The 144,179-nt window shown below is 31.1% G+C and overlaps 7 protein-coding genes and 1 non-coding gene across 13 annotated transcripts in view; 4 read left to right on the top strand and 4 right to left on the bottom strand.

Moving 5' to 3' along the window:
• Positions 1 to 42,764: 42,764 nt before the first annotated feature.
• On the bottom strand, positions 42,765 to 52,617 carry LOC115881892 (leukocyte surface antigen CD53-like). Its single transcript, XM_030899614.1, has 6 exons — positions 52,530 to 52,617; positions 52,274 to 52,462; positions 51,988 to 52,149; positions 51,644 to 51,826; positions 46,891 to 47,127; positions 42,765 to 43,604 (listed from the first exon to the last, which is right to left on the bottom strand). The coding sequence occupies exons 1-6, from the start codon at positions 52,584 to 52,586 to the stop codon at positions 43,569 to 43,571; spliced, it is 864 nt and encodes a 287-aa protein (XP_030755474.1). The 5' UTR covers positions 52,587 to 52,617; the 3' UTR covers positions 42,765 to 43,568.
• Positions 51,871 to 51,950, bottom strand: Trnal-uag. Its single transcript has one exon. It is a non-coding gene; the product is annotated as a tRNA-Leu (tRNA).
• A 2,496-nt stretch (positions 52,618 to 55,113) lies between the features above and the next one.
• Positions 55,114 to 56,470, top strand: LOC115881888 (ADP-ribosylation factor-related protein 1). Its single transcript, XM_030899610.1, has 5 exons — positions 55,114 to 55,328; positions 55,433 to 55,603; positions 55,660 to 55,741; positions 55,807 to 55,978; positions 56,138 to 56,470. The coding sequence occupies exons 1-5, from the start codon at positions 55,236 to 55,238 to the stop codon at positions 56,226 to 56,228; spliced, it is 609 nt and encodes a 202-aa protein (XP_030755470.1). The 5' UTR covers positions 55,114 to 55,235; the 3' UTR covers positions 56,229 to 56,470.
• A 347-nt stretch (positions 56,471 to 56,817) lies between these two features.
• On the top strand, positions 56,818 to 66,076 carry LOC115881878 (AP-1 complex subunit gamma-1). 2 transcript variants are annotated; one of them, XM_030899585.1, is made up of 19 exons: positions 56,818 to 56,945; positions 57,829 to 57,890; positions 57,945 to 58,086; positions 58,486 to 58,674; positions 58,729 to 58,902; positions 58,955 to 59,096; positions 59,206 to 59,301; positions 59,357 to 59,536; positions 59,594 to 59,741; positions 59,965 to 60,182; positions 60,236 to 60,395; positions 60,475 to 60,568; positions 60,827 to 60,916; positions 60,981 to 61,103; positions 62,913 to 63,030; positions 63,205 to 63,454; positions 63,518 to 63,717; positions 63,767 to 63,859; positions 64,727 to 66,076. In XM_030899585.1, the coding sequence occupies exons 1-19, from the start codon at positions 56,890 to 56,892 to the stop codon at positions 64,826 to 64,828; spliced, it is 2,637 nt and encodes an 878-aa protein (XP_030755445.1). In that variant the 5' UTR covers positions 56,818 to 56,889; the 3' UTR covers positions 64,829 to 66,076. The 2 variants fall into 2 exon arrangements, with proteins under 2 accessions (XP_030755445.1, XP_030755446.1); XM_030899586.1 differs by lacking the exon at positions 56,818 to 56,945 and adding an exon at positions 57,341 to 57,774.
• Positions 66,077 to 67,194: 1,118 nt separating this feature from the next.
• On the bottom strand, positions 67,195 to 68,126 carry LOC115881876 (60S ribosomal protein L27). 2 transcript variants are annotated; one of them, XM_030899583.1, is made up of 3 exons: positions 68,054 to 68,126; positions 67,596 to 67,820; positions 67,195 to 67,422 (listed from the first exon to the last, which is right to left on the bottom strand). In XM_030899583.1, the coding sequence occupies exons 2-3, from the start codon at positions 67,812 to 67,814 to the stop codon at positions 67,234 to 67,236; spliced, it is 408 nt and encodes a 135-aa protein (XP_030755443.1). In that variant the 5' UTR covers positions 67,815 to 67,820; positions 68,054 to 68,126; the 3' UTR covers positions 67,195 to 67,233. The 2 variants fall into 2 exon arrangements, with proteins under 2 accessions (XP_030755443.1, XP_030755444.1); XM_030899584.1 differs by having other exon boundaries at positions 68,012 to 68,108.
• Positions 68,127 to 68,466: 340 nt separating this feature from the next.
• LOC115881874 (cationic amino acid transporter 3-like) lies at positions 68,467 to 132,695 on the top strand. 3 transcript variants are annotated; one of them, XM_030899579.1, is made up of 13 exons: positions 68,467 to 68,731; positions 102,161 to 102,284; positions 105,172 to 105,273; positions 111,057 to 111,185; positions 111,256 to 111,411; positions 122,402 to 122,506; positions 125,583 to 125,851; positions 126,536 to 126,773; positions 127,943 to 128,045; positions 128,103 to 128,269; positions 128,332 to 128,495; positions 131,782 to 131,890; positions 131,948 to 132,695. In XM_030899579.1, exons 2-13 carry the CDS (start codon positions 102,161 to 102,163, stop codon positions 132,085 to 132,087), a joined length of 1,806 nt encoding a protein of 601 aa, XP_030755439.1. In that variant the 5' UTR covers positions 68,467 to 68,731; the 3' UTR covers positions 132,088 to 132,695. The 3 variants fall into 3 exon arrangements, with proteins under 3 accessions (XP_030755439.1, XP_030755440.1, XP_030755438.1); XM_030899580.1 differs by lacking the exon at positions 68,467 to 68,731 and adding an exon at positions 68,989 to 69,007; XM_030899578.1 differs by lacking the exon at positions 68,467 to 68,731 and adding an exon at positions 97,004 to 97,113.
• On the bottom strand, positions 70,818 to 71,912 carry LOC115881875. 2 transcript variants are annotated; one of them, XM_030899582.1, is made up of 3 exons: positions 71,410 to 71,912; positions 71,236 to 71,355; positions 70,818 to 71,179 (listed from the first exon to the last, which is right to left on the bottom strand). In XM_030899582.1, exons 1-2 carry the CDS (start codon positions 71,861 to 71,863, stop codon positions 71,252 to 71,254), a joined length of 558 nt encoding a protein of 185 aa, XP_030755442.1. In that variant the 5' UTR covers positions 71,864 to 71,912; the 3' UTR covers positions 70,818 to 71,179; positions 71,236 to 71,251. The 2 variants fall into 2 exon arrangements, with proteins under 2 accessions (XP_030755442.1, XP_030755441.1); XM_030899581.1 differs by having other exon boundaries at positions 70,818 to 71,355.
• An 8,190-nt stretch (positions 132,696 to 140,885) lies between the features above and the next one.
• LOC115881880 (high affinity cationic amino acid transporter 1-like) overlaps positions 140,886 to 144,179 on the top strand; it is a 12,627-nt gene continuing 9,333 nt past the window's right edge. Inside the window, exons 1-2 of the mRNA XM_030899589.1 lie at positions 140,886 to 141,464; positions 144,032 to 144,179. The exon at positions 144,032 to 144,179 is cut by the window's right edge and continues 104 nt beyond it. Coding sequence (XP_030755449.1) covers positions 141,434 to 141,464; positions 144,032 to 144,179 — 179 coding nt within the window. The 5' untranslated portion in view covers positions 140,886 to 141,433. The remainder of the gene's footprint in view (positions 141,465 to 144,031) is intronic.

Here is a 144,179-nt window from a genome sequence, read left to right as displayed (position 1 = left end):
TTATTACAATGCTGATTAGTAGCTTTCAAATGTAAAAGCAGCAGTAACAAGAAAGAGCCAGGAGTTACGTTTCATAGGTAAATAAACAGTCCGCTCCACCTTTTTAGCGTTTTCTTAAATTTTCTTATTGAATTGGATAATTATTTTTCTGATATTATATGTACTTGATGTGTGATATATGTCGATACTAGTTTTGTACCTTTTGTTAACATTTTAATACGTTTTTTTCGTAATTAATTAGTATGATGCCATCGCCTACACCATAGGCGTAGTCAAAACATTTATCAAAAATATAAATATCCCTTCACCTAGCTAAGTTAAGAAAAAAATATGGCCACGGCACTGTTTGGTGCCATGGTAACAATTTGCTCTCGGGTGTTATTTGTCCTTGAATTCTTTAGGCATTGGTTAACTAAAATTCAAATAAGCGACAAATGCGACCCCATATGTCAACAACTGTCAAGGCTACACAATCACTGACAGCACAGACCCAACACTGTTAAGGATGGGGACCTATGACGTCGACGATTCCGTCCACCAAATATGAATACATGGATAGTATTATACTCCATCCTTAATATTTTTATTCAATAGTGATAACCGGATGTTTCTCAAAAGGGACTCAGCCCTATAACTTTTTTTATTTTTTCAGATAAAAAATAGCTAATAAGCCATCCTCGTTCCGTTTGAAAAAATTGAGATATGATTAAAAATACGATTTGGGCATGTTTTAACAGGCCAGGACATGTCACGAGAAACATTAGACGGTCAAATGTATTTTTCCAATGCTCTTTGATTACCAATTAGTATTTTTAACACAGCCATGGCACTCTAGATCAAAATTTAAAATACGATTTTGTAAACAAAAAGGGCCAAATTTGATCATTATATGTCATTTTATTATATATATATGTCATATACCAAATCCATTTTTTTATCTGAAAAAAATAAAAAAGTTATAGAGTATTCACTTTTAAGAAACACCCGGTATATAAGATTATTCAACGGATAATATCAACATAATCTATGCGGGATTTTATAAAGTTGTTTATAAAATCCCGTTGTTGTTTCTCAAAAACCACTAAAGAATTCGTGATTTCTGTAACTCCTCCTAATAAAACGGTATGAATTACGTTGCTGCGAATTTAGCAATAAACCTAAAAGTTTTTAGTGTAGTGGATACAATGATCTATGCAGTTAAAAATCTAATAATTCCTTGCATATTTATTACAACAATGTTAGACTTTCCTTGTCATAATTTCTCAGAGATTTATTTTCATTACTTTTTCCTAATAAAGAATTCTCCAAACTCCCACATTTACATACTATAATTATTAATATATAAATAATGTTTCCATTAGTTATATAGCGGACTATGTTTAGGCTCAAATTTAATTTCCAAAACATAATTATTAAGAAAATAAGTTGGATGTTATAATTATTACACTTTTAAGGGGATGTGTGGTAGAACCCCAGTTGCTAGGAGAGATATACTTCCAAAGTGATGACGTGCGTGTAAATTTGTTTGACGTTTTCGGTAATTTACATTTTGATATTTACTTCCATGCCAGATGCCTATCAAGGCCATCAATAAAACAGTCAGAGGGGTCTCAGATAGAAAATCATATTTATAAAAATTAAGTCTTTCAGAAATAAATAAATAATTTGTATTTATTGCGGATTCTTACATTTCCACGTCAAATTAATTCAATTATACATTATATTGGCTTTATGTAATACGCGGATATACAGGGTGTCCCAATATTCCGTGAACGTAGAACTACTACCAATTTTGGGAATCAAAATAAGTTCGTTTCTATGAATGTGGTAGACAATGATTCACTCTTGAAAATAAAAGGATTTCGGATTTCGGACTTAATACTAGAAGGACCATTTTACGTAATGAAATTTATTTCTACGAAAATATAAGTACGGGTGGAAGTAGTTTTTACCCGTGCTTTTACTCGATTTTTGTGAAATATATTAATAGGAATTTGGCTACAAGAGTTCGATCCGCCTTTGTTAAAAAAAATATTATTAGATTTTTAATTAGACTACCTCCGGAAGTATTGTATCATAATTTTTATTTTAGATATATTACATATTGATTTTTTCAGTTAAAAATAGTGATTTTGAGTAAAACGTCATATAACTTTTATAAATTAATTTATAGTTAATTGTACAGGGTGGACCATTTTGGTTGTTTCTATAGGGTATCTAGAAAACCCCGTAAGAAATATTCAAATTTTGATACTGCAGTCCCGAGTTCTTTTTTAGAAAAAATCACAATGCCGCAAACGGATCGTGGCTATCTCGACTGCCTGGAAGCTACAGGGGGACTCTCAAATTTTGTACTTTTTGAAGATGTTCGATAGTTTGTTTATTTCAACAAATACGCAAAAATGAATTATACATTCTAAAGGCACTTTCTGTTTAATTTGCCTACGGAAAATAATCTTTTGCTCGAGATTTTACGGATGCATAAAACTGAACAGCTTAGATAACACTCTTAATAATAAAGTTTTAACAGTCTGAGTGCGAGCTATAAAGCGAAGATTAGGAGCGGACGCTCTATTACTTTCTTATTTCTTTTTCGAAACGAACTTTACTATTTTACTATGTTTATGCATTAATGGTTTACTTAGATTTTTATAAAATTATGAGTTTATTTTATCGTTAAATTAACTTCTTTATTCAATTATTCCATGCTAATCAAGTGTAAAATGAATTATTTATACATTTTTTTAGTGTTTTTTTTCAGTTTGAAATCAGTTCAAGTTTTTAAAAGAAACAACGAATAAAAAAATATGTCATATATTTAGAGTGTAATCTTTAATCGGAAAATCCAATAATCAGAACATCAGAATTAAGGTATTATCACAGATTATACAGATTATAAACTTATCGTCAAAAGCATTGTTTTTCGTGGCTCCAATTTTTGGAGTCGCGCACTAGTTAGGTTACTAGTTTGCGCACAAGCACGCCTACTTATGACCTCTAAAATTGTGCACAGCGCAGCGCCTGACCGGTCCAATTATTAAGATGTTTAAACGCGAGTTTATTTTTGCGCACAGGAAATTTTACTCGTTTGCTCATCGTCATAAAAAACAATTTCCGTACCACAAATTAGGGATAAGATTTTTATCTGTATACTTATAGTATACCGCTAATCTGTGGTATTATAGTCGGAACGCTACCTCCATAATCTGAACGTTCCTCTAAAGACTTGTCAATTACGTAGCCGTAGCACGGTCTAGCACGATGACTCCTTGCTCTGTCTTTGGCATTCCTTCCAATTTGAGTAACAGATCTAAAACTTGAATGTATAAATAATTTCACTTCTTACCTTTATTATCTACGCCTGACGATAAAACCATTGTTTCATGAATCAGTACTGTTATTAAGAAAAAGAAAACATGTAACGTTAAAACTTAAAAGGCGAAATATGTTCATTGTTCATACTGTAGAAAAACAACCCAGGATCGTTAGAACACTATATTTTGGCCATATAGTATAACAAACTATTTAAATGAAATAAAGGACCCTACGTTGTGTTAAAAATATGTTTTACTGTGATTACCTCGGATTAGGCATGTTCGGTCTTCCGGTATACCGGTACCAGGACCGGTACTTTTGAAATATTCCGGTATCGATATCGTTTTTTATAAGACCGGTATACCAGTTTCGGTACCGGTACCGGAAGACCGGTTTAAAACGGTCCCGAAATACCACTTTCAATCGATACCGGAAGACCGGTTTCAGTCGGTACAGAAAAATAAATTCGTGATCAATTAATCAAAAAAAAGATATAAAACATGAAAATCAAAAAAACTGTATAAAACGGTTTCGGTACCGGTTTTTGTGCAAAGCGGATTGTGTTCTACTTTAGGTACTGTATGATCGAAAAAAAGCTGCGCCATCGATGGGTATGAAATGAAGATCGCTGTCATTTTATATGTAAAACTACATGGGGAATGTAATCGATGTTAATTTCCAAACCAACTGGACGCAATTTTTTTTTCATATTCGGTATATTTCATCATTCGGTATAATCCGATCAGGAACATACAATGTAATTTATTTTGATGCATGTAATAAGGCATTGCTAGTCTAGTTTGGTCTAGTATTCTTTTTTCAGTACATCTCAAATTCAAGTAAAGCATCTTACTCATGGATCACTCATGTATATTATATAAATGAAAATATCCGTAAAACTCAGGCCATTATTCAATAGCGTCTACTCTATTATTTAAAATATGTAAAATAGCATCTTATTTCCGCTCCATTTATTTCTCCAAGAACAGCAGCTTCCAGTAAACCTTTTCCATTTTTCAAAAGTATAGAGAATGTTGGACAAGAAATCAAGAATATGCCGGAAATGTGAACATAAACAATGAAAATCTTAAGTTAGGTCAATAAAGTTATAACGGTAAAGGATAGATTTACGATATATTCCAAGAAATCTAATTTATCCCTCAAAATAGGACAGTAATATATGGTACAGTAATATTCCAAAGCTAAAAAATAAAAAAGTTAATCGTATACACACATATTGTGAAAACATAAAAGATTAATATATTATCTCAGATAATACTGTTAGTAGAAGTATACAAAACTTTTATATTGATAATATTAAAAATTTAACGGTGTATAAATTATAGGAATAAATTATATAATTCTTGCCGTGAACTGCTATGAAAAATTCTAAGTCAACGTTGTATTTGTCCATTTCGGGAAAATCAACCAACCTCTCACGACCGGTTTCTGTGCCCTTTTTTACCCTTCATCAGGTGAGCTCTGATTACAGTTGAGGGTTGGAACCTTTGGTGTTACACAGCAAAATAAAAACACTAAATCACCACAATACACCAAAACACTTTTACTTTTACACTGGACGCGTGTTAAGTAAAAGTGTTTTGATGTATTGTGGTGATTTAGTGTTTTTATTTTGCAGGTGAGCTCTAGCCGATTTCCTAAAATGACAAACACATCGCCGAGAATTATAGGAATTTTAGTTACAGTAATATTTTAACGTTGCATTGTTACAAAAATCATAGTTTTTTTATAACGATATTACCGATTTAATATACAGGGTGGTCCGAACTGTATTCCGGAAACTTCGGGAGCATATTCTGCAAGTTTGTATAAATGTATGCCCTAAAATGCTTAGTTTTGGAGATACAGTGTGTAGAAGTTCCATTTTTATTTCGATTTTTTCCAAATAATTTCTGAAGTAACGTCAACATTTGGATGAAAATTGGTGTCTGAGAGTTTCTTGACATGAGAAATTTGATTTTGATGTCAATATGACTCCTATTTGTACAGGGCGCCATCTACATGTGTTTTAACTGTTTTGGAGAGTAATAACTTTTCGTTCGTACCTGTATAAAACTACTGAGTAAAAAAATATACATTTCTGTTATTTTTTTACGTAAAAAATGTATCTTAATAAATATCGCTACGAACAACCGTTCTCAAGATATTTAGAATGGAATTAGTCAATACATGTCATTATTGACAAAAATAGGCATGTTGAGTAGACAGATATTTGACTGAAATAATAAATTTGGGAACTTTTATTTTTTTAATTAATCTTAATTTTCTCTGAGAAAAAATGATGATAAAGAACTTTTAGCACAAAAATATTTCAAATTTATGATTTCAGCCTAATAACTATTTAGTCAACATGCTTAATTTATGACAAAGATGACAGGTTTTGATAATTTCGATTTCAAATATCTCGAGAATCATTACTCGTAGCGATTTTTACTAAGGGACATTTTTTACGTAAAAAAAGTTGTAAATGCATATTTTTTTACTCAGTTGTTTTATACAGATACGGACGAAAAGTTATTACTCTTCAAAACTGTTAAAAATATGTAGATGGCGCCCTGTACAAATAGGAGTCATATTGACATCAAAATCAAAATTCTCATGTCAAAAAACTCCCAGACACCAATTTTGAAAAAATCGAAATAAAAATGAAACTTCTACACCCTGTATCTCCAAAACTAAGCATTTTAGGACATACATTTATACGAACTATTTTACTTATTTTTATCTGCAAAATATGCTGCCGAAGTTTCCGGAATACAGTTCGGACCACCCAGTATATTACCAATATACGGAAACTTGTAATAAAAATATTAGTCGGTAATGTAATAATAAAAATTAAAGTAGGGGGCGATGCACAATGATTGTCATTGGTGATTTTAGAATTAGTAATTAGTAGGTACCGACACTAAAACAAATTATTGATAGAAAAATTTTAGCAAATTATATCAATTTATTGGCATCAATTTTATGTTTTTCCTTTTATTTTTGTAAATTTACAAGTTTCGACTTTGTTATTTAAGAACTTGACATATTTTTCTAAGTAAAAAATTACTGTTTTTCAAATACTATAGTGTTCAACATGGAAAAAGTATTTATTTTCATTTTTCAAAGCTAGAAATTGAACGTAATCGCGAAAGTAATACATAATCGCACTTTTGAGCAACGTTTAATTATTTATTAAATATCAAAATCATATACAGTGGGATGATTTCAAAATACTGTTAACCAAGACATAACTAAAGAATATGTAGCCAACTATTTCAGTCATTTTGGATCCCTTTGTAGATGGTAATTTTTGAATGTGTTAGACTGGTTTTATTAAATTGACTTTAAAGCCTCTGTTAATCGACATTTAATTTGTGTTAAAAATAAAATAATTGAGCCCGTGTTATTTTAATTTGTGTTGAGAACAAAATAATAGAGCTGCAAAATATAATTATTTTCGAGATTAATTAATATTTTGTCAATATATTTAGATAATGAACTTTTTTCAAAAGTAATGGAACTTAATATCCTCATCATTTATCGAGTTCAAAGATAAAGCGTTAAAATTTACATTTTAATTAAAAACAGACACAGAGCGCCAAACAAGTAACGGGTTATATCGTTTATTAAAATTTTAACGAGATTTCATCACAAAACGTTTTAATATTAGATCCTATGTACAAATAAAAAAAAATGGTGTTGTACCGACAAAAGACACAAATTTGATTTTAATAATCACGCTTAAGTTCATTAACTATATTTATCTATCCTAGAAACAGCTGGTTCTGTAGTATTTATACTAAAATTACTTCTTTTTAAAATAAAAAAATTAAATGGGAATTTAAAATACAAATGTTTTAAAGAAAACCACTATTTATAGAAAAAATAGCAAAAACACACACCAAATATTCCTAACATTGAACGTAATAAAAATATTGATACATTTTAAAAACAAATAGACATTTAAATATTATTTGTTAACTACAATGACTAAAGAATATAAGGATATGTAACGCCCATATACGGGCTGTAGCAGAATCTGTGACCTTAGACGCCTTTTCTTTTGGTGGCAAACAATGAGTCATCAGCTGGTCACCAGCGACAATTTTAGCAATTTTTAATAGTTTGTGTGCAGTGAACTTTGTATAAACTTTATTACAATGCTGATTCTTTGTACATACAAATGTAAAAGCAGCAGTAACAAGAAAGAGCCAGGACTTACGTTTCATAGGTAAATAAACAATCCGCTCCTCCTTTTTAGCGTTTTCTTAAATTTTGGATAATTATTTTTCTGATATTATATGTACTTGATGTGTGCTATATGTCGATACTAGTTATGTACCTTTTGTTAACATTTTAATACATTTTATTCGTAATTAATTAGTATGATGCCATCGCCTACACCATAGGCGTAGTCAAAACATTTATCAAAAATATAAATATCCCTTCACCTAGCTAAGTTAAGAAAAAAATATGACCACGCACTGTTTGGTGCCATGGTAACAATTTGCTCTCGGGTGTTATTTGTCCTTGAATTCTTTAAGCATTGGTTAACTAAAATTCAAATAAGCGACAAATGCGACCCCATATGTCAACAACTGTCAAGGCTGCACAATCACTGACAGCACAGACCAAAGAATATACCTAGCTAGAAAAAGAATGGACTGAAGTGGCGCCATCTATTGAGTAGGGCTTGTTTTAAATGGATCGAAGCGCGGGCTTTTTAAATGAGCGTATTTATTGAATTCTACTCTAAAATATATAATTAAATTTCATTATTAAATCTTATTTTTTACACAAATTCAACAATACTAATAACAAGTATCGTTGTGATGTGTAAAAAATAAGATTTAACAGTATAATTTATACAATTATTAAATAAAATTAAAGGCAAACATGTGTAAATATTATTTATTATTTAAAGATTTTAATTATAAGTCAAATATTTAAACATCGTTTATTATAATAAAACAATACCAACATAATACGCCCACAATTTTGTAAATGGAGTAAATATAAATAGGTACTTAAATGATAGCAAAAATAAATGACTTACATTATATTTTTAGGACCACAAACAAAATAAATTGTCTAATAAAAACACATATAACAAATTAGTTTGAAAAACGTTTTGTTGGTTTTGATCACGGGCGGGAAAGTGAAATAGCAAAAGCGGTTCCACCGTTTCCACGGAAATTTCAAATAAAATAGTTCCAGCCTCAGGCGCTAGGTGGTAGTGCATTTAATTTTTAGGTTAAGAAGTTGCTACTAGTTATTGCCAGATGGCGTTAAATCAGATTTTTTTTGTAGTTTCCATAGTTTCCAGCGGCCATTGTCATACTATTGTCAAATTCTCAAAAAATATTGTCGTTGTCATAGCGCCAATCATAATATTTTCAAATCATTATCAAAAAACGTTTTTCAAACTATAATTTGTTATATGTGTTTTAATTAGACAATTCCTTTTGTTTGTGGCCCTAAAAATATAATGTAAGTCTTTTATTTTTGCCATCATTTAAGTATACCTATTTATATTTACAAAACTTTGGGCGTATTACGTTGATCTTGTTTTCTTATAATAAATGATGTTTAAATATTTGACTTATAAATAAAAACTTAAAATAATAAATAATATTTACACATGTTTGGCTTTAATTTTATTTATAATAATTGAATAAATTATACTGTTAAATCTTATTTTTTACACATCACAACGATACTTGTTATTAGTATTGCTGAATTTGTGTAAAAAATAAGATTTAATAATCAAATTTAATTAAAAGCCCGCGCTTCGATTCATTTAAAACAAGCCCTACTCAATAGATGGCGCCACTTCTGTAGGACCATTTTTCAGTATGGCAGAGTCCATTCTTTTTCTAGCTAGGTATATTCTTTGGTTTTGATAATTATTTTTGATAATATTATGATTGGCGCTATGACAACGACAATATTATTTGAGAATTTGACAATAATATGACAATGGCCGTTGGAAACTATGGAAACTACAAAAAAAATCTGATTGAACGCCATCTGGCAATAACTAGCAGCAACTTTTTAACCTAAAAATTAATTGCACTACCACCTAGCGCCCGAGGCTGGAACTATTTTATTTGAAATTTCCGTGGAAACGGTGGAACCGCTTTTGCTATTTCACTTTCCGGCCCCTGGCACAGACCCAACACTGTCAAGGATGGGGACCCATGATGTCGACGATTCCGTCCAACAAATATGAATACATGGATAGTATTATACTCCATCCTTAATATTTTTATTCAACAAACCGGATGTTTCTCAAAAGGGACTCAGCCCTATAACTTTTTTTATTTCTTCAGATAAAAAATAGCCAATAAGCCATCCTCGTTCCATTTGAAACAATTGAAATATGATTAAAAATACGATTTGGGCATGTTTTAACAGGCCAGGACATGTCACGAGAAACATTAGACGGTCAAATGTATTTTTCCAATGCTCTTTGATTACCAATTAGTATTTTTAACACAGCCATGGCACTCTAGATCGAAATTTAAAATACGATTTTGTAAACAAAAAGGGCCAAATTTGATCATTATATGTCATTTTATTATATGTACAATATATGTCATATACTAACATACCAAATCCATTTTTTTATCTGAAAAAAAATAAAAAAGTTATAGAGGTGAGCCACTTTTAAGAAACACCCTGTATATAAGATTATTCAACGGATAATATCAACATAATCTATGCCGGATTTTATAAAGTCTTAAACCGTTGTTGTTTCTCAAAAACCACTAAAGAATTCGTGATTTCTGTAACTCCTCGTAATAAAACGGTATGAATTACGTTGCTGCGAATTTAGCAATAAACCTAAAAGTTTTTAGTGTAGTGGATACAATGATCTATGCAGTTAAAAATCTAATAATTCCTTGCATATTTATTACAACAATGTTAGACTTTCCTTGTCATAATCCTCAGAGATTTATTTTCATTACTTTTTCCTAATAAAGAATTCTCCAAACTCCCACATTTACATATATAATTATTAATATATAAATAATGTTTCCACTAGTTATATAGCGGACTATGTTTAGGCTCAAATTTAATTGCCAAAACATAATTATTAAGAAAATAAGTTGGATGTTATAATTATTACACTTGTAAGGGGATGTGTGGTAGAACCCCAGTTGCTAGGAGAGAGATACTTCCAAAGTGATGACGTGCGTGTAAATTTGTTTGACGTTTTCGGTAATTTACATTTTGATATTTACTTCCGTGCCAGATGCCTATCAAGGCCATCAGTAAAATAATCAGAGGCGTCTCAGATAGAAAATCGTATTTATAAAAATTAAGTCTTTCAGAAGTAAATAAATAATTTATATTTATTGCGGATTCTTACATTTCCACGTCAAATTAATTCAATTATACATTATATTCGCTTTATGTAACACGCGGATATACAGGGTGTCCCAATATCCCGTGGACGTAGAACTACTACCAATTTTTGGAATCAAAATAAGTTCATTTCTATGAATGTGGTAGACAATGATTCATTCTTGAAAATAAAAGGATTTCGGACTTAATACTAGAAGGACCATTTTACTATTTTACGTAATGAAATTTATTTCTACGAAAATATAAGTACGGGTGGAAGTAGTTTTTACCCGTGCTTTTACTCGATTTTTGTGAAATATATTAATAGGAATTTGGCTACAAGAGTTCGATCCGCTTTTGTTAAAAAAAATATTATTAGATTTTTAATAGACTACCTCCGGAAGTATTGTATCATAATTTTTATTTTAGATATATTACATATTGATTTTTTCAGTTAAAAATAGTTATTTTGAGTAAAACGTCATATAACTTTTATAAACTAATTTATAGTTAATTGTACAGGGTGGACCATTTTGGTTGTTTCTATAGGGTATCTAGAAACCCGTAAGAAATATTCAAATTTTGATACTGCAGTCGCGGGTTCTTTTTGAGATAAAATCACAATGCCGCAAACGGATCGTGGCTATCTTGATCGGTTTCGAAGCTACAGGGGGATTCTCAAATTTTGTAGTTTTTGAAGATGTTCGATAGTTTGTTTCTTTCAACAGCTACGCAAAAATGAATTAAACTTTCTAAAAGCACTTTTTTGTTTAGAATGCATTGGCGTAGTCAGACTTTTTTCGAAAAAAATATTTTTTCAGATATTAACTACTACTTCTGTTTTTTTAAATATCTGTATATTTTTAAATTTCCTGATTCTTGGCATGGGCTTCTCGAAAATATATAACACTTTATATTTATTTTCACTATTAACCTCAACATTTCAAATTTTTGTTAAAATATCGTAGTAGGCCGCGCCGAATAACAAAGTAAATGGTTGTCATGGTGATCGGGACATACCTTTGATGGATGCGTGACATTTCATTTCAACAGATTGAAGTGTGTGTATTTTAAATAATAAAAAAATGAGTAATTTTGAAAATTTTGAGAAATATAATATGTTATATTAAGTCTAACAAACATAAGCAAATGGCAGCTGATTTATATTTTGAGCGGTATTTTGAGCGCGAGCAATTAAACCCAGCCATTTTTAAAAGGTCAGAAAATAGTTTAATTCTAGCTACCTTGGTCACCTGATATCACTCCCTTGGACTTCTTTCTCTGGGACTTTCTGAAAAACGAAATTTATCGAAATGCAAATAGAACATTAGAAGAGTCACAAGATAGTTTTGTTGTGGCTTTGCAAAGTGTAACCAACATACACATTCGAAATGCTGTTAGCGGCGGCGTGCAGAGACGGTGCCAACTCCGTCTAGATAATAATGGGCAGCAGTTTGAACATTTAATGTAGTCTTTGTGTTTGAAGCCTGATTGAAGTAACCTGTTGAGTTTGTATTAAAAAATATATGTTCTTTGTTTCCGTCACACTTATTTTTTATTTTGCTTCGTGTGTCTGAATTTATTTAATTGCTAATACATGGATTAATTTGAAAGTAGATATTTGCTTGTCTCCTTTAATACTCGGCATGACCTACCAAGAGGAAAGTCGATATCTTTAAATAAATTGGAATTTTAAACTTAATAGTGAAAATAAATATATAGTGTTATATATTTTTCGAGAAGCCCATGCCAAACTGAATCAGGAAATTTAAAAATATATAGGGGGTTGTATTTAAAAAAACATAAGTATAGTTAATATCTAAAAAAATATTTTTTTCGAAAAAAGTCTGACTACGCCAATGCACTCTAAACAGAAAAGTGCCTTTAGAATGTTTAATTCATTTTTGCGTAGCTGTTGAAATAAACAAACTATCGAACATCTTCAAAAAGTACAAAATTTGAGAATCCCCCTGTAGCTTCGAAACCGATCAAGATAGCCACGACCTGTTTGCGCCATTGTGATTTTTTCAAAAAATGAACCAGATACTGCAGTATCAAAATTTGAATATTTCTCACGGTTTCCTAGATACCCTATAGAAACTACCAAAATGGTCCACCCTCTACAGTGTACTCTACAACTTTGAAATAAAATTAATTAGCAATAAGGAATATAATACCTTAACAGTGGATACTAACATAGTGAGGAATTTATTAAGAATGTTTTAATTTTTAAGGTAGGGCTAATACTTTATAAGTTAATCTATATTATCTTTCTGCAACATTTCGGTTACACCACTACAATCTAATAAATACACTCAGATGCAAAAAAATCGCAAAGGATAATTTTTTATTAAATTTAAAATATAAACTGTTGTATTTGTTTATTTTTAGCCTTATTTTGATGATTTTTTAGCAAAAACAAAGATTAAAAAATTGAACTAAAATTGTTAGTATCATTAAAAACAATTCAAATTCAAAAATTGTATCAGTCAAATTCCCTCATTTAAGGTGAATATTAAAGTAAATATAAATACAGCTCATTCTAAGCTCTACTTATCTTTAAGAAAAATTTAAATCATTGTTGCAATTGGGCCTTAATGCCATTTCGAATGAACAATAGTATTAATAATGTACATTATAATAATAATAAATTTTATATCATAGTGTGTATTAAAACTACTAAAACACTTTTAAATTGGTATTATATTAACAACTTTTGTTTTTTAATCCAAAAAAAAGTTACCAATTTTCTCAATCAAAATATTTGTGGTCCTGAAAAGGACCTTCGTTTTCCCATGTTCGTCAAGGTAGGTAATGGGTAAACGGTAAAAAAACAGGATAATGAAATTTAAAAAATTACAAAAATTGTTCAAAAGTGCCTCCCTCTTGCATTAAACAATAACCCAAACGATCATAAAATCCCCTCCTCACATTGGATAACATATCAGGGGTGACAGTGTCAAAGGCATTAAATATTTTCTGCCTTAACTGCTCCAAGTTTTGAATTTCTTCATGGCCGTAAATTTTAGATTTTATGTACCCCCATAAAAAGAAATCATTCACCGAGAAGTCAGGTGAAATTAAACGTCAGTCTAAACAAAACTGTCATTTTTGAAAACTTGTCAAAATTTGGACACACGCTAAATGGACTTGATTTTCCTATGTCTCGAAGTCTGTGGACTTTTCTGTATAATCTCACAGTAATTTAATAGATTGCTCGTCAAATTATATCAGCTCGTAGGAGATTAGGAAAAAAAATATATTTATAGTATAAAAAATTAATTTATTTAACAAAATTTAATTAAAGATGTGACAAAATAGTTACATTTCTATTGGTTCTATCCGACTTTTTTCGACTATATAAATCTTTATTTTTTGTAAACTTTAATAAACTGTAGGTCCCGTGTACTTGTGAAACACTGATGACACACATCACAAGTACATGCGAGAGGTAGCTGACGCTCTATATAGAGTATGGCACTGTAAGAAGAAGAAGAAGACACGGATAATCCAAGGGTTACTTTTTTACTCTAATTTTAAAACATCCTGTGCGATAACTTCGTGGGTAAATGTTTCTAAAACATTACTTTTTGGTTAGCCAACATGTCTCAACATAGATCCGATTCTGCTTTGTTTCATAGCTACAGGGTGTGAAAATCTTAATAATCTTTCGATTTATTATAATTTTCTTCCAAGTACTTTTAGCATTTCGAATGAAATTTTGAGGGTAAAATAAAAATTCAACATAGCATATTCAAAGCCTCCAATACACCAGAAGATTTAGCCTGCGTATAAAAAATTTGCGTTTGTGCCACGAACGTCCCGTTCAAAGTGTAGCAGTTCGATGCTAAATATTTAAATATAATTATTCAAGAATATGTTCAGCTTCGAACTCACAAAGCCCAAAACATTTTAAATAGTTAATAATACACCATCTCTATAATATATTCTATTCTAATTTCATAAACGTAAGATGAACACATATTTTGTTTATAAACGTATTTGAATCATACTCCGTCGAATTATGAAATAACAAATAAAATAAAATTAAAGGTTGCTATTAGATTTGGATCAAGGCTGCATTAATAAAATTGCGTTTATCTCATCAAGGAGGCCGAAATCGACAAAATATCAAGAGACAACATTTAATCGACATTAAACTGCTACACTATTTTGCTAGCAAGAGAAAAAAATCAGTGGCATACATGGAAAAATATTCCGATGATAACCCATATGCACGTCCCTGATGAATATGTCGACACTTTTTTAGCTTTAAAATATGTCGCATTTGTAGTAACTTTTATCCTCAAAATTTCATTCTAAACGCTCAAAGTACTTGGAAGAAACTTATAACTCGAAAAAATATTAAGATTTTAACACTCTGTAGCTATGAAACAAAGCAGAATCGGACGTATGTTGATATGGAAAATAAATCTTATTTTTACATGAGGAATCTCCCCACGACAGATGGTACATATTTTTTGAAACACCCTGTATAGATAATTGAAAAAATTACAAATTATTGGTGGAAAGCTCATTTCGTTTTTAAAAATTAACCAAGGTATGTGGCAACATCAGCCAAAAAACAAAATGCCTAGAAGACATGGTTCTGAGCGAAAAATAGTATTTTACGAAAAATTGATCACTAAATTATTGCACAGGGTTTTTTAAATTTAAGGTAAAAAACAACCCTTCGATTAACCCTGTATAATAAGTCAAATACTTATTTATAAAAAAATTGAGTTGACCAATTAAAGTAAATATACTAATAAACAGTTAAAAAATCATAAAAACAAAACTAAAAATTAAAAAAATATTCATTTATTTTTAGTCTTGTTTTTTTGCATCTGAGTGTACATTTATTTTAGTACATTTAAAAAAAATAGAAAAATACCAAAAGTTCACACAAAAGCACTAAAATATACAAATGCAAGAAACATATATTCAACATTGAAGAATATTCGAGTCTTCAAACCCCGTACTATGTAAAATACAAATAAATGTAAATAAATATGATTAGTTATTAGATTATTTCTAAAAACATCGAATATTTAGAAGCCAGGTAATATTATTTATCCTTTTTACTAAACACATTCTGTAAATATTGTTTAAGTATACAGGTTGTCCCAGGCTGAGCGTGCATTAGAAATTTCTAGAGAACCACAATATCTAGATCGGCGATTTTTTGTACATCATTGTTTTACAACGAGATCTATCGATTAAAAATATTTTCAATATGGCGGCACATCCGGAAATACCGGATGTTAACAGTAACTTTCTTATTTTAAATGGGTGCCCCCATTTTTTATTACATACTTAAATTCTCTGTAAAATTTTATGACTTTTGATGTTAAGCACTCACCTAAAACTCACCATAAACTATACCTAACGTTAACGGTTTTTGAGAGAAAAGAAAATTAAAATTTTTGGACGAAAAAAACCACCTGCCAAAAAAAATTGTATTGCCTAAAAGTCAAGTTTAGTCATTTCGACAGCCACTGTGACATAAAGAGAAGACATGTGGCCTAGCTATTTCAAGAATTAAATTGTTCAAATGTCATATAATAATGGCGGCAGCTGTCATGGAATTGAGCGATTAAAGAATTATCATAAATCATTTTTTTCAAATGGAAATCCACTTTTTTTATTTCATTACTGAAAAGGTTTTCAAATTCGTTACTTTTTGAGTATCATGTTCCTATACCTAAAATAAATCGTTTTTAAGTTATTTAAGATTTGGTATGAAAACGTATATTTTTCTTGATTTTATCTAGTATTGTCAAAATATATCTCTTATTTTCGCTTTTTAGTGATAGTATCTAATAGTTGATAATATTAATAATATACAGCACGATCGAAAAAAAACAGCGCAAAGTTAGCTTGGATGATCGATAATATACTGCTTTTTGAACAAAGTGTGACAATATGACATGGTCAGATCATTGTTTTATATCACTTGACGTTTAAAGTCATAGGCTACTGGTTAAAATATACGCTTTAAAACTAAATCTTAAATAACTTAAAAACAATTTATTTTAGGTATAGGAACATGTATAGTCAAAAAGTTACGAATTGAAAAGCATTTTTACTAGCGAAATAAAAAAAGTGGGTTTCCATTTGAAAAAAATGATTTATGATAATTTTTTAATCGCCCAATTCCATGACATTATTATATGACATTCGAAGAATTTAATTTTTGAAATAGATAGCCACATGTCTTCTCTTTATGGCACAGTGGCTGTGGAAATCACTAAATTTGACGTTTAGGCTATACACATATTTTTGACAGGCAGTTTTTTTCGTTCAAAAATTTTAAATATTTTCTTTCTCAAAAACGGTTAATATTAGATATAGAATGTTTAATATCAAAATTTATAAAATTTTACAGAGAATTTAAGTACATAATAAAAAATGGGGGCACCGATTTAAAATAAGAAAATTGCTGTCAACTTCCGGTATTTTCGGAAGTGCCGCCATATTGAAAATATTTTTAATCGATAGATCTCGTTGTAAAACAATGATGTGCAAAAAATCTCCGATCTAGATATCGTGGTTCTCTAGAAACTTCTAATGCGTGCACGGTTTGGAAACGAAAAATACTAATAAAATAAGTTTATTTTTTATAATTCTGTGAAATGAATAAGGAGACAACTATTTAAGAACAATAAAATCTGTGAATAAAATACACTGCTAATGGAAAAGTATTATATATTCAATTTATAAGATAATCTATTTTGTTTATTTGCATGTAAAGGTATAGGTATATATAAATGTTATAAAATATATAAAATGTATTTATGGCTGTCGCATAATTATAGTGAATTTGTATTACAAATGAGATAAAAAAGTATATTCAAGAATATTATTGAAAAACAATAAGTTTGACTTAATTTTTTTATAAATAGCTGTTATTAAATGATTCAAATTTTGCGTTATGAAGTTTTACTTCAAGCTCACTTTTTTTATTAAACAAAGATGTGTCAAAAGTATATGATGTCTATAGTGATTTTTTTAAAAGACTTTTTTTATACTTTTTCGTTAGATGGATTTGGATGTTTATATAAAATAACATGCTTTGTATTATTATATTACTCTAATAATTACTTTCTTGTAGTTTTATAATTTTGACTATGTTAAAACAAATTTATACATACAGGATGGCGCCCCTCATACGCCGCAGAAGCTCCAAGGAGAATGGTAGTTCATATCGAAATAAAATTTTGCCAGCATATGTAGGTTAACAGAACGCATTTTATAAAAATATATAGAATTATACAGGGTGTTCCCAAAAAAAGATTTTTTCTAATGTTCACCCTATATATGAAGTGATTTTCGGATTGTAGGAAAAAAATAAAGGTGAGTTTTATTAAAGAAGCATATACCTAAAATCTAAGGATTTTGACATGTTTCAAATTTTGTGAAAATGAAGAGTAAATTTTAAATTTCGATAACAGCTATCTAAATTTTAGTTGACCTTGTATAGCCTGATATTTAATTACAGTAACCATGTAGTATGTTAAACCAAATTGGAATTTTACCCGAAAAGGGTGGGACAAAATTAACATGGAACATTAAAAACTCACTTTTAAAAGCAAGTTACTCCTTTATTTTAAATGGAACACCTACTATATTTTTCCGGTGTTCAATGGGGAATTTATATATCTTCAAAATTTTATTAAGGTTGCTTACCCCTCAGACAAAGATTTTCCTAAATATTTTAATTTTTATGATTTTGCGTCAGTAGATCTTTATTACTTGAAAAAATCTAGGGGTGGCTGTGTGATATAGCTTTTGTTAATTTAACAAAAATTAAAGATTGTAGAGTAAAATACTAAACGGTAATCAAAAGGTACATGTTTAAAACATTTTAATTATTACAGAATTAAAACTAGATATAAACCTATAATTATTATGTGACAAAAATTAGCTAGATGAAGTGAAATGCTCAAGATACTTCCTTTCCTGTTAACTGTATAAAATAATTGCCTTTTCAAAAGGATCTTTTCATTTTAAAAGGCATATGTGGAGTTCTACTTCGAAAAGCAGCTACAATAATTTCTCTCATGTTGTCGACAATAGTTAATCGAGTTTTCTAAACATTATTTAACATATCCCCATAAAAAAACAGACTAGATTGGTGAATGCACATTGCATTCACCAAATAATAGAATCATCTGATGTAGGATAAGTTTGCATTTTCGACAATTTTTTTTTGTTTTAACTGACACAAAATGATAACTAGTTGTTAAAGTTGGACTAATTAGACAGCTATGTTGAAGTAACGTCAGTCATATCACAGCCACCCTAGATTTTATCAAACAATAAAGATCTACTCAGATCAAATCATGTAAACGAAAATATCTAGGAAAATCTTTGTTTGAAGGGCAGGCAACCTTAATAGTATTTTGAAGAGACATTAATTCTCCATTGAATATCGGAATAATATACTGGGTGTTCCATTTAAAATAAAAGAGTAACATGCTTTTAAAGATGACCAATGTTCAATATTAATTTTGTCTCACCCTGTATAACTTTTTGGATGAAGTTTTAATTTGATTTAAAGTACAATAGTTAATTTAACTACATATTAGGCTATACCGCGTAAATTCCAATTTAGGTAGCTTTTATTGTAATTTATTTTTTTTCTTTATTTCTAGAAATTGCTAAATATGTCAAAAACCTTACATTTTAGTCATATACTTCTCGTATAAAACTGAGAATCCGAATCCGAAAAGAATCCGAAAATCAATTAATATATAGGGTGTTACTATTACAAAAAACATAACTTTGATATGTACCTTTTTTTGTGGACACCCTGTAGAACTCTATATTTTTAAAAAGTGCTCTGAATTAACCTACATATGCTCACAAAATTTCATTGCAATACAAACTGTCGTTCGCCCTGTACAGGGTGTTGGAAAGAAGATCGAGTGAACTATAATACTTAAACGAATATAAAAAACGAAATCTTTTTTCTTGCAAACATTCTTCCCATTTCGTTCCAAGGAAGTTTCTAGAATATACTTGTAAGCGTTAATATTTTTATATATGGGTATATAAAATATTTGCAAGAAGAAGTTTTTTAAAATATGATAATGGTCCAGTCTGTCAGTCCTATCACCATCCTGTATATATATATTTATTCCTTAAAATTATTTTTTTAATAAATTTGTTTAAAACATGATTCAATAGTGTTTTAATTATACATAGTCTTAAAGAAGTGCAAATATTTTCAGGGCTGGTAGATCTCGATAAAAAAACATATTTTCTCTGTACCATTTTTCAAATAAGTCCGAAATAACCTAGAGGTAAAAAAAATATTTTTTGCTTAAATTTTGAGAACCACCAGATCTTTTCTGGGTTTTCTTTCTTGTAAATTTAATCTACTTGGTATGTTGCCATATTATTAAGAAATTATGTTTTTTAACTAAAAACTAAAAAACTCCAAATTTTGATTTTTTGGCGAAAAAAACCTCATAAACGTGTATCTGGGGTCAAAATATACTACCCCTGAAAATATTTAAGACTTAACCTGTATAATAATTTATAAAAGTGTTCAAGATAGAAGTCCAGCTAAAGTTTCTATGTGTATAATCGGAAGAATTTTAATTTCTACAAACGCCGAAGGTATTTTTGGCATACTTGAAATAAATTAAATTTAATCAGGACAAAGATTTTTTTATTTTATTTTCGTTTATATTCTGATAGTAAAGTATTAAATAAATCTGGTGATTCAAAAAAAAACAAATATTTAATACTTTACTATCAGAATATAAATGAAAATAAAATAAAAAAGTCCTTGACATGACCCGGATTCAAACTCTGAGTCATCGGTTCGTGGTCGGAAACTCTACGCACTGCGCTATGGAGAGATGTTCGATTTATATTCAATACTAGAATTCAAAGGACTAATAAAAATATAGGATCTTCTTTCAATGCGCAGTAGGGAACGCAACGTTTACCGGCAGCCAGATGGGCCGCATGCTGTTCTAGAGAGCATAGTAAAAGATATATCAAAGAGCCAGACGTCTTAAAATACTTGTTTTTCCGACGTTGCTAGCTCTCTTACTATAAATTACATTGGTGAAATGAAAAATCAGATAAGAGATATAAGTAAGATATAAAAGGTAGAAACGGCAAAAAGGTCCATATCTTAAGTATTTTTCTTCCCGAAACCAATCTACCTCTATTTGCTTTCACGTAAAAAAGAACAAACATTTTACCCGAGCTCGTATCCTTTGGTTCACGAAAGCTTTTTTCTCCTTTTCCATCTACATTATCGAAAAATGGATCTGCCAATCTTTTTCCACCATCACGACACGAATATATTTTTATAATGCAGAGCACTTATTTCTGTTTTATGGGTAAGAAAACTATACTTGCAGATATTTATAGTGATCTTATGTTGGAAAGCACCTTATACTGTAAAGTTATATAAACCTTACTGAAGAAAAAAGCAATAAAAAATAGTAACGTTCTGATGTTGGTTATTACTTATTTGAATTTACTGATTTAAGAAATAACACAGACTTAAAACAATTATATAAATAACAGTGGTTAAATCATTGTAGAAAACGCAAGTGTTAAACCTATAAATGGAAAGACAGAATTCTTAAGTATAAACACATGTTAATCGAATCCCGACGAGTTATGAAATATGTATTATACAGGGTGAGTTTTAAATAAGTGCATATCTTTTTAGGGCTGATAGATATCGATAAAAAACATACCGTCAGTGAAACGTGATAACCTGCTAACTCCATTTTTTACGTTAATAAGTTTTTTATACCATTAGAAAGAGAGAAAAATTCTCTATCAGTAGGGAAAGCAAACACATTTTTTCCCATTAAAGAAAATTTGCTATTCTAACTCAATAATATCTGCTAACTCCCAGTCCTTACTCGTATGTTTTTTAGTACAATATGTCGATCCAGGGTCTCACTACGCCAAAGGGGTCCGGGTGGCAATGTAAGGAGGGGCCCGTGTGGATTTTTTTGCGTATTTTTTCGCTTTACGTTTTGGTCAATTTTTCCCTATTGTATACAGTGTGAGTCTTAAATAAGTGCAAATATTTTTAGGGGTAGTATATTTCGACCCAAGAAACACGATTATGAGATTTTTTGCGCGATTTTTTTTTTTAAATTTGGATTTTTTTTTAAATTGGAAATTTTTTAATTTTTAGTTTAAAAACCTACTTTGTTTGTAACATGGCAACATAGGTAGTAGATTAAATTTACAAGAAAGAAGATCCAAAGATTCTCAAAATTATAGCAAAAAATTGGAAATTTTAAAAGTGAAATAACTCGGTTGTTTTGGATTTATTTGAAAAAACGGTAAAGAGAAAATATTATGTTTCTTTTATCAAGATTTACCAGTCCTGAAAATATTTGCACTTATTTAAGACTCACCCTCTATAGAAATCAGGGAACTACCCTAATACAAGGTAAACCAATGCAATGCAAATACCATAATGCAATGCGAAAGCAAATATTGTTAAGAATAAATAATAAACTATAAAGGGGACCCGCGGAGGCTGCGGCCATAATATGGCCAGTCCAACCCTGCATCGATCCGTTCTGTAAATACGGGGTATCCGTAAAGGGTAAGGGAAAAAACAAAATTCTCTATATGCGAGCAATTCATCGGCGTGCTATAAATAGTTTAAATAACCATTACTTACTTGTACAAGAATTTCCATAATACCTAATCAATTTTATTTTTTTCAACGTTTTTCGGCGTAAATGATACATAATTTTTACAAAAATTAAAAAAATAAGGAGAAGAGTAATAAGAATTTAATAAAATCACGCACTGTTTGCCAAGCTCGGTCTACTACCGTTGTATAAAAATTCGGATAAGCATGGAAGGATTCTACCATATATCTTCTAAGAATTATAAGTTTAATTTTTAAATTATTTTCATATCCATTAATTAAGTCCAAAATGCTGCTACTTCAGTTCTTTAAAAATGCATTAAAAATTTATTCGTTTTTGGACCTGTATATTTGCTTCTAGACCGACGCGACGCGACGATATTATAAATATATGGTTATGAATATCATATTTTTTAAATTTAATTGATTATGTCTAAATCTGTTTGGGTAATATTCAATTCCATTTTCAAAATTTCAAACAATAAAGGTTGCTATCTCCAAAAGTATATTTATAGTTCTTATTTCTGCAAGACGAATATCTGCTATCTCCCTATTGTGTCTGAAAAAAATTATGTAACACGAAATATTGAGTTTTATTGTTCCCCAGCAAATAAAATTCTTATCTCTTTATCATAAGTTACGTGTAGAGTAAACGCCGGACCGTTTTTAAAAACAATCTTTATTGTTCAGAGGTTACAAGAGAACTGCGCGTAATTTGCATCGAACTTGTATTTATAAGTTTCCTACAAGGACGAATCTTGCAAGTTTTACTTGAATATAACTCCTCCCCCATTACTTAAAAGCATACCCCAAAAAGGGTGTGATTTTATACAATGAAAATATTAAGCAAAAATATTTTTCGCTTACATTTTGAGAACCGCTGGATCTTTTTGCGATTTTATTTCTTGTAAATTTAATCTACTACCTACATAGGTTGCCATATTATGAAGATATTATGGTATTTAAAAAAAATTTAAAAAATCCGAAAATATTTTCACTTATAATATCCCAAGAGCTTAAATTATTTTCGGAAATTTTTTTGAGGGCACGAATATTTTGAAAATTATCCCGAGTCGAAGACGAGGGATAACATTGTAATTCATTCACATTATGATTGTAGATCTTATGTTTACCTTTTCAACTGTCAAAAAATTTCCACTAAAGTTTCGTGGCGCCTCGAAAAAATTTCCGGAAATTTTTTCAGTTGCCATGGTAACTAGTCAACATTAAAGCATGTTATTGGTTGAAAAGTAGAGGTGTGAAATTTTCAAGATATTTTAAATTTTATTTTCAAAAAAATGTTTTTGCCAAAAAATATACAGCCACTAAAAATATTTGCACTTATTTAAGACTCGCTAATGCACCAAGCCTATACGGAGCGATCAACAAATAATATTGAAAGAGTTGTCTATTCTTATTTTGCTCGTTAGGATGGTAATAATTTTAAGAAATTCGACATAATTTCCAGACGTAATTTTATGGTCCGTACTATTCTTTATCTTTTAATGGCGCTTACTGCCAGTTGCCCTTTGAAAAATGTAATCTATTTTTATATTCAGTAAAAATGATTTTTAAATTATGTTTAAAATTCGTTAAAAAATATTTTTTTGAAAATAGATTTTTGTGAAAAGTTTTATGTTAATTTTTCGTAAATTACATCTAGAGATTAACCTCGCCAAAATTCTTATCGATTGTCATTCCTCAGCAGTCTTTGACGCTGTTTTTATTTTATCGTACAGAATTTAAATCAAAGTTGATCGGTCCGTATATACAATACAATATAAATACAGATTAAAATAACAACGTCAGTGCATTTTAGTTAATTTCAAAAAATTCCGACCGCAGCGCTGTATACGGCAGAAATCAGAAAGTTTCGCTATGTATTTCACGCCGTCCCGGTTACAATTTGACATACATAAGTTGAAATCGTGGCTTTGTCGTAATATTTAAGTATTTTAGTTTTTTGCTAGTGTAGTTATTGAAACTATAAAACACTCAGGTACGAGGTTTGTGTGATGTAACGCTGTTTCGGGTAGTAAAAAATGAGTTAAAACGAATCCGAACTAGGCGTCCTGTTGTGTGGTAACAATTTCAAATGTTAATAAAATTGCCGAAAAAATGTTAACGCGTAAAGAAGAGCGTAATTAGGGCGTTGTTGGGTGCAATAACATTCAATAACTCAACTTTGCCGGATATTCAACTCCCCCGAAGCAACATTTTGTTGCGGACCCGTACCGTGTGAACTCGGCCTTAGGCTTGGCCACTCGGCTATGACTCATACGCCCACCGACGTTCGAAGAACGCCGCTAAGAATTTTCGAGATATGTCTGGACTGTCTGTTTCTCTCCTATATAAGCCGATGCCCGAAACCTGAAGGAGATAGAGATAAATAACCGATCGACGCGTACAGTTACAATCGCCGCGCTAATTCAAAATAAATTTCTGTTAGATAAATAATTAGATAAATTGTAAATAAGTTATAAATCGACAAGTACAATTAACGCGCTAAAATTCAAAATAAATTCTTAGTTATAAATCGTTTGTAAATAGTTCTATAAGTCTTTTATCGTTATTGTTTTTGTTAATTAGTGTTAAATAAATAGTGTTTAAATAAATTGTGACTTTCTATCCACACGGAACCGACGAAAAACGTAACAATTTTATAGCTTCACAGTTTCTCACGCCAATTTGATTATCAAAATGGATTCAAGCAGTTCGACGAAACAAGTGAGTAAACAAAGTGTCCGTTACATAATCAAAAAATTAAATAGACATATACTATGAGAGGATAAAATATAATTTTCAATATTAATAGTATACTTTTTTAATTAACTAGTGATTAAACGTTTTATGAACATCTAAAATTATAATGATGTAGGTACCTTTAAAAAAATTCGTTGTAGCCGAAATAGCTGCAAAACTGGTGCGTTATTATGATGTGTTATGTGCGTAGGGTAAAACTGTGCTCGCTACCGTAGTTGAACTCACCTAAAAAGTGTTTTAGCTGCATTTTATCTGGAATAATAGGTTATAAGTTAGATCTTCTGAAGATATCAAAATATTTACTTTTTTATTTTTATTTTTCGAATTTTTACAAATTATACTTCCTAAAACTTCATTCAGAACCACTCAATTAGTGGAATAAATTAGTGCTTTCAATTACACTTTATACTTTTTAGTTTACGATCATTCACAAAGTCTAAAGCGGCCCATACATTATCAAACAAATTGCGCAACGCAGGCTGTTGCGCAACGAGTTGCCAATGTATGGTAACGTTTGATGCGTTGCGCAATTGTTTGATAAGTTTGAAGAATGTTTGAATTCTTTTGAGCAACAGACGTTTGCGCAGCGCGATGTGTAGTGTATGTGTGTGTTGCGCTTCGTTGTGCAATATTTTAGTTCTTTCATCCAAATTCTTTGTTTTATTTTCCGTTTTTTGGTATCATTGAAATCATCTAGGGTATATACGATAATAATTGACGCAATGGCAATTGATGATATGATTGTTTCTCAAACAATGCACAACTTTTAATAAAAAGTTTGATCAAAATTTTACTAAGTGCATGGGTGATGCAGTTGTGCAACGGAACGTTGCGCATCGCTTTGTTACGCAACTTGTTTGATAATGTATGGACCGCTGAATCAGTTGTGCAACGCAACGTTGCGCATCGCTTCGTTGCACAATTTGTTTGATAATGTATGGGCCGCTTAAAAAACACAATTAAAATTAATAAAATATCCTAGCAGCAGCTTGATAGAAAAAGCATAATATTTAGTTTATAAAACAATAAACTTTTGATTTCTAACCAAAATTTTTCTTGACGGGTGATAATCAAAAGCCAAAATAACATTCCTCGCAAATTTTGAAGTATAATTAGTGGAAAAGTCAAAAGTTTGTTAACTTTTTCGACTAATTGAAAATTACTATCACTATTTGCGAAGTTCTGAATGAAGCTTAACACTTTTCAATAATATATCTTCTAATTTTTTCGTATACTCGCTATTTAAACCCGTGCATTTGTATATACTAGTTGTTTACGATAATCTCTGATGATGGCAGCACCGGCAAAGAATGCACCAAGCCTATAATATAAAAAAAAATAAACAAAAGGTAAAAAATAATTAAAAAATATTCTACCCTTTATCCATGAAATCGACTTTTAGATATATTCCTTTAATTCCTGCCTTATTCACGACCGAGGAATACTTCGGATAATAAAATATAATATAGAATACTACGGATAAGTCGTAAAATTTCCCGAATTTAAATGCGGTAAATTGATCGGTAGAATATCCCGGTGACGGATATATCCCAAAAACGAGAGCGGGAGAAATTGGAAATTGTAATTGCTAAATCGAGACGGTATTAACAGTCAATTTGGGGATAGTAGGGTGTTATTGGCTGCTCTCGAGTGCCGTTCTACCGGGTTAATTTCGATAACGCCGTAACGTAAAGCAATAAAAAAATCGAATAATATTATTTGAGAACCAGAAACGTCGATCATAAAGGATGATTGACTCTGTAAAAGTCGAACCGTAGAGAGAGTGATTCACGATCAGTAGTCGGTAGGACTTTATAGGGAATAGATGATTGGATTTTTTAAATTACATTTATTTTCGCTCAATTATATTTAAATATCTGGTTAATTTAAATAAATAAACCAGAATCGGGTTATTTACACTATAAAATATCGGAAAAATGCCCGGAAAAACAAATACAAATCAATGAGAAACTAGACATTATAAAATAAAAATTCAACATAGCATATTCAAAGCCCCTAATACACCACAAGATTTGGCCTGCGTATAAAAACTTTGCGTTTGTGCCACGAACGTCCCGTACAAAGTGTAGCAGTTCGATGCTAAATAAACTCATCGGCAAAAGTCTTACACCCCCTTACTACCTATAGTATTTAGTAGGTATTTTAATAAAAAATTAAATTTTAAACTAATTTTTCGTGGAAATCAATAGATGCTAAAGTTATGTTAAAAAATAACACAAAAAGGGAAAACTTTCACCAAGTTTAATAATATATTTGCCAAAATACAAAAAAAATGCAAATTCCATAAAAAAAATGTTTGACAATAAAGAGAAAATAAATAAATACATAATAAATTCTGACAAAATTAGGGTTGCCAATATAAAGCATTGCCTCCTCGATTTGTTATGAGTGCATCAAGTCGTCGGGGCATCCCTACTATAAAGTTGTTTATGGTTTCTTGAGGTAACTTCTGCAATTCCTCTTGAGCGGTAATGATCAACTCCTCGCGAAAAAGTCGGGGAAAAGTGGAGGCTAGTCCAGACGAGATATTTCCCCTTCATTTAATGCTTCCTGGACCATCCTAGCTCTGTGAGGACGAGCGATATCATCCATGAGAATAAAATCATTGCCGATTTCTTCTCGCAGTGGGTAAATTATTGGTCTGATTACAGTTTCCACATACAAATGGGCGTTCATCACCGCAGGAATATGAATAAGCTCTGTTCGCCTATTGTACATGATGCCACCTCAGAACATCTCAGTTCCTCCTTGATAAGGAGCAACAGCAAGGGCTGTATTCAAGCGAAGCTGCCTCCCTGCCTGCCCCCACACTCGCTGAAAATAGTCATTACTGAACAAACCTATCCTGGTTTCGTCAGTGAAAATTACGTTTCTCCACTGAGGTAATAACCAGTTCTGGTGTTCTCTAGCCCACTGTAGCCTCCTTTGCCTATGGTGTAAAGTTAATATAGGGACTCGCAGTGGACGTCTACGCCGCAATCCAGCATTAGAGAGTCGCCTAAAAATGGTTCGGCTTGATATCACTCGGTGGTAAGTTCGTTGAAACTGAGATGGTAGCTCTCGAATTGGAACTGACCGATTTCTTCTGGCAAATTGAGCCAAGTAGCGATCCTGTCGTTCAGTCGTTATCCTTGTGCGGCACAACCTAGGACGAGATCTTACATTTCCGGTGTCCATATACCGTTTTATAACTCGGCTTACAGTACTTCGCACTAAATTTAAACGATCAGCAATTTGATGCCTGTTGAGACTTTCTTCATGCAAAGCGATAATTCGGGCCCTATCGAAGGCAGAAATTTCGTGCCCTGGCATTTGTGTCGCCTTTCACAAACAAAAATTGTAAATATGAATTTTTCAAATGCAGAATAGTGTGTAGGATTACTGGTTCAACTTTTCTTGGCCATACACTTACGACGATACGTTGACTGAAAGGCGCATATTTATAACCCCAAAAAACTGCAATTCTTTCCCCATTTAACCGATTCTCTATCTCCAATAGTTTCCGAGATACCCATAGAGAACATTGTAGGAAACTCACACTGTATGTTATATTCTAGCAATATAACCAATACAACCAAACCAAACCCAACTCAAAAGAGAGTATCTAAATATGTGAGGGAAGCTACACCATAATTGGAAATGGTTGAATAAGCTAAAAATGATGATGATGATAGCAATATCTGGCTATGCTATTTTACACTTATCCATTGACAATAGATTAACCGTATTTCATTCTACCTAATTCATTGAGAAATGTATACAATAATTTCACCAGCATTGATGTTATATTGTAATGATATCTATAGAATTACTTTTAGTGTCAATTTATTATTTCCATATCTCAATCAATCATACTACATATCTGGCTAATGTTGGAACTAAAATTCAAGAAAAATAATTTCAATCTCTGAGATAGTTGAACAATATAATGTTTAAGTGTTCTAGTTTCAGTTCCAGAGTTACAACTTACTATACTAAACTAATAGTTTGATGTTACTGAAATACAAAACCCAATCTTAAAATAATTAATACAAGAACTTAAATACATAAATAAAATTAAATACATATTCTAGTTTCGCACAGATAATATGAACATGTAATTCCTAAATGAACATAATATGTAAATCATGTACAGTCAAATTATGGAAAAATAAATAGCATTTTTTATTCATGTGTTCAACGTAATTTACAATAGTAACCAATAACAATAGAATAAATGTTATGTTATGTTAGTATTAACAAAAAGGGGAACAAGAGATAATTTGATTTTTACTTCAAATGCAATGTAATAATAAAAGCTTTAAAAAAAAAAAGATATATTGTCGTTATTACATAAACACATTCCTATAATAAATACACTAAAACTTAATAAAATAAAAATTAATTAGTAAAATATTCAGTAAAACAAATGCAATAAAATATAGAATGCACACTACAAGAATATCTTAACCAGAATAGATACAATGATTAAATTATGAAACCAGATTATATATATTTACTCCCTTAATAAGCTTCTATACTTTTTTCTTTAGTGGTGACTTTTAATTTGAATAAAACTTTAAAAGTTTTTTATGTTAAGTATATCTATGTGTATAAAAAGGAAAACGGGGTGACAATCCATAAAACGATATGTGTATGCAATTTTACGTAACCAAAACTACATTGTGTAACAGTAATTGTATCGCATACAACCTCGTACAAATGCATTAGCGAGATTACGGAAAAATTCCGCTTTTCTAAAGTAAATATTTATGTAGATAAATTGTTAAAAGGTCACATAGAAAGTAGACAAAACATGTATGGAGGACAGTATTTGAATGCACTTGAGAACTAAAAATATAAGAAAATAACTCTGTCCGCTACATGTCAAAACTAATATTTTTAAATATGTTTTTAAAAATGCTTAGTGGACTAGTAATGGGCATTACGATTCTTTTTAGTGAATCGAATCACACGATTCAATTTCTCATATTGAATCGACTCGACTCCTACAATTCGTTTATATGAACGAACAACATGCACAATTTACGTTTCATAAAAACAAGAATCGTAACTGGCACTACCGGCGATAATTTAGTCTTACAATTACTTAAAGAAGCAGAAAAAGAAATATTGAGTTGTTTTTCCAATTACCCAATGTGTCATAAAGTGTCACAACACTTTATGACACTGGCGTAATTGGATTGATTATTTTACCAATAATTAGGGATTAAACGACTTACCTGTAAGGAAGTTCAATCCAAATTATACGAAGTTGGACACGTCCTCCTAGATCACCCTGTAGTAATACTTATGTCACTGTTTTGAGCGCATGTTTAAAGAAAATGATTCACCGCCTCCCATATCACACCACTTTTGTGTCTCATTATACTTCTGAAGCATTCTGATCGCCGTTGGGTCGGGTATGTATCTATCATTTAGGTCGTTTACCTTTGATAGTGTGATTCACTTTGTGAGACACATATAAGGGGTGGGTTGATCTAGGAGGACGTGTCCAACTTCGTATAATTTGGATTGAACTTCCTTACAGGTAAGTCGTTTAATCCCTAATTATACTTCAGTTGGACACGTCCTCCTAGATCACCCTGTAGATGTTTAAAGAAATTTAAGGCGATCTGCATGTAAATTTGCTGCATTTTAAGAAAAGGCAAAACAAAAATATATGTTAATTATAATAAGAACTTGATAGTATGTAACATTTATAGCATTTCCCGTTATGCTATTTTTCTTATTATATTATAATAATTATATGAACATAATATGTATAGTAGCTTATTGTTTATATAAATCACACTCTAATAAACTACTATAACAAAACTCATAAAGTTTTTATATTTTAATTTCCTATGTAACGACGAACAATTAACATTAAAGTATACAGAAACAATCTACTTCTTATTTTTTGTTATTAATAATGCCGCAGAAGTCGCAGGCATATCGTGTATTGTGACCTTTAAATTTGTCTACATTTACACGACCTCTTTTTAAACCTTCTTTTATCCACTTACTTAAGGACGGGTGGAGACCCGTCTGTATGGCTTTTTTGTTGTTATAAATAAGTATTGTTCGTTACCCCTAAGGTTTTTGGTACGTTCTATGTAATGCAAAATCGTGGTGGCAGCACAAAGATTGGGGTTTTCAGGAAAAAAGAAAACTTCGGCTGTGCAGATTTTAGGGTAGATGTTTTTAACATATCGTTAATTTTAATGTGCAGTCCTTCTTCTCTATGATGTATATTTTCCAACCGTATACTTGATAGAGTTTGAATCCTTTGTGCTGTACATAAGGCCAGTAATAAGATTAATTTTATTGATAACATTTTTAAGTCCAGGTCATGTAATATATACAGTTTTCCAAGCATTACTAACACCGAGTGCGGATCCCAAATTTCTTCATATTTTGGGAATGATGGTCTACATTTAAATATACCTCTCATAAGCCTTTCCACTGATTCAGTTTTCCCCGCATCCGTTAAGATGTTAAGGGCTGATCGGTGAGTGTTAAAGGTGTTATATTTTGAATTATTTTGATATTCTTGACTTAAAAATTCTAAAATGTCCTGAGTACTGGGTAGGAAAATCATGTTTAACAGACAAAAGACCCACCATTTTTTATATGTTATATTATACTGTTTGATTGTGCCCAGAGAAATCTGGCAATGGTTTGTTTAGGATGCAGTTGGGCCTAGGTCTCTTTTCTCGAAAATAATTTCCAAATTTTAGTAGTGATAAAATTAAGGTGCAAAAAAAATTAAGGTTTTACACATCCCATTCTATCAGTATATGATATTCTTGGTCTCAAAAACCTCTAGCGTTTAAATAATTTCTAATAAATAATATATAATAAATACCCTAGCCCGATTTTGATGCATCAATACTAGGTTATTGAAGTACATTTAGGAAGCATGAAGTTTTGACCTGCACATTCTATATTTCTGAGCCACCCGTCGGAAACTTCAGAAAGAAAAACTTGTTGGCAAAAGAACGCGTTATAATTTTCATTATTTTCCTTAAGGGCTTTGTATTGAGCTTATTCAAATCTCTTAATATCTATAAAGCTAGCTGTACTTATCTGCGGAACAAAAAGAAATTAAAGTGCCTATAAGTTGCGAATAAGCCATATTATATATAGTATGGATACATACTATCTATATCTTTTGGAAAATTTCAACACTAACTTTTTAATCTTAACTTCTTTGTGTCTGTAGGATACATTTCCATTAATTTTGTATTTAAGATAAACTCTAAATATTAAATTTCTTGAGTAGGTATGAAAAGACCTTTTTTTTTTAATTTATGTTTCCAGTACATTCCGCTAAATTTTTGTCTAATAAAAGAACTTCATCAAGATTTGTAGTCATTCACAAAGAATGTTTTCCCTTAAACAGTTAATTACAGGTGTTCAGGGGGTTGAACATAAATAATAATTCAATAAGTTGAAAATATGTTGCAACTGCAAAAAAAATAGCTTAAAATTCATACTTTTTCCGTGAATTTGAACCTTACATATATTTATATTTTAAAGGTTTAATTTAAATTCCAGTTTGCTGCAATGGAAGTGAAAATATGTTGCAACTGCAAAAAAAATAGCTTAAAATTCATACTTTTTCCGTGAATTTGAACCTTACATATATTTATATTTTAAAGGTTTAATTTAAATTCCAGTTTGCTGCAATGGGAGTTTCTCGATAACTATATTGTTTAGGTTAGTCTAAAATTTTAGGTTTAGGTCTACTAGTTTAGGACCTAAAATATATTTTAATCGCAACCTTATTTATTATAACTTCTAACCTGAATTATTGTCTCCTCCAATACATCCTGCCTTCTTTGGAATTCTTGCTCCCCCCCTTGTTCTTGTTAAAATGGCTCTTCTAGGAATTTTCCTCCTCTTATCTTTTCATTATTCTGTCTGTGGACCTTCACCTGGATCTCAAAGCACCCATTTTTAAGTGTTTTGGTTTCTGAAATAAGCCTGCTAGTATTTTTTTTTTCCATGATATTGTCAAGATTCTTGGCTTTGCATTTTTCACTAAAACTTTACTAAAAGGCATATCATCGCTTATTTAACCTATCGCATTGCAACGCTTTTAATTTTACTATTAAAGTGTGAATTTAATAAAAAAAAACCTTACGATGGTTCGTACAGTAGGATGCTCCTAACATAACGGTTTCCCTAAATTTATCAGATTTTAAGGGTAACTGCCTTGGTTATTTTCTTTGGAAAGTTCCACTAAACTTCTAATTGTTTGGTTTAGTGGTGACATTGTTTTTCCTAAAACCGTGCTGTAGGTCTATCAAAAAATACATGTCTTACTTTCTGTCGAAGAAAACATGATTTGGACCTCCGGATTTAACCTCGGTTGTGCCTCGGTCCTTATAATATACTGCAATTGCTGGGGATGGGAAAAATTATTTTAGACTGTCCTTTGTTTGCTATATATCAACCAAAAGGCCTCTTAAATTGCAAACTTGTGTAAGACAAATCCTAATGGCGGATTCTCACGACTGGCGTACTTGACAAACATTTGATATTGGAATATACTTGCCATGTCGTGAGAACGGGTTCCTTGGTCACTTGTCGCGTCCCCACTCTCTACCGGTAAATATAGCCCGAGTCAAACGTTTAATCGTACACTTGCCAAGTATACTTCGCCAGCCTGGGCCAGCCTTGTTTACACTGGCCGAGGCGCAAAAAAACGACTGCGCAAATAATGTTACTGTTATAGCGTATGTCCGATTTATTTCCGGATCGTAGTGTTTTTCGAGTTAATTGCTGATAATTTAAAACGGTAAAACAATAATAGATTATGTAATATCAAATTTACATTAATAACTTCAATATTGGCGACATACCTAAATCGTTTTCACAGCAATAAATGGAGTGACAAATGAAGATTACACGGAAAAACCAGATATGTCACATTTTCATAGAAATTAAGATAGCGATACAACTTTATAGACAAATGTTAACGTCATTCGAAAAAAGAAAGCAATAATACGCTTAGTCCCAGAGATATTACAGCTTGGTTAATTTGCCGTACAAAGGAAAAACCAGAGTAGTCCACGCGTAAATGGCAAAAACCAGAGATGTACAGTTGTACAAATATAGGAAGAGACTTGGGGATAGCACCGGTCGCGTGTTATTTTATATTTCTTACGTCTCTAGCTATACTTGTTAAGTTGTACTTACGCATGGGCGACAAGCATGCATCTTGCAATTAGTATTATATTATTAAAACAAGGGATATTACAGAAAATCGTCGAAAATCAAAAACACAAATAAATTTATTCCGCTCGAAACTTGCCGAAGTTTACAACAAACAACAATAATCTCGACTGACCGAAAAACATAGATGAATCAACAAATCTCTCAAAAGCATCATCTGACACGATCGATAGAAAACTATTATCCTTATGTAACAATCTTAAAGGTACACACATACGTAATTAATTTATGTACGTATATACAGAATATTTTTTTCGTTATCAATATGGTTATAAATTTATGTATTGTAATAAAAACCTACTTAAATATAAATTTTCAACAAAAAAATAACAGTTTAGATTTAGGTTTTATACAACCTTTAATTAATTGAACATCTCTGGTTTTCCCCTGTTTTGTTTTGCATTTTGACTATTTTTTTTTAGATTATCTATTTAGATTTTTATTTCAATATTTCAGAATATGGCGATAATTCGCAATATTAATAATTCAGAATTGGTAGTAATATAAATATTTTTCTAATTATTCAACCGAAAAAAACATATTTCTTTAAAAACACTAAATTGAATTTTTCTCGGCCCCAATTAAAATGGACAAAACTGGGTTTTCCCGTGTAGTCTTCAAATGGTGTTGTTTTGGAATTTAGGGATTTATACGAAAATGAGCTCTTCATATGGATGGCCAAACATAAAGAACCTAGAAATCGTATTGCAGTATACAGTAAAAGAACTTAAAAAGAAAAAAGAATCACTTGCAACGACAATTTCGGGACGACCAGTATCCATCGATGCGACTATACTGTTTACTTGAAAAGGATTTTAGGGGTACTTGGCAAATACGCAAATATTGGCGTACTTGCCAAGTACACTTGCAAATGTAGTACAAAGTGGGGACTGGTGGGGATACTTGCCAAGTACGCAAATATTGGCGTACTTGTCGTGAGAATCCGCCTTTATTGGAATATACTTGCCATGTCGTGAGAACGGGTTCCTTGGTCACTTGTCGCGTCCCCACTCTCTGTCGGTAAATATAGCCCGAGTCAAACGATTAATCGTACACTTGCCAAGTATACTTGGCCAGCCTGGGCCAGCCTTGTTTACACTTGCCGAGGCGCATAAAACGACTGCGCAAATAATGTTACTGTTATAGCGTATGTCCGATTTATTTCCGGATCGTAGTGTTTTTCGAGTTAATTGTGGATAATTTAAAACGTTAAAACAGTAATAGATTATGTAATATCAAATTTACATTAATAACTTCAATATTGGCGGCATACCTAAATCGTTTTCACAGCAATAAATGGAGTGGACAAATGAAGACTACACGGGAAAAACCAGATATGTCACATTTTCATAGAAATTAAGATACAACTTTATAGACAAATGTCACGAAAAAAGAAAGCAATAATACGCTTAGTCGCAGAAATATTACAGCTTGGTTATTTTGCCGTACAAAAGAAAAACCAGAGTAGTCCACGCGTAAATGGCAAAAACCAGAGATGTACTTACGCATGGGCGACAAGCATGCATCTTGCAATTAGTATTATATTATTAAAACAAGGGATATTACAGAAAATAAACGTCGAAAATCAAAAACACAAACAAATTTATTCCGCTCGAAACTTGCCGAAGCTTACAATAAACAACAATAATCTCGACTGACCGAAAAACATAGATGAATCAACAAATCTCTCAAAAACATCATCTGACACGATCGATAGAAAAATATTATCCTTATGTAACAATCTTAAAGGTATACACATACGTAATTAATTTATGTACGCATATACGGAATATTTTTTTCGTTATCAATATGGTTATAAATTTATGTATGGTAATAAAAACCTACTTAAATATAAATTTTCAACAAAAAAAATAATAGTTTAGATTTAGGTTTTATACAACCTTTAATTAATTGAACATCTCTGGTTTTCTGCTGTTTTGTTTTGCATTTTGACTATTTTTTTTAGATTATCTATTTAGATTTTTATTTCAATATTTCAGAATATGGCGATAATTCACAATATTAATAATTCAGAATTGGTAGTAATATAAATATTTTTCTAATTATTCAACCGAAAATAACATATTTCCTTAAAAACACTAAATTGCATTTTTCTCGGCTCCAATTAAAACGGACAAAACTGGGTTTTCCCGTGTAGTCTTCAAATGATGTTGTTTTGGAATTTATGGATTTATACGAAAATGAGCCCTTCATATGGATGGCCAAACATAAAGAACATAGAAATCGTATTGCAGTGTACAGTAAAAGAACTTAAAAAGAAAAAAGAATCACTAGCAACGACAATTTCCGGACGACCAGTATCCATCGATGCGACTATACTGTTTACTTGCCAAGGATTGTAGGGGTACTTGGCAAATACGCAAATATTGGCGTACTTGCCAAGTACACTTGCCAATGTAGTACAAAGTGGGGACTGGTGGGGATACTTGCCAAGTACGCAAATATTGGCGTACTTGTCAAGTACGCCAGTCGTGATTATATATTAATAAAATATTTTATAACTCAGCCTAAGCCTTGTATATAAGAATATATAAACAAGGGCCTAAGGTACATTTGTGCAACTTCTGCAGTTCCCCGTCCCCATAGCATATTTAGTTTAAGAACAATTACTTTGCACTTAGTCACGTACTCATTTTTGTAAACAATAGTTTTGTAGTTTTTATTTTTAAACAGATTCAGATTCGTTTTGACCTGTCTAAAAAAATATAGTTCATTATTTCCAATTCAAAACGAACAATAAAATATTTATCAAAAGTGAGCAAAAAGCACACTAGAAAAAGGTTGACAAACAACAATGTTGCGTCACCCTGGTGCTGTAGAAAAACCATAGAGTTAAAAATTAAAAGAAAACCACTCCATTCGGCGTTGTATGGCCGGGTATAATTTATAAGTTACCTGTTTTAGCACAAGCTTTTATTTAATAAAAAACTGCAAAGCATATTTTTCAAATACAGCCACAAAATAAAGGATCCAAGATTCAGATCATTTTAATAGTTCTCAGAGACATACTAGCGTGCATAAGTCAAGGACTATGCTGGGTTACAATGTTTATATGAGCATATGTTTATATCCACAAGGTGGATTACCCAAGCTAGTAAATATTAGACAAAATCATAATATTTGTCTCACTATTATTGATAACCATATACAGGTAGCGACTTGTCTAAAAATAGTACAAAAATTGTACAAAAATATTGAGTTAAGGATAATGGCTTAATTCGTATGTCCGAACACATTTTTGTTTTCTTTTGTGCTGCCAAGGTGACTTTGGGCTTTGGCCTTTTACCCTAATTTTCTAGGCACTTGAATATTTATCAAGTAATCTTATAGGACATGCCCAATGGATGTTGCCGGTACTTAGATACTTAGCAAGTACTTTATCAGCACCCTGTAGGTGTTACTGACACTTGAATATTTAGCAAGTGCAACTAAGATTTTGAACTTGAATATTTAGCAAGTAATCTTATAGGACATTGACGCCCAATGGGTGTTGCCGGTACTTGAATATTTAGCAAGTACTTTATTAGCACCCTGTAGGTGTTACTGACACTTGAATATTTAGCAAGTGCAACTAAGATTGTGAACTTGAATATTTAGCAAGTAATCTTGTAGGACATTGACGCTCAATGGGTGTTGCCGGTACTTGGATATTTAGCAAGTACTTTATTAGCACCCTGTAGGTGTTACTGACACTTGATTATTTAGCAAGAGCCCACCTTTTTTATGCCCTGAATAACGTTTAGGTTCCGTTAAATTTTAATATAGGTTTACTTCATCGAGCAGATAAGAAAATTTGCTTATACTCGAGTCGATAAAAAATTGTTTATTTACCGGATTCGATAGTGCTATGAGTCATGAATGGTATGTTTTAAGGCAGGCAATTTACTGCCGCGGCGCCGAAGAAAATAATATAATTTTAGGCAATGCGGGGTGTAGAATAATAGCCTACACCCCCTAGATCATCTCATAGCTATTTCTACTACCCTTGTTTACTTGTATGAACTAAAAAATAATTAGGGAGTTAAAGGTTATTTACTTACTTGATTCATATGTATAGAGTTTTCTTTTCAAGTTTCTTCTCTTTTCTTTACCCATTTCCGCGAATTTTGTACAAAATTTTGTCTGCTAAATTTACACTGCTGCTCGTGCCAGCGCAAGAAGTATAATGAGACACAAAAGTGGTGTGATATGGGAGGCGGTGAATCATTTTCTTTAAACATGCGCTCAAAACAGTGACAGAAGTATTACTACAGGGTGATCTAGGAGGACGTGTCCAACTGAAGTATAATATTAAATTATCCATCCAATTCATATACAGATTATACAGTGTGCGTCTCAAAAATGGCTCACCCCCTGTAACTTTTTTATTTTTTCAGATAAAAAAACGAGATTTGGTATGTTAGTATATGACATAAATTAGGATTGACTGACGTATTCACTTGTTTTCGGTCACTTCCTGTTTCACAGGAAATGACTACAACTTTTGATTTTGAAAGGGCATTATCGGTGTTTTTTTACTTTATTCGATAGAAAATAACACTCTGAATAGAATGGCACAGCATATGTCAACTTTTGACATTTTCATATAGTATATGGTTTATTTAAAATTATAACATGCGGTTCATAACGAAAATTTGACTCAAATACCAAGTGTATGTAGTACCAAATTATTCGTAAAAAAATGCCTTTTCTAAATATGTTAATGAGCCACCCTCATTTCATTTGACAAAATTAAATTATGATTAAAAATACGATTTGGGCATCTTTTAACCGGTCAGGATCAGACAGTAAAAACATTAGACTATCAAATTTATATTTCCAAGGCTCCTGGACTAAAAATTAGTGTTTTTAACATAGCCATGGCACTCTAGATTGAAATTTAAAATACGATTTTTTATTAAACGAAAATGTCAAAAGTTATATATATATATAAATAAGTAGTATATAAAAATAAAAATAAAAATAAAAGTATATATATAAGTAGTCATTTCCAGTCAAACAGGACGTAACCAAAAACAATTGAATACGTCAATCAATCCTAATTAATGTCACATACTTACATACCAAATCTGGTTTTTTTATCTGAGAAAATAAAAAAGTTATAGGTGGGAGCCACTTTAGAGACCCACGCGGTATAATGACAGCGATCTTCATTAATTTCATAACTATCGCTGAAGAAAAGTTATATACAAGAAATAAACTTATTTATACTGTACTTAATAAGGGATAGTATCTGCAATGCATTTAATTTTCACGTTAATATTTTTGTTAAAATAATATATAACCGACTATATTAAATGTCGGACTAAAAGACGAAATCATGTTTTTATGCAACTGCAAATAAATATTGTTGGTCTCTGCTCAATATGATAAAAAAACGGCGTCAGCGATGGTTATGAAATGAAGATCGCTGTCATTTTATATGTAAAATTATATGGGGAATGTCACTGATGTTCATTTCCAAGCCAACTGGACGTCATTTTTTTTCTGTCATGTGGTATTATATACTATTTTATTATATGATTATGAAATCGGAATTAAAATTTGCTCTAATAAAAACATTAAATTGTTATTAAGAAGTATTTAATAAATAGTATAGGTATATGAATTGGATTGATAATTTTATATTATTGATAAAATAATAATCAATCCAATTACGCCAGTGCCATAGTCTTGAAAAACAAATGAAAGAACTGTATATTTCTTCTTCTGGTCGCTTAAGTAATTGTCCGACCAAATTATCGCCGGTAGTGTTATGATTCTTGTTTTTATGAAACGTAAATTGTGCGTATGGTTCGTTCAAATGAACGAATCGTACGATTCAATATTAGAAATTAAATCGTGTGATTCGATTCGCTAAAAAGAATCGTAATGCCTATGACTAGAATGTATGGCTGGCTGCATTATGGGTATATGTCGTGACAACGATAATAATCTGTAGTTGTAGTTTTTGTTTATGCTCGTATTGTCTGCCGTTTTTCAATAAAAAATGACTCCTGGTTTATTCTCAAGCCGAGCCGCAACAATAGCCAAGCAGCATTTGGACGTCGGCGTCGGGACAACGTTGTGTCACGCGACCAAACGTTGGGGCGCAACGTCGGCACAACCTCGTGCCAACCCTAGTCTGCACTAGTTTGGAGAATAATTTTTGGGCCGAAACGACGTTGGATACCGACGTTGGCTAGAAGCCTAATTTAGTAAAAACTGCAACGTTGTTTAAAATCCTAATTCACAGAAATACAAAACTAATATGGCGTCTAAGTCGCGTTTTATCCTAAATTGGGATAATTATAGTAAAAATATTATTTTTATAATTTAGTTAGAGACATATGTCAGATGGCAGTGAAGGAAAACAAAACAAAAGTATTTAAGTGTGGAGGATGTTTGAAGATCATAATTATTGAAACACTTTAACCGACTCTGTAACTCGTTACCCAAGGCAAAAAGTTAAACGCAAACAACTTTATTGATAAATGTATTGTTTCTACTTTGAAAAATACTAATGGGCCTTAAAATTAAAGAAGTTTTAAAAATTTTCTTGAATTTTTTAGTAAAATGAGAATAATTTATTCGCAGTCGAAAAAATTGTTTCCGCGTGTTTTTTAGGGTCAAATATTTCAAGTTAATGTATTCAAAAAGCAGGAATTGCTATTTTAGGAACGAAACATTTTCTTATTTAACAACATGGCGGCTTTCACTTTGTTGTTAAGATGGAGTAGTTCGAGTAGTCGCATAACTTGGACTAATAAAGTCGCAGTTCGGCCTTAACAGGTAGTATATAAAGTCGCAGTTCGGCCTTAACAGGTAGTATACTAGTCGCAAGATTGCCTAATTTAGTCATCCTAGAGTCTAGCTTGTGCCGCCCTCTATAATCTAAATAAACGAGGGAGTGGATAAGCTATCGGTAATATATATCGATGTATATTTAAATTTAGTTTTATATGTACCTTTCTTATGTCCCATTTTATTTTTTTTTATAAAAACAAAAACAGCACTGAACTGTCTGACTGAACAGAACAATGAAGTGAAAATTTAAGATTTAAGGTTATGGTTCAATACAGTTGCAAAAGGGTAGTGACTCGACGTCTTACCAACGTAAGAATAAGGAAATCTAAACAACGTTGGAATTAGTAAAACAGACGTCGTTTGCATAACGTTGGAATAGGTCCTGAAACTGACGTCGGAAAACTCTATATTGTCCAACGTTGTAACTACGTTGTCCGAATCACCTAAAGATCACTTAAGCAAAAAAGGTTACAAGACAACGTTTATTCGACGTCGCAGAAGCTTCTACTTTGCTGTAGTACTAGAGTTAATTTGTGGTACTAGTCCAACGTCGGCACAACGTTATAAAAACGTTTAAATTTATTTTAATACTCAAGGTAGGGAGCTAATTATTTTTTGCAACTAATCCAACGTTGTGTTTAGTAAACATGTGGTGGCAAGTCGTGAAAATGCTACTTGGGTAATACAAAACCCGCTGCCCACGATTCAATTGAACGAACCGGTATTCTAAGCAGTGAATCGAATCGCACGATTCATTTTTAATACTCGTTCAAATGAACGACTCGATCAATCTTTTATGAAGAGCACACGAAAAAAACGATGAAAGTCCATTTTTGGCTAATTTGGTTTTAATGCATATTTTCTCTCTTAAAAAGCTACATCTTTTGATACCTAAATAAACGGGAATATCGATAGCGGTCACATAGAAACAGTGATTTAAAAATGGAAAAAACGATGAAAGTCTATGCGTAATTTGAATTAAAAACGCTTTCCTGGACATTTATCGTTTTTCGATACTCGTTCCCGTGTGCTCTTCAACTGCATCCTAAGATCAGAATAAACATAAATTTATCTACACTTATTCTTCTTCTTCTTACAGTACCATACTCTATATAGAGCGTCGGCTACCTCTCGCATGTACTTATGATGTGTGTCATCAGTGTTTCACAAGTACACGGGACCTACAGTTTATTGCCGAATCCGAACGGCACTATTTGAGAGGCTGTACAAGGCAAATTATACTCAAGGTGTGGTTGGCAATTGCCTTCCTTGAGGTGGCGCATGGCGGCTCTTTGGTCGCTCTATTTAGATAAATAAATATTTTTATTTAAATAAATAACGCGACCGTACTGGCTGGGGATCGAACCCAGTACCTTCCGCTCCGCAGATCGACACACTAACGCTGGAGCTACGGCCGGCCACTAATCTACACTAAGAATATCTAAAAAATGTTTAATATCCTTTCTTTATTATATTCTGAATTTGTGTCTGAATTAAATAGAAGTAAATTATACAAAAACTATTAACTGCTTACTTTACCTAATAAAACTTATTTTAAATAGTCTAGCCGAAATAAAACAGCCAAGAATGTAAAGATAGCTTAAGAGAAAAAAAAATCACATAATAAATTTTTGAAAAAAACTTTATTCAAAACTTTTGTCATGTGCGTAAAATGAAATACACATTAGATACTTTTCTAGTAAAATCTCCAACGAGTTTCGTCTCAAAAGTTTTTAAATTTAGGATTTTCAATAATAGAGTTACTAATTTTTAACTACTGGCCTGCCAATAATTCCTATATATCAAATCCATCTATTTATAACTGAAAAACTATCAATCTCACTGAGTTCTACTAAAAATATCCTTGTATTTCGCAAAAAAAATATATCAAATACATAAATGTATAAAAAACGTTGTAAAAAAACAAAGTGAAAATACAATCTAAATTGTACAAAAAATAATTATCTAGTTATAAGTCTAGTAAGTCTTAAAACGTGATATTTAAAGAAAAAAAATGTAATTATACAAAAGTGAGGTTCTAAAGTATCACATATATTTAACAAGGCACATATTAATACATAGATAAAATCAGATCTATGTCTCCATACAAAATAAGCAATATATCGAGACTTAATTTAAAAAACGTTGTGCAGAACAAGTTAAATATATCTCTTTGGTATCCAGAGCCCAATATGGCTCACAGATCATTCTTGCAAGAACAAAATTCTTTTAAAAAAGTCTCAATATGCCAATGACACTAGTTTATCCAACCGGAAAGCAACAGTAAAACTTATAATTATTCTGGTAAAAACAGTTGTTACAATTAGTGTGGTAAAAACCAGTGGTTTATTGTGGTTTGACTTCTTATAATACTTTTTTCCAAGTGGAAAGCGGTGATTCTTCCAGAATTTCATCTGAACTTTTAAGATCAATAATAGCTCAGCACATTCTGAAGAAACTTGAACTAGAAATATTTCAATATATTAGCGACTGTTATTGGGCAAAAAAACATACTACTCAAAAGACTGCTGCAAGTAATTTCTTAAAAAAGTGGTGTAAAGCATAAAGCAAAATTATTAGAACAAATAAAACTTACAAATAATAATAATTACGTGCTTAATTATAAAGGCGTGTACACATACAGCGAACGAAGGCGAATGAATTCATTCGGATGATGATGTGTACAGGGTGAGTCAAATTCGACGCTTTTAAAGGGAAACACACTTTTCTGTAGGAGATAGACGAAAACTAATATCGGTGTCTGGACCTCAATTTTTTTCAAAAACATGATAGTGTAAACCGCACATCGATATCTGTTACCGTTTCGGAGTTACAAGTTTTTCAAAAATGTGCATTTTTAAAAAATCGCTATAACTTTTTTGCTATGGAAAATTTTGTATTTTTTTTCAAAACATTTCCAAAGCACCTTTTTACGTAGAATGTAATGGTTTAAGTATAATTTTTTTAAAATTAATAATTTAAGAATTATAAACAGAAAATTTTATTTTATAAATATGGGATACCTTTCCAAAAATATAGCACAATTCATATTTTGGTCGATTCCTCTTCGATATATAGAGTTTTTAAAAAATCGCCGACTTTGAATAAGTAGGCTTTGAACGACGCCGGTTGTAATGCAAAAAAATTCTAGCTGTGAGCAGCAATTTAAACGAAAATAATATTGCTGTTTCCCTTTAAAAGCGTCCAATTTGACCCACCCTGTACAGTGTAAAGGGTATCCCATTTTCGTGTGTTTTATGCAGTTTCTCGTTTTAAGAGATTAGAGATAAAAAGATCAAAGATGCAGTTTTCACATCACCGTGCTACTTTTTTTATAAAGCTAAAGATGCTACACACATATTTGTCCTAGCCCTCTTAGTTCTGAAAATACAGAGCGAATTTCAAAATGTTGCAATTTTAGACCCTCTTTGTATTTTGGATCTTGGTTATCTTAACGAAAACTGAAAACTGAGTCCTGCTGAGTAACTGAGTAGAAAGAAAGAGTGTGTACTCTGAGAGATCAAGTCTACGGATTTGGCCTGTAACAGGCTTGGTCCACATAAGGCTTGACCTGTAACAGGCTTGGTCTGTTCTATAAATGCAAAGTTTTTATCCGCAGGCCAAATCTTTTAGTGTATGAGGGGCTTATGAGAAAGGCTATTAATGAGAAACCCTGCAAAACACACGAAATATGGGACACCCTATACATATACAAATACATTTACCTTCATTCATTGTACAGAGTGGTCGAAATTGGTCTGTTTTAACAGAGAAAACCTATTTCCTGACTAGATAGAGCAAAACCGACAGAGATGTCATGGGCTCGATTTTTGAGATAAGTTTAATGGCGTAAACCGCCTGTTGATATTTTCACTGTCAACTCAGATACGGGGTCTTTTTGAATTTTTTACCACTTCGAAAATTGCCCATAACTTTTGTATTTCGCGGAATAATAATATTCTGTAAAAACTTTCCTAAGACACTTTTTTAAGCACAATCCAATGGCGTAGTCAGTTTTTTTCTATGCTTGCTCTTTTTGTCATAAATAATAAAAAATTTAATTTTTAAATAGAAATCACATTTGGCTATGAACTTAAAAAAATGCTGGCGTTTAACCATTTCCAACGATATGAATTTTTGGGTATCTGTTACTAAGAATGAGAGAAATATTAGGTTTTTCAAATTTGTATCGAAGTGTACCTTGATTTTGTGTTGACCTATTTGCCTAATTATTTTTTATCACAATTTAATATTCTATATTATTATTTATCTGCATAATTAAAGACATTTGAAAAGGTAAATTAATAATCTATATTAGTATTAGTATTAGTAATTACTAATGAAATCAATACAATAAACAAAGTACAAAACTAAAAAGACGTATTTTTTGAGTGACAAATAGAGTTTTCTAAAAAAGATCATCAAAGATGTTCCAAATGAGCACCTCTTTGTTAAATACACAATAAACATCTTTTGCGTACAAAGTTACAGCGATTTGTTATAGACGAACTGGTGTAATAAGTCCAAAAGCTTGCCTAGTAGCCTTCTGCAATAATTCTTCTCTCGTCCCAATGGTTCTTCTCTTATATATAAGGTCTTTTAATTTGCGCCATAAAAAAGTCGAAAGGAGTTAAAAAAAAACCTTGTGTGGCTAAGATATGAAGCCCCTTGTTCCAATCCAATTCTTCATTTAATAGTTCATTTGTCACCCGGCGTTTTAATTGTAATTGGTAATACTGATATAGAATGTTGGTTTACCTTTTCAAAAATCTTTAATTATGCAGATAAATAATAATATAGAATATTAAATTGTGATAAAAAATAATTAGGCATCTAGGTCAACACAAAATCAAGGCCCGCTTCGATACAAAATTAAAAAACCTAATATTTCTCTCATTCTTAGAAATAAATGCCCATAACTTCATATCGTTAGAAATGGTTAAACGTCAGCATTTTTTTAAGTTCATAGCCAACTAAGATTTCTATTTAAAAAATTATATTTTTTATTATTCTGACAAAAAGAGCAAGCGTAGAAAAAAAACTGACTACGCCATTGGATTGTGCTTAAAAAAGTGTCTTAAGAAGGTTTTTACAGAATTTTATTATTCCGCAAAATACAAAAGTTATGGACAATTTTCCAAATGGTAAAAAAATTCAAAAAGACCCCGTATCTCAGTTGGAAGTGAAAATATCAACAGGTTGTTTACGTCATTAAACGTATCTCAGAAATCGAACCCATGACATCTATGTCGGTTTTGCTCTATCTAGTCAGGAAATAGGTTTTCTCTGTTAAAACAGACCAATTTCGACTACCCTGTACTTGTACTGCGCCTTAACATAGGTACTTGTTCTGAAAAAAAAATTATATAATGTCACTATTTGCTTTAAGATAATCGTCGAATTCTTTAACAGAACCAAAAACGACACATGCATATTTGGAACAAAACAAACCTACAACCATTGATTCAATTGGGGCGATCAAAAAGTTTTATGATAAGCAAACTTTCACTTTCACTGAAAAAAACATTAGTACGGTTTCCCACTATTGTCTAGACATTGTCTATCTGCTCTAAAAACTAAGCTTGCTCGTAAAAACTTCTTGATGATAACATATTTAATTATTCAATTGTAATTTGAATAAATAATAAGTAGAAAATCATCCAATTAACTCAGTGTACTTCTAATTAAAAAACGTAATTCTATCAAAACAAAAATATCTTAAGAAAACTACTCTATGGCGATGCGCTTACTGGCGGTGTAGATGGGCCCTTATCTCCCTCACTAGGTGCAGCAACTGAAGCAGGTTCACCACCAGAAGCGGCACCTGACGGCGGAGGTGCCGATCCTACAGGTATATACACTTGAGTCTGTATACCCCCGCTAGCAACTGACATCTCTCTCTGCATCGCCGCCCTTCTAGCAGCTCTCTCAGTCCTCTCCACTCTTAATGTTTTGAAAAATGAATAAAACGCAAAGAAGCCTAAACCCTATAGAAATAATTTGTTTTAGTTTATAACTTACTAATGATTTTAATTATAAAACTTAAGAAACTATTTAATTCTACTCTACAGAGTGACATATTAAACAATATACCGGGTGCGTCTCACAAGTGGCTCACCCCCTATAACTTTTTTATTTTTTCAAATAAAAAAAACAAGATTTGGTATGTTAGTATATGACATAAAATAGAATTAATTGACTTATTCAATTGTTTTTGATCACTTCCTGTTTCACCGGAAATGACTACAACTTTTGATTTTTAAATAGCACCCTCGGTATATTTCTACTTTATTCGATAGAAAATGACACTCTGAATAGAATGACATATCATATGTCAACTTTTGATGTTTTCGCATATGGTTTATTTAAAATTGTAACATGCGGTTCATAACGACAATTTGACTGGAAATACCAAGTGTGTGGTACCAAATTATTCGTAAAAAATGCTTTTTCCAAATATGCTAATGAGCCGCCTTTGTCCAATTTGAAAAAATTGAGATATGATTAAAAATACGATTTGAGCATCTTTTAAGCGGCCAGGACAAGACACAAAAAAAACATTAAAATGATTGATTAAAAATTAATAGTTTTAACGCAGCCGCTCTAGATTAAAATTTAAAATACGATTTTTTAAGCGAAACCGTTAAAAGTTGACATATGATATGTCATTCTACTCAGAGTATCATTTTTTATTGAATAAAGTAGAAATATACCAAGGGTGTCATTTAAAAATCAAAAGTTGTAGTCATTTCCGGTGAAACAGGAATTGATCAAAAATAATTGAATACCGTCAATCAATCCTAATTTATGTCTTATATTACTAACATACCAAAACTCGTTTTTTTATCTGAAAAAATGAAAAAGTTATAAGGCTGAGCCTCTTTTGAGACGCACCCGATATATACAAGTACATTGAGCTAGAAATTATACTACTCGTACTAGTAGTAAATTGTAAAAAAATTAAAGGGATAAAAACAGTTAAAAAATCGAAACTTTGTTCGCCTGTTATCGCCTATATTTGGTTTTATTTATTATTTATATTTTATTTAGTTTTCATCTATCCGAATTTCTGTCCAATGAGAAAATATAAGCCGTATGATCGAAAAAAAAATCGTCAAAGACGGCTGGGGAATGATAGATAGTCGATGATAATTTTGGCGAGGTTATTCTCTAGACTCTAGACATTATTTACTAAAAATTGACATAAAACTTGTCATAAATTAATACTAATAATAGAAATATTAATATTAAAGGATAGAACGTTTCCAGACATACATACAAATCAATTTCCAAATTTTTTTTTCTTGAATTTTAAACCACACCATTTAAAAATAATTTTTACTCAATATAAAAATATACAATATGATCGAAAAAAAAACGGCGCCAGCGATGGCTGTGACATGGGGATCGTTGTCATTTTATATGTAAAATTATATGGGAAATGTCATCAACCGTCATTTCCAAGCCAACTAGACGCCGTTTTTTTTTGGATTATACGGTATTACAACCTTCTTAAGGCCAAGTGTTAGTAAGAGCCATTAAAAAATTAAGAAGTGTACTAACTAATGACTTCTAGGCTTGATCTCGTCAGATACAGATATGCAAAGTTATCATCGGTTGTCATTCATTCCCCAGCCGTCTTTGACGCCATTTTTTTCGATCATATGATACCACTGGCGTGCATTACATATAGGCAAAAAAGCATTGCCTACCCTTCCATTTATTCAAGACAGAGGCAAAATAAAAATATATTTATCTGATCAATTTTCATTATATATCTACCTTCAAATCCTACAATGCGACCTACATTATTTTCTAAATAGTAAGTTAGTATTGTGTTTATTACGGTTGCAAAGCCGGAAACATCATACAAAACAAACGCCACCTGTTCAACGTCCTATTATTACCTAAAGAACGCATCCCGTTATTCGAAATCGAACGCACGGCCGCAACTTAACATTACATGGATATGGACAAGCAAAAGCAGTGCGTTACCGCAGCACGGATGCACCCGATGTTCCGATGCCGCCGATGCGGTATTGCCAGTTCCGATCTTATTACAGAACTATGTAAGAAACAGTCCATGTTATTTTATATGATCAATTTTAAATAACTGTGTTTTAGAAAGATTAAATTTGTATTATGCAGCAAATTAGAAATTTGCTTGTTTGTCATCTGTATTTGTTTCTAAATGATTTCATTTATTATTTTATTTGACTGTAAAATCATTTTGGCACATAGAATCTATTAGGCAGTGGCAATTGGCAATCTGGCAATATTGTCTACGGTTATTGTTTTAGCCTTGTTTTAGCTAATTCGCCAGTCGTTGAGTCGCCTATCGAAAGTAGTTACCTAGTCGAAACAGCGTTATATCATACAAACCTCGTACGTGAGTGTTTTATAGTCTCATTAACTGCACCAGGAAAAAACTAAACTACTTAAATATTATGACACAACCCCGATTTCAATAGGCGCATTCAGTAAACACACCGGTTAGTCCACCGGTGCAGAAAATTAAATTGAATGCCAATGGTAACTCACCGGTTGATTCACCGATCACTTAAGAGCCTACCGTATTTTGTTTCCGGTTTATTTACGTACCGGTAACTTGTTCGTTCAATGAAAAGTTATCTGTAGGTCTTTACCGGTGTGTTTACTGAATGCGCCCAATATTATTTTGATGCGATCGACATGACGACGCGGCGGCGTGAACTATATATTGATAATTTCTGATTTCTGCCGTAGAGTGCGCTGCGGTCGAAATTTGTTGAAATCAACTGAAATGCACCAAGCCTATAATGCGTTGTCCGTCGTTGATTTTATGCATTTTTTTTGCTTTATATCAAAAAAGACAGCCCATATTTAAATATGATTACGGATGCATATAAACTCACCTTTAATCGATTGAAATCCTAATATGTTTACAAATTTCTCGGGTAATTTTATATGGAGAGCTGTGGAAAATAGTCCCAAATTCTGATAATCGTTAAAACTTTTTTAACATTTTATGAATTTCGATGAGCCATACTGACAATTACTACGCACGTAAAGCCAACTATAAATACATAAGAAATATTTGGATGCATAGAAACTTTAATTTTGCACTTTTTAAAACCTGTGGCGTCAATTTGACACGAAAAAAAAACACGCTTTACTTATAAGTTAAAATGATGACAAACTACTATCACTGTGATATTTTTCTCATTGGACAGGCTATACTAACTACCCTTTAAGTAGTAAAGCAGGGTGAGTAAAAAACTATCTCATTTTTGTTTTCTCAATCTCCAATAAACCGGGTGTTAGGTTAGTCTCAAAAATGGCACACCCTTATAACTTTTTTATTTTTTCAGATAAAAAAAAAAGAGATTTGGTATTGATTGGCCATAGCCATAGCTATGCTAAAAACACAACTTTTTAATCAAGGAACCTCGGAAAAATAGATTTGATCATCTAATGTTTTTCGTCTCTTGTCCAAAAGATGTCCAAATCGAATTTTTTATTGTAACTCAATTTTTTCGAATTTTTGGAAAAATGCATTCATAAAAAATTTTGCTTGTTCAAAAACGGTCGATCCCGTTTATACTTTTCCAAATTTCCATACTGTTTTAGAGAAAATTAAAAAAACCTGAAAATATAGTTGAATTTTTTCCTAGTCCTAAAGTCCTAAAAACCAAAACGCGTTTCTGTGGTAATATAATTTCGTTTTATTATGTTATTGATAGAATTTTAATTAACGTCATACTTTTTGCTATTTTAAAATGTTAAAGAAGTACAAAATGCTGCGGAAAAAACATAGGGAAAAAGTGATAATAGTTATCGGAAAATGTGATACTTTAACAATAACAAAAATGTGACGTTAATCAAAATTAATAATTACTTACCATCTATCAAAGAATGAAATCAAAACGCTTTTACTACAGAAACGCCTTTTGATTTTGAGGACTTCATTTCAATTTTTAGGACTTCAAAAATTCATCCATATTTTCATGTTTTTTTTTAATTTTCTCTAAAACGGTATGGAAATTTGGAAAAGCATAAACGGGATTAACCAGTTTAGACATTTTTTTATGAAGAATGCTTTTTTTCAAAATGTCAATAATAAAAAACTTTTTCCTCTTGTAAAGACAATCCGGGGATATATATACTATATATATATATATATATATATAATTCTATGAGCGTCATTTTCTATCGAATAAAGTAAAAAAAATTATGGGGGTGTCATTTAAATATTAAAAATTGTAGTAATTTCCGGTGAAACAGGAAGTGGTCGAAAATAATTGAATATAATATGTCAATCAGTCCTGATGTCTATATGTCATATGCTAACGTACCAAATCTCGTTTTTTATCTAAAATCGTAAAAAAGTTACAGAAGTGAGCCACTTGTGAAACACCCGGTATATGTATTTGAGATATTCTGATAATATATTTTATCTAACAGATATTCCTAATTATTATTTTTCAAATTGTCACCCTGTATATCTATTTCAAAGTTACTCACCTGAAATGCTGCACAAACAAATCCAATAATAACACCATCAATAAGTATCCTTTTTGTATACCGTATTAATGGTAATCTACATCCAACTGTAGCCAAATTTATTTTTTGTGAATCTAAATAGCAGGAAGACGGAATTGTTTGATTATTATAATCTCCTGTGCCAATCATACCGCAGCACTGTAACTAAAAAAAAGTAAAAAAAAAGTAAAAAAAAAAGTAAAAAAAGTTGACAGCGGTGGGATTCGAACCCACGCCCTTTCGGACTGGTGCCTAAAACCAGCGCCTTAGACCGCTCGGCCACGCTGCCTGTTGAATAAAATTTTAATAACTCCAATACTACTAACCTGATGTTGTAATTTATTCCAATATTTTATTTTTTTATCATAATTTTGAAAAGATTTAGTCATTAAATCGATCGATCCTATTTCAACCTCATCCCATAATATAACTGACCAAATTCCAACTGCAAATTCTGACACCAATAAAATTATTGTAAACACCATAAACTAAAAATAAACAATCAAATTAACGCACATTGTCCACTCAAAAAAGTATTAGAATTACTTATCAGACTGCAAAATATATTGTAAAATATATGTACATAGTTTAGTAAAATATAAATTCTCTTACCAGAATAATGTGAAAGTTATGTTCCCTTGGAGGTCCTTTAACTCCTAACCAAGTGAGAAATAAATGGACAATACCCAAAACAAATATAGTAAAGAATGGTCCAATACTACTGGATGGAATGAAAGTGTAATGGTAAAAAAGTTTAAATAAAAAATATGCAGAACAGCCTATGAGTATTAAACCAGATACCTAAAATAATGAACTAAAGCTATTTTTCTATAATAAATAGGTAACTATCGGCATTCCAATTACTTACAAATAAAAGACCAGAGTAAACAGTACAAAATATTTCTTTGGCTTTTAGTGAAACCATAATTGAATGGATATAGAATTACACCTCAGCAATATATAAAACAACTAACTAGGCATAGGTAGGTATAATGTAAACACTTTATTGCAAGAGGTCAAATAAAAATAAAATGCAATTAAGAGTTCATTCAACAGTTTAAACAAGCATTTATATGGTTAGCCTGTTTCTTTGCCTGTATCCATAAATTTTTGTAATGTTTATGAATGAAAATATTCATGTAGTATTTTAGTATCTTCTAAAAATAACTATTATTCCATACTCGATATTTATTAGTTCATTTCGTTGTATTGTATCCACAAATCACAGCACAATATTAAAATAAATAGGCGTATAACACACAGACTAATATGACAAAAGACTACGGGCAGAAAAAAACTGAAAGTTGAAATTTAGGAGTCTGAAAAATTGAATAATAATCTATTTTTATCCTGAATTTTTGATGTTAATGAATAATATAGGCAACCAGATATTTTCCTTAGTCAAAGGCAAAATATTTTATCATCACATCCCTATCTATCCCCATAATAATTTATATAAAGGTGTGGACCTTGGTGTGGACAAAGAATATTATAGTATTAAGATATTCTTTGGTGTGGATCCGGTGGCTGACCTTGAAGCCCATATTTGCTGCATTTGATCATCGATACTACGCAAGATGTACGCAAGCGCACATCGTCGATGTTGCCAAATTGCAGTTTATTTTCGAATTATTTGCAGTTGAAATTTTTTTTTTGGAGTGTTAATAAATAATAATACAAATTCTATAATTAATTTTATAATTTCAGATTTATCTTGATATCCAACCCATTAAGGAATGATATATAAAATTGTAATAATAATAACATTTATTTATATATTTACATTAGAATTAAAAATTATCATTTACGGATTTTTTCTTAATGGTTTTAAACTTATTAGAATTATTTTATTTCTTTCAAGTTATTTAATCTCTAGTTATTTACAGGCAACAATAGTTTTGATTATATGTATTCATGTATTGAAGTACTACCATGACTAGTCTTATAGAACAATATACTATGGGAGATAGAGGTAACATTTTACCTATAATGTTACTAATATAATATATATTAATTATTACTAATATATTATATTACTTTGATTATAATGTTTGTATCATAATTTTTTAAAAATATCAAGTTAGTGGATTAATAGCAATTTTAGACATATATTTTATCGAAGAGTGTGGTGATAAGACTAAAATAAGCTTTATGTTTTATCTTTTTCTCTTTAGAAGGGAGATGGTTTGTGTCGTAGAATACATTACAGTATTTAATATCGTGTACTTTGATATTCTTTTCTTAATTTACTGTAATTTGTTGTTTCCTATAATGCCAAATCTTGGCAATATGATGAAGGCAGAGATGTGAAGGTTGAGTTTTGATCTTATTAGTTTTATACCTGTGTTTATACAAGACCAAATTAAGACTTAGTTAGTTTGTGATTTATATTAAGATCTTTCTTATAATATTTGTTATGTCTTAATCTTAATACTATATTATGCTTTGTCTGGAAAATAAATGTTAAAATATCTTAATTTTGCATATCCAATTCCATCTTTCCATTAGGAAAAATATGGTTTATAAATCATATATGCTAAGAAAATCACATAAATTAGGTGTAAGAATAGAGAAATCTTAAGGTAGCAGAAAAATGCAATATAAGTATAAGCAGAATTAAACAAGGTAACTGTTAATGTTGCTGAACCTGATTCTACAATTTTAATTACGGAGACTAAAAGGCTTTTTAAGGCCTCCGTAGTTTTGATGGAATGTTAAAAAAAACTATTATGAACATAACATGGAGCTACAGCATTTAAAAATTAAAAAAAAAGAAAAAACTTGGACACATCCTTTTTAATTTCGCGAATTTTTAATAAAGCCCCTTTTAAACGTAGCATAATAATCTAGAGCAATTAGATTAATTATAGGAATCTAGAGTTTTTCTATTTAATTTTATTGACTATGAAAATACATAATAAGCGTTCACGTGTTGTGCCTCTGGTTGTGCGAAATATTAAAATAATAATATAAATAATATACCGCGTATTATGATAGAAAAAAAAATGCATCAGCGATGACTATGAAATGAAGATCGCTGTCATTTTATATGGGAAATGTCCTCAATCGTCATTTCCCAGCCAACTGGACGCCGTTTTTTCGATCATGCGGTATATATCGACAAAAAAACACTGAAAAGCACATATTTGTTTTCTACTAAAAATATTTCCAAAATAACTTGCAATCTGGCAACATCGAAGATGTACGCATGCGTAGTGTATGTGACTATATGCAGCAAAAACTCGTTTCAAGGTCAGCCACCGGATCCACACCATTACCCTATTTTTATTCTTAATCTAAGCATCCGTCATCCGTGATTGTCCATTATTATATAAAAAAAATAAACGGACACGGCGGACACCTACTCCCAGCCCTAACTCCAAAACAAACCATAGAACCAAACTAATCTTCATAATGACGTATGTCTTGAAATGTGACAGAGTGGCGTGGTGACAGGTGACAGCGACAGACAGCGATCAGCGATGACAAAAATAAACAATTTTAACCTTGTTACTTGCTGCCAAAAAACATTCTAAGATTTTTAACTATAATTTTAATAAATTGGAACTTAATAATGTATAGTCTCGTTTATGGTTTTTATAAATATATATCCCAGAAAGATGAATATTGCGTATTGATCTTAGGACTTGACAATGCTGGTAAAACTGTATGTGAACCATTCTCATTTTTAGTTTTGTAATTATACCTTTGAATAACAAGCTTATTTTATTCAAAGAATTATACAACAAAACACATTTATGGTAATTTCAGACCTATTTGGAAGCTGCCAAAACAAAACTGACAAAAAACTATAAAGGAATTCATCCATCCAAAGTAACTACTACTGTTGGACTAAATATTGGAAAAATAGATATTGGTAGTGTCCAATTAAATTTTTGGGATCTTGGTGGTCAAAGTGAATTACAGTCTTTATGGGACAAAGTAATTTTTATACTGATAACAATAACTATGCATTTTTATCCTGAAACATATTTTAGTATTATGAGGAGTCACATGCAATTATTTATATAGTTGATTCTTCAGATAGAGATAGAATTGATGAATCTAAAGATATATTTGGTAAGAGACCCTTATATTAACATATATAATACCGATATATAAGTATTAGGCTTTTTTATTTTTAGACAAAATGATAGCAAATGAAAATCTACAAGGCGTACCTCTTTTAGTATTAGCAAATAAACAAGATCTTCCAGATTGTATGGGTGTTAGAGAAGTAAAACCAATTTTTAATAAAAATGCTCATCTAATTGGGAAAAGGGATTGTATGGTGATGCCAGTATCAGCTTTAACAGGGTAAATACAATTTGATCAAATAGGTTTATTTGAATTAATTTTACATGTTTATTAAACTGTAAAAATCATTGAGAGAATATAATATACTATGAACACAAAAAAGTGTAACAGTTATATCTATATACTCAGTTGTGGAATTACTGTTTATGTTATTTTTAGTGAAGGCGTTGATGAAGGTATTAGATGGTTAGTTGACTGCATTAAAAGAAACTCATTTGTTAGACCTCCACGAAACAGTGATGAAACTTAAAAAAACTTCATATTTTTATGAATTTAATAAGTATACCTCCATCATGTATGATATAGGGGACAATATTGTTATTTCCAATGGAAATAATATTAAAAAGACTAATAAAATATAAGAGATTAAATAAAATGATTTTATGTAAAATAATACCTCTCCATGTATAATTTTGTACCTCTCTAATTTATTTACAAACCATGTGTTTTATTTTAAATAGGTAGCTTAATATAAATTTATATTATAAACTACTGTTTTGGTTGTATTCCTATATGTAAGTGTAATTATGATTTAAGACCTTTTAAAAATACTGCAACAAGCAGCTTATTGTAGTGTCCATTTCCAATTTTAACTTTTCATTTTTATTATCAACCACTTATTAAAAAATTTAAAAATAAGGGATTAAGAAAAGCAGTGCAGTTATGTTAACAATATTCTTAATTAAAATTATTTAATATTCCATTCCTAGATGTCTTAAATAGTGTAATGATAAAGAATACCTATATATGTGCTCTATTTTTTCACATAATGTAAACATAACAGGTATTAATAAAATTGATAAAGATATGTAAACCTCTTATCTAGTAAATAGGTTTACATTTTCTTATCAGGAATCCATTTAAAATTTTATTCAGGTCTTCAATACATTTAAAGGTAAAAATTAGGCAATATGTATCCATATTATGAATCAGATTGGAGTGTTTTGCCACCTGAGGCTAACCGAAGGTAAAAGAATATTATTTTTTATGTTTAATAGGAATTAGGCATTCGTTTCGCTTAAGCTTGCTGTGCATTGTTCATTTTGATAACGATTATCAACAAATAGCTATGATAAACAAAAAGTGCTTTGGATACAAAAGTGGTAGAAATCGAAAAGAAAATAAGCGTATGTAAAATTGAAAATGATCAAAATTGGCTTTATTTTGATATTGGATTGATCAATAAAATCACTGCTAAACGTTTTCTGCTAAGACTACTTTTCAAATAACTTTGGAAGTTGACAAATTTGAAAAATTCCAATTTCCACATATAATTTATAAAAAATAAAAAAAACCCTGTCCAGTTGGCGGTTGTCAACATGTCCATTGGTCCATGTTGTCAATTTGTTGAAGTTGAAAGTTGACACGAAGTTGACGTTTGTCACAATCGGCCATTATTTTATTTTAATGACAAATCTATGGAGAAATCATTGGACAGTTCAAGTCTGAATAATTATGCATTGTTTAGTTATGGTTTAGTTATTAATATCCATAAATAATTTTGTACACTTTATTGTTCTTTAAATTTTCATCATAATATGCTGCTTTTATAGCAGGTTAAAATTTACTGTCAACTGTCAAATCAGCAAGGTGCAAAATACAGGTGAATTTTTGTGTTTAGTGCCCCCAGCAGTAATTGCAGCACTTTCAACAATATTTAAAGCCCATAAACAAGATCATTAAACTAAATTAAAGCCTGTCTTTATACCTAAATGTGTGTATATTGATTAACATACTTGTTAACTTGTTTAAAGCTGTGTGTCCATAAAAACTAATATGAATGCTTCAGAGCATGGGTAATATTTAAACAAATTTGTAGTGTAGTAGGTACTTAACAACATTAATTTTAGATTTAACCCGGCTTTTAACATGGCCACAATCAAGCAGGTGGTTAATGAGGCCATCGAAAGGGGTAAGTAGAGCTACCTTCCGATTGAGATAAAACTTCAAATTTTGTGCATTCCAGTCCGGATGCCTACACCGATGCGACTTCGAGACTTAATACGGCAAATTAGGGCTGCAAGAACTGCCGCTGAAGAAAGAAGTGTTGTTAATAAAGAATGTGCATATATAAGAAGTACATTCCGTGAAGAGGATTCTGTTTGGAGGTAATTCATGAACCAATAATTCAATGTAATTAGTAATTCATTAAGTATTCAATAGTTAAAGGTCATTTTATTTGAAGTTATAAGTATTCCAATTGATATCTGTTATGTAGTTACGGTGTGGTTACGGTTTATAAGAAATACATTTCTTATTTGTAAATTTTAACCATTTGAGTATATTCTATCTTTACAATTTGAAGTACGTATATTTTTATTTATTCTTGTATAACATTATAATACTATATACTTCATCTGAATGTTATGGATTGACCTAAAATGAAAATTTATAAGATCTCAAATTTTAGAGAATTTTATGAAAATGTTATGTTTGTGAAGAGGAATTTATTAGATATTAAACATATTAATGTATACATTTCTTATATGTATTTATTTTGTTCTCAGATGTCGAAATATAGCCAAACTGTTATACATTCATATGCTAGGATATCCAGCACATTTTGGGCAACTAGAATGTCTTAAACTTATAGCAAGTTCAAGATTTACGGATAAAAGAATAGGATATTTAGGTGCTATGCTATTATTAGATGAAAGGCAAGATGTACATTTATTAATTACAAATTGTTTGAAAAAGTAAGTTCTTTTAATAGTGTTATATACAAATATGAAGAATATAATATGTTTTAGTGATCTTAATTCTACAACTCAGTTTGTTGTTGGATTAGCTTTGTGCACTTTAGGGGCCATAGCCTCTCCAGAAATGGCTAGAGATTTAGCTGGCGAAGTAGAAAGATTAATGAAATCACCTAATGCCTATATTCGAAAGAAAGCAGCATTGTGTGCCTATAGAATAATTAAAAGGTAAAATAGAGTGATGTTTTTGTATACTAGATTAAATTTGTTGTTCTTTTAGAGTACCAGAATTAATGGAAATATTTTTACCTGCTACAAGAAGCATGTTATCTGATAAAAATCATGGTGTCCTTATTACTGGAATAACTTTAATAACAGAAATGTGTGAAAATAGTCCTGATACGCTAAATCATTTTAAAAAGGTAAATATTTAAAGAAAGTCTGAAATCATCCAGCACTACTCTTCTGGACAGACTACTTTGTCAGGACAAACTATATTTTCAACAGTATTCATGTATTAATATATTTTAGATTGTTCCCAATTTAGTGAGGATATTAAAAAATCTAATTCTGGCTGGATATTCTCCTGAACATGATGTATCTGGAGTTAGTGATCCGTTTTTGCAGGTAATATTAGACTATTTATAAAAAATATGGTTAAAAAATAATATTGCCATTTTAGGTTAAAATATTAAAACTTCTAAGAATATTGGGTATTAATGATGCTGATACCTCTGAAGCCATGAATGATATTTTAGCACAAGTAGCTACAAATACTGAGACAAGCAAGAATGTTGGAAACACCATCCTGTATGAAACGGTACTATCTATTATGGATATTAAGTCTGAAGGTGGCCTCAGAGTAAGTTGATTAATAGCTAAAAGAAAGTTTGTATTATAATCATTTGTATTCACACAGGTTTTAGCAGTAAATATTTTGGGAAGGTTTTTGTTAAATAACGACAAAAATATCAGATATGTTGCTTTAAATACATTACTGAGAACAGTTCATGTAGATACATCAGCAGTTCAGAGGCATCGATCAACTATTCTAGAGTGTTTGAAAGGTATATTTTATTTATTTTTTTTTATCTCTTATGGTGATGCTAAGATATAAAATCCGCATCAGCTATTCTAGAGTATTTGAAAGGTACATTTTATTTATTTTTTTTTTATCTCTTATGGTGATGCTAAGATATAAAATCCGTTATAATATTAAAAGAAATTTCAAGTTTATTAATATAAACTCATTAATAAATTATATATTACTTTTTATATTTCTATTAATAGATCCAGATGTGTCAATAAGAAGGAGGGCAATGGAACTCTCTTTTGCATTAGTAAATACACAGAACATCAGAACAATGATGAAAGATCTACTAGCATTTTTGGAAAAATCTGATCCGGAGTTTAAAGCTCCTTGTTCAAGCAGTATTGTTTTAGCAGCTGAAAGGTTTGCTCCAAATAAAAGATGGCATTTAGATACTTTACTGAAGGTTCTCGTAGCTGTAAGTATCTAGTATTAGTTAATGTATATTTTTTATTGTAATTGTTTTTTAAGGCGGGAAACTATGTTCGGGATGACGTTATAGCATCAACAATACAATTAATATCAGAAAGTACAAGTCACCAAGGCTACATTGCATTACAATTGTACAAAGCTTTATCTGAAGATTTACAAAACAGGCAACCTTTAACACAGGTCGCAGTTTGGGCTATAGGTATGACATCCAACAAAAACCAACAAATCTTCATTTTAGAAGATACATTTTTTAATATAAAAAATTATTATAATTTTAGGTGAATATGGAGATTTACTTCTGCAAGCCCCTCCAGATGAAGAACACAGTATTCAATCTCCCACTGAAGAAGATGTCATTAACATCTATCATAGGTTTGTGAAAGAACTTAATGACAACAATCTTCTAGGAATGACACTATTAAAACTTTCTTACAGACTAAAAATATCCATATTATACAGACTATACAAGAAAGTTCAGAACAAAATTATATATTTTATAATAAAAAATATTAGAAATTGTTATTCTTTGAAAGTTCCATTATATTTTTGAAACTTTTAGTACATAGACATAAAATTAAATTAAGATATGTCAATAAGTATTTAAAATATATTAAATTATTATATTTGTAGACTTTTATGGAGTCCACAAAATACCCCCACAACTAAACAGTATGCTTTGATGTCTCTCACAAAGTTAAGCACCCGATTTAGTTCTACAAAGTAAGTTTTGCATTCAAAGTTCTTGACCTGTATAAGATAATTGACCAAATATGCTTTCTTACAGTCAAATTCAACAAGTTATCAGTTCCTTCTGTTCAAATCTTCACATAGAGTTGCAGCAAAGAGGAGTAGAGTTCTCACAATTGTTTGGAAAATATAGTCATTTGAGGCCAGCATTACTGGAAAGGTAAGTGTCGATGTGTAGTATAGCAGTCTATGTTGGACATACCCTGGATATGTTTTAAAAACCTAAATTTGGAATTTTATCTATAATCTAAGCTTCATTTAGAATTTTTTTGTGAACATCTTCTAAAATTATAATTATGCACCTTTAAAAAATTTCGTTATAGTCCAAATAGCCCCCACTATGTTATGTCCCCCTAGCAAAACTGATGCGTAAAACTATGCTCACTACCATAGTTGATCCCATTGTCATCTAAAGACTTATTAGCTTGAATAATTAATTTTAATACAAGTTAGACCTTCTGGAGATTTCAAAATATTTACCTTTTTATTTTATTTTTAATTTTCTCAAATTATACTTCCTAACACTTAGAACTGTGCTTAGAATATCTATATGACCAATTTTTCGTGTACTCTTGCCAAACTTAAACTCGTCTGTTTGTTTAGTCGGCTGTTTACGGTATTCTCCGATGGCAGCACCAGCGGAAAATGCAACAGACCTATAGTCAAACATATTGATTTTTATTGTAAAGTTCAAGTAAAGTACTTCTACTGGATTTGTGTCTATGAAAGGAATGCAGACAAAAAAAACATTTAAATAAACAGCAATATATTTTATAAATCACTGCCTAAATAGAATCGGTAGAGAGTTCACGTGGATTTGACGAGCATGTCACCGCAAAACACTCCACCCTCCCATTTCATTTACTACAAATTTGTCGAATTTTTATTGATGGAACGTGTCGTCTAATTTTTTACGAGAAACATCGAGAGAATATAGTTTCCCCCCTTACGGATGCCCCGTAGCTACAGAACGGATAGACGTACTGTAATTGAAAGATATTTTGTAAAGAAAAGAATGGCATGTCATAAAGTTATAACGTCACTTATGCGCATTTTATGGGATAAGCAACAGAGGGCGTCACTAATCAATAATATTCTGAACATACCCAATGGGCTCTTTCACTATATTTTGGAATTTGCATAATTGAATAAAGCAATTAATTCTAGAATTTTCTGCTATCTCACTTTCGAAAAACTTGAAGTCGTTCTTAAGAAAATAAATAAAAACAAAAAAGACCAGTATAAAAATCCGCACTTTATTTTTAATACGTCATACGTAGTTTTAATACGTTTTGATGAAATTTTATATGTATATTCAGTAGGTCTGAGACTAGGTTGTTATCTATTTTTTATATCTCTAAATGATAAGGGTGGTCCACCCGATTTTTTTATGATGTAGCATTAAACAATACGTAACCCTAAATGTTCACCCTTCTACAATGAACCCTTAGTTTTTAATAGCGATATTAGTAATTCAATAATTTTCAACCCTGGTCGATAACTGGATCAATAAAATTATCACTTACAATTATCAGTTATCCCGGCCAGACGTCTACCGATGTCACTTCTGACCCAGTCAACAGAACGGGGTAGGGATGAGATCTATCTCACACAATAAGCCGTTTCTCACTTCCTAATAATTTCAGTATGTCAGTGTTATTTCCAAATACATTTATACACTGCGACAACAAGTTAGACATTTTTTTCTACTAAAATAATTATAGGAATAATTTTTATGGCAAAACAACGTTTGCCGGGTGAGCTAGTTGTTTTTATGAAATTGAGAAAGAAAGAATAAAATAAAAAATACGGGTATCATAAAATATTGTATGAGGTTTCTTTAATTATAATACTAAAAGAGACATTAGATTGCAAATATTTGTAATCTAAATACCCTGAACTTAAAATATCGACGTTTGCCCTTGTCCTTAAAATCTCTTGAATTTGTAAATTTCATGTATTAATGCAGGATGCCACCTATGGAAGTTGTCCGACAGCCAGATGATACTCTTCACACTAATGGTGATTTAGATGGATTAGAACCACATTCTGAAGAAAGTAGCCCTCAACATGTACCAAGTGAATCAGTATGTTATGTTTTTGTTTAATTAAATAAAGCATATACAACAAACGAAATTGCGAATTGTTTTATCAAAGTGTCTAAGTTTTATCACTACTATCCTTGTCGCAATTAGATTAGAACGAATTATGTACTTTATATGTATAGTTTTTTTACGTAAATTTATTTATTAATATTTCAGAATGCTCTATTGGACTTACTGGGGGGATCTGACGATCTGGATATTATTAAACCGTCGTCTGTACCATCTAAGCCAACTTCCGTCTTGAATACAAATAATCAAGATCTGCTAGATCTTTTAGGTTTGGGTCCATTGGGAGATTCGACGCCTGTAGCCAACGATACAACAAACAACATGGATTTAATCCTAGAAAATAATAATGCAAATTTGTTACCAGTGATGAGTAACCAAAACTCCAATTTCCTTACTGGTTAAGTCTCAATTTACTTTGATAAAGAAAGATTATAGTCTAATATTTCAAATATATTTTTAGATGACTTGTTTAGTAGTGGAAATACTGAAACTGAAATCAAAAGTATACCACCGTTAACAGCATTCGAGGGAGATGGATTGCAAGTTGTTTTTTCATTTGACAGTGCGAAGGAAAATAATACTGCTACAATAAATGTAACAGCGTCCAATCACTCATTATCCACTATGTCTGATTTCCTGTTTCAAGCGGCTGTGCCTAAGGTATAATTGAAAAAAAAATCGTATATGTTTTTTATTCTTTCTGTTGTAGACATTCCAAATTCAAATGCTTTCGCCATCTGATACAGCAATTCCTTCGAATGGTGTAGTTACCCAAGTTTTAAAAGTAACTAATCCAGGACAAGTAAGTATTCTTTTTCAATTTTTTTGTGTTAAAATATTGAAATATAGTCTATCCAATGAGAGGATCCCTGACAGTAACATTTATACTTGTCAGTTTCACAGGTAATATGTATTTTATGTCATTTATGTTGGACAGACTAAATCAATTTGGGCAATGGGCTCTTTCACTGTATTTTGGAATTCACATAATTGAATTAATTCTAGAATTTTCTACTATCTCACTTTCGAAAATCTTGAAGTCATTAGAGAATATACAATATACAGAATAAGAATTTTAATACGTCACACCTGGCATGTTGAAAAGCGGCAACACCGCCGGGCCACCAAAGTCGTTAACCATTTCGGCGTCAACTTTAGGAAGGTTATCAGATGACGCCTTTTCGAATCCAGGTAGTACGACCATGATGGAACAAATTATCAAAAAATAACAATTTAAAACTTAAAATTTGATTACAAGCTTTCAGATACGGAGTAAACAAAAAATTTAACCTCAAATTTATTATTCAACATGCACGTCAAATCAAATCGCAATTTTGCCAGTTGCTGGCTGGCGCACGAGCACGGTTCTGCAATGTGATTGGGCGTATTTTTCATACGTCATCAATTGGCACTTTATAATTATTCCAAATTAAAGCAATTTTGGGGGTCTATAAAAAAATTATTCAATGTCATGGAATTATTTTTTTTGGATAAATATGCTGAAAATAGTCTTCTATTCCAGATTTTGTCCTTGAATTGGGTATTTTATTTTTTGTGAAAGAGCCCATTGATATACTACTAAAGTATAGTAATTTTCATTTACCTTAAAATATAAAATAAAACAATTTTACTAGGGATTCTTCTCTAATTAAAAACACCTTTTTTACAGAATGTTCTTAGAATGAGGATTAGAATTTCTTATACTGTTGATGGTAACCCTGTCCTGGAACAAACTGAAGTAAATAATTTTCCAAATGAACTGTGGGAATGACTGATTTTATAGAAGCATGTAAACATAACAATTTGAAGATGTATATATAGCACCTAAATTCTTAAAAAGTGACATTTTTAAAATCATTTAAATAAAAAATCTGAACAATGTAACAGTCAGACAGGTTAATCTGTATTATAATATACAAGACTGTTTTTGAAACGCTGAGGTTTTTTTTGGTTAAACTAGATATTTAACTCTATCATCATGTATATAACCTAAACTTATCTGATTGACTGTTACATCTTCGTGAATTAGACTTTTTTCAAAATTTGACATCATAGATGGTAACACTGGTATTAAAATAATATTTCCAGGTATGAGAAAAAAATTATTTGAACAGCTTATGTTGAGATTATTTGATTAAGAGATTTGAAAACTTTTTTTTCTATTTATTTCTTTTGGTAAATTCAGTGTTTATTTGCCTAATTATAATACTGTATGATCAAAAAACGTGATCTGGTTGGCTTACTGCCCAGTTCGACAGTATAATTTTACCTATTTTTTGACAGCAATTTCCAATAATTTCAAGCCATCTCTGATCTCTGACGCCGTTATTTTTTTATTACATGTTATTATTGTTATTAAATATATCAATTTTGGCTGCTTTGGCAGATTTTATTTCACCATGATGTGAAAATTACAAGTGTTCTAAATCTAAAATATATACAGGGTGTACCGGAAAATCACACTTTAACAATAAATATTTCAAGTTGTTAAAATCTAACTAGAAACTAGAGAATACATGACAGTGACAAATGTCTATCATTTTAATAGAAATGTAGATTGTATTTTCAGTCATTTTTTGCATGTCTTCTCTCTAAATTATCCCTGCTTTTGCAGGATTCACTTTACATACATATACAATAGGATATTTTTGGTACAGGTTGTATATGCTCTGTGTTGATTGAAATATTAAAATGATGTAAATATTCTTAATTGAGTACTTAATAGTATTATCTGATTTTCATTAATTAAATATCCTTTCATCTAATATATTTATTCATTATTCATTAAATTGCATTATCTAATACTTTTCTAGGTTATATTCTAAATATTTTTTTAAAAATAGTTCTATTATCTAAAATATATTATATTTATATTCTATTGAGAAGTATGTTTTTCCATCGACAAGTATTGTTATTGGAAACAATTATTCATGCATTATTTTATAATTTAATGCTTGATTTGTTATATACTGTTATTTGCGTCCATAATATATAGTTAACAAATAAATAATGTAAATAATTAATACTTTGAAGTTCTTAATTATTGTTTCCTGATCAGCATTTGATTTAATTTGGTAGTTATTGGTAAAAAATCGCTGGAAAAAATCTAATGCTCCTGCTGAGCTGAATATCTAATCTACTATGTTTTCCATAGCCTTGATTGTTAAAATTTTCAACCATATAAAAAAGGCATTTGAGATATTAGTTTATTATATATTATTACTTTCATATTAAATTAAAAAAAAGCGCCGTTCCAGACAATATATTTTCCAAGAAAAGCTTTACTGTATACAGTATATCCCCGGATTGTCTTTTCAAGAGGAAAAACTTTTTTATTATTGATATTTTGAATAAAATGCGTTCTTCATAATTTTTGCTTGTTTTAAAATGGTTAATCCCGTTTATACTTTTCCAACTCCATTCCGTTTTAGAGAAATTAAAAAAAAAACATGAAAATATGTCCATTAAGTTTCAACAGTCTATATGATCTCTATGATTATGATCAATAAAACCAGTGATTGTTATCAATTGCAATGGATCTTTTGTGTACCACAATTTTGCAATACTGTTGCACTATGAAAAAGTAAATTTAATGCTAGATGTGAAGGATAAGCTTTTGGGGAATAAGGTTTTTAACAAGCTGCCATATACCAATAAAGTATACCAAATTTTAAAAGCGCCATTAAAAGAATTGTGTTGTTCAATGCCTTTTACTCAGTGGAAGAGTTTCTAAATGGAACTCTAAAATTTTTGATATTTAACATCTCTTATTGTTGTGTTCATTCTTTTTTTGTAATAAACGTATGTTAGCATATTTTTTAAGTTTTATGTTTCTAATATTAATTTTCTTTTATTTGATCATTGTATTGACTAGATTAATTACGTCATTTTTTAACACTTGTGTAAATGCTGCTGTATTGTGAATATACGTAATATAGAATCTGAATATAGCAGGCAAAAGGGTATAAAAATTATAAATAAAAAAACTTAACACACCATCATTAAGAAATACCTGCGTTAACTACATTATTTTATGTCAAACATTATTTTTAATTCAACAATAATCAAGTCAAGACTCAATATATTTTCATTCAGAAAGCTTTTAAATGCAGAATAGGATAAAATAAAAAAATGAACTAAAATTATCTTATTTTATTAAATGCTAATATATTATAATTAGAACCTCAATTTCTGGAAGAACCATTTATTCTTTCCTTGCTTATACCTCTCTTCAAACTTAACTCTTGTTTGGAAACGAGCCTTCTTTCTCTTCATTGGGTCTTTCAAATCCTTGGTTGTGATTTTAACATCAGTAAGATCTGTTACTGAATAACGAGTTGGCATTAAATGATTGTAGTTTAGTGTCTAAAAAAATAAGCTCAGTTTAATCACAAATAAACATACATGACTGTATAATACAACTTATTAATCTATATTTTAGAAATAGGCATTAACATACTTTATTGAAGACTGTCGTACACAGAAACAACTGTAACATACTAACTAAATGATTAATATTTTAGTACAACCAAACATACCTTAATGAATGGCTTAATTTTGCTCCTTTTATGCATCTTTCCTTTACCCATTCTTTTGTGAATTTTACGTGGATATCTGTCGATTCCAGCAACTAATGCATGACCATAGGGCTTGTCTCCAGTTCCTTCATCGTAGTTTTTTACTACGATAGCTTTCCTGCCGGCGTAACGGCCACCAAGGACCAATACGACTTTACCTGGTTTCATTATCTTCCCCATTGTGATCTAAAAATAATAAACTAAGAATCAACAAATCTTAAATACTAGACTTTCACAAATTATGTTGTTATAACCTAACATTTACTTTTTCGGGAAATTATTAGTACAGAAAATAAGATACACTGCAATATGCAGTTTATAAATTATACAATGATATGTTAAGTATTATTTAAAATATTGAATCGCTAATTATATACCGTTTTTTGAGATGATCGCTGATTTTAAAAATATTTACTTACAAATTTTCAGAGCCACCATAAAAAAGAACTGCTTGAAAATATCACCGGTAGATGTCGCTACAAAACTTAATATTTATTCAACAATACACCAAAAGATGTCCTCACAAAGAAATTAACAGCTTTCTTTTATTTTTTGAGTAATACTCTCTAAGAAACCTATGGATGTCACTAGTGGTTTAAAATATAATTTAACCGGTAAATTCAATATTCAAATATTTCATAATTCGATTCTATCAAGTAATTAAATAATGTATGTCAAAATTAAAGTATTATAATATGCATGTAACAAATACTAATATTTTTAAATATAGATTTGCAAATTTATTATTTCAATGTCAAGCGTAAAATAATCCTCCCATAACATGGAAAGGGGACCCCCATCATCAAGAACCATTGGCGATTTTTTTATAAGTAGACGATATTATAGTATATTAGTATCATCAAGTAAGGTAACTTGAGAGATATTCAAGTCCAATAAACTTCTACAGCAGGTGGGAAATTCAATTGCAAATATTCCAAGGTCCGTGAAAAAAAGTGATAAATTATTGACTGTTGGTATATAATAACCAAACCAAGTTTAAATTATACCGCAAACAAGTGCTATTTGTTAATACAATGTATGACAAGTTGTGATAGTGTTTTGTGATTGGTTTTTACTCTATATTTAAACACAAAAAGGTAAATAAAATGCTATATTATTATTTTTTGGACTAGATATTAGTTTATTTATATTTTTGAATTGGTTTATATTTGGATGTTGTAGTTTTTATATTTATATGAATATCAATAAACATGCAGGATGATTATAGGTAGATCAAAACCTTATCTATTCGATATAAAATAATTTTGAAATATATATAATAGAGTATATAAGTAGGTACTTACAGGTTCTTATCCTCTTAGTTATTGCAACAAAATCAAAACCTGAACGCAAGTTAATATTGCAAAAATACGGTGAGATAATATCTAGGTTAAGGATGAATACTCTTATGTGCTTACTTTTTACAAAAATTTTGTTAGGCTGAAGACGGTAAATAATATAATACATTTTAAATAAAAGTAAAAAATATTATATTTCTCAAATATATGTATAGTCCTAAAGGAATTTATATTCTATTCTAGAAGTTTATTATTATTATAAAAAAATGTGGTAGATTTGCGTCCTTATGTTACAGACGCAGATGAAATTGCGTTCGCATATTTAGGACAAGGAATTAAAACAACTTCTTTTTTAAATTGCCGACATTCACGACTAGGGAATGCAATCCCGCACCAAAATCTCAATCCCGCAAACCCGCGGGATTAAAGCAGTCAATCCCGCGGATCCGCAAAATTGCGGGACTGTAAACAATAGGCATACATTTGGTCCTAAATGGTACAAAAGGCATTGTACATTTTGCATAGGCCCACAATATATTGATATAGCGTGTATCTTAAACTAGCTGTACAGAAATTTGGACCGATGTATACAGGGTGTTCAAAAAATATATTTAATATTAAATAAACTTAAATTTTATTATAATTTATCTACTTATTTTATAAATAAAAATATTATTCTGATGTTGATTTTTTTTTTAACTTGTTTTAGTTATCTGCTTTTAGATACACTCTATATCAAACATTTTTTGGCATATGCAGAATGTACAAAGCTTTTTGTACCATTTAGGACCATACGTATGACTATAAAAATGCATATTTTTCAAAAAAAAACATCGTATTTTCCTTAAAACAAAAATTAAAAAACTTATCAAATTGTTTTTTCTAATTTCAATTTTCAATACAGATTAGTCGTACTTGGTAAAAATTTCTTAAAAATTGTAAATTTGCGGTAAAGAAGATTCTTGACCAAATTTTCACATTCTTATAAAACAGCCTGTATACGAGAATTCGCTAAATATATTTTCGAAAACCATACAGCATCTTAATCACAATAGATGCATCTAAAACCTGGTCCAAACCGCATCCCAAAATCTTTTTAGTTCAAGAGATACCTATTCAACTTTAAATTTACCCTAAAATTTTGCTTGTCCCGATAATTACATATGTCCGGTAGTTTATTTGACGAAATTGTCCACAAGTACTAGTTAAACGGTTTTCTTCACTTACGCACATACGCCAGAAAGAAATCTAACAAGTAACCTGTTTGTTTCACTTATTTTTAAAGGCCAAGCCGTAAGGGGAATCCTCGGGTTCCGACCGTCGATGCATCGGCCCGGAACGAAATGGTTTCACCCGGATAGAGATCGATTCGGTTACCCAGTAGTAATGGGTCGATCCCGCGGATCCCGCACGGTAAATCCCGCAACTTTGATCCCGCGGAATCTCAGAGGGATCCCGCATTTGCGGGATTGCATTCCCTATTCACGACGATTCATTGCCGACATTAAATTTGACGTGTATTTTCGTCTTTATCGAAGCTATTTTCAGCTACAAGGTCCTTATGTCAAAACTATAATTCAATCCAATCAACTTCTCCTGATATAGCGTAGGTAAAATCCCCCCCCCCCCTTAGATTAAGGGTAAAATCAACAACACTACACATAATAGTTTGTCTATTTGGACAAGACATTAAACGCATTACACAACAATATAATATTATATTGTTGTGTAAATATAATATTATATTGCGTATGCAAAGAGTTTCCCGTATAAAATAAAAATTAAAAATTCTGAATTAAATTAAAATTTTAGAATTGCAGTTTAACGATAAAAAACGCTATTTCATTATTATAAAATATTATAACTTAAAATAATTGAAGGGTACAGGAAAAGAAGGCGATATGTCAAAAAAGTCAGTTCCGAGAAAAACGCTTTTAAAAGTTTGAAGAGCTTTAAAAGTTAATTTACGAAAGCAAAGTAGACATTATTTTTATGTACTATTATTTAATAGGGTTCTGGTGTACAAAAAATACACACAGTTAGATTTTTAACATTTTTTTTAATCTCAAAAAAGGCATTTTTTCACAAAAAGTCACATTAAGACAGGGAAAAAAGGAGTTATGTCATGAAAAAAATAACATGATATTTCAAAAAAAAAGGCAATATTTGAATAAATGCCCATAAAACTAAAATTTTAAAGTGCTTAGTTGGTGTCTGTCATCATTATAGAACTTTTGGGCTGAGTATCTAAAAATATAGCTCAAATTAGATTGAACAGACTTGAGAAAAAGAGTTCGTTTTACCTGCTACACAACCATGTCACTCGTGTGGTACCGAATTGAAGTAGTCTTGAGCAGATGAATGTAAAAACTTTTTAAGGTTCTGAAGGTCCTTCCATTTTGATGTACTTATAGGCAATAGATCTATTAAATAATAATGTATTAGTCACTTGCTACAAAAAGAAAATCGTTTTTTACCTTTGTATAAATAATCTGGAAGTTCAAACTCTTCTTCTTTTAGTTTATTTTTTCCCACGACTTTAAATTTCGCGTCGATGACGACACTACTTTCCCAACTACCATTATAGCTATCCCGATGTAAAATCAATCTGGGATGTTCCTTGGCTATTTTTAGTTCCTTGAGCGGTCTAGAAGGAAAAGGGCATATACGTCGGTAGCGTTTTAATAGAAAAGCAGTCCAACTTCGAAAGTACGATTGTGTAACTTTTTCAACATCAAAAGGGACCGGTTTGATTCTTGCCATTTTAAACACCTCATACCATTCTTCTGGAACTTCGATTCTACTCTTTTGGTTTATTAAACCAAAATCCTTGTCGCACTCTAAGTACGAATGCCCTCGTATCGGAAATGAATCTTTCACACTGTCTAGCCTTTTCTCCGTATGCACGACGTAGTGTAGAAATCGCATCATCGTATAGTTTTTATTTTGGCCTCCGCAGGAGTCGCAAAATATTTCAAGCTTAGGTATTTTTTTGTCGAGGTAATTATATAAAAAATGGTGCAATAAAGAGCATACATTATCACTGCCTTTTTTCCCTACAGTTTCGGGATACCCATAGAAAACGCTTTGAGATGTAGAAAGAACATGAATGTTAAAAAAAAAAGTTGACATCTGCCTTTTATAATATACGTCGTTGGTCGTTATATTCGGAGCAGGCAGATTTTTAGCGAAATCCAAGCAAATCGCTTCGTTGTCTACAGATTGTTGGCAATCTCTTTTAGCTTCTCTTTTCCTTTTATAAAATTGCTCAGCCTTCATCTTATGCACCTTATTTTCTGTGGAGATTCGCTGTACATCTCTGTCTATTTGACGATACTTCAGATCCGTTTCTGATAAATTCAGCTTTTGAGTCTCTAAACTTTTAATTTTTGCTTGGTATTCATCACACTGACTACATGTGTCAGATCTCGGATATCCAAAGGCTATATTAAAATCATTTGAAAAAATAGTTCTATAAGTTTCATAGGAAATGGGATGGTTTGGAAACTTCTGACAGTACAATGCATACATTTTTTTTATATTAAGGTCTTCCGGCAAATATAATTTATTCGAATCATGTAAGCTATAATGGCTTTTGCGACCTTTAAATGATTTAATATGACTTCTGATCACATTTCGAGTTTCATCAGACAGTGTGTGTTTGCGGTTTTTGTGCTTACCTCTTTGATCTTTTGGTGCCTCTCCAATCCTTTTTAAAGATCGCTGTAAAACTTCCAACTTTTTTCGACCGATTCCATGGATAGCCATGAATGCCTTTTGACATACTTGCACTTCTTCGGTATTTCCCTCTGCACTTTGAAGTCTTACGCGATAGCTAAACGTAGCATCATGGAGGACAGCATTCTCCTCAGACTGTCTGGGCCTGCGTTGTTTAACCGGCAAAACCGAAATAAGACCACACAAATATATATTTTGTTCATTGATTGAACCAAGCAAATTAAAATTCTGAATTATTTTTCTTCGAGACGACTCTGAAATATGTTCAAAGCACTTAAACCTTTTACACTTACAGTTTTCTCCTAGAGAATGACTTCTGAGGTTTATCAGTTTATTTACATCACTCATTTTACCGTATTTTTTTCGTTTTTTACTAGAGTTATTTAGTTCAGACGTATTCATAATTCAATCAAAACTTAAACAACGATATAACTTACTATAAACAAATAACACAAACAAACATAGGCGTAATAAACACAGAACTAACAACCCTGCATGCCTATTAAAAACCTACTGACAAAATAATGCGTATGATTTTGTAACTTGTTTCGACAACGCCAGCGACTTAACGCCTTTTTTCGGGGTTTCGCGCGGACGTATCGCCTTTTTAGCCTGTATGGCAAAAATAAAATGGGTTGTATTTGTTGACTGCTCGCTTTTTAAGTCTTCACAATTTGTAGGAGAAAAGTTTACAGCTTTGTCTAATAGATGCCCTGACTAACTCGATTTCGACAAAAATTGACATATCGCCTTCTTTGCCTGCACCCTTCAATTATTAAATTGCCTACTAGTTATTATAGTTTTATTAGTGTAAAAATCAGTATACAGAATCCCTTAGTTACTTGTTTGACGGGAAAAAATATACCGGGTGCGTCTCAAAAGTGGCTCACCCCTATAACTTTTTTATTGTTTCAGATAAAAAAGAAAAAAGATTTGGTATGTTAGTACATGACATAAAATAGGATTGATTGACGTATTCAATTGTTTTTGGTCACTTCCTGTTTCACTGGAAATGACTACAACTTTTGATTTTTAAATGGCACCCTCGTTATATTTCTATTTTATTCGATAGAAAATAACAGTCTGACTAGAATGACATTTTATATGTCAACTTTTAACATTTTCGCATATGGCATATGTATTTGAAATTGTAACATGCGGTTTATAACGACAACTTGACTCGAAATATCAAGTGTGTGGCACCAAATTATGCGTAAAAAAATGCTTTTTCTAAATATGCTAATGAGCCACCCTCGTTCCATTTGAAAAAGAGATATGATTAAAAATTACTATTTGGGCATCTTTTAACCGGCCAGGACAACAGGTTCCTTGATTAAAAATTAGTGTTTTTAACACAGCCATAACACTCTAGATTGAAATTTAACATACAATTTTGTTTTAAGAGAAAGTGTCAAAAGTTGATATATGATATGTCATTCGATTCAGAGTGAGATTTTCTATCGAATAAAGCATAGAGGAATAAAGTAAAAAAATACCGAGGGTGCCATTTAAAAATCAAAAGTTGTAGTTATTTCCGATGAAACAGGAAATGGTAGAAAATAATTGAATACGTCAATTAATCCTAATTTATGTCATATATTAACATACCAACTCTCGTTTTTTTATTTAAAAGAATAAAAAAGTTATAGGGGTGAGCAACTTTTGTACCGGTACCATACCAACCAATATAACGTATCATTACAGTGTTAAAGAAAACACTCTGTACACATCAAGTACAGCGCGATTAAAAAAATTTAAGTAAGAGTTTTACAGTAAAAACAAATTCTAATCTAATTTCTCAACTTTTTTTGTCATCGACGAAATAAGCAACCGATAAGCACAGACAATTACTTTCAGTTAAAAAAATATCGGTAATGTATTTTACATATTTCACGATTTTATATTTTTAAGATTTAAAGAAGAAACAATATTTTATAGACTTTTTTCAGTTTAGTAGGCCACACTGTATAAATATGTGTTATACTTTCACTTTTTGAGCTTAAAATAATTCGCATTTTCGTAGGTTTGAGTATGAATATTACCTTTCTATAAACCCTCTCAAATATATTTCGAGCCAAAAAACAAAGTTATGAATTATTAATGCTAATAAATTAAAATTAATCAATTAAAGAAGTGTAATGTCTACAGTAATTCAAATTTTGTCATAACCATCTTGAATAGACGGTCCTCTATTTCTATTATTTATATATAAATTAAATAAAAAAGAACTAATTCTAGTGAGAGAATGCGTAGAATGGGTCAAAGTGGGGTGGGGGGGGGGGATAATCACTGCGAGCTTAAAGATCTATTATTAATTAATTCAAGTGAGAATGCAGTCAATAATCACCACATAGACTAATAAAACTACTTTTTAATTTGTCAAGCTTTCGAGAAATTTATTCCCATCATCAGGACAGTTTAATGAGTTAATTAATAAAACAAATCCTTTCCACAATAAGGCCTTACACACTAACACCATTGGACATTGGAATCACAAAGAATTTTCTTTATAAAATACTATACATTTAAATAGACTTTTTATTTAAACAATTTCTCAAAAAGAAATTGCCACAATGTTGTTTCGAGCTCGATCAGACAGTAACCCAACGATCGAATTTTATATTTAATTTTCAATTTATTTTATATTTCTCTATGGTTTCGACGATCACTCCCCGCAGTTATCGCATCCGCTTGTCTAGTGATCTAGTGAGCAAATGAGAAAACTTATTATCTCAACAGTCGGAAGGGTCCCAATAACCACCGCTTTAATAAAATTTTCCGTAGGTCGGTTAAGAACTCTCATCCCTCCTAAAACGCCGACAATGTTAAAAATTGAAATTCAGGGCATAGCCTGCACACCTCGACAATCAGCTCGATGTATTCTCTTTGCTTATTCCCTTGTCTATACAGGGTGGCGCACCTCATTCGCCTCGGTTGATTATACGAAAACAGAAAGATGTAGAAACAAAATATTTTATGGGTATATGTGGGGAGTCAATGTGCACAATTTAAAATTATTTTGAAATATACAGGGTGTCTCAGAACTAAGATCCATACCAAAGTTATGTTTTTCCTTATGGAACACCCGGTATTTTATTTCATTTTTGGATTATTGAGCCCAAAAAAAGACATTTGTTATAAGGATTAAATATATTTAAAATCATTGGTTTTTGAGATATTTAAAGATATTTAAATATGCATGCGACAAAAGAATTTATTATCAATACCCTGTACATTACTTTCAAGAATTAATTCTTGTGCTGAGTTTAAAGGCAAATAAATACACTTTACTGAAAAATGTTATTGCTTCCTTAAATTTATACAGGGGTACCAACAATTAGTTATTTATTTTAAGGATATATTTTACATAAAAACTTTTTTATTTCAAATGCAACACCCCGTATTTTTTTAAATAAATCGAAGCAGATTCAAATGCTCTTTCAAACTATATTACGGTTTCCTATACCTATCTATCTCAGATTTTGAATAAAAAGCGATTTTTAAATAAAATGGCAATCAAGATGGCTGGTATCGCCATGGCAATTTTCTAGTGACAGTTAGTAACTATTTTCAAAATCGACATTAGTTTATAGACTTTATTTAAATCTCTACCAGTTTACTTTTATTTAATTGATCTACAATAGTTTAATAAATATTATTTATTAATAATATGTATTTATTATTCTATCAAGAAAAACGAAGAAGTAGTTCTTTATTTTATTTTACGATAACTTGTAGATATATGAATTTTTTATAAAAGAGCCAATTACGGCAAATTCAATTTCTTAACTTCCAACGACAGGTTTCTGCCTAATAGTTTTTTTTATAAACTACACTACCAATTCTGCGAAATAGAAAATAGGACAAGTAGTTTTTCAAAGGAACGCTTATCAGGAAGATTCCTATTTGGATATCTTTGAGCAATAGCTCTTGAGGCTAAGAAATAATTTTCCTTACAAAACAAAATCACTAGTAACATATCCATTCGTTCAACCAGCAGATATGGCTTTATGTTTCTTAATCAAATAAAGAATACTTACTTATTAAACATTGTGGGTAAATTTTAGTAAACTGTTTAAATAATAATGTCCATACACTAATGTCGATTTTGAAAATAGTTACTAACTGTCACTAGAAAATTGCCATGGCGATACCAGCCATCTTGATTACCATTTTATTTAAAAATATCTTTTTATTCAAAATCTGAGATAGATAGGTATAGGAAATTCTAATATAGTTTGAAAGAGCATTTGAATCTGCTTTGATTTATTTAAAAAAATACAGGGTGTTGCATTTGAAATAACAAAGTTTTTATATAAAATAAATCCGTAAAATAGATCACTACTTTTTGGTACCCCTGTATAAATTTAAGAAAACAATAACATTCTTCAGTAAAGTTTATTTCTTTACCGTTAAACCCAGCAAAAGAATTAATTCTGAAAAGTAATGTACAGAGTGTTGATAATCAATTCTCTTGTAGCATGCATATTTAAATATCTTTAAATATCTCAAAAACCAATGATTTTAAACATATTTAACCCTTATAATAAATGCCTTTTTTTGGGCCCAAGAATTCAAAAATGAAATAAAATACCGAGTGTTCCATAAGAAAAAATATAACTTTGGTATGAATCTTAGTTCTGAGACACCGTATATTTCAAAATAATTTTAAATTGTGCACATTGCCTCCCCACATATACCCATAAAATATTTTGTTTCTACATCTTTCCGTTTTCGTATAATCAACCGAGGCGAATGAGGTGCGCCACCCTGTATATATAATATCCATAATCAAGGCTTATTCTATTCTATCACCAATATTTCAAGTCAAAATTACATGCCAGTCAGTGGCGGACTAAGGGGGGGGGCAGAAGGGGCGGTCCGCCCCGGGCCCCGTGTTTTAGGGGGCCTCCGATTCTTAATAAGTAATTTTTTATTCAACTGGCAAACAAGGCCAATATGTGTTATAAAGTAGTTATAAAGCAGTTTGTAGGTGGAGTATGCAAACCATACGTATACGCCAACATAAGCAGTATAAATGGAAGCAGATATTTATTTAATTATCAATTATTAGGCCCCAGTAATTGTCAATGGCATTTTCTATTTAGGAAATTAAATCAAGGAGTAATTTTCCTTGTTTAAAATATGGAATAATTATAATTTTTTATATATTTTGAGACGGAATTTATTTATTTTAACTTTTAAGTTATTTGTCAATGGTTTTCATAGATAACCACATGTCTTCTCTTTATGGTACAGTGGTTGTGGCAATCATTAAATTTGACGTTTAGGCTATATACATATTTTTGACAGGCAGTTTTTTCCTCTAAAAATTATATTTTTTTTTCTCAAAAACGGTTAACGTTAGGTATAGAGTGTTTAATATCAAAATTCATAAAATTTTACAGAGAATTTAAGTATGTAATAAAAAATGGGGTCACCTATTTAAAATAAGAAAGTTGCAGTCAACTTGTCGCTATTGCGGTACTTCCGAAAGTGCCGCCATATTGAAAATATTTTTAATCGATAGATATCATTGTGAAACAATGATATGCACAAAATCTCGTATCTAGATATTGTAGCTCTCTAGAAACTTCTAACGCAGGCTCAGCCTGGGACACCCTGTATAAATACTTGAATTTTGTCAACCATTCGGTTGACACAACCAACGTCATTCAATTTTTACAAAATGTGCATTAGAAGTATATCATTATCTAAACAGACCGGGGGCCACATTTAGCTTCGCCGCCCCGGGCCCCCGACAGGCTTAGTCCGCCACTGATGCCAGTAAGAATCCCTGTCTCAGATTTAAAGCCAGCAGGTTTAAGAAAAGTTAAGAAAAGAAACATCTATTATAGATATTATTATTTATATTATACTTTATTATTAAACCGCCCTTGGTGCGCACTGTATAGCACTGCATTTAAAGTTACAGCATGTTAAACTTTAACAATGAAATAATAAAAATATTTCAGTGATAACATGGTCAAAGACATGGTGATAATCCATATGCACAAACCTGTAAATCTGTCGACACTTTTTTAATATACTAAAATATTTAACACTATATCACCCTCAAAATTTCACTAGAATCGCAAAAAGCACTTGGAAGAAAATTAAAATATATCGAAGACTATAACCAAGCGTTAACCTCCTATAGCTACGAAATATGACTACGAAGAAGACTGCCTATGACGCACAGAGGGGATTTTTTCCAAATTCGTGGCCAAAATGATTTTTGTAGGATAAACTTACTATTTCTTTTCAAAACTAGTATTTATATTAAAAGTGAGTCATATTTACTAAGAAAATGTTTATTATACACTTTGATGCTCTACAGGGTGATAAAAATTGCAAAGTTCGAAACAGAGGTAAAATTAATTATTAGAAGAAAATATTCAGTAGTTTTCATCTTTAAACATGTATTTTTTGCAAATTGTTCTTATGCTTTTCATTTTCATTACATATGAATTTTAAGGGTGAACAACCCCTAAAATATGTTTTATTTTAAAAAATGGTTAATTTTGCAGAAAAATGGTTGAACGCGTATTTTCTATCGCTTTTCACCAAAATCAATGTTTTTTTTTTAAATAAAAAATATTTAAGGGGTTGTTCATCCCTTAAAATTTGGGTTTCGAAATATCCCTACTTATTGAACCTCTACACCTAACAATCTATACGTAAGCCAAAATTCAGCTTTTTACTCTCATTGGTTTCAGCTTGATGAGAGAGAGAAGGGTGTTATATTCACCCCCTATGGGACAATCGTTGTGGAAAAAATATCTTCGTATGTCAAAAACAAAAATAAAAAATACGTGTTCAAGCAGTTTGTCGCGAAACCAGTGGTTTCCTAAATAAAAAATATTTCAATATTGAAAGGGTGGTTACAACCCCTTTAAATTCAAGTTTTATAAAATTCTTTCTTATTGCTCGCCTACTTTGTATAAGAAACCTTTGTGCAAAATTTCAAGTCTCTAGACCCAGAGGTTTAACCTGTGTATTGATATGTACCTATATCCGTCACTTACAGTCACTTTCACAGACATTTTTTTTAAGTGTCCATTAACTAAAGGATAATTAAATTTAAAGGTGCCATATATTTGACGTGACGTACAGGTCATCAATCAGTGTTATAATGGTACTTAAAAGACCCTTAACCTAACGGTCCCTTAAAAAAATGTTGATGCAAGTGGCTGTTAGTGTGAGACAGTTTATTCTATTATATAAGTAGATTTCACATTACGTTTAGAACCAAAAATCTGTTATTTTGAACAGATTAGCAAAAACTAGCAGTCAGTTTTAACACAGTTAATAAGATTAAGCATTGAGATAAATAAGACAGTGAAAAGCATTGAGCTTAATACGCATTAATAGGGTACCAAATGCTTAACCGAATGAACGCTTAATTTTTTCTTTTTCCATTTTGAACAATAAAAAACAAAACCAATAAAAGTTTATATATGCATTTTTAAAATACTACTAAGTAAAATATTATATTATTCTACATACATGAAGGTACACAATCCATGTTTCACTTTTCGCAAAAAAATATTGGAAACACAATAAAACCAAACGTCATTAGTAACGAAAATTTAAGTAATGACAGCCAGCATAACCATTTTGTCTTGCCAAAGCTAACTTTGGATCAACGTAACTAGAGAATACGGTGAAAATTTATAATAATTTTTTTTAGCTTATAGATAGATAGGTTGCCTTTCATTTCAAATATTAATTATGAGAATTCGCTCATTTCAGAATTTTAAATTTTGGCCACGAATTTGGAAAAAATCCCCTTTGTGTGACGGCCCTATAATTATTTAGACGACTGCCAATAACTGCCAGTGACTGTCAAGAAAATGTACATGTAATTCCAATAGTGAGACACCCCTCGGCAGAATCAGACTTTGTTGATATAAAAAAATCTTATTTTTTTACGGGAGGTATCACCGCACGAGGGATGGCACATGTTTTTTGAAAGACCGTGTGATAGACCCCCTATTTAAGGACACAAACATATACAAATCTTTCTACCCAAATCAATGTTTTTCATCACCTTATTAAAGATATATTATATTCCCCTTTCAAAATCTGACTCCATTGCATTGGAATTTATTCATGTATTTTACAATTATAGAAACACTAATTGTTACTTTAAATACTTATAAATATTATTGAAAACTAATATTTACCGAACTTAACGACTCTACACTAGGTACTCTACAGGACATCATAATTCAGTAATCGTAATTAAAGTACATGTACGCGCGTATACCAAGGGTATAACGGATAACGTATAAATGGACAAATAATTATAAATTGTTATATTCAAGGAGCTTGCAACAAATGAGAAAACATTACTATGTAAAAAAATTATCCGAAATCTATTCAATATGTCTAACAGCGCTTTCAGATGGGGCGGACCGTCCGCGTGTTTTTATATTAATGTGTTTATGTATATGGCCGTCACAGTTTAATATTCTGTGTGGTACTAAACTCATGGTACTTGCTCGAATTGTCCAATATGTACAGGGTGTTTCAAAAATGATGTGCCATCTCTCGTAGGGAGATTATCAAAGAAAGTATCAAGAGACAACAAAACAAAATATCAAAAGCCAACTTTTAATCGGCACTAAACAATCTACACAATTTTGCTAAGCAGAAAAAAAGTCAGTGGCGCAAAAGTTTTTTTTAGAAAAATATTCTAGTGATAACCCATATGCACGTCCATGGTAAATATGTCAACACTTTTTCAGAATTAAAATATGCCGCACTTATGTCTTAAGGCGGGCGGCCACTGCGAGCGAAACTAAACTAAGCCAAGGGAAGATAAGATTTGTAAAAATCAGCTCCCATACTTTTAAATACATCAGCGGCCACTTGAGCGAAACTAAACGAAAATATATGAACGAAGATTGAAATCGTAGTTTAGTTTCGCTCGTTTTAGTTCGTGACATGTTCCAGCGAATTTTTCGCAGCGATTAGTTCTATGACAGCAGAGATACAATACGAAAACGCAGCTAACTTAGCTGACTACTGAGCGAAAATCGTTCCCAGTGGCCGATGAAACTTATTTTCGTTTAGTTACCGTTTGTTTTTATATTCTTACCTTAATTTAGTTACGCTCGCAGTGGCCGCCTGCCTTTAAGGCGGGCGGCCACTGCGAGCGAAACTAAACTAAGCGAAGATAAGATTTGTAAAAATCAGCTTCCATACTTTTTAATGCGTCAGCGGCTACTTGACCGAAACAAACGAAAATATATGAACGAAGATTCGACTCGTAGTTTAGTTTCGCTAGGTTTAGTTCGTGACAGGTACCAGCGAATTTTTCGCAGCGATTAGTTCTATGACAGCAGAGATACAATACGAAAACTTAGCTGACTACTGAGCGAAAATCGTTCCTAGTGGAGTTCCCATTTAATTACCGTTTGTTTTCATATTCTTAGCTTAGTTTAGTTACGCTCGCAGTGGCCGCTCGCCTTTTTAAGCGGCGGTTACACTGGGCTGGTGTGCTAGCCGCTGGTTGCAGCTTGCAGCCTGCTGCTAATAGCTGCTACCAATCTGTTTCAATAGCCAATGTTTTGGGTTCACACACATTTTGAATATTAGCGCTGCAAATCGCAATAAAAATCAATATTTGCCAGTTTGTCATGTCTGTTCGAAAGGAATTTTATTATTTACCAGCAGCTACTTGTCAATTCGGATCACACAAGCCTATTGAAACGCTGGTAATAGCGAACTGAGGGTCACGTGATGCGCTGGCGGCTGGTAAAGTTCAACATGGGGCTACTCAGCCAGCTCGGCATAATTCGATTTATATCAATGTGTCAATATATAAATATAATAACAAATATAGTATCAAGTATAAATATCAAGTACGTTCACAAAATCTATTTTAGACTATTTGAGGATGTTTTTTAAATAATTTTTTTTTAAATATTTTTTCCAAATAAATAAAACAAAATAATAATAATTATTGACAATTATTGTAAAAAATTATTAGTATTTTCAGAATACCGACTTTGTTGCAATAGCTCCTAAAAAAACACATTCAAGATAAATGAATTGAGAAGCAGAAAACTATAATTAAAAATTTTGATTATTATTGGTTTATAATTAAAAAAAAAATAATTACATACCAATATTGGAAAAATGTTTAAACATTTTTATTTTTTTCTAGTATTTGAACTGTTATGAAAATAGGTGTAAAATCAAATTCTCTCTGAACAGTTTTCTTTCTTTCTACTTTTCGACATGGTCACGAACTTTTTACTAGATTTGATTGTATTGGTTGCGCGTGTATAAATAAAGAAAACTTATGCACCAACGCCGGTCACCTTTGTTGTGTTTTATCTTTTAAGTGCATTTGCTCTTTTGAATTTGGACAATTTACCGATAACTGAGGGAAAGTTAAATACCGTGGTGGTGTCTAAACGGTACTTACGAAATATTGGCAATTATCGCTTACCGGGTAGCTGGCTTTAGACAAAAGTTATTAATGTTTCAGTAGATCGTTAAACTAATTTTCAATTATCACCACTGAATGTAAAAGAAGATTTACAATAAATAAATATAAAGGGTGCGTCATAATGTATCTCTATGTAGTGAAGAGAGAAGAGACAGTTTTACACAGTACAATAATGTATATGTAGAATATAGAATGAGTGGAAGGAGGGTTAATCATTGCGACCTTGTGTCCCCATTACTTGAGTTATAACTCATCATACAGTCTATAACTCATCGCATAGCCATGCATCCCTTTGACCTGGTTCCGCCATCATAAGATTTAGGTTTTTAGTGAGGTCATGATACAATAAGGGTTAGGTTAGTTTGGTTTGGTTTAGATAAGATCCTTGGCGGTCGCAAATCTGTTCTCCGCGCGCATGACGTCACTCGGGTAGTAATTTTCTGTTAAGGTACGCGCACAGAGACCAGAGCCGCACGCGCCGCCTCGACCGAAGAAAAAAATTGTTTGTGTTACTTTCAATGAAGGTTGCACACTAGCCAGCGCCGCACGAATCGCATCGACGAAAATGCGGTCAGCATTGTTGGGCCAGAATGATTTTCGATAAATGCGGCTAGTGCTGCTGACGTGACACACAATTCCTTGTTCTAGGTAGGTAGCCGAAGAGGAGATTAGAAATTTAATATGCTAAGAAAGTTCACAAATTTTTTATGGCTCATATTGAAAAATTTTTAGTTCATCCTCAATTAAATATGGAAATAATGTGGATTTTTGCAAATATTCTGAACCTATATCTTTCGAGTCTTTCTCGTGATTTCTTCTTCTTCAATAGCAAGGAGCTTATAATTATTTCTTATTCGTTGTCATTCATTGTCGAGAAATATTAAAAAAACACGCTTATCAACGCAGACAGGACTCTGGAAGCGACTGATGAGAAATTCGATTGGCAAATACGGGCGTAGTAGGGGCAAAAAGGAACAAAATAGCGAATAACGCGGCGCATGCGGCGCGTTCGGTACGGCCATGTGTGCGCGACAAGAAAAAATAGGGCGATTCGTGCGGCACTGGTCAGTGTGCGCGTACCTTAAAGGGCCTGTCTTAAAATTGCGTTAGCAACCATTTAACTAGTAATAAGATTGAAAATATTATAAAAATTTGAAAACTGTCCTCGTTTGTCAACAAGTTTATAAAATTTAATATACAGGGTAAGTCTTAAATAAGTGCAAATATTTTCAGGGCTGGTTGATATCTCGATATAAGAAACATATCGTCTCATTACTGCCAAAAGTCACTAACTTACTTTTTATTACTTCCGAGAAAAATGCGTCTAAAGATGAATTGCATTGCATAAAGATGTTATAGTTAGTAACTATTCGGTATTAAAATAAAACATAAATAGCCAGAAATCGTAGTTAATGACTTTTGCAATCGATTCTCCACTTTGATTTTTTGATTTTGGTTGTTCGGAAAAATGTTAGTTAGTGACTTTTGGGAGCAATAGGACGATATTTTCTCTTTACGATTTTTTAAAAAAATCGAAAATAACCGAGTTATTTTACTTTGAAAAATTACAAAAAAAATATTTGTTAAAATTTTGAGAACTACTGGATCTTTTCTGGAATTTCTTTCTTGTAAATTTAATCTCCTACCTATGTTGCCATATTATTAACAAATTATGTTTTTTAACTAAAAACTAAAAAAAAAATATTTTTTCAAAAAATTACAAATTTTCAATATTTATTTTCGCGAAAAAAAAACTCATAATCGTGATTCTGAGGTCGAAATATACTACCCCTAAAAATATTTGCACTTACCCTGTATATTTGATAACTGTGATAAGGGTTGATTTCATTAAATTTTATCTTTAAGTAATTTCTCAACAGCCTGCATAATTTAAAATTTAAAATGAAATTATCTTTTTATAAAAAATAAGGAAATACGTAAAACTTTTTCTCAACAAATTTTCGAATAATTTATAATCATTTAAAAATATATTTTACTCAATATACTGGTATTGTTAATACAATTACCTTTGGTTACATTTATCATTATCTAGTCGTTACCTGTCTTGCAACTAGATATATCTAGAAATCACAATGTTTACGATTAGGTTGTAAAGTTTTCTGCCACATTTTATAACCTGTTTTATGAATGCAATTTAGAGAGATCACTTTATATTCAGAATTTAAAAAAATTTTATACCGCTGGGCCCAGCTTATGTTATTTTTTTACATGTATTTCTGAGAGGGGGAATCGGGAGGGATATGATCAGTTGAAAGTAGGATATTATTTTTTGTTAAATACGGTACTATGTCTATTGTCGCTAGGGTTAACATATTAATTAAAATTTCTCATCCAATAAATAACCATTTGAAATAATCCATTATACTTGCCTAAAAAGGGTAAGATGATTATAAACACAATTTCGATGCGGCGCGGCGCGGCGTCGCGTCGAATCGAGTCAGTGTTGCCAGAAAATTTCAAGCGAATTTCTTCACCAGAGAAAAACCTTCATATTCCTTCAACTTCACAAAAAATCAAGATCTTTTGAAAAATCACTAAATTTCCTGTTTTTTATAATTAGGAGAAAATTTTTAAAAACTTATTTCTGGTAATTTTTAGACACCGATGTATTTGAATAAACATTTTATTAAGAAAATAACACTATCAAAAATGCTGTGATAGATACTCGACAGCAGTATTATAAAGTATGTTTCAAAAAATGCATTGCTTACAATATGACTGCTTGAATGAACCGAGAATAATTAACTGCGACTTTGACTGATTTTGATGTTATTACAAATTTTGTTGCAAATATTATTCCTAATCTTAAATTGAAAACCGCGTTTCGCTAGCTACTGTAATTTTGGAGTTACGATTTTTTTTAATTTTTCCCCCTCCCATACCCCCTTATACCAACCCCCCACCCCCACCAAAAACTAATGGCCAGATTCTCGGGTGCCCCAGTATTTTTGTACCAAATTTGGTTAAAATGAATTCGGCAATTTGAATTCGTTATTTGGCAATTTGAATTCGTTAAGATATATTATTTTTCCAACTTACCTATCCGGAAGGTTTATGTTTCAAACAATCGCTTCAGGGGCGGATACAGAAATTTATTTTAGGGGGGGCCCAAATAAAAAATAATGCAAAATATGCCTTTTAGGGCGCCATTTTTAACCAAAAAGCCTAATATTTAACACAATTTACAGATTTTAGGGGGGGCCCGGGCCCCATGGGCCCCCCCTCTGTATCCGCCACTGAATCGCTTATACTATATGCAAAACGATAAGATGATGTCAATTTTGGCAGAAAAATACATTTGAAAAAAATACAAATTGGTTAGGTAAGTTGGTTATAAGGGTTATAGGTAAGTTAATTTGGTGATAGTGGAAAGGTATTTTGGTGATATATGAGATTACGAGCAGTTGTAAATAAAATGGCTGAAAATTTTTAAGTTTATAACAAAACAAGTATTTTACCTAGTAGAAATAATAATAATAATTTTTATTCTGAGTCGTTTGAAGACTGCTTATCACAACCGTCGCACATATAAAGATGTCTTCATCGTCAGGTCTGGTTTGACAATTTGTGTGATACGGGAAACAGCAAAAAGAGCACTGAACCTATAAGGCACCATTTTTAGCGTTCACATCTTCTCGATAGCTGATTCCGCAGACACCACAGTGCCAATCATAATTTTATTTAAAAGTCTGTGTCCTAACATTCACGTTTTGCACGCAAAATTGCTAAGAAAATGGCCGAATAACTTAAGCCCTGACAAGAGCAAATAATATTTTAAGCTCATTATTATTGTACCACATTAAAAAGTAGCATATTGCCTATGGGATAACACACGAACAAACTCTTACCTTTCAATAGTTCGCCAACTACAAATAAAATCAATTTATATCACAAAAATGATCAAACTGAATTTTGCCGGTACGAAGTAAACGTTTACGTTTAAACAAATGAACCGAAGCCCGCCGCAGACTATGCAGCATGGAGAGGATATTAGATAGACTTAACCGACACGTTTTAAAGCTTCCCACTGAATAGGCGAATTGCTGAAAAATTATTAAAGAACTATCACCAATTTACCTATACCACCAACATACCTTACTTTACCTACGTCGTTGGTATGGTCGGCTAAAAAGTATCTATTAATTTGTTGTTAAATGTAAAAATCTTTCGAATTGCGGACTTTTTGACAGCAAAATTGCTTTAAAATGCAAAAAATCTTTAATAACAGACATCCTTAACATCCACCTTTACAGTGAAAAAATAGATGTAGGTAAAACAATAAATACTCTCACTATATATTTTAGCAATTATTGTGCAAAACTGCCAGAAACCTTCATATTGTCTTCTTGAATAGAAATTCTTCAACCCGTCTATCGACGAAGTTTGACTATAAATTTTTCATATTGAAGGAAATCCTTCAATTCTGGCAACACTGGGTCGAGTATTCCATTCCAACTAAAAGGGACTTCGCGTCGACATTTCTGCCGACGCGACATTTCTGCCGACGCGACATCTGCCGGTTCGACACGTACACTTTTGATCACACAATTTTCACTAGTAATACCACTAGAGGTCAAATTATTTCCGGAATTTTTTTCGAGCTCATGAATATTTTGAAAATTATCCCGAAAATGAATTAATTATCGAAGACGAGGGATAATTTTCTAAAAATATTCATGAGCGAGAAAAAATGTCCAGATTTAATTTGACTTCGTGTGGTATTCGGTAAGAAAATTCCACACCAAATTGTGTTTGAAAATCAAATAATTAAAATGTATTTTTCGATTTTTGGTCGAATTGATTATTTAGTTACTATGATAACTAAGTGACACCCAAACCCATCCAAAACCTAAAAACTATTTCAGTTTTGAAGCTGTCAAGCGGCACGGCTTAAAAAAAATATTTCGCTTCGGTCATGAAAGCAAAGGAAATATTCGCCAGAAGATTAAGCAGTTAACACCCGCGAATACTAGGAAATCGAAGTCAAGCGTATGGAAGCAGTTTACAAACTTTCATCACAGCTTTATAATTGAAATGTATCAAAATTATCATGAAACAAATAAAAACCAGACTCTCAAAAAGATATTCTGTCATTATAAACAGTTATAAACGTCAAAAAATTTCCAGTATAATTCGCTGTTGGGTACCTACAAGGAAAAAATTTTCACTTATAATATCACAAGAGCTTAAATTATTTTCGGAAATTTTTTTGAGGGCACGAATATTTTGAAAATTATCCCGAGTCGAAGACGAGGGATAATTTTCCTAAAATATTCGTGCCCGAAAGAAAATTTCCAGGAATAATTTAAGCTTGCGTGGTATTCGGTAAGAAAAATTTCACACCTAAATTTGAAAAAAAATATTAATCCAACATGACATTTTAAAATAATTTCAATTTGTTAGGTTGGCCAAAGGTATTGATGTTTTGACATATTATAATGTTTTGTCATTTTTGTTTTGCGATTCTGTCATTAAGCTATTACTAGTTTTAAAACGTCTGTACGTAGAGTAAGAAGTGTATAGCGAAATGTCGCGATTTGGAAAAGTAAACCAACAAGTCATTAAAGAAGAAATTGAAAATATAAAACCAGATAACACCCGAAAATCAAAATCAAGTGTATATCCATCATATTTCGTTAAATAGAAAAATACCAGCTTTAGTTAAATAAAGGCGGCAGAACTATATTTTTAGAACATGGCAATTTCGAAGAAATTCATATGTAGGTATATCTAACATATTTCCTTAAATAAAAATATTACCAACCTTAGTTACATCAAATGCTAAAACTCAAATGGGTAATATTTCAATATATAGACATTGTAGTTCATTCACATTATGATTGTAGATCTTATGTTTACCTTTTCAACTGTCAAAAAATTTCCACTAAAGTTTCGTGGCGCCTCGAAAAAATTTCCGGAAATTTTTTCAGTTGCCATGGTAACTAGTCAACATTAAAGCATGTTATTGGTTGAAAAGTAGAGGTGTGAAATTTTCACTGAAATTTATCCGTTGCCATGGTGATTTGCCAAAAAACACGTTTTGATTGGTTAAAAGTTACAGGTGTGGAATTTTTATAAAAACCAAACTTTACAAGAAACCGCGCCAAGCCACTTACCCTGAACGTTAGATCAAAATACAATAAACAACATTTTCCACACAGAATCTGGATTCGCCATTGTTTATTAGCTTCAATCTACTGAGGTGTTCATTGACAACATAGTCACAAATTATCTACATAGTGTCCTGTTAAAAACCTTGTGACAATTCGAAGATTGTTTCTAATAAATCAAGAAAAACCTTTCATTTTGATTCATCTTGATAAATCAAGAAATTTGTTTGAGTGTTTTAGATCGTTAAAAGATTGCCATTCCAGGTTACGGATGGAGTCTATTTTTTTGAGTTCTGTTTTAAGTTAGTTTTCACTTGGGTTTGATATATTACCCATTTCTGTTTTAAGTTAGTTTTCACTTGGGAAGCAGAACGGTTCTGGTCCAGTTAGTGGAGAGTGTTCGCTCCTTTTCTAGCTAGATCATTTGCATTTTCATTACCTTATATCCGTTGGTGGGCACCCAGAGTAGAAGGACTTTATTTTCTTTGCTTAATTTCTTCAGTTTCTCTTGCCTTGTGGTATGTCACTTTTTGGGCGCTATTAAAGAACACGTTATTTAAGCGGTATAAATAGGATTATTAATTCATTTCTAACAATTTAAAAAATCTAAATTTAAGATTAAATTAGTAATTAATTTGTTTGATTCACTCTGTGTAACTTTCACCTTCACATACTTTTAAAACCTCTTGAAAAACTGATTAGATATGTTACAGCATTGTTATAGGGTCAATAAAAGATAAACAATAATTGAATTAGATTGGGATTTTATTTATTATACCTACTTTCTACAGAAAATAAACCTTTAAAGCAATCGGCTTATTTTTTTTATTTATTACTCTGAAGCCCATCTATAATTTATAATAACTGTTTTGTTTATAGGCTCGGTGCATTTCAGTTGATTTTAAAAATTCCGATCGCAGCGCTTGATACGGCAGGAATTAAAAGTTTTCGCTCTGTATTTCACGCAGTTCTGATTGATGAGTAGTTTAGTTTTTAATAGTGCAGTTATTGAAAGGACAAAACATTCAGGTACGAGGTTTGTGTGATGTAACGCTTTTTCGGGTAGTAAAAATTAAGTGAAAAAGAACCCGAACTGGGCGTCGCCTATTTATGTTGTGACAATTTCAAATGTTAATAAAATTGTCGAAAAAATGTTAACACGTAAAGGAGGGCGTAATTACGTGGTTGTTGGGTGTAATAACATTCAATAAATTAAATTTTCCGGACATTCAACTCTTCCGAAACAACATTTTATAGCTTCACAACTTCTCACACCGATTTTATCGAAAGCAAAAACGGATTCAAGAGAAGTGTCTAGCCCTAGAGGTCAACTATTAAGCTTGACCAATCAGGTTGGTTAGCGTGGTTATTTGGAGTGTGTTAATTCATTTGTGTTTGTCAAAAACTCTAACGTGATTGGTCGGGCTTAATAGTTGCCTGCTAGGGCTAGACACAAGTGGATTCAAGCACCTCGACGAAACAAGTGAGTAAACAAAGTGCCCATTACAAAAAATTAATAGGCATATACTACGCCTCGGCGAGGGTATACTTTCAGCATAGTACACACTCGCCGATGTGACCTGAGTCGCGACAGACGATTAAGGGTAAGTATATGGTTATACAGGGTGAGTCTTAAATAAGCGCAAATATTTTCAGGGGTGGTATATTTCGACCCCAGGAACACGTACCCCGTAGAACTGCCTGTTCACCGCAAATTTTCCCACGGTATAATTTCTTAATCTCTGATATTACCATAGTTACGGCTTTACTCTATGGTTACGGCACTAAAAGGAATGCAAATACAGAAAAAATCCGGTGGCTCTCAAAATTTAAAAAAAATAATTTTTTTTATTTTCAATCTTAAATAACTCGGTTATTTTGGACTTATCTGAAAGATGGTAAAGAGAAAATATGCTTCTTTTATCGAGATCTGCCAGCCCTGAATATATTTGCACTTATTTAAGACTCACCCTGTATATTGGTTAGGTTACCGTCCTTTTTTTGTCGCACCTCGGGTCGCCTCGGCGAGTGTGTACTTTCAGCATAAGCATAACAATTATACCTTCTGAAGTCCAAATATTTCCTTTTTTATTTTTATTTTTAGAATTTTCACAAATTATACCTATTTCCTAACACTTTTAGAACAATTATATAATACATTTTTCGTATACTCGCTATTTAAATCCGTGCATCTGTATATGCCAGTTGTTTACTATTTTCTCCGATGGTGGCAGCACCGGCGGAGAATGCACCAAGCCTATACAATATATTAACCACAAAAGCAACAAAACAAAATAAATCAAAATAGAAATATTACTGAGAAATATAAAATACACATTAAAAAAGCGAAATAATGTTACATAGAATAGAAGCCCGGCTGATTATTTATACCATAGTCCCTTCTAAACTAATAACCTTAACATATACAAGGCTAATAGTTACATAAACTTAGTTTCAATCATTAAATTAATATTATGTACTTGTAGTAAGAAGCCATTGAAAAGGTCAAACCGGTTTTAAACGAAGGGGTCAAGGCTAAACCTAGACAACAATAATTTTATTGGTATAGACCGCAAAACAACTTAGAAGTGTGATTTTTTAATTGTTGATAAAATTAAAGCATTTAAGATGATCAGATCCGTATTAAAAAAAATAAAGTTAATAATGTTTCCAGCAAAACGAAACGTGGCAAGTGATTTTTCACTTCACCAAAGTATGAAGCTAAAAAAGCTTCTTTGAGAACGTGTTTGTAGAATTTTTTCTATCAAAATAAACACTTAAAAAAATAAAACAAAAACCAGAAATTTTCCGTTTTCCGCCTTACCAAGAGACATTTTTTACTTAATCAATGACGGAAATGTACCTACATTTTTTTACTCAGTTGTTTTATACAGGTACGGACGAAAAGTTATTACTCTTCTAAACATGTTAAAAATATGTAGGAGGCGCCCTCTACAAGTAGGAGTCATACTGACATCGAAATCGAAAATTTTTCATGTCAAATAACACGCGGACACCAATTTTCATCAAATATTGACGTTACTTGAGGAATTATTTGAAATAATAATAATTAATAAATAACTATTAATAGAATTATTAAGAAGTTACTTGGAAAATGTGGAAATAAAAATGAAATTTCTACACCCTGTGTCTCCTAAAATATTTTAGGCTATAAATTTAGACGACCTTTTTTACGAATTTTTATCTGCAGAATATACTGCCGTACTTTCCCGAATACAATTTGGATCACCCTGTATATTAGAAGTGGTATTATCACTATCACGTTATATTAAAATTTGATACAAATACGTAGTGTTTAACCACCGAATAACACTCGGTGGTTTAACTACCTATAATAACCAGCTACATATCTAACTTGAAAGTTGAAACTAAAGAGTCTAATAAATGAATAGAAAAACCGATATTATGGATTAATACATTTCCTAAGAATTATTAAAGTATAGGAGTATTAAAAGGTAATTAAAATGTGGTATTCGAGATTTTAAACAAATAGGTAGATTAGATAGAAAAATATTTATTAGTTCCATGTATAATTCCATCTCCAATACAGGGTCCGGCAATAGTGCGTCGGGCTTCTAAACTCTGTAGCTTCTAAAATAAAGAACTTAAGAACTTTGTTTAAGTGAAAATCTAAAGTATGTTCTACTATCTATGCCAGGAAAATATTTTAACTTCTCTAAAAAGTGGCTCAAAAAAGTGTGAGTGGATCGGGATGAACTTTTTTAAACGGAACACCCTGTATATTATTCCATTTTTTGGCTTCCTTTTAGATCACTTTACATAATCCTAAGATATGAGCAAATATATTTCGATAGTTTCAGAGATATTAATAAATAAATAAAAAATATATATTTTTCAGCCTTTCTTAAAAAAATTATTAAAAATACAAAAACTGTCCTGAAATCAAAACTATGTAAGATATTTACTTTAGATAGTCTGTACTTACTTTGCTATAAATATGGTAGTCATATATCATACAGGATGTTCAAAATTTTACGCCACACTCTCTAAAATATAAAATAATTTTTCTTCGTTTTTTTAAATGGAACACCCTGTATATTATTTTTTCAATAGATGGAGAATTAAAAAATGAACATTTTTTGAATTTAGAGTATTTCAAAATTTTTAACGGTTTCGCAGATATTCGCGGTTTTATATTTCATATGGCATTTTCCATAGTAAATTTTTATCAAAGCCACACAACCAATGATTTTTCTCTCGTATTTTACCGTTGAGAGAGCCATATTAAATAATACTGCGTGTATCTGCGAAACCATTAAAAATTTTGAAATACTTTAAATATAAAAAAATTCATTATTTAATTCTCCATCTAATAAAAAAATAATATACAGGGTGTTCAATTTAAAAAAACAAAGAAAAATTATTTTATATTTTCGAAAGTTTGGCGTAGAATTTTGAACATCCTGTATGATTTAAGATTACGATGTTTATAGCAAAGTTAAGTATAAACCATCTAAAGTAAATACCTAATATAGTTTTGATTTCAGGACAATTCTTGTATTTGTAATATTTTTTTTAATGGAGGTTATATGCACCCATAAAATAACTCAGTTATTACTTACTACAATATCCATGTTAAGTAATAACTATGCATCTTAATACACATTAAATAATTACATAAAAATGTCAACAAATGTGAAATTAAAATGTTTAATTTGAATTGTATTGATTGATTTGAATTAATTGGTTTTAAAAAAAATATTCGATTTTTATCTGCAATCTGCATACATACTTATGGATTTTGCTGCCTCAACAGCTTTCTTTTTTACTCCTTTCAAAAGCAAATATCTTCTGCCCAGTAAATACTTTTTGGTAAAGATTTCACAGCATTTCTAAGTTTCATTTTCAACACCACATAGTTATCCTCTGTTATACTAAGTATTATAAGTCGTCATCTATTTCTTTTGTTTCCAATGCCTAGTATTTTCTCTTCAACTTGTCTCTGCCTTATTATACTTTTCAGTAAAACCAGAGTCAAATTCTTTTTCTCCTTAGTTCATTTACAATTTTTTTATTTTGTATATGGTTTGATTTTTTTTATTTGTTGTAGGTATGTCTGTTTTTTTTATATTTGAAATATTAAATTTCGGAACAGCAAAAAATGGAATGTTAAGTATGTAACAGAAATATTACGTATCTTTCCTTCCTTGTCAATGCAATTCAATCTTGCATTTCTTCTGCAAGTGTCGTTTAGTTGGCTCCATGTTGGCTCTATTTTTTATATGTACAGATTGTTAACTGGACAGTTACTTATAGGGGAACAGAATGGCAACACTGCCTATTGAGAACGCATGCAGTTATAGGGTTTTCTGCCGACGCGTCCCGTCGCGTCGTCTATCGACGAGCGGGCCGAGGTTGCCATATTTCAACCATAAAGCTCTTGCCGCGAGTAATAAACAAATTAACAACCTGTATAGTATATTTAGCAATATACGATACTCCTGACTGTGCCTGACTCATGTACTACAAAGAAAAGACTACATACTGCCTCTAACCGTCCATCGTCCAAGAAAAATGCGGACGTTCATACACTTGCCTTTGAATTTTTTTGGCATCCAGAATAAAGAGGTAAAAATATCAAAATTGTCCGTTTGATAAGAGACGCAGAACTTCTGGAGTATCTGAAGTTAGCCAGATCGATCCAGCCGTTCTCGAGCTTTATACAGGGTGTTTCAAAAAACATGTGCCATCTCTCGTGGGGAGATTCCTCACGTAAAAATAAGATTTATTTTTCATATCAACATAGGTCCGATTCTGCTTTATTTCGTAGCTGCAAGGTGTTAAAGTCTTAATAATTTTTGACTTATTATAATTTTCTTTAAAGTATTTTTAGTGGTTTGAATGAAAATTTGAGGGTAAAAGTTACTATAATTGCTACATATTTTAATGCTAAAAAAGTGTCGATAAATTCGTCAGGGACGTGCATATGGGTTATCACTGGAATATTTTTCAAAAAAAAAAAATGTGCGCCACTGACTTTTTTCTTTTGATATCAAAATTATGTAGGCCGTTTAATGCCAATTAAAAATTATCTCTTAATATTTTGTCGAATTCGCCCTCCTCCATGAGACGAACGCAATTTTATTAATCACAATTAATAAAATTAAAATAGAAATGAAATTAATAAATTATTTATTTTACCTAATTTATTATTAAATGTTATTACTATTAGTTATTATTACTATTAGTCCAACCAACAGTAATTTCAGTAGGTTAGTTTAAAAAATATGGTATTTAAGATAATTACAAAAAAACTAATTTTAAAAACGTTTCTGTAACTCTAAAACTATGCATTTCAGTACCCATGTTTATAGGAACTTTTTTTCATATTTTTTGTTGAGAAATCAACGAGTACTTATTAGCAAGTTAATGATATTAAATTTTTTAAGGTTGCTATTAGGCTTGGATCAAGGCAAATTAATAAAATTGCATTTATCTCATCAAGGAGGCCGAAACCAACAAATATCAAGAGACAACTTTTAATCGGCATTAAACTGCTTACACTATTTCGCTAACAAAAGAAAAAAAGTCAGTGGCGTACATGCTTTTTTTAGGAAAATATTCCAGTGATAACCCATATGCACGTCCCTGGTGAATATGGCGACACTTTCTTAGCCTTAAAATATGTCGCATTTATAGTAACTTTTACCTTCAAAATTTCATTCAAATCGCTAAAAGCACTTGGAAGAAAAGTATAATAAATCGAAAAAATATTAAGACTTTAACACTCTGTAGCTAGGAAACAAAGCAGAATCGGACCTATGTTGATAAGATAAAAAAATCATATTTTTACGTGATGAATCTCCCCACGAGAGATGGCACATGTTTTTTGAAACACCCTGTATATGAAATGAACATATAATATTGACTATGTAGTCATTTAAGGACTCATCTTGTAAGTATTTTTGCTTAAATTTAGAGAACCAATGGATCTCTCTGGGTTTTCTTTCTTGTAAATCTAATATACCAACTACCTATAATGCCATATTATCAAGATTTTTTTTAAATTAAAAACTAAAAATAAATCCAAACAAATTTTCTGGGGTGGAAATATACTACTCCTAAAAATATTTGCACTTATTTAAGATTCACCTTGTATATTGACGTATTATACAGGGTGGTCCGAATTGTATTCCGGAAACTTCGGCAGCATATTATGCAAATAAAAATTAGTAAAAAAGTTGGTATAAATGTATCTCCATCATTTTTATTTCGATTTTTTTCAAATAATTTAAGTAACGTCAATATTTGTATGAAAACTGGTCTTTACCAAAAGAAAATCGGTTGTAGGTTGAGTTGGAAAATATTTATACTAAAACGTATGTAAGGGTGGGTTTAGCTTTCACCCTTCCCGTACTTTTTCTTGATTTTTGAGAAAGTCAAATGTCGAAACACTTAGCAAACTAGAGATTCCCAAAATTTCATTCAAATCTGAATAACTAAACTATGTCCAATAAATTTATTTTGATTGCAAAAATACGTAGTAGTTTTCTTCCACGGAATATTATTGGGACTTTGGGACACTTTGTATATTAGACAAGATCCTATCACAGTGATACAGACATATTTCTAATTCTCTTTTATGGCGCATTCAAACCAAACTGAAACGTTTGAAAATCAGGAACACTTTATAATAACTTTATTAAATCGGAATAATTCAGATAAAACGAACGTTCGTGTTTTTCTGTAAAACATAGTCTCGACACTGTGTTATCTAAATCTCACCTTTGATTTAGGTGTATACAATCATTTTTATTGTTCAGTCAGACAGTGCCTACCGAAACTAGCTCTTTACATCTGCAGCCGTAAGTGACTGATATTTCTTTTGAATGATTGTTACTTAAATTATTTTTTATTATCATTTCTTTAAGTTTATTTAGCCTTTGATGTATACGCGCTATTAGGAAAACTAAAAACTGGTGTTTCTTAATTATATTTCTCAGAACACATATATTTTACTGTTTTTATTGATTCCTTATCAATATTTTTCTACATTACAATGAACAAGAATTAATTTTATTTGGTTTCTTTAAAACAAAAATTAACAGAAAATGCTAATTATTTTGACACTATAAAGTAATACATTAAAAAATAGAAAGAAATTTTTTAAAAATATATATTTGCAAATTTATTAACATTTATTTTTCAAAAATAATTTATAATAAATTAATAATTATCCGCGTAATAATAGTCAATTAAAACAGTTTTAAATCTTCCAATTAATTTTCGATAAATTGTCCGACAATTATCAATAGTAACAATGATGGGGGACATGGAAGGAGCCTCCACGATTGCAATAGTGTATCAAAATTAGTAAACAAAAAATACTATTGTTGGCGTCCCCTGGAAACGTCTTCTTTTAGACGGCCAATCCTTCCACCACCGGACCGAAGTGTACGAACCAACATGAGAAATAATCATCAAGGGTTCTTCTCAGAACCGACAAAACTTAAGAGAGTTTGTTGGGTTTTGGGAGGGGAGCCAGGGTCGCAGGGGGGGCCCTAGGGTTGCCACCTGTTAAATTATAAAAAAAATGTTTAAATTGAATGTTGAGGGGGGTTAATATCGCAACCTTACTTATTGTGTGTTCCCCTTTCTTGAGTTATAACGAGTTATATCGAGTTATAACTTATCATACCAGTCTCAGGCCTTTGACAAAAGCCAGTATCTGAGACGGCTCCATAGAAGCCAGCTCTCCATCTTCGCCATTAGCTGTACCAAAGTTTATAGCACGAACGATTGACGTTTCGGCGCACTCAGTGATAAGGTGTTCTGGTGTGTTCGCATTTTCCCTACAGAATCTGCATTCGCTGTTGTTTTTCAGCTTCAATTTACTGAGGTGTTGGTTGAGGAGACAGTGTCATGTTAGAAACCTCGTGATAATCCGAAGATTGTTTTTACTTAATTCAAGAAAAATCCTTGATTTTTGCCGGCCGCAACCGCAAGTTCTGAGGAACTTTTTCGAGTGTCTTAGACCGTTTTGGAGGATTCCCAGGTTACGGATGGAGTCTTCTAGGTTCTTCATTTCCGCTTTAAGTTCGTTTCCTCTTGGAAAGTTGGAAAGCAGAACGATTCTGGTGCAGTTGTGTGTTCAATCCTATTCTAGCTGGATCGTTTGCTTTTTCATTGCCTTCTATCCCTTGGTAAGCGGGCACCCAGAGTAGAAGGGCTTTATTTTCTTTGCCTAATTTGTTCAGTTTCTCTAGGCATTTGTTCAGCTTCTCTAGGATAATTCTATTGGTTATTTCCTGTTTTCGATAGTTCCTATGTAAGATATATTGTACGCATCTTTCGATAGTGCAGATTTCTGCCTGAAGGATGCTGGGGTAGGTGCCCATTAGTTCGGAGTATTTAGTTTTCGGGTCAAATACTCCTATCCCTGTCCCTGCTTTGGTTTTGGAAGCATCAGTATACCACGTGGAAGCGATTAGATAAAGTTAATAAAAAAAAGTCGAAAAATATGTTTAACAGATCACATATAAACCACTACCTAGATTCATATTACATGCTATGAATTATTAATTAAAAAGCTTGGTCTCAACGGATAGGGAACCCCCGCTTCCATGGACCGCACGCGCCTTCGTTATGGTATGGTCAAGTATGGTCTTTTACATGCTGAGCAAATATTTATCTCTTCCAATCCTTTTATTTTGCTGAATACTACAGTGAGGTGTTTATCAAAGATGTAAATTTTTGGTATGTCATCCACTGGGAGTGGGAGAAGTGGAATTTTCTTTTTGACGGTGTTCCAAGCCCCTGACCTGAAAATTTTCCCAGTACTGTTTCCGTCAGTGACTATTCTAATCATTGTCGCATTGGCATAACTACCGACGACAATATGCAGGGATGTTAGGTCTAAAATGACCTCCATTGCTGCTGTCAGACATGTTCTCATGGCACCTGTGATGCAGATACATGCCAGTCTCTGTACTTTGCACAGGTTTTGCCTTGCTGTACGTTGCTCTAGTTTTGTATACCAAGCAACTGCTCCATAGGTAATAATGGGTCATGGTATACATCATGGTATACATCCATGGACCGCACGCGCCTTCGTTATGGTATGGTCAAGTATGGTCTTTTACATGCTGAGCAAATATTTATCTCTTCCAATCCTTTTTTTTTTGCTGAATACTACAGTGAGGTGTTTATCAAAGTTGTAAATTCTTGGTATGTCATCCACTGGCAGTTGGAGGAGTCGAATTTTCTTTTTGAGGATGTTCGAAGCCCCTAACCTAAAAATTCTCCTATAGTACTGAATCTGTCAATAACCATTCTAATCATTAATCATCAAGTAAATACCCTTAATTTCTAATGTATAAGATAAAAGTCATTTACAACTTACAACCATTCCCCGTCCTTGGTCTTTTGGTCCTTTTAATACTTGACTTGTGTTTATTTGACTGTTATTATATGAAGTTTTTTACTTCTTTTTGAATGTTTTCTCTGATATTTTAGCTTGGGCCTGAAAATAAGATGGGCCTGAAAATAAGACGGTGAAGACTTCACCGTCTCGAACCCCACCCCCTATTTGTAAAAAAAAATAATATATTATTTTATATATAAGATTGTGAGTATTTTTGATTCCCTCATTTTGGGGAGGATATTCGTTAAATTTAGATTGGTGTAGATTTTTATTTTGATTAGTATTATTCATATCTTTTGAGATAGTTTTATTTAATACTACATATTATCTTATTTATAAATTTCTTCTTTGGATGGGTAATTACCCCATTATACCTCTCTTATGCGCTCCAGTCTAATGCCATGTTAAAATGTATGACTTTGTGCATCAATATCTCAATATCTAGGTTCAAGAAAATTCTCAAAAGAAATCGACGTGCCTACAGGGTAGGGGAGGTACTAGAAAATACACTGTAAATTTCAAGTAGGTATATCGTATTTTCAAAATCCCCGTATACCTCTTTAACTATCAAGATAATCTTGATTTTAACTGTTTTTGATATCACAATATCACAGTAATCATAGCTTTATTCAGGTATCAATTAAATTATTTATAATTGTCATGTGTTGAGCTATAACCTAAGTAGTATACTAATAATATAATCACTAATAATGTTATTCCCTTTTTACTTATTTATTTTTTCATATTCATATTGCACAGACCATACTTTTAATTTTTTTTTGAAATTACATTTTTTATTTTTTTGTGATTTTTGTGAATTATTGTTATAAAGATCTCAAAAATATAAATCGTCTTTTATTATAGTATGTATAGAAAAATGCCTTTAATTACAGAAAAGTAATAAAGAAATTAACTACAATTTGGTTTTCCGGGGGCCATAAACATCGCACCACATATGCACGCTAGACATAGAAAATTGTCAGTATTTACAATAGTATCAAAACTAATTTTACAACAATCTCAACAAATGATGTATATCATCATTTATTTTATTATAACATAGAGACTTCACGCGTACTAAAATTTGCACGCATAACTGAATAAACAAAAAATACAGGTTCATCTTTGTTCGACATATAACTGTTTGATAATATTAATGCTTTAGAACAATAAACAATGTTATATTAATTTTTGAAATATATATTCCAAATGTATGTGTATTACATTAGAATAATTTTGAAAAAGAGAAAAAATTAAGTGGATTTGACGTCTATGTGTGTGAATTTTAAAAATCAACAGATTACCAAAAAATAAAACTATTACAATTATACAGAAAAAAAAAACGTATAAATGACATATAGTGATGACCAAATGCAAAACCATGACTGCCTTGTTTTTAGTCTTTGTCTTACTAAATAAAATACTCTTGCAAGTCTTGCATTTTTTTAATAGATTTTTACTAGATGCACTTGCTACATTGAAAACCTTTAAATAAACAGTATATATTTTTGGTAATTTAATGCAAATAAAACTTTAAATGATTATTTTAGAATTATGTCCTAAAATGCTTAGTTTCGGAGATACAGGATGTGGAAGTTTAATTTTTATTTCGATTGTTTTCATATAATTTCTGAAGTACCGTCAATATTTGGACACAAATTGGTTTTTGACATGAGAAATTTGATTTTGATGTCAATATGACTGCTGTTTGTAGGGGGCACCACCTACATAGGTTTTAATCTTTGAGTTTTAACTGTTTTGAAGAGTAATAACTTTTCGTCCGTACCTGTATAAACTATCGAGTGAAAAAATATACATTTCCGTGATTTTTTAAAAATCGCTGCGAGCAACCGTTCTTAAGGATGTTTAGAATGGAAATAGTCAATACATGTCATTATTGACAATAAATAAACATATTGAGTAGATAGTTATTTGATTGAATAAATTATTAATTTGGGAACTTTTTATTTTTTTAAAATTAATCATAAATTTTTCTTCGAAAAAATGATGATAACACGAAGTATTTTTTACTTTATTTCTTAGATAATTATATTCTGAATAGAATGACATATCACAAATATGTCAACTATTGACATTTTTAATTTAAAAAAATTGAGTTTTAAATTAGTTTTATTTTTTGAGTGCTATGTTAAATCCACTAATTTTTAATCAAGAATCCTTGGAAAAATAGATTTGATCGTCTAATGTTTTTCGTGAAAATCACATTTTTAATCATAACTCAATCTTTTCAATAGTCATTTTGGGTGAAACAGGAAGTGACTGAAAATGATTGAATACGTCAATCAATCCTGAGTTATGGCATGTACTAACACAATCATACCAACTTTCAGTATTTTATCGGAAAAAATCTGCAATTAACCCTATAACTGTTGAAGCCACTTTTGAAGAACACCCGGTATACAACATATGTTGAAAACTATTTTATTAGCTATAAACTGTAAAGTATATCTATAATTTCTTTTTTTCAGATGGCTACTAAGTTTTTTAAAGGTCTGACACGTCGAAAAACTGATTCCGATGGATCTGGAAGTGAGATGGCGAGGTGTTTAAACCTCTTGGACTTGACAGCTCTAGGTGTAGGATCTACTCTAGGTACTATTTAATTTTTAAAAATAGAATTATTTTATTATTGGTAGTTGGTAGGTACTGCAACAAGCGAACTGTTCATTCAACCAGCAGCGGCTCGTGAGTTCTTAATGAGGGTGGGCACAGTCACCACATGAAAAAAACTTATCTACTATTTATGGTACCATAAAGTCTATCTTTCTATGTTGTTGTTTTCATCGAGGTTTTCATTCTAGAAATGACATTATTTGATCGTATAAAATAATCTAAGGTAAAAAGTATAAGGTAAAAATATCATCATGCACTCAATTCTACAGGATGTTTCAAAAAACATGTGCCATCTCTCGTGGGGAGATTCCTCACGTAAAAATAAGATTTATTTTTTATATCAATACAGGTGTGATTCTGCTTTGCATTGCTTCATTTTTTTGCACTTTTTTTCGTAGCTACAGGCCGGTTAAAGCACAGTTTTACTAAAAAGCATATTAAATTGTGAGATATTGAAAGCGTAGATAAATAACGATGGGAAAAAAATATCAGAAAATATTTTTTGCATTCTTCATTATTGTACTGGAAATATAATTTTATCTCTCAATAATTTATAATCTCTTCTATTTCTTAATATCCAATCAGCAATATATGTCTTAACCAGCTGTTTAGTAACATTTTGTAATAATTGAAATTTTAACCATACAGTATTGGAATGCAGTTCCAATACTATATGGGTTTGAAAGTTGTAGACAACGATGAATGATGAAATTAAATGACTGAAATATCGAAAAGGACTAAGAAGCATTTTATTTTAATATACATTACATAGTGATACGAAGTACACAGGGCAACCAAGATAGGGTGGACTATTGCGGACTATTATTGGACTAATTATTATACATAATAATTATTATTTACTACTTATCAATAATTCTAAACACGTCTTGTATTCTCATGTTTTTAAGAGCTATGCCTGCAACCTATAATGAATATATTTTCCAATTTTTAATTCATGTCTTTACAGAAAGCTGTGATTTAGAAGATTCAAAACACTATACCTATACACAGGGTTGCCCATTAGTCTGAGGGAGCAGTAGCGTAGCGTAGGCCCCGCAGCACCCGCAACGGCGGGGGAGCCTCGTGATATTGGGGGCCTCGCAGGGGCATCACATTTTATTTACTAAATACATATATATGTGAACAGCGTCCCCTAAAATTTCCAAAAATAAAAGGGAAAAATGAAAAATAACTTGATTTAATTTTTAAGCTACATTGTTACCTTAATAATGTAGTATATTTTAATTTTAAACACATATTTTTTAGCCAAGTAAAACCTACATAAAGCTATATTATGTTTTTTAGTGTGTTTTTTTTATTTTAATTTAAGGGCCCCAAAAAATCTTGCGGGGGGGGCTCACAATTGAAGTTACGCTACTGTGAGGGAGCCTCAATATCGTTGTTGTTGACGAAGGTTTGAAAATAGTTTTATATAAATGTTGCATGGTATATAAATGGGCACATCCTAAAAAAAATGTTGTATAGGGTGCCTAAAAACAAAGTAATTATAAAGTTGTAAGCAGGGCCGTTTTATTCATTAGGCAAGATAAGCAGCTGCCTAGGGCGGCAGGCGGATGGGGGGCGGAATTTTTTTAATGAAAACAACTCGGAAAACAGTTTGAAAATAAAACATACTGCCACAATATTATATTAATTTTGAATTATTAAAATCAAATATGTATTAAATATTTTTTAACATCAATTAGTGGACATAGATTTTTATAAGAAAAGAAGATTCGAACAACTTTGACAAAGAAATATCATGGAAAAACCCTTCTATATTTTATAATTTTTAGCTTAACATTATTATTTTACATTTTTGTGTATTTTTATTGTCACTAATTAGTGTTACAAAGCTGTTTTTATGGAGTTAACATTAGTTTTTACATTAATCCCTTCAAAATAAAAATATAGGTAGTACAAAAAAATTGCAACAAATGGGGAAATATTTTATAATTTAGTTAATGAAAAAACTGTTTCTACCGATTTTCTTCGGCACGTTCAAAATTTCATTATTAAACATCTACAATGATATACTAATCATGATGGACTAAATAGCCAAAAAAGTGAAAGACAAAAATTTGATTTAGGATCTATTTATCAAGTTTCTTAAATATACAGAGACTTCAAAAATATGACACATTTTCAATTAATTTACGCAAATAAAAATAATAAATTGATTTTTTCGTATGAATGACACAAGTGAATCCAATAAATTATATTCCAATGCAGTAATTTTACTTTACTGTCCCGCAATCAATTCAAAAATATATATGAATTTTTAGTTTCAAAGTTATTAAATCACTGTAAGAAAATACATATGGATATTCAAGTAAAGTGGGCTTTTTGCATTTGCCTGACAGTTATTCCATAACATGTTATATCAATTTTTCAAAAAAAGCATAATTTTTTTTTAAACTCTATGAAATATTTCCATTTATTGACAATATTACGTACATATAACAAATTTTACTTGAATTTTTATTAGTTGAAGGGGGCGGCAAAATAAATGGGGCCTAGGGTTCCAAATCACCTTAACGCGGCCCTGGTTGTAAGTTTTGTTAAACAGTACCCCCAACTTTCTGTGCGGAATTATTCTTGAATATATTATATTCAGCATGAAATTCTGCATATAGTATAGTATACTATTTTTATTTGAAGCCCTATGCTGTGTTATTATACGGCCCTATGATATAATTAGCTTTCAAATGACGATTCGATGAACGATGAACATCGATTCTTGAATTCTCGAACAATGTTCATCGAAGAATTGATGAACGATGAGCATAGGTTCTTTGCTTATTTTTATTAAAGAATAAGTCTTCATAAATTGGTAATTAAAGGACAACATTATTTTTATTTTTAGGTCTTGGAGTGTACGTATTGGCCGGATCTGTCGCCAAAACCGTCGCCGGACCCGCAGTTTGTTTATCCTTTCTAGTTGCGGCAGTCGCCAGCGCTTTCGCAGGTTAGTAACCTTTTAATTCATATTAATGCGGCACCCATATATTAATTAGAGATTAAGAAAGAGAAACGAATGAATAATGGGTTTAAAATCTTTTAAATTTATACGACCTAGACAACACTTATTTTTTACTGACGTAAACTAGATTAGAATCTAATAACCAGTTTTTTCTTAATAAACTGATAACGGTATTAAATCTGAAATGTCCTCTGAAATAAAATGTTAAAAAAATTGTTAACTAAAGAGGGTATGAACGTATATAGTATGCGGTAACTCAAAATATTTTGGCATCTTGAATTTTGGGTGTATAAAGGATGGCGCCTCTCATACGCCGCGGAGGCTCGAAGGAGAACGACAGTTTGTATTGAAATTTCATTTTGTGAGCATATATGTAGGTTAATTCAGAGCACTTTTTGAAAATATAGAGAGTTATACAGGGTGTCCCCAAAAAAGTTACATATCAAAGTTGTGTTTTTTGTAATGGAACACCCTACATATTAATTGATTTTCGCATTCTGGTAGAAAAATAAAGGTAAGTTTTATAAGAGAAGTATATGACTAAAATGTAAGGTTTTTGACATATTTAACATTTACATTTTTTTAAAACTTAATCCAAAAAGTTATACAGTGTGAGACAAAATTAATATTGAACATTGGTCACCTATGAAAGTATGTTACTCTCGTATTTTAAATGGAACACCCAGTATATTACTCCGATATTCAATGGAAGATTCATGTCTCTTCAAAATACTATTGAGGTTGCCTACCCCTCAAACAAAGATTTTCCTAGATATTTTCATTTACATGATTTGATCTGAGTAGATCTTTATTATTTGATAAAAACTAGGTGGCTGGTAATATGTCTGACTTTAATCAACATAGCTGTCTAATTAGTCCAACTTTAGTAACTAGTTATCATTTTGTCTCAGTTAAAATAAAAACATTTCTCAGAAATTTGCCGAAAATGCAAACTTATCCTACATCAGAAAGAACTGATATGATTCTATTAGTTTGTTAATGCAGTGTGCATTCACCAATTAATATAATACTTAAATGCTCCTGATTTTATCTAGTCTGTTTTTTTATGGGGATATGTTAAAGACAGTGTTTACAAAACTCGACAAACTAGTGTCGACAACATAAGAGAAATTATTGTAGCTGCTTTTCTAGGTAGAACTCCACATATGCCTTTTAAAATGAAAAAATCCTTTTGAAAAGGCAATGCAGTTAACAGGAAAGGAAGCATTTTGAGCATTTGATTTCATCTAGATAATTTTTGTCGCATAATTATAGATTTATATCTAGTTTTAATTCTGTAATAATTAAAATATGTTTTAAATGTGTATCCTTTTATTACCCTTGAGTATTTTACTCTAGAATCTTTAATTTTTGTTAAATTAACAAAAGGTATATCACACAGCCATTAGATTTTTTCAAATAATAAAGATTTACTGACGCAAAATCATAAAAATTAAAATATCTTGGAAAATGTTTATCTGAGGGGTAGGCAACCTTTATAATATTTTGATGATATATAAATAACCCACTGAATACCGGAAAAATATACTGGGTGTTCCATTTAAAATAAAGGAGTAACTTGCTTTTAAAAGTGACTAATGTTCCATATTAATTTTGTGTCACCCTGTATAACTTTTCGGGTCAAATTTCAATTTGGTTTAACATACAGTAGTTACTGTAATTAAATATCAGGTTATACAAGGTCAACTAAAATTTAGGTAGCTGTTATCGAAATTTAAAATTTAGTCTTCATTTTCACAAAATGTGAAATATGTAAAAATCCTTAGATTTTAGGTATATGCTTGTTTAATAAACTCACCTTTAATTTTTTCCTAGAATCCGATTATTTTCCTAGAAATCAATTAATATATAGGATGTTCCATTAGAAAAAACACAACTTTGATATGTAACTTTTTTTGGGGACATCCTGTATAATTCTATATATTTTTATAAAATGCTTTCAGTTAAACTACATATATGCTGTCAAAATTTCATTTCGATATAAACTACCGTTCTCCTTGGAGCTTCCGCGGCGAATTAGAGACGCCACCCTGTATACAGTCAAAAAAATAGTGTATCAAACTTTGGTGTGAAATTCTACAGATAAAAATAAAACAAAAAGTGCCTATGAATAATGCTTCCCGAAAAAGTTGTTTCTCTTGAAATTTGGTACTCTTACACATAGTTTAATGCCAAAGCGAATGGCCAGTGTATAAAATTACGTAACTGCCCTTAAAGGGTACTTTCCATTAGGGTAGAAAGTACTACTTTTGGTACTTTCTTTATCGTTATAGATACAGTATACAGATAGTAATACCCTAATACCTAGGAGAATGAGAACTGCGCTACAGCTTGAAGACTGTAGCCAGCGGTAGATAGCCAAAACACTACTAGAGCGCAGCAAGAACCTAATACGCATAATTATACGTATAATTATTATTAGTAAAAGGTGGAAATGGAAAATTATTATTAGTCCATCGCTGGAAACTGCCTCAAGAGGGTAAGAAAAAAAAACGCAGAGCAGCTGCTGTGTCACTGTCCGGCACTGGAATACCAACGCTTTAAAATTTTAGGGCAAGGTTTTCTGGAGAGACTAGAGGAAGCAGCAGGAAGCCAACATCAGCGACATCAGGAACTTTGCAAAGAGTTGGAAGTGTTTTAACGCAAAGAAAGAATGAAAGGAAGATTCAGTACAATAATTCAGTGCTCAAGGCCTCCGAGTGAGGGATCAAACATGATCCCAAACCCCAGCAAACTAACCTAACCTTAATACCTAGGAGATGTATATATACTATAATTTATTTCAAACAAAGCATGATCTTTTGTATAGCTTTCTAGACACACAAGCCAACTATATTTGCTATCGCTTCTGTCTTTATTATCTCTCATATTCCATCGTTTTTTCTCCCAAAATTGCCTATTAGAATATTCGTCTTGACATGACTTCAATAAACACAAGCAATTATTTATAATTGAACAAATTCAGGCGCATCAATTTGAAGAAATAAAATCACATGAAGTATTTTGTTATATCAAGGGCCCCTGTACCCCAATCAAATCCAACTTAAGAAACCAGTTTAATAAACAGGTTAACAATGTTAAGAAGCAATTTTTTTAGCGTTTTCAATGATGTAATAATAAACCGCAATTTTATACAGTTTTCATTTTTATATATTTAACAGATGATTGATCCTTTATTACTAAGAAAACATTGTTAAAAAATAAGTAAATAAATATGAAGACTACAGAGCCGTATCTACCAGGGGAAGGGGGAGAAAATGGTGTGGTACTAGCCTAATAGCGCCAAAGTAAAATAGACGCTGAAAAAGTCTGTATATAAACGGATGGTCTAAAAAAAGAACATGAAAAATTCTGAAAACTTTTTTACAGTATGATAGATTAGTAGAGGTTATATTAATTAATTTTGATTTATTATCCACCAATTTGTGTTAATTCAAACTGGAGAAGAAATTTCAAAAATGTTTATTAGTAGGAATACCGTGTGCGTCTCAAAATTGGTTCACCCCTATAACTTTTTTATTTTTTTCAGTTAAAAAAACGAAATTTGGTATGTTAGTATATGACATAAATTAGGATTGATTGACGTATTCAATTGTTTTTGGTCACTTCCTGTTTCATCGGAAACGTCTACAACTTTTGATTTTTAAATGGCACCCTCGGTATTTTTTTTACTTTATTCGATAGAAAATAACACTCTGAGTAGAATGGCATATCATATGTCAACTTTTGACATTTTCGCATATGGATTATTTGAAATTATAACTTGCTGTTCGTAACGAAAATTTGACTCGAAATACCAAGTGTGTGGTATCAAATTATTCGTAAAAAAATGCTTTTTCCAAATGTGCTAATGAGCCACCCTCGTTCCATATGAAAAAACTGAGATATTATTAAAAATACGATTTGAGCATTTTCTAACTGGCCAGGACAAAACACGTAAAACATTAGACCATCAAATCTATTTCTCCAAGGCTCCTCGATTAAGTATTAGTGTTTTTAACATAGCCTCTAGATTGAATTTTAAAATAAGATTTTTTAATAAGCGAGAATGTCAAAGGTTGACATATGATATGTTTCTATTCAGAATGTCATTTTCTATCGAATAAAGTAAAAAAATACCGAGGACGCCATTTAAAAATCAAAAGTTATAGTCATTTCCGGTGAAACAGGAAGTGACCAAAAATAATTGAATACGTCAATCAATCCTAATTTATGTCATATACCATATGTCAACGTACCAAATCTCGTTTTTTTTTATATGAAAAAATAAAAAAAATTATAGGGGTGAGCCACTTTTGAGACGCACCCGGTATATTAATATTTCTAGTGTAAGATACAAATATGAGATTATTATTTATCTTTTTGACTAATTTACATAAATTTTATTTTAAAGCATATGAAATACCGTATGATCGAAAAAAAAAACGGCGTCCAGTTGGCTGGGAAATATATATATACATATAAATTTACATATAAAATGACAGCGATCTTCATTTCATATCCATCGCTGACACCGTTTTTATTCGATCATACGGTACTTAAATATAATTTGGTTGCTAATTAATGGTTTGAACCCAGCGGCCGAATTTTTTAGCTACGCCACTGAGACAAAATAATAATTGACATAAAAAACTTCATTGTTCAATTTTGATAAAAAAAAATTGATTTTAAATTGGAATTTGAAGGTCTTCTCAATATATTTAGTTAAATTTGAGATATACAAAAAGTATACAAAATAAACCAATAGTTTCATTGATACAAAGAATTAATTAAGGAATATCATTAATTACATTCCTCTCTCGACCTAATATTGAATACGAATCAAATATACTTGATAGTTATTTGGATAATGGCTTCATATACTAATTACCCTTAAGTAATAACGTAGTCAAGCTGTAGTACTTATAGATATCAATGTAATCACGTAACAGGTCCGGAAATATCTGGAAAAGAACCACTCACTTGTTGAATCGTTGCGTTACTTATTGTTTGTCAGATCAAGACACCCTACAATTTCTATTTATCTTTATTTTTGATATACCTAGATGTAGAAGAAAACTGCATACCGAAATCTCTTTTTTACGGTGAGCTTGTAGACGGTAAAAAGAAACTGGGTGGACAACTCAAAAGATACAAGGATATTTTCCATGAAAACTTAAAGAGGAAACATGCAGAATCAGTGGGAAGAAGCAGCGCCCAATAAAACGCAATGGCGAAGAATTATAAACTCAGTTAACAACGACAACCAAAAAGTAAAGAGGCAACAAAGTAATGAGATTTTTGAATGTCCGGAGTACGGAAGAGAGATAACATCACGTGTCGGGCTTTCCAGTCACGGAAAAGCTCATGAAAGAAACGTAACCATCTTCTGATGCGTGTCAAATACTCGTCAACGAGTAATGGTAGTAAGTAAGTAAGGTCAGCCAGAGAAAAAATTTCCAATGGGTTTAGAAGTCGTCATTAGTGATGAGCAAAAAATGCAATACCAAAATATCCTTGTCTTTCAGTCTAATAATTAGTCTTGGTCTTGCAAGATCTTCGAGTAACAATCTAAAGGAAGTCTTGCACTTCTTTTAGATTACTACTAGCAGTACTTTTTGCATAGAAAATATTTATTTTTAAAATAGTTTTTCAAGTAATTGATTGCAAATGAAACTATAGTTTTCTTTCGATATAATATCTCTATGTACACCGCCATATACCGCCTAACATCTAGGTTTTTATTTGACATCCATATTTTGCTTCAGGAGTCTGTTATGCGGAATTTGCAGCTAGAGTGCCGAAAGCCGGCTCAGCTTACGTTTACAGCTACGTTAGTGTAGGGGAATTCATAGCTTTTGTTATAGGATGGAACTTAATATTGGAATATGTTATTGGTAAGTATTATCAATGCAATTTGGCACAATTACATGAAGTAAAATAGAATACATGTTTTTATTCTTGCAGGTACGGCTAGTGTGGCTCGTGGTTTAAGCAATTACATAGATGCCCTGACTAATAATACTATCAGGGACCATTTTGAAGAATGGGTCCCAATGAATGTTAACTACCTAAGCCCGTATCCTGATTTTCTTTCCTTCGGATTGGTATTACTTTTGACATGTAAGTGGTTATTTTTAAATATAGATCTAAATACAAAAAAATATATAATATAATACTAAATTATAAAAATATATTTAAAATTGAGAATTAGAGTTCTATTTTCAGAAAGCATTTGTTCTTATAAAACATACCATTTTTTACCATTACCATTAAAATGAACTTGGTATTTGGCATATTATACAGGGTTAATCGAGGGGTTGTTTTTTTACCTTAACTTTGAAACACCCTGTGCAATAATTTCGTGTGTCAATTTTTCTAAATTATAATTTTACCATATTTTACGGTCAGAACCATATCTCCTGAGCATTTTATTTTATGTATCATGTCAATACATACTTTGGTTAATTTTTATGAGCGAAATGAACTTGCCAACAACAATTTGCAATTTTTTTCAATTATCATTTCTTTTGAAGTAATTTTTCAATATGATAAGGCGGATTTGGTGATTATTGTGAACTATACACATTTTACACATACACTACTATGAACTGCCCATCATGTTCGACGTTTTGATTTGGCGTTTTGATCGACGAAATGCTTGGTAAAAGGGTTAGAGGTCGCGAAGCGTTACCAGCTTCATTAAATGGACTTCGCTTGGTCCTTAAAGAAGAATGGGGAAACATAACGCAATATGATATATGCAGCATCAATGACAGCATGAGCGGACGTATACAGGCAGTTATAGCAGTCAAGGGAGACAATACAAAGTATTAGGGTATTTTTACAATTTTTGTTTTCTGTTTGTATACTTGAGTATTACGGATTTTTTCTTTAATATCGTTAGTAATGTTTATTTTATAAAACCCGAACTGTATCGTTAGTTTTTGAGGTTTTTTTTAAATATAGTATAGAGTATCCAATGCAGCGTAATATGACGTTACGACAATTGTCACCAAAACCATCTCGTCATATTAAAAAATTACATCCAAAAGTAATGATAATTGAAAAATTGCAAATTGATCGCGATCCATTTCGCTCTTAAAAATTAACCAAAGCATGTATTGACATGAATCAAAAAACAAAATGCTCAGGAGTTATGGTTCTGACCGTAAAATTATATTTTAGAAAAATTTACACACTAAATTATTGCACAGGGTGTTTTAAAGTTAAGTAAAAAAACAACCCCTTGATAACCATGTATAATATCTTCTTCTTCTTCTTTCTCAGCCTGGTTCCATCCAGTGTTGGATATAGGCCTCTTCTAGGTTTTTCCATGCTTCGCGATCTCTAGCCAATCTTATCCATTGTCTTCCCGCCACTGCCCTGACGTCATCGACCCATCTCTTTTTTGGTCGGCCTACACTTCTTGTTGTTCCCCTAGGTCTCCATAGGATTACTTTTGGGGCCATCGGTCTGGATCCTGTCTTGCCACATGTCCTATCCATTGCCACTTCAGACTTGCCACTCTTTTAACGACATCTATTAATTTTGTTTTTGACGTATGTGGGTATCCGTATTTTTTCCCTAATGGTGACTCCCAACATGATTCTTTCCATGGCTCTTTGTGCTACTCGTAGTTGTTCTGCTGTTTTTCGGGTAATTGCCATAGTCTCTAAGCCATACGTAAGCACAGGTAGAATGCAGCTGTCGTAAGCCTTTTTCTTTAGGTTCATGGGCACCTTTTTATCCTTGAAAATATTGCTCATATTTCCAAATGCTACCCATGCCAAATGGATCCTGCGTTTGATCTCCGTATTTTGGTTTTCCTTGCCCAGCTTGATTTTATGACCTAAATATATATAATGGTCTACGTTTTCAATAATAACGTTGTCAACGGTAATGTTATGGATATTGTTGCTCATTATCTTGGTCTTCTTCAAGTTCATTTTAAGGCCAATTTTCTGGGATTGGTCATTTAGCTCATTTAGCATGGTGTTTAGTTCTTGAATGTCGGTGCTCAGCAAGACAATATCGTCTGCGAACCTCAGATGGCTAAGGTGTACCCCATCGATGTTTAGACCTCTATTTTCCCATTCTAATTTCTTGAAGACATTTTCCAGTGCCAGTGTAAATAACTTGGGAGAGATGGTATCTCCTTGTCTCACGCCCTTGCCGAGTAGTATTTTTTCTGTTTTGAGGTCATCATCTAATTTAACTTGGAAGGTTGCCTATCATAGATATTTTTAATAATGGAATAATATCTGGAATCAATTCTCGCGTCCTCCATTGCAGCTAGAAATGACCAGGTTTCGATGCTGTCAAAGGCTTTTTGGTAGTCTATAAAGGCCAAATGTAGAGGTATATTGTATTCTGTTGTTTTTTCAATGACTGTTTTAATTGTTTGTAGATGATCGATAGTACTAAAACCTTTTCGAAAGCCTACCTGTTTATTGGCTGATAGGAATCTAGTTTCGTAGACAGTCGGTTGTTGATAATCCTAGTGAAGAGCTTGTATAGATGCGAGAGAAGGCTTATTGGTCTATAATTCTCTATATTTGTAAAATCTCCTTTTTTGTATAATAGCACAACTTCTGGGTTTTTCCATGCGTCCGGGATTCTACCCTTCATGAGACATTTATTTAACAATACTTCCACGGCATCCACTAATGGTTTTCCGCCCATCTTCAGCATTTCAGGTGTAATACGATCTTCTCCTGGGCTTTTACCATTTTTTATTTGTTGAAGTGCGTATTTAATTTCTGTGGTTGATATTTCTGGCATATCTTCTGATCCTACGTTTGTGATGTGTTTTTGTACTCTACCTTTGTTTGGTATAACAGACTGATAAAGTTGTTCGTAGAATTTGTGAATTTCATTTCTAATTTCATGTTTGTCTGTTGTTATAGTGCCATGTGTGTTTCTTATTTTTATTATTTTTTGTTTTCCGCGCATTTGCTTGCGTCTTAATACTTTCATGCTTCTATTGTTTTCAATTGTTTCCAAAATTTGGTTTCTCTTATAATCCCTTAGATCTTTTCTTATTTCTCTTTTAGTTGTTTTATTTAAGGTGTCATATTCTGGGGTATCTCTGTCAGTCTTTCTTCTTTCCCTTATTAGTTTTGTCGTTTCTGGTTTTAATTTAGTTTCCGAAGGGTGTTTCATTTTACTACATATTTTCTTTGTTGCTGTAGTTATGCCCTGCTTTAGATTATTGAGAATGTCGTTGGGGTCTTGATCTCTGAGTGTCTGTGGCTTTAGTCTCTTTTCAAGCTCTTTTTGATAAGTTTCCTGATTTAGTTGCAGAGCGTCCCTTGTAGGAAACATTGATCTGGTAATTAATTTTCTAATTTCTATATTAGTATAGATTTGTATTTTGGCGCGTACTAGTCTGTGGTCACTTCCTGTATGAAAACTGTTTAACACATCGACATCTTTACAGATTGTATTCTTGTTGGTGAGGATAAAGTCTATTTGATTTTTTACTCGTCCGTCTGGACTCCGCCATGTCCATTTTTTCTGAGTTTGTTTTTGATAAAAAGTATTCATACAGTATAATTTTTCGTTGTTGAGAAAGTTACAAGCATCCTTTAAAGTCTCCTCTGTCGTTCCTTTTCCCGAGACCAAAGTTTCCTATGTAGTTATCACCCGGTTGCTTCTTTCCTATCTTGGCGTTAAAGTCTCCAGTTATGATTACGTAATGTGTATTTTCAAGGTTCCTAGCCCGGCTAATGTCTTCATATAATTCCTCAATCAATTCACTGCTCGCTGAGCTTGTAGGTGCATAGCAGTGTATCAGCTGGATACTGTATCTTTGGTTTAAGCGTATTCCTATGTATAATATGCCAAATATTAAAGACAATAAAAACTGAGTTTACGTATTAAAGTTCATATAATCATATACAGTTTGCTAAAAAAATCATACAAATTGGGCTAAAAATAACGAAAATATAACACTTTAAATTTGACCAAAAATTTCTCCATTGCGTTTTTTTGCATCTGAGTGTAGAAATATGTTTAGTTTAGTTCATGAGCCTAGCTGTATTCTGCTTTAGGGTGGACCAAAAAATGTAAAACTAGGTACCGGAATTTGTATTTTTACCTTATACGTTACTCAACAAACACAACAGTAACTTCATTTTAAAAGTATCCTGCGAGAAGTCTGGCTAAATATTGACAAAATTTCGATTTCAAATTTATTTTTCGTTTCTTGAACCAATCTAAATTTTATCTATAAGACTTGGGTCATGATAATGATAATGTTGGTGTATATGAAACCGGAAATTTTTGATTATATCTTATACAAGATATCTGGAGTAATACAAATCTGATGTACTTAAGAACTCTTTTACTGTATTGTCGATAAAAGCAAACAAATCAGAACATTTTTTGCTGCTCTTACAAATGATCTACAAAAAAGCGCCAATCCTTTCACAGCTTCAACATACACACCTGCCTACGAAATGTATTAAATTTCGTTGCTTTGCTATTAGCTTTTATGTCTTCAACTATTCTTCAAAATGTGAAGTATTCTTTTTAATATCTGTAACAATACAATGTGCTAAATTTCACTCAATATTATCCTATCGATATTGATAGATATAAGTTAAAACATCAAATTTGGCTTGCAAATGACGATCACTGTCATTTTACATGGTGAATGGCATCGATCGTCATGACAATTTTTCGCCATTCTTTTTGATCATACACTATTATGCTTGTGTCTTCTAAAACATCCTGTATGCTCATGAATATTTTTATATTCTATTTTTTTATCTGCACAAAAAAGTTAAGAATTGCTGTCCAAATTACAGCACCACGATTGAAATCTACTTAAGGTAATCGCTGACTCATCTTGATTATAACAATACTCAGTATATTAGGGCAACGGATATTGGAATATAGAACTTGTATTATATGATCTCCACCCATAATTGCGTCTTTGTATTTAATTCAAAGCATGTAACAAAAAATATAAAAATTATTCTTTTTTTTTTCATTCTCAAATTTTGACACATGATTAAACATAAATATATAAATAATTGTGCTTTATAAACAACTAATTTTGATTAGTTTCATTACAAAAAGTGGAAATACTGGCAAAATAGGGTTCCCAAGGATATACTAAACCAAAGCAGAACAAATTAAAAAATACGGGTAAATATCTATTTCCCGAAATATTTAAAAACAATAGGAAGCAGCCGATTAAGTTATGTAAATAGAGTTCGTGAGTGGTTTTTCAAACAATGTATTATCTATTTAGTTACGGTAGACAAACGTTAAAATTCCTCACATTGTACAGCGTGGTCCAATATCGGGAATCGTTAAAGATACAACTTAACCCTCAACTGGCGTGGTGAATTTCTGTAATGGCGTGCTGGGGTCCGATGGACCCTAATTTTTTTTCAGTTTAAAATACATAATGAAGATATTTTATAAAAAGCTTGTTATTTTAACACTGTTTACAAAATATTCAAACTTGTGAACAAACAATTTTATTAATTTTCAGAACGGACACAAAAATAAAGTAAAACGCATTTTTTAGGAATTTTTGACAACAGAAATATAACTTGGCTAAGAAACCTATAGAAATTAAAAACATATATATTTTATGATTTTACCGTATTATTAAAAGTACAAGCAACTGAAATGTGAAGCTACAGTAATAAACATAAATTATTTTCAACAAAACTGCAAACCTTGAATGTACATAACTTTTTCAAATACAGTTCATGCTAATATAGGATCTGCATTTGCCGCACATGGATCGTGCACATTTGATTCATGAGATTTTTGTTTTTTGTCATTTCTTCATTGACATATGGTTGCCATATACCACATCTCTTTCTTTTCTGGTATTGATTATTCCATTTTCTCTCTTCTATAAGTAAGAGATTCAGAATCGGAGTTATGGTTACTCTTCGGAGAAAAATCAATGTCTCGATGGTCTTCATCTCACTTAAGCCTCTTTAAGTTCATCAAACCACTCAATTAATGCTTCCTCAAAATTAGCGTCCCAGTGAGGCACCCTTTTTAGACTACTTACCATCCTAATAATGCAAAATTCTTGGCGTGGTGGTGCCACACAGACCCATACAGAAACTTTAGCCCCCACTGGTAGGAACAATACTTGATAAAATCAAGTGCGCCTTTAACAGTTGCATATCGGTACCCTAACTTAAAGGTAAATGGCGCGGCGGGGCCTAATTCTTAAACGTAAACATTTTACAGATGGTTAAATAGGGCTTGGGGTCCGCTGGACCCCACCACGCCAGTTGAGGGTTAAGGAAAAAATATAGGTAAATCAGTCTAGAAAAATTTCTGTAAGCTATTTATTGTTATAAAGTTAGGCGCAGGAGCTAGGAAGAGATTGTATGGGAGAGGATAGGCTCGGTGCATTTCCAGTTCATTATAAAGGTGGCAGCCTGATGGGGGGCGGCATTTTTTTACTAAAAACAATTTGAAAAACAATATGTTCGAAATTAAAACATACTGCCACAATATTATATTAGTTTTAAATTATAATCTTTATTTTATAATTTAAATACTGTTTAACATCAGTTAATGTACATAGATTTATATAAGACGATTCGAACAACTGTGACAAAGAAATGTCAAGGGAAAACCCTACTAAAGAATATATTTTGTAATATTTAGTTTAAATTATTATTATCCTTTTTTGTACTTTTTGTGTGTTTTTATTTTACTGTTGTAACACCAAAGGTTCCAACCCCCAACTGTAGACTAACTAGCGTTAAAAAGTTATTTTTATGGAGTTTACTTTAATCTCTTTAAGATAAAAATGTACAGGTTGAGCCAAAAAATTCTCAACAAATGGGAAAATATTTTATAATTTAGTTATTGAAAAAACTGTTTCTATAGATTTTATGCAGCATGTTCAATTTCATTATTAATTATGATGTGCAACATACTACGAATATCTCTAATGATGTACTAATCAAGATGGACTAAATAGCTTAAAAAGTAAAAAAATTGTTCTGAATTTGATTTGATGTCTATTTATCAAGTTTTATAAATACACAGAGACTTCAAAAAAACGACACATTTTCAATTAATTTACGAAAATAAAAAAGACAATTGATTTTTTTCGTATGAATGGCACGAGTAAATCTAATAAATAAATATGCGGTAATTTTTCTTTACTGTCCCGCAATAAATTAAAAAATATATATGAATTTTTAGTTTCAAACTTATTAAAATATTGTATGAATATACAACATATAGTAATAAATTTGAGTAAAGGGGGCTTTTTAAATTTGTATGACAGTTATTCCAAAATATATGTATGTCAATTTTTTTAAAAAAGCATCTATTTTTCTTAAAACGGTATGAAATATTAAGTTTGTCCAACGGCAGGATCCCTGACAGTGACAGTTGTCTCTGTCATTTTAATTCACAGACAAATTATAATTTCTGTAATTTTGAGGATGTTGTCTGTCGAAATATTCTCTATGTCGTTGGACAGACTAATCAGACTATACATATATGTAAACACACTGTAGGAATATCCATATGGTAATATATTTAAGTAAAGGGGGCTTTTTCAATTTCCTTGACAGTTATTCTATGCCATATTTCTTAAAAAGCATCAACTTTTCTTAAAACTCAATGAAATATTTCCATTTGTTGACAATATTAGGTATAACAAATTTTACTTTAATTTTCATTAGTTGAAGGGGATGGTAAAATAAATGCTGCCTAGGGTACCAATTACCAATTCACTATATGCTTTTATTTTATTTATTTTGTAGTTATTGGGCTTATTATTAGGGGTATTTGTATTAAGAAAATAGATTGGAAAATTAACTTTGCCCTTTTGTAGAAGAGAAAAAGTGATAATGGCAAAGTGGTAGGTATTTTCATCTCCCATTTCAATTAATCTTTAAATTTTAGGAGAACCAAATACTGATTAAAAACAAGATTTTTACCTTTATCTAACTAATTTTCCGATAAGTCCATTAACCGATCCCGAACAATAGCCGATATTTTTTTTATTATCAGACCCCCCGTGTTCAAACAGATAATTAGTTATTTCATTTGCATCATGCATTGATTCAGAGAATAGAGATCTTAACAAAATATCTATCCTATCGAAATAATAGCTGAATGACATCTGTTTATAATATTTTCAGACACGTGTGTGACTTCAATAAAATTAATTATTTTTTTTATTATCTGACCCCCCTGTGTACAAGCAGATAAATAGTTATTTCAATTGCATCATACATTGTATCAGAAAACACAGATCTTAACAAAATTCCTATCCTATCGAAACAATAGCTCAATTATGATTATAATATTTTCAGACATGTGTGTGACTTCAATAAAATTAATAAAAAGCCTATCGTTAAATGTAATACAAACATCACATTATTTTAGACAATTTGACAATTGTTTTCGACTTAATTTGGTTTGAACAACAATTAGCTAGATTCCGCTGTCAATGTGTGGTAACGTGACGTAAAATATACCGTGTGTCTTAATAAAATCGATAAGAATTTAGAATGTTATTACATTTGTTGGAATAATATATGTATATGATAGATAATGATGTATTATATACAGGGTGTCCCAGGCTGAGCGTACATTAGAAGTTTTTAGAGAACTACAATATCTAGATCGGAGATTTTTTGCACATCGATGTTTCACAACGAGATTCTATCGATTAAAAATATTTTCAATATGGCGTCACTTCCGGAAATACCGGAAGTTGACAGCAACTTTCTTATTTTAAATGGGTGACCCCATTTTTTATTACATATTTAAATTCTCTGTAAAATGTTATGAATTTTGATAAACTAACTAAACACTCTATAGCTAACATTAAATGTTTTTGAGAAAAAATATATTTAAAATCTTTGGACGAAAAAAACTGCCTGTGAAAAATATGTGTTTAGCCTAAACGTCAAATTTAGTGATTACCACAGCCACTGTGCCATAAAGAGAAGACATGTGGCTGTCTATTTCAAAAAATTAATTTTTCGAATGTCATATAGTAATGGCCGTAGCTGTCATGGAATTTAGCGATTAAAAAATTATCATAAATCATTTTTTTTTAAATGGAAACCCACTTTTTTTATTTCACTAGTGAAAAGACTTTTCAATTCGTTATTTTTTGACTATACATGTTCCTGTATCTAAAATAAATTGTTTTTAAGTTATAAAGCGTATATTTTTCTTGATTTTAACCAGTAGCTGTGCCAGTAGCTTATGACTTTAAACGTCAAGTGATGTAAAACAATAGATCTGGCCATGTCATATTGTGATACTTTGTTCAAAAAGCAGTATGTTATCGATCATCATTTCCAAGCTAACCTTGCGCTGTTTTTTTCGATCATACGGTACATATTATTTAATAATATCAATTATTAGATATCACTAAAGAGAAAAAATACGAGATATATTTATATAGGGTGTTTCAAAACAAATGCGAAAAACTTCAGGGGGTGATTCCTTGTTCAAAATAAAGGGTAGTTTGCTTTATAAACGTTGGGTCAAAAGTCAACCATTAGGGAGATATCGCGGTACATAGATGGCGGAAAAATAATGTTTTATATCATTCTTGAAAACGAAATTTATAGATGAAATGAAATTTATGGAAGCATTACTGTTATGAAAACACACTTTCTGGTAATTTTCTCACTTTTTTAAAATGAGTGGAAGGGGTTGAAATAAACTACCCCTATCATTCTTGTTAACGAAATTTAAAGAAAAACCTTATCAAAAACATGCAAAAAAATTAATTTGGATAGTTTAGTTTGTTTAGAACTTTTTTATCTCTTGTGTTTTTTTGGTAAAACTTACTGATTTGAAATTAAAAAATAAAATGTAAAGCATTACATGTCAGGACAAAAAACATTTTTAGATAAAGAATCTAGTGGGCTGCTGTATTTTTTTAGGAAAAAATCTGGTCGACCGCTGTCACTTTTTATGATGTTTCTAATATTATTTTATTTGACATTACTCTACTGCAATATGTTATTATCTTACGATCAATTAATTATTCCGAAGTCCTTTATCTAAAAATGTTTTTTGTCCTGACATGTAATGCTTTACATTTTATTTTTTAATTTCAAATCGGTGAGTTTCATGAGAAAACACAGGAGATAAAAATTTTTCTAAACAAACTAAACTATCCAAATTATTTTTTTTGCATGTGTTTGATAAGGTCTTTCTTTAAATTTCGTTAAAAAGAATGATAGGGGTAGTTTATTTCAACCCCTTCCACTCATTTTAAAAAAGTGAAAAAATTACCAGAAAGTGTGTTTTCTTAACAGTAATGTTTCCATAAAATTTCATTAGTCTATCGCTTTTTGTTTTCAAGATAAAAAATAAAAACATTATTTTTCCGCCATCTATGTACCGCGATATCTCCGTAATGGTTGACTTTTGATCCAACGTTTATGAAGCAAACTACCCTTTATTTTGAACAAGGAATCACCCCCTGAAGTTTTTCGCATTTGTTTTGAAACACCCTGTATAAATACACTTTTTAAACTCTTAAGCAGGCAGTAAGTATTTATAATATAGGAAATTAAAATAATTCGTTTTCTGACAGATAGAAATAAATTGTCTGACTATTTAACATTTAATGTCAAAGGAAGCTAGATAAAATCAAGAAAAATATACGTTTTCAAACTAAATCTTAAATAACTTAAAAACGATTTATTTTAGGTATAGGAACATGTATTGTTAAAAAGTAACGAATTGAAAAACCTTTTCAATAGTGAAATAAGAAAAGTGGGTTTCCGTTTAAAAAAAATGATTTAGTATAATTTTTTAATCGTTCAATTCGATGACAGCTACCGCCATGATCATATGATATTTTAACAATTTAATTTTCGAAATAGATAGCCACGTGTCTTCACTTTAGTGCAGTGGCTATGGTAATCACTAAATTTGACTTTTAGGCGATATAATTTTTTTTGATTGAGAGTTTAAAAATGCAGTATAAATTATGTAGATGATTAAGTATAGAATTAAATATTAGAACTTACACGTTGCAACAAAAAATGTAGTTAATGCGTGGATAATTTTAATTTTTAATAGTTTGAAGGAAAAAAATTATAGAAATGTATGATTTCCATTTCAGGTTTACTGGCATTTGGTGTGAAGGAGTCTTCAATGTTAAATAATGCCTTTACGGTATTAAATTTAGTTACCATTTGTATAGTGCTTGTGTCTGGATCAATAAAAGGTAAGTCATAATAACTGGGTGGTTAATTATGGGAGTTGGTTGAAAAAAGTTATGTTCAACTGTTTATATCAAAAAATGTTGAGTTTTGATGAACTACATATTGTACCAATATTCCAAATTTATATGATAAAAATAATAAATAGTGGCCCGCGCATCTATTTCGTTGACACCCGGTATACCTTTCCTGCACTAATCTGAGGATGAACTGATGCACGATTTAAAAAATCTGTAACCTCGACTATTTTACGTACTAATAATCCTTAGATGTTTTTGCACTAATTGCTGCCTTGTATGTTCCTGTCCCTGTATAATTACATAAATACTATGTATGCCAGTATACAGAAAATTAAATATATAATTTCCAACATCATATATTATGATTATAGCCACTCTTTAAATCGTGTGTTTTTAACAAATTTTTAAAATATTAATGTAATAACTAAGCCCAATTGACACAGTACAAGTGTACTTGAATCAAGGACACTTGAAGAAATACCAATGCAAAGTAATTTCTAAATTTTTTCAGGTATGCAGATATAAAGCAGCTCGCATATTTGTATCAAAGTTTTTAGATTTTATAGGCTTTATATTTATAGGCTATAGTCCCCACATTCCTTAATTTGTACATTTGTTACCCGTAGATTGTTCTTGTAGATAAGTTTCTGTATCATCAATTGCTACTTGAAAATTGGATGCTCCGAGCTCCGAGTGCCTCACGGTTAAGGATACACGTCCGGATGCAAAGTCTCTTCTATTTTTACGTAGTTCTTTGTTCTTTATGGCGATTCTACATTCCTGTAAAAGGACTATACCTATAAGCTACAAGGTGTAGTCCCACATCCCACACCTTATAACAACAAATCCGACATCTTGCTATCTATCCAAATACAATCTGGTGGAAACCGACTTAGTTGTACGAGTTACTTGATCAATTTAGTCATCTAAGTACATAATAAAGGATAATATGTAGTTTAAAATTCATTAATTAACGTATCCTTTTATCCTAATTTACAGGATTCCCTGATTACTTAAAAATTGTTTTCGGCGACATATGTTTTTGTTTTATTATTTCTCTCTAGTTCTGATCTTGCAGTTAATAAGTAGTCGTGGACAGTCTTGATTTTCTTCTTGCGGCAATACTCTTGCAAGTTTTGCATTTTTTTGAAGAGAAGAGATTTCTAGAGGTCATTTCTTCATAGATAATCTTTAAATAAATAGTGTTTGACGAAAATTTTTATTTTTAAAATTTTATGAATTAGTCGGGTAAACACTATTTGTAATAGATCAAAACAATAATTTTAAAGTCCAAAAAAACCGAGTTATACATTACAATTATTGATTTATTTTTAAAAAAAAAATGAGTGCCACCGATTTTTTTCTTTATTAGGTATTTGCATTCCTTTTAGTGCGGTAGCCATAGTAATATCAGGGATTAAGAAATTATACCGTGGACAAATTTGCGGTAAACAGGCACACGGTAGGGTATTAACATGAAAAAGGTGATCGAAATTCGAAAAAGCAAATGTGTTTAAGATTTCCCAAAAAAAGATAAATGATAAGTTAAATCATGTCTGCCATGAATGGCGTTGCTATGGGTGTGTTTAGTTGCATTCATTTGTTTCAACGAAACGTCAAAGTTGTTACTTCTCACAGATAATAGGTAAATGGCTAAATTTTATGTTTAAAATTATAAATTGTTGTTGTTCATGTGCTCTTTTTACATTTATATTATTGTTTTGATTGAAAATGGCTCAGCAAGCTGCAGGTATGTATTCTACAAAAACGTATTATTTATTTTGATATTCTCTATACTAACGATTTTTTTTTGCAACTAAAAGTTAGGGATTCAGAAAATTTGATTAAATTTGTGACATTTTTATTATACTTAGATATTTAGTTGCGCATTTCGAAGAATTCAGCATATTGTCTCTATACGTTTTACTTAGTAAACATTGGACTTTCATACAGTAAAATAAAATACTGCGACTTTACTGATAAAGTGAGAAAAACATTCTTGGTTTCCTCTAATTTGCCAATCAGTGATATACAGTCCGTCTGCTAGATCTGTGTCTATGAAAGGAATGCGGACAAAAAACATTTAAATAAACAGCAATATATTTTATACGTCGACTTGACGAGTACGTCACCGCAAATCGCTCCGCCCACTCATTTTATTGGCTACTTGCGAATTTGTCGAATTTTTATTGATGGGACGCGTCGTCTAATTTTTTACGAAAAACATCGAGACAATATCGTTTCCCCTCTCACGGATACCCCGTAGCTACAGAACGGACAGACGAGACGTACTGTACTAATGCGAGGTGTAAACCGCGATGGCATTGTTGTGTACAAAGCGATCGCATTAGTGCCATTAGCAGTATAGCACAATTTGGCATTAGTAGCGACTTTAGCGGTATGGGCATTGCTCGCGGATCAGTCCTAGCATTAGTAGTATTAGTTAGATATTACTACTGGCATTAGTGGCATTGATCGTGGAAACACTGGAACAGTGATTTTTCTTTCTTTTTTTAGAATCGACGAATTATCCTTTATTTTGTTCATATTATTTCCTCTTTAATTAAAAATAGCAATAATTTATATAAGGTCTACATAAAAAAATTTCGATCAACTATCTGTGTCAAATACCCCACTGTGAGGCAGTTCTAAAAAGTTTTCTAAAATATTATACAGAAAAATTTAGTAAGTAAGATGTCCGATTTTCAACATTTTTTTTTCGAAAAAAAAACTCACAGACGTGTTCCTGGGGTCGAAATATATAACCCCTAAAAATATTTCCACTTATCTCCTAAATATGCCAAAAAATTTATAATCACTATTACTTTTTGATCACCATTCTAGAGACCCCAATGAATAAAGAATAACATTTTATTCTTTATTCAATGAGAGACCTAAGCGCGAACATGGCGTTGTTAGAATTCTGAGCACGTTCATGCTCATTCTCCCTACTTCTATATCTCGATACCACGACTAGTTTTGAAATAATTTTTTTTATCAATTTGAACATTTCTTGCAAAATTAAAGTGGTGCAGAAATAATCATTATTATTTTTCCTTAGCGGATGTCAACAACTGGAAACTAACCGATGTTCCTGATGGTTATGGTGTGGGTGGATTTATGCCCTATGGCATATCTGGAGTCATGGCTGGAGCGGCAAAATGCTTTTACGGTTTCGTGGGTTTCGACGCCGTCGCTACCACTGGAGAGGAAGCGAAGAATCCGCAAAAAGACATCCCCCTGGCTATTGTAATCAGCTTGTTTGTAATTTTCAGCGCTTATTTTGGAATATCAACTGTTCTGACAATGATGTGGCCATACTATGACCAAGTACGTAAAAACCATTGAATCACTCTCAAATAAAAAAAAATCTTTTAATATACCGGGTGTTTCTCAAAAGTGGCTCAGCTTTTTTCAGCTAATAAAACGAAATTTGGTGTGTTAGTAGTAGACATAAAGTGGGTTTGATTGACGTATTCAATTACTTTCCGCCACTTCCTGTTTCACCGGAAATGACTACAACTTTTGATTTTTTAATGGCACCCCGGTATTTTTCTACTTTATACACATTACACACATTAACACACAAAAGTTGACATTATCTGTCAACTTTTGACATTTTCAATTAAAAAATAGCGTTTTAAATTTCAATCTAGAGTACCACGACTGTGTTAAAATCATTAGTTTTCTAACAAGGAATTGGAAAAACAGATTTGATCGTCTAATGTTTTTCGTGTCTTTTCCTGGTCAGTTAAAAGATGATATAATCGAATTTTTAATCATAACTCATTTTTTCAAATAGAACGAGGGTGGCTCATTAGCATATTTGGAAAAAAAAATTACGAATAATTTGGTAGGGTACCACAATTGTCGTTGCATTTATGGCCATGGCACTCTAGATTGAATTTTAAATTGCTATTTTTTTTATTTGTATCAAATATAGGTACATTAATACATATATGTAATATTAAAACTTTTTGGACGTATTGTAGTTTGCTGAATATATTTTCACAGGATGCAGATGCTCCTTTTCCACATGTGTTTCAACAAGTTGGCTGGATAACTATCAAGTGGATCGTTACCATTGGAGCTATTTTCGCTCTATGTACCAGTCTGCTGGGAGCTATGTTTCCTTTACCTAGAGTCATATATGCCATGGCACAGGACGGTATTGTATTCAAAGTGCTCGGTAAAGTGAACAGCTGGACACAAACGCCATTAATTGCTACCATATTATCTGGATTCTTCGCAGGTATATAAAATCAACATATATTATTTTATATCGTGTGCTCAATTGATTTCAGGTGGGACTTTACTACTGTAACACTGGTTGAAGCTATTAACAAACATAGTGTCAAATATGACTGTTTAAAGCTTTGTCAAAATAAATATAAATAACTTAAGATAATCATAAGATTTAAAATAACTCACAAAAAGTTGGCACTGTAAAAATTTCGGTTGTCACAATTAAATTTCAAACTGAAATGATAGTCTACACCCACTAGAATGTGTATGTGACAGTAGTGATGAGCAAATGCAAGACCAAGGCCAAGGCTTTCTTAGTCATGGTCTTGTAATCTAAAAAGTAGTTTATGTCTTGGTCTGGCAGGGTCCAGATTTGATCCGGCTACAAGACTCTTTCATGTCTTGCACTTTTTTAATAGATTTTTGCTAGTAAAAGTGGAAAAAATTAATTAGTTAGTTTGAACTCTTAGTTTTTCAAATATCTCCGCTTGTATAAGCTTTTTCGAAAAAAAAACTAAAAAGGCGGTTGTTATAGAGCATTAAATTTCAAACATTTTACTTCTTATCATTTTCCTCTAAAGTAAATATTAACGGAGATATTAGAGAGACATTATTAAATAGCTTATAATATAAAATCTTTGTTTATTATGTTATTTCGCGTACGAACCGGCAACACTGTATGCCACTTTTTATATTGTCTTTCTGTCGTATGCTACAGACCTTCTACAGACCACGGAAATAAAGTGACCAGTGGCGTATACAGGGTGGTCCGAACTGTATTCCGGAAACTTCGGCAGCATATTGTGCAAATAAATATAAGTAAAAAAGTTTTTAAATTATCAATACCTTTATCTATATATCTTTATACCCTGTATCTCCGAAACTAAGCATTTTAGGACATAGATTTATACGAATTGTTTTACTTATTTTTATCTGCAGAATATGCAGCCAAAAATTCCGGAGTACAGTTCGGCTCACTCTTGCCGGTGAATAACAACAATGTCCAACATAAGTAGGCATATAGAATATTGCTCGGTCGTTACTATTAAATTATAAAAGCTGGTTTTACATTTTTGTCCGTAACAAATACACGAATAGCATTTCTTAGTTTGATATAATATTATTCTGTATAAGAATTAATACAATATGGTTTTTTATAATTATATACTTTTTTAGGTATTATGGCAATGTTTTTTGACCTAAATCAACTCATCGACATGATGTCAATAGGAACACTACTAGCCTATACAATTGTAGCAGTATGTGTTTTAATTTTAAGGTAATTTATATGGAACAATCAACAGTTTCATATTGATATAAAAATAAAATATTTTAGATATCAAGTGGACGAGACTCAAGTAATCAAAAGTCTAGAAAAAGATACTTCCCAGTACTATCAGCCAACCCTCTACAACACATTCAAAGAAATGTTCAATTTGAATAACAATAAAGTACCCAATTCCAGAACGTCCAGAATAACCAACTGGAGTATAGCAGTATACAGTGAGTTATCAAAATTATTACCTACATCTAATTCTTAGTTGATTATTATATTTGAATTTTAGGTATATTTACAATGCTCTTTGCTGCTATAATTATTAATGTTCCTCACATTATGTTTAAAGAGCCGTTTTATTTGACTGGATTTGTCGTTAGTCTTTTGGCCATGATAGTAATTATGATTGTCATTGCTCGACAACCTGTAGTTGACACAAAATTGTCATTTAAGGTAATATTGAAATACATACTTACAAAAAACATAATGATCCGCTGTTTCGAAAAGCTCTATCAGGTTTTCTCTTTCAAATTTTCTCTCCAATCTTTTTTGTACAATATGCCAGGAAGAGTAGGTACCGTACAATTTTGTGCCAAATCTGCTGAGCGGAAAAATATAAGGCATTCATTCCATTTAAGAAATTAAAATTTTGTAATATATTTACTCGTGTCCAAACTCAGTATAAAAAAATACATAAATAATACATAAAGAATATAAAGATATAAGATATATATAATATAAAGATATAAAAAAATACAAAAAATATAAATAATACAGGGTTTTTCAAAAAACATGTGCCATCTCTTGTGGGGAGATTCCTCACGTAAAAATAAGATTTATTTTTTATATCAACATAGGTCCGATTCTGCTTTCTTTTGTATCTACAGGGGGTCAGAGCCCTCTTTTTTTTTCGATTTATTTTTATGTTCTTCCAAGTACCGTATGATCGAAAAAAAACGGCGTCCAGTTGGCTTGGAAATGACGATCGATGACATTTCCCATATAATTTTACATTTAAAATGACAGCGATCTTCATTTCATAGCCATCGCTGACGCCGTTTTTATTCGATCATACGGTACTTTCAGGGATTCGAATGGAATTTTGAGGGTATACGTTTTAGAATTAGAATTCTAACAGAGTATATATGCTTTTAGCGATTCAAATGAACTTTTGAAGGTAAAAGTTACTATAAAGGTTGTCGCCCACTAGGCCGCGGCGCGGCGCTGGGAAGAGAATTTTTTCCGGCTGCGAAGAGACTGCGCCCACTATAGAGCGCTTTTGAAACGCGGAAACGCTATTTAGTTAGTCGAAGTGGGGGGTTTAGTTTTTAAAGCAATGAGTTCAAGTACGGACGAAAGCGTATTTTTTGTGCTCTTCTAATAGAGGTAGAGGAAGAGCAGGTGTAGAAGAAAAGGAAAGTTTGGCCTCATAAGATTAACAAAAAGGAAAGAAGTTTGGAGAATTTTACCATCTTTTTCCTGATTTAATAAAAGACAAGAGCATTTTTTTCAGTATTATAAAATATAAAGGAAACATTTTACGAACTCCTCAATTGGGGGTTTTAGAAGCAAAACACCCGGTATCTCTACTCATCATATTTTTTCAGAAGAGACAAATTACTAACAATGCAATAATGAATCGCTTATAGCTGACGACTTTTGATAATTCTTATTTATTCTGATGTGTATATTAGTTATGTGATGAAAAACCCCTAATTTTTTTATATATTTAGGTAATTAGAATTTAAAAATTGGAGATTGTCTTTTTCGTCAAAAATTGGAGATTGTCACTTTTGTCAAAAAGTGGAAATTGTGAAAAAGTGGAGAAGTGGCGGTTTTGCTTTTACACCCCTCAATGATATTAAATCTTTGATAGAAAAACATTTCGTCCATCTGTCTCTAGTGAGGGAAGACTAAAAAAATATCATATTCCTTTATGAAAATCTGTTTGCCTAATTTACCTTTAAAATACAATAATTCTACCATTGATACGTATCATTAGTTCCTAGTCAAAAAGCCAACTGAAGAGACTCGAGATGTAAAATTATTTCCGTTGTGAGTACGCACACTGCAACGGGCCGAAACGCGGGAGACGGAAAAAAGTTACTAGAGAAGTCTTCCGACTTCTTGACGGAAACTCCACGGCGCGCTTCGGCGCTGCGCGCTCTAATGTGCGTTGGTTCATTTAAATACATGGCAAGCAAACAAAAGAAATTCCCATATAGCGGTCTAGTGGGCAACAACCTTAAGTGCGACATTTTAATGCTAAAAAAGTGACGACAGATTCATCAGGGACGTGCATATGGGTTTTCACTGGATTATTTTTCTAAAAAAACATGTGCGCCACTGACTTTTTTCTCTTGCCAGCAAAATTGTGTAGACCATTTAATGCCAATTAAAAATAGTCTCTTCATATTTTGTCGATTCGCTCTCCTTGATGCGATAAACGTAATTTTATTAATTTGCTTTATCCAAGTCTAATAGCAACCTTTAAATTGTTTTATTGTCATTAACTGGCGAAAGTATTAAATAAGTACTCATTGATACCAAATCAAAAAATATGAGAAAAAGTTCCTATAAACATGGATGCATAGTTTTAAAGTTACAGAATGGTAAACGGTAAAACTTTTAAAAACTTGGTCATTTGTAATTACCTTAAATATCATTGTTTATTGAATTTGTCGTAGGTAGCACTGAACACCAGTGAAATACATTTTAATGAAATTTAATAATAAATTATATTAAATAAATAATTTATTTTATTAATTGTGATTAACAAAATTGCGTTGGTTTCATCAAGGAGATCGAAATGGACAAAATATCAAGAGACAACTTTTAATCGGCATTAAACAGCCTACATTTTGCTAACGAGATAAATAAGTCAGTGGCGCATATTTTTTTTTAGAAAAATATTCCAGGTGATAACCCAGGGTCGTGCATATACCCTGGTGAATTTGTCACCTTAGTAACTTTTCATTTACATTTCAAAATTTCATTTGAATCGCTAAAAGTTCGTGGAAGAAAATTATAATAAATCGAAGACTTTAACCAAGCTTTAACCCCGTGTAGCTACGATATAAAGCAAAATCAGACCTATGTTAATATAAAAAACTAAATCTTTTTTTGCATGGGGAATCTCCCCACGAGAGATGACACATGTTTTTTGAAAGACCCTGTATAAATATGAACAAATATGCACAGAGAGCAAGACAAAAAGTTAACAAACGATTCAAAGACTGTAACCTCCTGTAGATAGAAAACAAAGCAGAATTGGACCTATGTTGATATACAAAAATAAATTTTATTTTTACGTGAGGAATCTCCCCACGAGAGATGGCACATGTTTTTTGAAACACCCTGTATAAGTATGAACAAATATGCACAGAGAGCAAGAGTGTTAACAAACGATTCAAATTCAAAAAGGGTACATCATACATATAAAAACTAGTCAAAGTACAATCAACAGAAATGAAACAAAATTTTGTGACCATAATAATACAATATGTTCGAAAAAAAAACCGCGTCAAAGCTGGTTATGAAATGAAGATCGCTGTCATTTTAGATGTAAAATTATATTGTTTTTTCGATATTTATATGTTTTTTCGATCAATGAATCAGGAATTTATTTACATAATAGATTAGTGAAATCTGAAATAGGAAACCTGGGGATTTTTTCTGAACACTTGATTACCCTTTATACTGTATACCTATTATTAACAGCATACTTAAACTCTTTTAGGTTCCTCTGGTACCATTTGTACCCTGCATAAGCGTCTTCTCCAACCTGTACCTTATGTTACAGTTGGATCTTGAAACATGGATCCGATTTGTTGTCTGGCTTTTCATTGGTAAATAACCTAAATGTATAACTAATACACCAGAATGTTTAATCTTTTTTTTTCTAGGTTTTTTAATATACTTTCTGTACGGTATGAAAAATAGCGTTGAGGGAGAAAAAAGAAAGATAGAACATCTGCAAATGCTTGCTAAACGAAAAAGTATCGAAAAAGATAACAAGGATAGATTTGCACCTCTACCTCAGTAAAATGACTTCATAACTTTGACAACAAAAACTGAATCCCATTAGAATTTATACTTGTAACATTTTCTAATTTAATTTTAAGTTCTAGAATTAAGTATCTAAAAAAATCTATGATTTTTTTATAATACGCTAAACTGTATCATAACCATTTATCACAATGGTGTACTACATACTTAATAACTATATGTGATATAAGGTACTTAGTTAATGACCAATATTTTCAATGTTAAGGCATATTTCAATGCTGAATGATATAACAAATCTTTTGATATTGAAATATGAATATTGGAAAAATCATCTACTACCAATACTACTGTGATACAATTCGTAACTTATTCATTTTATTTGTGACCTTTATTGTAGGCGAAGCGATATTTTTGTATTGTTTTTTAAAATAAAAGTTGATTATAAATATCACAACTGAAGTTTTACAATTTTATTCTAACGAGTTAAAAAACAATAACAACTTGCAATTTATAAAAATGTTTTGTTTAATTATTTTTATGTTAGTTATTTGCTTGATGTATTTTTAATAGATTTATTTAATTTAGTTATAGTGTGTTCCTATATTTGATTTGTTTTAAATATTTAATATACACTGTCTTCCTTTCTGATTTCTTATTTATATCCTTCGCCATCTAATAATGTATTAATATTAATCATAACTGGTATCTGCCGGCCAAGTGACAAGTTTAAGCACGCGATTTGTGCTGAAAGTCTGCATCAACGCCATTTAACACAAGTTAATTAACAATTAGATTCTATTTAAAGAGGAGCCCATAAAATGTCGCAAAATCAAGTGTTTTTTCTAGTTACATATGAAATAATAACGTTCAACTGTCCAGTTGTTCAGTGTTCAGTGTTCTTAAAGAGTGTCTTACATGGAGAATACATTTTTCAGACTCCAAGATCGATAGTGATAGTGGTAATATAAATCAGCTATAAGGTAAGACTTGAGTTACCAAAATTCTAGATTTATTGTTAAAAAAAAATATCGTGTAATTTTTGCAATGATATATAAATAAAAATTTGAATCTTAATATATATTTATTCCAGTCGTTTTTGTATTTAACTTATCATGTTATTTTTTACTGATTGGACTAATTTCATAAAATTTCAAAATAATCACACCTAATTACACCTGAAATTATGATTTTTAATTAAAAAAAATCAGGAACTGCTAAAACAGGAAAATCGGCTATATTTGAGTATTTGTACTTGTTAAAAAATGTATTTGCATCAATAATGTCTGCATCAAGAAACGTCAAACCAAGTTTTATTAGTATTAAATTTAATAACAAAAACATCACTTGCCTGCAATTTAAATGAATTGTTTAAGTTCAATGTACAATACAAAACAAAAAAAAATGAGTAGATATGTATTTGTATTTTCAAAAGATATCTAAATCAACAATTTAGTTTAATTCATTGATTTAAGTGCTATTTTTCGAAAATATATAATTATTATGAAAAAGATATCCGCTTTAATATTAAGTACAATAAAATTGTAATGTAAATTATTAAGGGAATTAAATTAAATGTTATAAAAGAAGGCTTAAAACGATGCTAATTTAACCCAAAATTTTAGAAGATTTTTGGATGTCATTATATTAATATACAGGGTGGTCCCAATTGTATTTAATACTAAATAAAAATTAGAAATAAATTTAAAGCTGTTTTAACCAATTTCACGATGAATTTTTCACTTGGCGAATTAATAAATAGATTTTATTTTGCTGATGCTGCTGAAAAGAATCATTATACATGGTGGTCCAACCTGTATTCCGGAAATTTTGGCAGCATATTCTGCGGATAAAAATAAGTAAAAAGTTTGTATAAATGTTTATTTCGATTTTTTACAAATAATTTCTGAACTATAGTCGATAAATTGATGTCTAGGTGTTCTTGAACATGAGAAATTTGATTTCAAAATGTCACAATACGATTCCTACTTGCAGGTGGTGCCGCGCCGCCTACATGTGTTTTGGTTTTGTTTGGTTTTTCATCCGCAGCTGTATAAAACTACTGATTGAAAAAATCTTTGAATAAGAAGACTAAGGAAGGAGCATAATGCTATCCATGTATTCATGCATGGTGGGCGGAAAAGGAATCTAGGGTGGGGATACTTGACAGTTCTGTTTGACGATTCATTTGACACATTTGAATTTGATTTGAAATTTTGTGGATTTGTCAGTCTTTACGGAGCTTATTTTATGTTATTTATTATTTATTCTACTACTGATAGTTGTATAAAGGTAGTAAATCTAGATGGAAATTGTGGCAGAACTTAAATTAACAGTGACACTATCGCGATTTATCAAAAAAGACTCTAAAATAGTTGGTTGTGTAGCGTGCGGTAGATCTCGGCAAAAATCGAGTGAAATAATGGAACAACTTTTCGCTAGTAAGTGACTATATGATATACATACGTGTAGTAAACCGATCATTTATGAAATTCATTTAAATTAACTAATTATATATTTTTTCTTGCATTTTTGCTTTTATTTACTACTTGTCAAAGATTAGATGTCAAAGAATTTAGATACGTCAATTTGACTTACCTACTTCAGTAGCTTATCGGTTGTTTATGATTATAAATAATTATTATAACTTATCTATTTTTATTAGAATTTTATATTTTTATAACAATTTTAATAACTACCAACATTTATTCACAACGTAAAATAAAAAAAAATTATTGAGTCTACCCCACGTCTACCCTACATCATAGTTTTACATTTTTTAAATAAAATTAGAACGGCACTGATAAACCGGAATTTAAGTCGGTCATATTTGAAGCCTATCTAAGATTTTTGATATGCTCCTTCCTTAGTATTCTTATTCAAAGGAAAAAATATATATTTTTGTCACTTTCTACGTAAAAAACGTCTCTTAATAAAAATCGCTATGAGCAACCCTTTGAGCAACCATTCTCAAGATATTTAGAATGGAAATTGTCAATACATGTCATTATTGACAAAAGATAAACATGTTGAGTGGATAGTTATTTGGATAAACTTTGAAACTTTTTATTTTTTAAATTGTTTCTTCGGAAAAATTACGACAAAACAGTTTCTGTTGAACTTTTGATACAAAAACATCTCAAATTTTATTATTTCATTCTAATAACTGGTCAACATGTTTAATTTGTCTCAGTTATGACAAGTATTGATAATTTCGATTTCTAATATCTCGAAAACTATTACTCGTAGCGATTTTTAAAAAGAGGCTTTTTTTACGTAAGAAAACAGGTCGTAAATGTATATTTTTTTACTCAGTAGTTTTACACAGGTGCGGACGAAAAGTTAATAATTACTCTTGAAGAGCCAGTTAAAAAATATGTTAAACCAGTTAAAAAATATGTAGGTGGAGCCCTCTACAAATAGCAGTCATATTGACATATTCGAAACTAAGCATTTTAGGGCATACATTTATAAGAACTTGTTTACTTATTTTTATATGCAATGCTGCCGAAGTTTCCCGAATACAGTTCGGACCACCCTGTATAAACAAGGTTTATTATTACTGGCGTTTTGTTTTTTACATGTTCGAATATTTGAATATAAAATATCACTGTTTTTAGTAAAGACGGGTTTAATATAACACTTTATAAACAAGGATATAACGAAATAACTTACCTTTATTTATATTCTATAAAGGTAGTTTACACACAGAGGGTTTTCCTAAAAGCAAAACTGCGCAGTGGAGGCCTTGAGTATTTTATTTTTAGCAAGTAGTTCTCAAGACTTTTTTAAATGGCTATCATTTTGTAGCATTCGGCTTAATATCTTTCAGTCTTTCTGTCGATCTGTCGTTACTGCAAGTGAGAAGGCTATCGTTGGTTGGCATGACTCTCGTGACTTTTTCTTAGCTAGCTCTAAATACTAGTTCCAATGTCTTTTAGTAGGCGATATCTAATGATGGCCGGCTAAACCCGGTTGCGGACGGCGGGTTCCAAACCGTTTCCAAACAATCGGGCTTTACCAATTGAGGGCAAAACGAAGCAGAATCTGAAGAAATGATAAGTGTAGTCACTAAATGATTAAGATTCATTGACTTATACAGGGTTGTTCACCACATACGACACGGAGTATTTTAGCTAAACGATTAGATTTTTACAAATTGTAAGTTTTGGGTTCGTTGAAGGACTATTAGAGCTACAATTTAAAAATATTTTTACAAGATACAGAGTGTCCCAAATAAATAAAAAATATCAAAGTTGTATTTTTTTAAATGGAACACCCTGTATATTATTTCATTTTTAGTTTCTACGATTAAAATAAAGGTAAATTTGATAAATGTTTATTACACTTAAACCTTACCGTTTTTGAAATATTTTCATTTTGTGAAATTGCAGTCAAAATTTTAAGGCTTCATTTCTACAAGGGTATCAAAGTTTTTAATACTAAATATTTACTGAAGTTTATTTACTGATCAATTATTGTGTTGCAATAATAAAAATTATACTACCTTATAGAGAGTGTCTGAAATTTTATTTTAAATAATTACTAGCTTTAAACGGCAATAACTTGTTTAATTTAAATAGAACTCCCTGTATATTTTATGAGAATCAGATGCACAGTTTAATTGTCTATCAAATTGTATTATACCATTTTTTACCTATCTCTTCAAGTTCCCGTAGAAAATGCATTTTCTTGTAATTTAAAACTCATTTATCAATATACCCATGGAATACTGATATTTTAGATTATTTTTGTTGTAAGATGTACCAAATTTTTAAAGAGTACAGATACTAATATTGTCGATATAGTTTGTTTATTTCATTAAAAAATAAAAAAACTGTTTAAATATTTGTTAAAGAGGACCAATTAATATGATTCCAGTATTCAAACTACATTAATTGGCTGTTTGTTTTGATTAATAATAATTGCTCTAAATACTAAAAAACCTGAATTTTGTATGTGTATTAGACAGTGTGGTAAAAAGTAACACCTTAAAAATGATATTTTATTTTTTGACAAATGCTTATTTATAACAACAGACATTTTTGAGACATTCATTTTGATAACTTATTATTATATTGATTTCTGATTCAAATCCACACTTATTTAGAATAATTTATTAACGATCATAATTAAGTATGTAATTAATTAGTATTTGGGCGGAAATAATGGTGGTATATTTTATTAATGGTATACTCTTTTATAAAGATTTAAATAGTTTTTTTTGCATACAAATAGGCTAGTAATATTATCATTTTGCTAAAAGCGACTATATTACTAGCCTGTACATTTGTTGCTTTAAAAACAATCTAAAATGTCAATATTCCAAGGGTATATTGATGAATGAGGTCTAAATTATAAGAAAATGCATTTTCTAAGAAAATTTGAAGGGATAGGTAAAAGTGGTATAATACAATTTGATAGACGATTAAATTGTGCATCTGATTCTCCTAAATATACAGGGCGTTACATTTAAATTAAACAAGTTATTGCCGTTTAAAGCTAGAAATAATTTAAAATAAAATTTTAGACACTCTGTATGAGGTAGTATTATTTTTATTATTGCAACACAATAACTAATCAATAAATAGACTTCAGTAAATATTTAATATTAAAAACTTTGATACCCGGAGAAATGAAGCCTTAAAATTTTGAGTGGAATTTCACAAAATTGAAAATATTTCAAAAACGGTAAGGTTTAAGGTGTAATAAACATTAATTAAATTTACCTTTAATTTAATCGTAGAAACTAAAAATGTAATAATATACAGGGTGTTCCGTTTAAAAAAATACAACTTTGATATTTTTTATTTATTTGGGACTGTATCTCTGTATCTTGTAAAAATATTTTTAAATTGTAGCTCTAATAGTCCTTCAACGAACCCAAAACTTACATTTTGTAAAAATCTAATCATTTAGCTACAATACTCCGTGTTGTATGTGGTAAACAACCCTGTATATTTAGGTCGAAAACTCTCTCATGCCTTTTTGTATGGCTGGTTTTTGTATAAATATTGTAGAATATTACTATAAAGTAGTATCAAAAGTATCAGACACTTTCCACGGACCTGAACTTTTATCAGACGATAGCAAATCAAAAAGTGGATCTTTGATAAGATAGACTTTATCAAAGCTCCACAAAAAATAAAAGAAGTTTACTTATTTTTACATGTCTGATTTTTACATATGTTATTAAGACAGCTATTATAAAGTTATATTTAATCAGTCAGACAGATTGTAATGACCAAACATCCTCTAAACACAAAAATTATTCAGCCCTGACTATGAGCGCGGGAGAACTCTACGCATACGTTTCCGAGTCATGTATTTAAATATTTTAAAAATACTTACTGCTTTCGATTATTTTTGCATCTCTATTTAAATAAGATGAGTTTTTTTTTATTAAAGTAATAATTAAAAATTATTAAAGAAATTAATTTATTGGATATAAACTACTCAAAACAATTATCGCATATTTTCTAAAAAAATATTAATTTGAAAGACACCTTGAATTCTCTGACTTACATTTTTAAATAGTTTGGATACTCTAAAGGGAAATATTCGAAAATAAGTCTAGGGGTGACATACAATTTTTAGTCGACCGATTATTTAGTTGTAAAAGTGAAAACAATACATACGTGATACATACTGGAGCCGATCTGCCGACTATTATTTGATTGCATGTGAGCGCGGCTCCATAAGAACCCGATTGGTTATAAGTCTGCAACTAAATAGTCAGCCTACTAAGAATTGCCTGTCACCCCTAGACTTATTTTCGAAATTTTCCCTTTACAGTATCCAAACTATTTAAAAACTTAAGTCAGAGAATTCAAGGTGTCTTGTTTTTCAATTCATTTCGATAATTGTTTTCAGTAGTTTACCTATATGCAATAAATTAGTTTACTTAATTAATAATAATAATTAATTATTAACATTCGTTTGCTGTGATTAATTTAATAAAAATTTCAAGTTTCAAAAAATTATATTTTTTTGCTAAAATTATATAAAACATAGTAAGTTACGCCACAGACAAAAAAGCCCTTGTAAAACCTACAAGATTAATTCCTAACATATTATTTTTTCTTTATTGTTCTGTAATTAAATAATAAACAATGTCAATATTTAGGATATCAACCTTGTTGCCATGGTATATAGAAAACAAAATCTTTTTTTGTCAATCATTTATAAAAAGTACCTTTTTTAATATGGTATTGCGTCAAAGTGGGTTAATTACTGTCCACTGTCTTCTTTTTTTGCTATTTTTAATGAATGTTTCGTAAAAAAATGAGAGGAACTGAAAGGGGATTCGTTTGAAAGGGGAAATAATAAAAGGGTTTATGGTCACCCAGTTGGTCATAAAGCAGTGGCGGGCCGCGACCTTTCTGTTTCTTTTATCTGATGAGTTTTTATAATTTATAAAAATAGATTGGTGTTTTTGAATGAAAAACGTCTCGCTTTTTCATTTCAATAACTTGGTAACTTCACTATCATTAGTTCTCCATAAACGCCCCAACATGTGTCACATAACAAGATAACAAAAAAAAATTGCATTAAAAGAAAACAAATAAGAATATATAAATTATAAATATTAAAGATTTTCTTCAACAAAGCACCATTAATTTTAACTTGGTTCCGATTGCAATTTAACGCTAAAAAAATGCCCTATGATTATTGGACTATGCGTCAAAGACGGCTATCTATGACAGTCGATAATAATTCAAGGGTCAATCTCTAAACGTCATTTACTAAAAATTGACATAAAACTTGTCAAAAATTAACATTAATTACAGATATATTAAAAACAGGATAAAACGTTTTCTGACACATAAATCGCATTCAAAAAATTATTTTTCTCGAATTTTAAACTAGACCATTTAAAAATCATTTTCACCCGTTATAAAAATAAATTACAAGCTTGGCCAATTGGCAGTAAGCAAGCACTATTAAAAAATAAAAAAGGTTAAGGACAAAGTAGGCCTGTTCGAAAAACCGGAACACCGTTTTAACACCGGTGGCCAAATATGAGCTATGCGGTGTTCCAGTGTCGACACCGGTGTTCATTTCGATACCGTTGTTCGCCTACAACACCAGTGTTCATCTACCTAACAGTGTCGAGATGAACACCGGTGTTGGTCTGGACACCGCTGTTCATCTAGATACCGGTATTGACTACGACACCGGTGTTTTGGTAAATGGGTTAAAGAAGAGAGAAATACTCTTAATTAATAAGTTCAAAATAAACCAGATAATATGTCGTATCGGTGCTTATTTTTATCGTTTATTAAAGCGCACCGACGTTTTTTTTATTTATTTTGCCAGACTAATCGCTAAAATAAAGTGGAAGCGTCAAATAAACAACTATAAAGTAAACAATTGTTTAATCAAAAACAAGCAGAAAACAAAATATAAGGAAACAAAAATTCGTAGCTGTAAAATAAACTAAAAAATATTAAATTAGCAAAAAAAAAACAAACGGCACCATCGACACCGGTGTTCATCGCGATACCGATGTTGACGCTGTCACTGGTGGCGACATAAACACCGGTGGCGGTTAGGTGAGACCGGTACACCGACTGAAACACCGGTGGTCATCAACACCTAACACCGAAAAGGCCTAAAAGTAATGAGGTCTAGGGCTTGACCTCGCCAAAATTATCAACAGTTGTCAACCGTTTGTTTTGATCATACGGTATAAATTGTGACTTATTTCCTTAACCAAAAAAATATTTAAAGAAATTCGAAACTCTATCTACTCCAATGACGTAATTCCCTGCGGCTCGACGGACCAGGCGAGCCGCGGCCTTGCGTAGCGCACCGCGATATATTTGCTCGCGATTAGGAGTGACTCTCACCGGAGCCCATGTTGCATCAGAAAATAGTTTATTTTTACCGGTAGGCATAACGTGAATCGCTGCCATGTGCTTGCTCAGTATTCGCAATAGAAGTTAATGCAAGGTGTGAAAATGTGCAGTGTAGAATCGTAAAATGATAAACAATAATTGCATTCGTTCTTTTAACGTGACACAAGGCGCCAGTATTCTAAATATACATAACTATACAAATCGAATTCAATTATTACGGAAAAAAATTGGAATTTTACAGTTCAATACACCAATACTGATTTCATTTTAATACAGTTTTTTTGAGTTAATACTAGAGATTAGTTTTACGGCGATAAATTCACTTTTACTTAACAAATCTCGAATTATTTGTACTGCCAAATTACTGGCCCCAAAAAACGAATTGGAATTCGAATACTTCCTTAATTGATGACAATTGTTGTCTATACTGCCAATTAAGACAACAGGCTGTGCGTTAAAATAAGTATTTATTTTCTTTAAGTATTATTAATTCAGTATTGAACACTATTAGAAGAGTCAGCAAAAATGGAAGAAATATTGTATATCTTCAACATAGGTAAGTTTAAAAAATACATATTATAATAATATATACACTTTATAAAAGATTCTTAACAAAAATATATCAATATTAATTTAAATGGACCATATGATTTAAATTTCTCTTTAAGGTCTATTATTATTGTCCCAATATTGGATTTGTTCCATGTTTGGTTTGGATATAAAAGTGATGTAATATTAAGTTCGAGTGATTTATACCTATAGATAATTCTATATTTCCATGACATATAAAGTAATTTTTGATTTACGGAACATATTTTAGTCCAATAAAATTAGAAAACAAAATAATATAGCCCGAAAACCAAGAATCAATTAATATAATACTAAATATAAAAAAGTAGAAAACAAAAAAAATACAGTGTGACGGAAAATATTTTATATCATCCTGTTTCCCATTCGAAATGATATATATAAACTACCTATTTTTTTATTTACGGAAAAAACCTTAGTCCACAAAAATTAGAAAACTGAATAATAATAGCCCTAAAAACAAGAAATAATTAAAATAATAATAGTTATGGAAAAGTAGAAAAAAAATATAGTGTCGATTCTAGATTCTACAGGGTGGTCCGAACTGTATTCCGGAAACTTCTGCAGCATATTCTGCAGATAAAAATAAGTAAAAAAGGTCGTATAAATGTATCTCCTAAAATGCTTAGTTTCGGAGATGCAGGGTGTAGAAGTTTCATTTTTATTTTGATTTTTTCCAAATAATTTCTGAATTAACGTCAATATTTGGATGAAAATTGGTGCCTGGGAGTTTTTTGACATGAAAAACTTGAATTTGATGTCAATGTGACTCCTATTTGTAGACGGCGCCACCTACATGTGTTTTAACTGTTTTAAAAAGTAATAATTTTTCGCCCATACCTGTATAAAACTACTAAGTGAAAAAATATACATTTCCGTGACTTTTTACGTAAAAAATGTCTCTTGGCAAAAATCGCTACGAGCAACCGTTCTGAAGATATTTAGAATGGTCAATACATGTCATTGTTGACAAAAATCATTATTAATAAAGAATCTAAATAAAAATGAAACTTCTACACCCTGTATTTTCGACACTAAGCATTTCAATAAGAACTTTTTTACTTATTTTTATCTGCAGACTATGCTGCCGAAGTTTCCGGAATATAGTTCGGACCCACCCTATATCACATTTCCTATTCGAAATTTTAACTTATTTTTTTTACCAAACATTAAGGTAATTATAGCGCAAATTTTGAATACCTATATATTCTTTTAAAATAACGGTACAGATAACATAGTGGCTGTGGTACAGATTACAGGGCAAACACAATTATTAATGTCTGAAATTTTGAAAAAAAAACTATACTGACACAAAAATACTTTTTAATATTCTATACACACACGTAATGACTAGTAATGTAAAGATTGTCAATTTTTTAACATTCGTGATTGTCAGTGCGAATATCTGCCGCCATATTGATTATTTGTTGATAAATCAATATAAAAAATCTTTTAAATGTTATTTGTTTTCTAAAAAGTTTAATTGTAGAATATGTTGTTTGTTATTAGTATATGCAGCTATAAAAAAGATGTTAATTTTGAGTTCGACATTAAAGTAGATGAACAGATAGATAAAAAATTAAGAGAAGAATACATTAGATTATTGAATTTTTGTCAAAAATATGTTTAACAGAGGAATATTTTTTGTTATTAATATTTTTAGTTTCTTAAAACAAGATGATTATTTTCAGTACAAAATAAAGTAAAATACATCTTAAAAGAAGAATATTCATGTTTTTTGGTAAGTTAATATTTAATGAAAAGCTGATGATTTATGATACCAGGTAAATCAATTTCAAATATTAAAGTGAACGCTAATTACAATTATTATAATTACAATTGATATAATTTGGAAGACTTAAAAATTATAAGAAATTCATATTTCTTTCGTTTAATTTACTCCATGTTATTTACATTTAATATATTTTTTCGAATGTTGATATTTGCATAAATTGTGCGAATGCGAATGCGAATATTCGTTGCATCACTAATAATAACACAAAAATCTTTTTTAACATTCCATACACACGTTGCTCAGCATATTATATCAACAGATGATTAAACTTGAACATTCTTATCATATACACTAAACACTACACACATAGTTAACATTGCATATTTCATCCACAACAAACCAGCATCCAGTAATAATTAAAAATGCAAAAAATCGTAATGCAGTATAGTGATTCAAGTTCTCATAATTTCTTTCAGTCCATTTAAACTAATTTGAAAATTGATTATTTTATAAACATAAGAAAAACATTCAAATTAGTTTCCAATAATACAACTCCGAGAGCTCCCTATTTAAGTAACACAATAACATTAGTATTTAGAATTACAGTTGGCTCCTTCCAATAACAACATAATAAAGACTATCTTATCAAGATTGTTAAGTACTATAATGTAATAATAATTATAGTTTATTGACCCTTCTGAAGATAGTATAAATATGCACATAAATAATTTTATGTCTTTAACTCTTTCGTTTCAAGTAAATTTTGCACGGTTAAATTTGTTTTATATTATATCTTTTAGACTCGACAGAAAAAATGCGACTACCCTCGTGGCAAGAAACCCAAAACGCGCTAAATCGTAAAAAAGGAATTATCCAAAACGACGACACAAAGTTGGCAAAAGTTTTAACCACACTAGATTTGACTGCTCTGGGTGTAGGAAGTACCTT

The sequence above is a fragment of the Sitophilus oryzae genome, unplaced genomic scaffold (assembly GCF_002938485.1).
Source record: "Sitophilus oryzae breed Bouriz unplaced genomic scaffold, Soryzae_2.0 scaffold_1744_pilon_pilon, whole genome shotgun sequence".
NCBI lineage: Eukaryota > Metazoa > Arthropoda > Insecta > Coleoptera > Curculionidae > Sitophilus > Sitophilus oryzae.
The sequence above is the reverse complement of the archived record's forward strand: the minus strand, read 5'-3'. Positions and strand labels throughout refer to the sequence as shown.

Bases quoted from the DNA above. Each gene is read 5' to 3' on its own strand.
- LOC115881878 (XM_030899585.1), top strand. From the start codon at position 56,890: ATGTATCCATATTATGAATCAGATTGGAGTGTTTTGCCACCTGAGGCT. The intron at 60,917-60,980 runs GTAAGTTTTGCA...GCTTTCTTACAG, and splicing joins ACCCGATTTAGTTCTACAAA to TCAAATTCAACAAGTTATCA. The intron at 63,031-63,204 runs GTATGTTATGTT...TTAATATTTCAG, and splicing joins AACATGTACCAAGTGAATCA to AATGCTCTATTGGACTTACT.
- LOC115881892 (XM_030899614.1), bottom strand. From the start codon at position 52,586: ATGGTTTCACTAAAAGCCAAAGAAATATTTTGTACTGTTTACTCTGGT. The intron at 52,463-52,529 runs GTAAGTAATTGG...TCATTATTTTAG, and splicing joins TTTACTCTGGTCTTTTATTT to GTATCTGGTTTAATACTCAT. The intron at 43,605-46,890 runs GTAAGCGCATCG...AAATATTTCTAG, and splicing joins AGGGCCCATCTACACCGCCA to TTCAAGTTTCTTCAGAATGT.
- LOC115881888 (XM_030899610.1), top strand. From the start codon at position 55,236: ATGTATAGTCTCGTTTATGGTTTTTATAAATATATATCCCAGAAAGAT. The intron at 55,329-55,432 runs GTATGTGAACCA...TGGTAATTTCAG, and splicing joins TTGACAATGCTGGTAAAACT to ACCTATTTGGAAGCTGCCAA. The intron at 55,979-56,137 runs GTAAATACAATT...TGTTATTTTTAG, and splicing joins CCAGTATCAGCTTTAACAGG to TGAAGGCGTTGATGAAGGTA.
- LOC115881875 (XM_030899581.1), bottom strand. From the start codon at position 71,863: ATGATGCGATTTCTACACTACGTCGTGCATACGGAGAAAAGGCTAGAC. The intron at 71,356-71,409 runs GTAAAAAACGAT...ATTATTTAATAG, and splicing joins TCCAGATTATTTATACAAAG to ATCTATTGCCTATAAGTACA.
- LOC115881874 (XM_030899579.1), top strand. From the start codon at position 102,161: ATGGCTACTAAGTTTTTTAAAGGTCTGACACGTCGAAAAACTGATTCC. The intron at 126,774-127,942 runs GTATATAAAATC...ATACTTTTTTAG, and splicing joins ATTATCTGGATTCTTCGCAG to GTATTATGGCAATGTTTTTT. The intron at 128,046-128,102 runs GTAATTTATATG...AAAATATTTTAG, and splicing joins GTATGTGTTTTAATTTTAAG to ATATCAAGTGGACGAGACTC.
- LOC115881876 (XM_030899583.1), bottom strand. From the start codon at position 67,814: ATGGGGAAGATAATGAAACCAGGTAAAGTCGTATTGGTCCTTGGTGGC. The intron at 67,423-67,595 runs GTATGTTTGGTT...TTATTTTTTTAG, and splicing joins AAATTAAGCCATTCATTAAG to ACACTAAACTACAATCATTT.